Raw genomic sequence first — 144,179 nt, 5'->3', positions numbered from 1 at the left:
GAGAGGTCTAAGGTGCTAAAAAAACTTGCCGGTTCCATGGTTGAAAGAAGTTCTGTTATATTGGAAGTGGATGTCTATCGACTCATATGTTTTTGTTTAGGTCCCTTAGGTCAACGCACATGCATATGGAATTGTCAGGTTTCTTTACAAGGATAATGGGGGCAAGCCATTCAGAACTCTCTATGGGTTGTATAATGTTCTCATTGCATAGACGCGTGAGTTCGTCCTTGAGTGCCGCCTTGGTCCCAAACGGCACACCACGCACTCGATGGACCACGGGAACAGCACCTCTTTTCAAAATTATTCTGTGCTGGAAGCCCTTGAGCAATACGATTTTTTCGCAGAACACTTTGGGAAATTGTTCAGCCAAGTTAGCTTTGATGTCGGTATCGCTTTTGAGCACACTCAGTATGGGGATATCTTCCCAGGGATGGATTCTCACTTGGAGAGCCGCCTGCTCTTCCCATCCTACTACGGGGGACCCGTTCTTAGCTACAAACAACTTGCAGTATGTTTGTCTGTCATGAAATTTGAGCTTGACCCACGTGTATCCCATGATGTCAATGGGTGTTTTCCCATACCCAGTGGCTCTTACTGAAGAGCTCCCTAAGTCATGGATTTTGCCAGAAAGTACTTTTACAAAGGTTTCAAGGTCCACCATGGTATAGGGGGACCCGGTGTCTACCATCACTCTCAAGGGTATGTCATTGACGTACATGTTAACCCATGGACCATTCGTCTCTTGGGAGGAAGTGACTGTGAGGATCTGTACCTGTGGGTGTGTCTGATTGACGAATAGCATACTGTCTGACATTTGGTCATAGTCCACTGTTTTCATGGACACTTGTAGCACTCAACATTATTGGCCGGGCACATCCTCCCAGCATCGTGGTGTTTATACCATCCGCACTTCTGACAGTGCGTGGGGTTTTGATTATCGTAAGCTGATGTTCTCCCCCTTCTAGAACTTCTTCTGGTACTTTGAGGAGCATTTTTCACAGCTGCTACTAATGCCCCATCTTGGTCGTAGTCGGAACTGCCTTCCACAGACTTCACTTCCACAGCAGCGCCCTCTTTCAGAACCAGCCTCTCTTTCATACAACGGTCCCCAAATTCCATGCTCCTCACTATTTCAGTGGCTTGGTCCAGCGAGGGATTCTTTGTTTGCCATAGTTTTTGCTGTATGCAGGGATCTGCTACATTGAGGACAAGCTGGTCTCTCAAGTACTCGTCACTGACACCTGTGAATTCGCACGTGGACATCAGTACTCTGAGGGAGGCTAGGTATGCGTCGACAGACTCACCTTTTGTTTGCTTCCGAGAAAAGAATGTATATCTTTCTAGCACTACGTTTGTCTTGCTGCCGAAGTGCTTAGTGAGCTTGGTCAATGCAGTGTCGAACTTCCGGTTGCCATCTCCACTTGCACTGTCTGGCTCTGGGAGCGCCCTGAATAGCCTGAGGCCCTCGGTTCCTATGCAGTTCAGAAGGGTCGCTTCTTTAAGGTCGTCGGTAAATTTACTTCCGCCAATGGCCCTGAGGTGTATTTGGAAGCTGTCCAGCCATTGCTGCCAGGGGCAGGTTGGGGTTCCGGGGCAGGGAAGAAATTTGGTGGGGTGCGGTACGTTCTGCATGGTAGCTGGTGAGGATGATGAAGCCAGTGGAGAAAGCTTGGGGAGACAGCGATGTGATATGTGCTATGGTCGCTGATGGTTTAGGTCATGGCATCACTGAGCGGCTGCTATCTCCTTCTCCATGGTTGGCTGGTGTGCTTGTGCTCTAGGACCAAATTTCTGGGCAGGCCGACAGTGATGTGTGCACTGGCACCGTGGATGGTTGACACAACTTGTAATCTCAAATTGTTTGTTCAAGGAATGCGTGTTGGTACAACACCGTGCTATTTTTTTTTTTTGTTGAGCCAAGGGGAGCTTATGTCGTTGAGTATGAGATTCACTGCTTCTTGGAGCTTATGGGGGCGTTGTGGTGCGCGGCCTTGTTGTGGTCGCCAAGGACAGCTGATGTGCTTCACAGCTTTATTGTTCTCTGCCCAGAGTTCTCTGCCCTTAGCAACCTGTGGGGGCGCTGTGTGACGCGGCCTTATTGCGGTCTGAGAACAGCTGATGTGCTTCACAGCTTTTGTTTTTGTTGTTCTCTGCCCCCTGCGACCTGTGGGGGCGCTGTGGTGCGCTGCCTTGTGGCGGTCGCTGGGGACAGCTGATAGGATACAGCTGGTGAGCGAAGAACGAAGACTGGCCCAGACAAAATGGCCACACGCAGGGCACTTAACGAGGTCCTTCCCTCGAACGGCCATTGGATAGTGCTCGAAAAATGCACTGTGACGCTGGCAGCCCAAGTTGATTTACGGGATAATAAAGGTGAAATTGTACCTGTTTTGTGCTGTAACTGGTACCTGGTGCCTGCCGGGTGGCCTGTCAGGCGGCCCCTTCCCCACAAGATGGCAAGGCTGGGGGGCGGCGGAGGTGGCGGCAAGGGGGGGGAGCCGCTGGGGAGCCGCTGGGCCGTCAATGTCGCCGGAGGAAGGCTGGAGCACTGGCAGGGAAGCTCCGGGGGCCGGGGTGTCAAACGGGCAAGGATCCTCGTCGCCAATTGTAATAAACTCTGACACCGGAGTAAGCAACTGAGAGCTTTATTTTACGGCCCCCTGAGGCTGGGGCAGTCAAGGGGAGAATGGACGTTACATTACGTGGTGGAACGGGGGACAAACATTCTCCGTTCTAGGTGGAACGGAGTAACATTGGAACATTGGAACATATAACAATTCTATGACCAATCTTGAGAAACAGAGCTAAAATATCTTACAAGAGTATAATTTACATGAGACCCTTTACCCGTGTTCAAAAGTACTCTGTTGCCAGTCACATTAACCACTAACCCCACAGACAAACACTCAGAAGCCCTATCATTCCTCATCCCATTATCAAAAGAGATTGGCATGGTGCAGTGGTCACTGAATTCAGTCTGCACAATGTGGAGGAAGGTATATTTTTCAAAGTGTCTTTTCCCTACAAATATCTTGTCTAAAATAGATGAAGACTCACCATTAAACCATGTACAATTAGCCAGATTGTCTCCCAACATAGACTGAGACACCCCTACCATTTCCACCACATAAAGCCGTAAAGCTGTTTCCCCGCCTTCTTAGGGTGCAATTCCCACTGTGGATCAGAAAGAGGACAAGTTGCATTTAGAACCACTGAGGACATTACTTGACCGCCTGGGAAATTATTGTGCCACTCATTAACACTCGAGGTCAATTGGTCAATAAAACCATCCAAATCACCATGTTGGTGTGCCAATAGACATTCATATTAAAAGGTCTAGAAAATGCATTGAAGAAATCCTCACATGAGTTGCGACAACACCAAAAGAAGCATTTGTAGATTTAATAATCCACATCTTCCTGCAGGATTTATGCAGAGTCAAGAGGGCCCCAAAGAGACGGCCCAATATACCCCTCTTAGCCACCTGAAAACTGGTAACAAACCCATCTAAGGACAGAATCTTTAGGAGCCAGGCTTTTCTGGATTGAGATGATTACATGCGGTTTCAATAAGTGTCCCAAAGCCAGATTAGTTAGCAAACTCAAACCGAAAGGTTAGGCATCATTCATCAATCTATCATTCATAATCATGAATCCTTGGGTTCCATCTACCAGCACATTCCCCCTTTCGACACAACCTTCTAGGGGAACCTCAACGGCCCACTGATCCAATACTGAATTATGTGACACCACTTGCTTTTCTATTCTAGTCACAGGCAACTCATCGATGATGACACAATCACCCACCAGCACCACCTGATGGGTGACCGCACCATTCTTATCTACCACATTTGGAATATCCATGGCCTCCTTTTCCAAGATCACCTTTACTGATGGTTGATAAGTCCTGTTTATTCAAATGTTTAGAGGGCTTATTTTGGGATTTTTTTGCCAATGTACCTGTTTTTTCCTAGAGTTGCTTGTACCAACCCTATTCACACACTCTAGATGGTGAATATCCCTAATCTGTAATTTATTCACCCCCTTATCACAAGACATGAGTTTATCTGCTATGGACACATTCAGCATCGGCACTGGCGGAGTCTCCACCAGTAACATTGCAGTTTCAGACAAAAGCAAAGAAGAAGGAGATTCAATTAGAACTACCTCATGTGGAGGCTCAACATCCACAGAGGTCAATCCCAGCGAGGGACGATTCAATCTAAACTGGGTACTCATACCAGAAATAGGCGGGGAAATTAGCCCTGTTATTATTTCTAGACCTTTCTGTGGCTTTTGATTTGGTCAACCACCAAATCTTGTGCCAGCACCTCCTATCTGCTGCCCACTTCTCTGACTCAGCCGCTGCGTGGTTCAGTTCCTTTCTTAGTAACAGATCCATGAGGGTCTTTTCCCCATCAGCCGCTGCTGACCCTGCTCTGATTCACTGTGGCGTCCTACAAGGCTCTTGCCTGTCACCTACACTTTACAATGTGTTTACTAAACCATTCTTCGATTTTCTTGATTATCTGGGTATCTCCTACACTAATTATTCAGACGACACCCAGATACTCATACCCATCACAGGTGACCACATAGCTGACACTAAAGCACTGAAGGACGTATATCTGGTCATCCAGGCCTGGATGGCCCAACATGAACTCTGCCTCAATGATGACAAGATGGAGCTCCTCATCCTGGGATCTACTCAACATCTTAATAAACTAGATCGCTCCTATCAGTTTTTCATCAATGACGGCAATGTCATCAAGGTCTCTAAGGATACCAAAACACTAGGTATCTATCTTGACTCTACACTGTCTCTGATGAGAAAACTAAAATAGTCAGGTCATCGTAGGCATATATCTGTAAACTTATTTCAGCCTGCAGACCTTTTTTGTCCACAACCAATGGCATCACTTTAGCTAGAACTCTCATCATGTCTAAGATAGACTATTGTAGTGCCCTTTCTTTGGGTACTAGCCAGTCTAACTTCAACAAATTGCATATTACTCAGAATAATGCCATCAGAGCGGCATTAAACATTCCCAGAAACCAACATATTTCCGAATTCAGAACCAATCTACATTGGCTCCCTGTCAAACAGAGAATCTCATTGAAAACACTTGCCCTAACTCACAAGTGCCTGGCCAACAAGGCCCCCCTTTACTTATCCAACCGCCTTTCTCTCCACACATCTACCCGGCCTTAAAGAATTGCTCAGACACACAGCCTATCCCTGCCCAGATTTAAACTTCAAAAAGCTGGGGGTGTGAGCTTCCCTGTCTTGGCTTCCAAGTTCTGGAACTCTCTCCCCACTGCCATCAGATCTGAACCCTCATTCAACTCCTTCAGGCAGAAAACTAAATCATGGCTCTTCGCTCAAATCTGATTCATTCTCTTGATTTCTGCCATGGCCTTAGAGCTCTCTGTCTCCAGCTACAGTTCTCAGGCTCCACTACCTTATTGTAAATTATGCCTTGTTTAACTCATGCTGTCTTAATGATAACTTGCTTAATATTGTATGATTATGTAACACTTTGATCCAAGTTCACTTATTATTGTATGTACTTGTAATTGTTTACAGCTTGATCCAAGCTCACGTTCGACTGTATATTTATGTAACTTTTCCGTAAGTTTTTCGCACCCTGATGCCTCTGGGCCCGGCGCGCGCTATAAATAAATAAAATGCAAATACACATGGGCTGTTTGCCCCTCCCCTTAAGGGAGCTGAAACCACACTAGTACACTCCAGTTTATCAGAGTCAATTCCTTCTCCTGTTGGTGCAGGGTGCGGGCGCTGTTTAAGCAAGAAGCCCCTCACGTTGCCGTGCACCTTAATGTTCTCAAATTTAAACAAGGGGCTTCAGGTGATCAGAATGAATCTTCGTCTCTGCTTTAATTTTCTCTTATAAAGAGACCAGTATGCAAAAAACCTGGTTAATTTCTGTTTAAATGTCATCCTGGCCCACAGCCAGCCAAAGGTCCATGTGCCCTAGGACTGCAGAAAGTATCGTAGGAGGACACTTGAATTGGGGTGGACATGAACTAAGAGATAGAAGAATCAGACTCTTGCGTACCCATCATTAAAATATCCAGAGGAGTATCCACCATATCAAAATATTTAGCCTGATTAGCTGGTAGGACTAGATATGCCACTAACCCCCTTGCTCCTCAGGACTGCCTTTTCAGCTGGCAGAGAACGTTCACTTGAGGGGTCAGAGTGCTCACTACCCACCACAGAAAATTCTAACCACTCAGTAACGGTTACTGAAGCATTGGTAATTACTGAAGCCAGTGCCGACGTCATGGAAGTCAAAGAACAAGAGAGAAAGAAAGCCGTAATTTTACTGGCATGGGGATGTGGCATAGGCAGCCGTTATAAAGTTACAAATTCGTCCACCACCAAAACGGTTGGAGTAACAGGAGAATTCACACTCATTATAGCGCCCTTCCCCTCAGACACAGAGGTTCCTTCATAGGTGACAAAGGTGGGGGCAAGTTTATCATCCTTAGCATTTCTTGGATGGAGGAGTGGAAGTTTTACCTTTGTTGTGGCCTTCAGCACTCAAGAGCTTGATTCCACTTTCGCAAGTTGAGGGGGGGAGACACACCAGAATCCTGACTCCCCAGTCCACCTTGTTGCCAAATCCACGAAGCAGCGCCTGCAGGAAGTTATGGCACATGTCCGTCCCCAACCCCCCGCTGAACTGTCGAACTGCACACACTGAGTGCACCAGCAGTATAAGTCTACATGAGCAGCTCAAATAATGCTAAGTCCAGCAACCCAGCAATATACAGAAGTCCACAAGAGCGGCTCAAAGGGTACTAAGCCCAACAGTCACCCCTCAAGATTAGGTTGTGATATAACTCCCTGTTAGTTTATATACTGTAATTTGGCGAATGGCAAATGTATGTGACACGTCCTAGCCCATCCATGATACAGAAGGCTGAGAGGGCCAAACAATGTCCACAGTAGTAGGTATCTGCAGATAGCCACATGTTAGAGGCAAAAAAAATTCGCAGATAGCCACAGGTGAGAGGCAAATAAAGGTAAGTAATAGCACAGATAACAAATTACTCTCCCAGAAAAAGCGTTCCCAGCAGGGGCTACAGCAGGATCCGCAGCCGCTGACTGGAAAACCACTGGGTGCAAGATAAAGAATGCCACCATCAGTTCTCAGCTCAGGCCCCATGGGCCTCTCAGCACCAGTCTGGCCCCTGGCAATGCCACGTCTTGCCTCAATATCTCACCACAAAATTCACAGAGCCAAACAGGAATGGGAATGAAGAGGAAAGGACCTCTAAACGTGCAAGAGCATGTCAAGCCGCGCCTCAGACTCGCAATTCCGTCCATATGTGGGGCTGCTTCTAACACTCTTTCTGAATAATTCAATAATTTGCAATGGAAATAAATCTAAAACAAGATTTTTATGACCTTTAAAATGTTAACTTTTTCTTGGCACTGCAAAGCTCAACCTATCAGTGTGAGTATGTTCTTCCTATCAGAGAACCCGACCCTACAACCTTGCCTCTGTTAATCCCATGCTCTCACCTTTGAGGCACCGGCTTTCTGTACACGGCAATCAAAGGTTTAATTAATGAAGATACATCAGGAAAATAGCAAGGCCAATTGAGATAAACAAAAGTACTGGTCTCTCTCTCTCTCAGCCATTTCTAATGGAAATAACGACAGAAATATATTTTTATAACATTACTATTTTTTCCATGTTTTCTCACAAAGCACTGCTCAACCAATCAGTTTGTGTTATTTTCATGTAAAAAATGTGACATGAAAACTGAACTTTGCCTTTGGTAAACGCATTAGCTTACCTCTGTGGAACTGTGTGTCCCTTCAGAAAGCTTCGCTTTTTGCATTATGGCATGGTATTCAAAAGTACAATTGATGAGGGTGCTTCTGCAAAATCATCACCAGTAACTTTATTTTTGCTTTAAGGCCATAAAAGTACATTGTGACACAAACAACAGTAACAAATTAAACATTTCATCAATGTGACGAATAGATCATGCACAGTACGCCTGAGGCCTACTCAAGTCCCGTGTGGCACACACTTCCATAAGTGACTTCTGTGCTCAAATAGCACAGGCCAATCTTCCCGTCATTCACCACAGCGGTATGGGCCATAAAGAGATTCCCGGTGTCCTTTTCCCGATAGGGACTGTGTTTGTGCCTAACAACACAGACAAGCGGGGGTTGTTTTCGGAGTGGGCATCAGTATTTTCCCCAAAGGTATGCTCTGATTGCTATCACAGTGTTGACTGGGGAGGGGTGGGGGGGGGCTGACATCTCCTGGCAAAGCCCAATTTACTTTTGCCCACATTTGGCTCCCTAAAGTCGATTTTGACATAGTCATGGCTATGTGACCCCTGGTAAGGCAGCCTGGTGCACCTTAGGATCTTCTCTTGTGTTACAAATAGACAACCCTGCATCAACCCGAATCCAATGGATACACTTGATCGCAGGGGCTTCCCAGCGTTTATTGTAATTTGGGGGTAATTTTTAGACATTGTGTAAATATACAGACCCTCCCCTATTGGGCACTATCCCCTTGCTGGATTTGGCGATAAGGCTCAATGGCACATTGCCTTCCCCGCTGAGTAGTTTTCCCATAGCGGCATTGGGCCCAGGACCACCTTCACCCTTCCTGGTAATGGTCTGCGAGGGTTGGGGTGGAGTGGCCTTTTGAATTCTTGAGGAATAGTCTTGCCCCCATTGCATTATACGGGCCAGTGCTGCGTTATCAATTGGGGCACGTTTAGTTTTGCGCCTCTCACTACCACTACTAGACAGGGTCAGAGTTTGCATTATTGCAACAGATGATACGATTGACAAGTGGCACGGTGGACAAAACATTTGGGTCCCCCTTTGTGCCCTCCTGGATGGTAGAAACCTCCCCTTTAGCACCTTCTTTCCCATGATCTTCCAGCAACAATTCGAGGAGTTTTTTAATTGACAGCACCTCGAACGAAACAAGGTTGCCTTTGCATCCACTCCCTCCTGGTTGGCATTGGGCATTGGTACTAATCCCGAATGGAGAGGGAAAACTGGGAGGGAGGTGCAATGGGGGAAGTTGGTGCCGGGATGAAAGTCATAGTTGACACCGGCCAGTTCGTCCAGGGTTGGGACAATCCTAGGGCCCCTGTTGGTTGTATCCAAAATAACCCCCTCTATCTCGCCCTTCCCTGGGGTTTCGTATAGTTGCACTGTGAACTAGGTGTTTTCTTTTCCACCTACTCTCTGCCACAATTGTGCTTAATCGTTCCCCGCCCAAGGCTGGTTGCAGTGAACTCCAGGGTATCAGGGCTGCAAATACCGTCACAGATAACCAGTGGAGTCTGGCTCCTAGTCAGGCCTGTGGGTAGTGAGGTGGTTAGAGAACAGGTCATGGTGCTCATGTTGGCAGCTAAGGTGTCAGTAGCCTGAGGTTGTTGGCTTTCTGTGGCCATAGGTGAGCATGGTCTTTGCAGAACCAGTTGCATTCCACTATGCTGGTCCCCAGGCATTGACTAGCCACAGCGTTGGATAATTCCTCAATATCCCGATGGACCGGTCTGCAGCAGGCATCAAACCCCTTGTTGCTGTTACTGTTGCGGAAGTTTATGTCAAACTTATTGGCCTTGATAGCCTGCTCAATGTGTTTGCACCCAAGGATCCAGATTTACAGGGATGTTGGTGTTACCAAGAAACTGGTGAACTTCATTAATGAGGGTATGAGCCTAACCCAGACATCTTGGAAAGACGTTGGGCGTGTTCTCCGTTGCACCTGCTGAGTATGGGGGCGGGGGCAGTGAGGATGTTTCTCTTGACTGTTAGGATTTTACGTTTGGGCGAAATTGTATGCATAATGGGAGACTTGGTAGGCAGGGTGACTGTATGGAGAGTGGATTGTTGAATAATTCTCTTTATGCCATCACATGTAGTTGAGATCCTTTTTAAAGTCTTAGTAGATTGTTCCGCATGGTAGTTATTCGAGCACTGTGCGTATAATCATATAGCTGCCACAGGAGTGCAACAGTCTACCCCCCACCCCCGCAGTCTGCCTGCTCTCTTACTCTGACGTCTCCTTGTCCAGCTGACAGCTGGATCCATGATAGAGTCCTGCATCGCTGGTTAACACAATGGAGTCACGCGATGGAGTTGCTCATCAGCCTTCAGCTGCAAACAGTGGCCTCACCCCCTCCCCCACAGGGCCAAACACCCTGCAGGGTCAAACACCTTTACCCTTAATCCCCCGCGGGCTTCGCACTCGCGGGGGAGGGCAGGAGTTTTAAGGGAGAGCTGGAGGGCAGGGCTGATGTGCAGCAGCGGTGGCAGCGAATCCAAAATGGCACCAGAGGCACCCTGTGGAGTCAAACAATGTGCCCTTAACTCCTACGGGCTTCACCCTCAAGGGGGAGTGCAGGAGTTTAAATGGAGAGCTGCTGAGCGGGGCTGATGTGCAGCAGCAGAGGTGGCAGAAAATACAAAAAGGCAGCATAGGCACCCTGACAGGGTCTAATACCTGCGCCCTCAACCCCTCGAGGGTTTAGCACACGCAGGGGATTGAAGGAGTTTTAAAGGAGAGCTGGTGGATGGGGCCGATGTGCAGCAGCAGGAGTGGCGAGTCTAGAAAGGCACCAGAGGCACCCATCGGGGTCGAACACCTGCACCCTTAACATCCTGTAAAATAGCAACGCCTTTAAGGAGTAACAAAGATGCTGGTCTGTCTCTCTGAGCCATTTGCAATGGAAATAAAGATAACACAATATATGTTTTCACATCAAAAAGGAAGCATTTGACGTATTTTCTTTAAATGCACAGCTCAACCTTTCAGTTTGAGTATTTTCATGACAATGATGGGACATTGGCCCGGCAACCTTGCCACTGGTTTACCCAAACTTCAACCACTGTGCCACTCAGTATTTGTACGAAAAAGCATCGCTTTTTTTCATTATGACCGGGCTAACAATAGTATCTTTGATGAAGATGCATCTGGGAAATAGCAATGGCGTTAGGGATAGAAAAAGAGGCGTGGTCTCTCCTTCTGAGCCATTTGTTGTGGAAATAAAGATAAAACAACATGTATATAACAATAAAAAATAAATATGTTATCAATTTCCTCCCAATGCACATGTCAGGGAACAACCTTGTATATTCTCATGCAAATGAGGGGACTTGATTCTGTAACCTTGCCAGTGGTAAAGCATGTTCTGACCTCTGAGCGACCGGGCCTCCCTTCAGAAAGCAAAGCTTTTTGCAATATGACATGGCAGTCAAAGGTGTGTTTGATGAAGATGCAATTGGGAACTAGTGAAGTTCAGATTGTGGTAAGATCGATCACGGCACCAATGAAAAAGTGTCCCACAAAGACACATTACAGTTCACTACTGTCCAGCACAGACTATTTTAGTACTATACAAGCGGTGTTTTCGTGACAAAATGTTGGAAATGAAACATTTGAAAAGATATTTGCTTAGTAATATTGTTTAATCTAGTGTAGTAATTTATGAAATTGGCCCATACTGGCAAAGAAATGGGTCCATCCTAGAGTAATGGATTGGCATTTCAGGCATTGCTCTATGCGCCAGTATCAGCCTGCAAGCTCTAAACTCAGCGCCACTCTGTGACCCCTCAGAAAACATAGCTTTTTTCAGTAGGACATGGCAGTCAAATGTGTAATTGTTGAAGATGCAACTGGGAAATAACAATGCCGGAAGGGATAAACAAAAGTGCTGGTCTCTCTCTCTCTCTGAGCCATTTGTAACGGAAATATAGACAAAACAATACTTTTATCCTGCCAATGCATAGCTCTACCTTTATGCATGAGTATTTTCATGTGTTATATTATGTTATGTTATGTTATGTTATGGGTCATTTGTATAGCACCTTTTTTATGAGGGGTATTATCTCAAAGTGCTGTGGGTTGAATGCCCTCTGGGACCATAATCCAGGTCAGTGGAGAGAGTAGGGTAGTAGATAGTGCTTGGGTGCACTCAGTATGTGTGCAGCCATTGCGATTTGCTTGGTGTGTGGCTGCATTCTAATGCTAGGCATAGTGTTGTCGTTGTGTGAGATCAGTACAAAGTGTGCAGCATTGACAAATTGACCTCGGTATCTGCATTATGGTGGTGGTGGAGCTTGTGTGTGAGATTATGTGTGCCTCTAGGCTGGTTTTTCGTGGGGTATAGCTGTGTTCTAAAGACTGTTGAGCTGTTAATGGAGGTGTAAAGGTATGTGTGCAGCTAGGCTGAATTGATCGAAGGGTATAGCAGCATTCTACTGTTTGATGGTGTAGAGGGGAGAGTGAGCATATTGATATGTGTGAGTGTCTGTGTGAATTGGAGGGAGACCCCTGTTCCATATTACCTTCCAGTGCCTGCCCTATCTATTTTAGAGGTTCAGAACCATTAGTTCTTGGAGACATTTTCAGTCTAGTGTGGCGTTTGTTCTGATTACCAGGCTTGAGCGTGTCTATCCCTGGTTGGCAGTGTCAATCTGTGTTGACTTGTCCGATTTCATGAGCTTAACTGGGTTAAGCAATTGCAGGTCTACGGTCGTCGCTGTGCCTCAATCGGTCTGCAATTGTTTATTGGATGACATCTTCTCATTGTCCAGTTCTGTTCTCTTGGACTTAGCAGTATATTCTAAATTCGATGATTGGTGCTCAGTGAACCAGAAGTTCCAACATAGGTATCTATGATTATCACTGTGTCTTGGTGGGTCTGCAATTTCCTGATGGATGACTCATTCTCAGTGTGCAGTTGCTTCCAGTTCTGTTCTATTGGATTTACAAGTACATCTTAAACCTGATGACTGGTACTCAGTGAACCCAAAGGTCCAGCAACAGATTGGGCCATGTTATTGCGGTGTGTCTGACTGACATTGTAACATGTATCAGAGGTAGAGTGTTTTTTTGTCTGGTGAGTAGTTTGAGTATTGATAGCAGATGACAGCACATCGATGTCACTTGCAGGAGCTTGCTTTGCATGATTCCTTGCCTGATTTCGGAGCGTATTTCCAAGAAGGTCGAATACATTCAGTCCATTTATAATTCTGTAGGTGCTTATAGTTGTTCTTGTTCATTTTATCTGTAATTTAATATTTGTTTGTTTCACTTTAATTGAATAGTTCAATGTAAGGAGATCTTCGAAAACGTGTTTCTTGTCACACGTAACCACTGCGATACAAAGTATTTCCATCTGTTTGATAACTGAAAATGAAGAGAATGGAGACTTTCGAAAAACGTGCTAATCCGAAGTGACCCAACCACTCTGATACAAAGTATTCGGGTAATAAAGAGTTCACACACGCGCCCACCAGGTTTTTCATTCACCAGAAACTCACTGTTCGCTTTAAGAGTTTATGCCGCAGCGTGGATCACACAGCCTTCTGCTTTTCGTGTTGGGGCTCCAGTTCCTAACCCACAGACACTCCTGTGGTGGTGGTCCTCCACCACAGGAGAATGAGCACTTCGAGCAGAAAGGAAAGGTGCAGCCTTCCTGCATGGCTCCCTTCACCTTCAATCTGCTCCAGGGAGTCCCAACTCCCATGCCACTCTGTAGGGTTCTCTGCTGCATGCACCAGCCTCCTGGACCTTCGCATGTGATTCCCCTTTGCCATTGGACAGGGCTCTATTTATACACCTGCAGCTCCTTGACAGGCTGCAGGTGTGGATGATCAATCAACCTTACTTGAACACAATTAAAGGGACATGCCTGACTTTCACTGCTCTTAGCAGGCATCTTCCTCGTTCCAGTACTAGAGTGGTAAAAGAGCATAGTCTTCATTGCTCTTAGTTGCCTCTTCTTCGTCCCCGTACTGTCAAGTGTGGAGAAATGAGGGGAGCTGTCTTATAAAACCCCATAAAAATTGGGGAAGGGTTGGGTTGGCTGTTCATAGGGAAAAGGGGATACCATATCTCACCAAAGGACACTCCTCTCTTATTCACCATACTTCTGGATCTTTGAGGTGCTTTCTTTTCTCTTGATGTTACTCTGACCAAAGGAAATGGGGTAACAATATCCCATCAATGCTTCTGGGACTGGGCTTTCATTACGGAATCGAAAGGGGGGATACTGCGTCTCGCCTAAGGACATTTCACTGCTCCTCCCCACATTTCTCTGCTCCTCCCCATGAATCCTCCACCAAGGTGTTCCTCCCTCTCTTCTCTGCCCCCAGGGTCGGGATTCAATAGTGATGGCCTTTCCCTGGCCACCTGCGCAGAGGGGCCAAGGGAAGTAGATGTCAGAACCGCATCAAGTTTCTCACACCAGACAGATCAGGTCAGGGTAAGCATCACTTGATCAGAGGTCATATTGCACAACCGGTGGATGAAAAGATCCGGCCCAATCGTATTGTTTAAAAATAAGTACTACAAGGCCCTGGGTTTTAAGTTTTGCACATAAATTCCTGCATAGGTAAGATAAGTAGAGATAGACATCTCCTGGATTGAAAGTAGTTCAGAGCATTAATTCCCAGACAGATCAGGGTAAACATCACTTGACAACTCCCATGCCTCTGCCCTCAGGAAAGCACTCAACACCCTTGGGTTCTCACGAGCCATTACAGAGCCCACCCACTGTAAAGGCCGTATGCTAGACTGGGTCTCTCACCATAACTGCACCGTCCTCATTAAAGAGATCATGCTGGTTCCATGGTCCGATCACCTATGCATCCGATTTGACATCTCCACCTCTATTGGACCCCCTAAACCGACTGTCCCTCTACCTGCTGCATTAACCAGGAGCTCTCGCCAGCTCACAAAGGAGAACCTCACCCAACACCTCCAGGTTACCGCATTGTTGCCCCCCTTTTACAATGACCCTGAGGTACTTGCCAACACCTTCAATGCTACCATCACAAGGGCAATTGACGCTGTAGCTCCCCTCACCCTTAAAAAAGCTAAAAAAGTTGAACACGCCAACGCCTGGTATACCCAAGATCTATCTCTGCTAAGATCCAAAAAAAGCGTGGCATTAAATACCTGGAAAAACAACTCCAATGACACCACCAAAGCTGCCTTCAAGGCAATGTCCATTGAATATAAAAGCACCATCATGAAGGCTAAAGCCTCCTCATTTAACTCCAGAATAACAAATGCCAAATCCGGCACCAAAGAAATCTTCTCCATTTTCAAAGAACTAGAGACTCCTGCCTCTCCACCCCCCGCCCTCTTAAAAGACACAGCCTGGTGCAGCTCTATTCAATCTGCCATGCTGACGAAGCTGGACACACTACAGAGGAAGATCCTTGCTCACCAACAGGCCATATCTAACCTGATAGCAAAGAGCCATCTCTGCTTATCTCCTTCCACCAACACCATGCCTTCCCCCATCTTTGAATTCAAAGACATAACTATAGCAGAAGTCACCGTCCTTCTTAATTCCATTAAACCCTCCAATTGGAAAGGGGATGCCTGCCTAGCTCAGGTCATCAAGGACTGTGCCCCCTCCCTTGCCCCCCCCCTCAATACTGCCTTTATTAACACCTCTTTCCAATCTGGCCATGTCCCCACTGGACTCAAGGAAGCCTGGGTTTACCCGCTCCTAAAAAAAGCCCACCCTAGACCCTCTGATCGCAGGCAACTACAGGCCCATCACCACTGTCCCATTTCTTTTAAAAATAATTGACAAGGCAGCCTACGTTCAAGTACAAAAATTCTTGGAGGATAACCACCTTCTGGGTCTCCGGCAATCAGGGTTACTAAACCCTGATTGCCGGTACCGGTTCAGAGGTACCGAAACAGCCCTCCTTGATCTTAAAAACCAGATGGATGACATAAGAGATGCTGGCAAACCTGCACTACTTCTCCTTCTGGACCTCTCCGCTTCCTTTGATTTGGGGGACCATAAGACCCTAGCCCACCATCTCGCCACTGCAGCTAAATTCTCCCCTAGTGCTTGTAAATGGATCACCTCCTTCCTGCAAGGAAGAGCAATGAAGGTCTTCTCCGACCTTGCATCAGCCAACCCACGCATCATCCAATGTGGGGTCCAACAAGGGTCGTGCATCGCACCTACCCTCTACAACCTCTTCACGAGGCCTCAGTTCGAAATACTTGATGCATTGGCCATTTCATACACAAATTATGCTGATGACACCCAAGTGCTTATCCCCCTCTCGGACGGTTACATGTCCGACCTGAACACCCTCAACACCATTTACTCAATGATCCAATCATAGATGGCGGAAAATTGTGCAGCCTTCTCACACCCTTAACAATGTCAAATAGAGACTAATCATTAGGCACCCCTCTGCAATATTTTACATTGTACAGTAGCAGCATTATCCACTATTGTAAAACATCTCTTTCCATATTCTAACACAGAAATTGACATTTATTTTTAAAACAATGACAAAATGCGCTTGCAGATGAACCAAATACATCATGCAGTGTTTGATAAACTCTATCAGCCTCAGTTTCAATGGTGTGGAATGGTAAATGGAGGTAGAAAAGTGAGCTGTAATGCTTTTTTGCATCTATTTAATGTGCATCACCAATTTGAAGCTGTGGTGTTGCGGAGCACAGGGGGAGGTATGCCCACCTCGTTTGCCACCTCTACCGTGGTCCTGGCAATGGTTGCTTCCCTAGTCTGCTGCCTCGCCACCATCAGCTGCCTCTCAACTGTGGTCGGGTGCACACCATCTGCCTCAGCTGCCTACTTTCCTCCTGCCAGGTGTTCAACATTTGTTGCCTAATTTACCTGCTCTTGGTGGAATGGCTCTGCATTGACTGCCTCCGCACACTCCTCACCGGCTGCTACCTGGCAGAGTGTAAGCGGAATAGGTTCTCCCTCCTAATGGATGACTCCTGTCAGGTGGGCACAGCACCTACGCTGCCATGAAGTGCCAGTATTCCCTCCACTGCTGTTCCTATGTCTGGGCAGGCACAGTGACAACCTCATGTGGTGTACTTCAGACTTCAACCTCAGGCAGGGATGTAGGCACATCAGACTGTGCAGTGTTTGTGGGACTGGTGAACAGGAGGCTGTGGTGGTATGTGGCATGGAAGGCACTCTGGAGGATGACTAGGTCATGAAGTAGGAAGTGAAGGGTGGGTTAATTGCATGTGCCAGTGCACAGAGACCACCTGAGAGCAGTGTGGTTGCCAGCTGGCCCAATAAGCAGCTCATGATGCTTAGCCGGCTCATTGGAGTAGCTGACACAGAATCACAAAAAGGCATACCTGGGAACCTATCCAACTAATTGCATTTAACAAAATGGTTCTCTGACGGCTTGACCTGTAAGCATGCAATATGTACAGGCACATATTTCTGAGGAACAAGCACTTATGCTGTTTGACCCAGCACAAACATATGGCATGATCACACGTCAACTCTGGCTTCACATGCAGTGGGATGACACATCACATCCCCAGCCTGGAGAGGTCAATGCACCAGCATGACACTTACAGACATCCATGAACATGTGTCACTCTCAGCTGATGTGTGTGGATGGCCTCACTTGCATATGTGCAACACAGCAAGGTGCCCTACATGCATGTACCTCACATGGCCCCAACACCATAACCCGGCACCCATACTGTCTCAGCAATTGTTCTCATAAGCTGAAATTGCATGTGCATGAGTCCACCAAGTCACCAGGGACATGCCTATACCAATGCATGTCCAATCAACATATGTCTGCCATCACATACGTCCAGCATGGGCAGGAGGCTGCATGCCACTGCAGATCACTGCAAGACACATGCTGTATATAGAAAGGGGTATCTGCAATCATGCATGCCCTTGCTCGACACAAATACCTTGTAGAGCAGTGCACCACGTGGGTACTCACCAGCAGCTTCCAGATGTTGCCTCTCACAGATCTGGGAGTGGAGTGCTGGGTAGAACCTCTTGAAGACCTGCAGCTGGTTAGGTGTCATATGGTGGCAGCCTGCACCATGCACCTCCACAGTGGGCTCTGTCTAGGGGACTGCCACCTCCTTGCAATGGCTCTGGTTCTTGAGGTCCTCCCAGCGCTTCCTGACGGTCCTGAGTGAATAGACTTCCACCCCACTCCACGTTGATGGCAGCTGTGATAATTTCCCAGATCCGCTGCCGTCTGTCGGGTCACAGCTGCATTGCTGGGTCGAAGAGGGCATCATAATTAGCCAGGATCCAATGAGTCAGGATGCCAACTTCGGTGGTGGTGAAGTTGGCAGCCATCTGCCTCACTGGCATGGGGGTGCTGCTCTCTGTAGATGAGGAAGTTGGTGCGGACATGGCAACCCCAAGGCACGTGTGGCTTTGCTGAGTCCTGGATATGTGTTATGTAGTTGTGGTGGAGGTGGTAGGGGGAGGAAAAAGGTCCAAATTGCCAGATGAGGTGGTCACATGACCAACACATGAGAACAGGCAATGGCTAAACAGCTGGCCCTCCAAGGCAGTGCTGGTTGGCAGCAAACACTTACACTCTGTCAGGTAGCAGCAGATGTGGAGTATTGGAGGGAGTACAGGGCAGGAGGAGGTAAATCTAATGGCACAGAGGCAGGAGGAACTTCAGTGCATGTCTCAAATCTGAGGCAGCAGATAACAGAGTAAAGGCCCTTAGTGTGTAGGTTACGTGGTATGTGCTGCATGCAACATGCCTACAGGTCTTACACGGTACACAGCAATGACAGGGATATTCAGGTGGTGCAACATGCATCCCTGGTTGTGCGCAAGAAGGTACAGACACGGAGGATTGAGTGTCGCAGACACGCATTTGGGGATGTTATGCAATCCATTCACTTCACATATCGTGTACCATATTTTCTTTTTGGGGGTTGCCTCTGCACATAGATGCATGTTTTTTCAGTCGTTGTGAGGCTTTCTGTTAATCGTGTATGGCTTTTTGGGCTTTGGGGTTGACTGCTATCGTGTACCACTTTTTTCTGTTTTCAGAAGCTTTGTGTATGCATTTTTTGGCTTTTGGGGTACCTCTTGTTAGTCAGAATCCTGTGCAGTGCCCTTAGGGACCACTACACACAATTAAGACCACAGGTGGCAATACAAGTTTTACCTTTGGTACAAGCCCGTACTACTAAGTTATAGTGGTAGCAGTAGCAGAGCAGCCAGGCTTATCTCAAGAGTATATGAGCAGTAGCAGAGATTACACAATGGGACCACAATTACTGTGACTCAAGCAAACACTAACTCAAGGTTTCAGGTAAAAAATATAAGTACATTTATTTTTAAGCCATCAGTTATAAACACAACACCTCTATTAAACTTTAAACAAAACCACACGTTAAATATACTACAACTAACCAATTCATTGTGTACAGTAAGTCTCAAGGTAAGTACCCTGTGTTTGAATGAACCGGTGTTATGAACAAAACACGATACAGCGGATACGGTTGCAATCACTTTTTTGACAGTTAGGTCTACTAAATAAACGCGTATCCGTGTCATGAAATGCTATTGGGGAAAAAACACACTTAGCACCTAAGATACCCAGAGGGAGTTGGAGGCAAAAATCACAGGCAATATTTAGGTTAGGCAGACAGTATCGAGAAACACTCAGAAACAGGAGTTCAAAAGTCAAAGGGTCGGAGCAAGGTTTAGATGACACCGGAGGCCTGTGCCGAAGATCACACCGTTAGACAGTTCACGATTCTGTATAGCCCAAGAGTACTTGAATATCGTCAATGTTCGGAAGCAAAAGTTATAAGAAGGAGGGAAGACAAGGACGAGCCTTGGAGATGAAGAAAACCCAGTTTCCTCGAGTAGAACACAGTACCTTATTTCCATGATGCAGCTGGAGCCCTGGCAGTTGTTCCTGTTGGTTTCCTGCAGACCCACGATTCCTGGAGCTTCGTTGTGAAGGAGGACGTCTGAAGGGGGTCTGCACCACACAGGGATGAAGCCGGAAGCAGTGGCAACGAAAAGGTGTGCTCCTTAAAAACAGGAGGGGCTCAGCGGGTGGCTATCCGGACCACTACAGCAGTGTGCAGCGATTTCGACCACAGTGAAGATCTCTGGCTGAAGAAGATGAGCTGGTTATCCCCACCAGGCTCAAGGGAAGAAGACTCCGGACTGGATCTTCTCTTAGTCGTCGAAGGGTAGATAGCTCAGGACTGTAGCAGGGCTTCACCGGGACGAGGTAGTTGCAGCAGCCATCGTTCTCTCAGCTTCTCTTCGGTTTCTTGTAGTTCCAGAGGGGACTCTGACTTCTAGCCAAAAAGACGGTGAACAAAGAAGGCGAACCTAGTTTGCCGCGCAAAGTAAAACACAAGAAGGACTTTAACAATAAGAAATGGTGAATAAACCCAACCGGAGCCAAAAGAAAGACGATTTGGTCAAGCGGCTTTATGTTCGAGGCTAATATAATAGCCAAGAACAGTACCACGTTTATCTAATATAATCGCGGTAGAAAAGTTAGGGTAGATACGACTGCCACCAGCCAAGTCTAAATGTTAAAAGAGCAAAACAATGCTCAGGGAGGTATAGACAGAAAAGGGGTACCGAGTAGCCCTTTCCAGTACTACATGTAAGATGGGGTGTACTGGGTCTGTGGTAAAAATGACTATGTAAAGTAAATGGCAACTTTACCTTTCTCTGGGGGATAGTAGTCAGCCCCAGCGAAATGGAGTCAGAGGGAAGTTCAAAAGACAACCCTGGGTTACTACACTGAGGGTGCGGTGTAACCCATTCAAGAACAGGGGCACCTGGAGTGGTGTGCTCCAGTGCCCAAGATCACACAATGAGCAAAAACACATAGGCCAAAACACATGTAAGAGTGGAAAAAGATGTACACTCTTACCAGGTGGAAAAATATACTCCAGAAATCCAGCAAAGCTGCTGGGGGACTCACTAGGTGAGGGAAATTAGCCCTAGAAGGAGAATTCTCCCTAACACTCGCCCTCCCCCCCAGACTAAGGGACAGGAGGATTTAATCCACTCCTGGATGGATCTCATACCTCTAGTCGGTTATAAACATCCTAGAGAGACCATCAGCATTTTGGTGGTGACTTCCTGCTCTGTGCTCAATGGAAAAATCAAATCCTTGCAGGCAGATTCACCATCTGAGTAACTTTTGGTTTTCCCCTTTCATTTGCATCAGCCATCTCAAGGGTTATAGTCAGTCTGAATGATGAAGGTAGATCCATACAAGTATGGTCTAAACCTCTTCAGTGCCCACACAATAGCAAAGCATTCTCTTTCTATTATTGCCCACCTTGTCTCAGGATCCTTTAACTTCCTGCTGATGAAACAAATGGGGTGTTCCCTACCTTTCTCATCCAGTTGACTAAGGACTGCACCTATACCTACATTAGAAGCATCAGTTTGTACAATGAAGGGTTGGTGATAGTCAAGAGCTCTTAGGACTGGAGCTTGACAAAGGGCTTTCTTAAGACCTTCAAAGGTTTGATTGCACTCCTCATTCCAACTGACCTTTTTAGGAAATTTGGGAGAGGAGATGACATTCAAGGGAGAGGCTATAGTCCCATAGTTCTCTATGAAGTTCCTATAGTACTCAGTAAGACCTAGGAAGGCTCTTACTTGGGTCTGAGTAGTAGGGGTGGCCCAGTTCTGTTCAGCTTGTACTTTGCTAGACAATGGCCTTATTTCACCTCCTCCTACCTCATGCGCAAGGTAGACCACTGAGCTCTGACCAATTTGACATTTGCTTGCCTTTATGGTCAGACAGGCCTGTTCCAGAGCCTGCAATACATAACCCAGGTGTTCAACATGTTCTTTCCATGTAGGGCTGAACACTGCAATGTCATCCAAGTATGCCATGAAGAAGTCCTCCATCCCATTCAGAACTTGATTGATCATCCTCTGAAATGTAGCAGGTACATTCTTTAACCCAAAAGGCATCACCTTGAATTGGTAGAGGCCAGCTGGAGTGGAGAAAGCAGTTTTCTCCTTGGCATGGTCTGTCAGGGCTATTTGCCAATAGCCTGACGTTAGGTCAAATGTGCTGAGGTACTTGGCTGCACCAAGTTTGTCCACCAGCTCATCTGTCCTAGGCAAAGGATGGGCATCAGTTGTGGTGACTGCATTTAGAGCTCTATAGTCCACGCAGAATCTCAACTCCTTGGATCCTGCCTTTGGTACAAGCACAACTGGGCTAGACCATGGGCTAGTAGAGGGCTCTATAACCCCGAGTTCGACCATCTTGTTGACCTCATTCCTTATGTGGGATCTGATATTGTCAGACATTCTGTACCCCCTGCTTTTGACAGGCAAACAGTCATCAGTGTGTATGTCATGCTGGCCCCAAGGGGTCAAGCCTGGTGAAAGTGAGAACAGGGAGGCAAACTGATTTAACAGTAACTTGCACTCATCCTGCTGGTCAGATGTGAGACTGGAAGAGAGATTAACTCCTTCCACTTGCTCATCTAAAGGTAAGCCTCTGAGGAGGTCAGGCAGAGGTGCACTCTCCTCCTCCTCCTGAGCTGAAGCTAGAAGCAGAGCGCCTATGTCAGGTCTAGAGACATAAGCCTTTAAACGATTGGTGTGAAAGACTCTGGGAGCCTCCTTAGGGTTGCCTGAGTCCACCAGATAGTTTACCTTTCCACGTTTACCCACAACCTTGAAGGGTCCTATCCATTTGTCCTGCAAAGCCCTCTGCCTTGTGGGGACCATAACAAGAACAAGCTGGTCTTGAGTGAACTCAACCATGTTAGCCTTCTGGTCATGCCAATTCTTGACCAGAGCTTGACCAGCCCTCAAGTTATCACTTGCTTCTGCCATCATGTGTGACATTCTCCTCCGGAGACCTATCACATAGGCAGTCACTCTGACTGGCTTGGGGGAAGGAGCACTCTCCAACCCCTCCTTAATCAGGGCCAATGGACCTCTGACTGGATGGCCATAGAGAAGTTCGAAGGGACTAATTCCTACTCCCTCCTGAGGGACTTCTCGATAAGCAAAGAGATGGCATGGCAGTAGAAGCTCCCACTTTCTTCTAAGGGGTTCTTCTAAAGCACCTATCATGCTCTTCATAGTTCTGTTAAACCACTCTACCAACTCATTGGTTTGTGGGTGGTAGGCAGTTGAGAACTTGTAGGTAACTCCACAGGTTTTCCACATGGTTTGCATGTAGTGGGACATAAAATGTGATCCCCTGTCAGATATCACCTCCTTAGGAAAACCTACTCTGGTAAAAATACCAAGTAGGGCCTTAGCCACAGCCAGAGCCGTAACAGTCCTCATAGGTATGGCTTCGGGAAATCTAGTGGCATGGTCCACTACAACCAGGATAAACCTGTTGCCTGAAGATGTGGGAGGGTCAAGAGGACCAACAATGTCAATCCCCACCCTCTCAAAAGGAATTCCCACCACTGGGAGAGGCACTAAGGGTGCCACATTCTTGGACCCACTCTTGCCAGAGGTTTGGCAAGTGTGGAAGCTTCTGCAGAATTTGTCTACTTCTGTACCCATCTTGGGCCAGTAGAAGTGCAGAGATAGCCTTTCCTTGGTCTTCTTAAAACTTAAGTGACCAGCCAAAGGTACCTCATGGGCTAACTGCAGAAATTGGAGTTGGTTCACTAGAGGTAATACAAGTCTTTTATAGTCTCCAGGGGTTGACTCAGTTGGTTCACTGTAGACAAGGCCATCTTCCCAGTGCAACATATACTTCCCAGGCTCAGTCCCATTGAGCTGAGAAGTGGCCTGTTGGCGAAGACCTTCCAAGGTAGGACACTCTCGTTGTCCCTTGCTGAAATCTTCCCTGTTGGGTCCACCTTCTGCCAGTAAAGACTGCAGCTCAGGATGGTCAACAGGGTCAAGATCTCCTACCAAGGTAAGATCCTATTCTAGATCTGATTCCTCAGTATCTAGTTTGACCATACAGGGTTGAACCTCACAGTCAGCCTCAGCTGGTGTGGGAGTCACAGGTGTGAATTTGGACCGACTCAGAGATGTCCTTCTGGGCACAGGAGTGCTTGCTGGTTTCTTGCTGGCAGACTTAGGTTTCCCTTTTGTCTTTTCTTGCCCTGCAATGGCAGTAAGTAAGTTCTGTGGACTTGGGGTGATAGCTTCCTCTATCATGTCCCTAGGAGAGCCTCTTAAGGTTCTCTCTCTTGCAGACCTTGTGAGCTCCTGCTTCCTTCTGCTGCGGGGCCTGGGGGTACTAGACACAACTCCAAGAGTTTTAAGGTCATTACCCTCCCATGTACGTTATTTTGCACACTTACAGGTATTCTGACAGTCATGTCATTACACTGGATGAAAGCTGGTAACTGGGGAACCATTTGCACAGGGCCTCCAGCTAACTTGGTTAGGTGTTTGGGTGCCTTAGCAACATCCTCCACCTTGAAAAAACATTCATCAACCACAGTTATGCTGGCTCCAGTGTCTCTGATGGCAGGGGTCTCCTGACCATTCACAAGAACAGTATCTTTGTAATACTCTTCAGTATTATCTGGGACTGAGTTATAGACATCTAAGTTCTGTTGTTCCCAAAGACCCAAGGACACTAAAGAAACACTAGCTGAGACTCTCATGGGCTCATCAGCTAGTAGCTGAAAGTTTCCACTTGTCATAAGTACTTCATCCACCTGGGAGAAGGCTAAGGAGACAGTGTTGATCCCTGAAGGTTTACCCTTACACTTGGGATCTCCTTTCACATGGCCAGTAGAAGGTCCCACTTTATTCTAAGGGGTTCTTCTAAAGCACCTATCATGCTCTTCATAGTTCTGTTAAACCTCTCTACCAGCTCATTGGTTTGGGGGTGATAGGCAGTTGAGAACTTGTAGGTATCTCCACAGGTTTTCCACATGGTTTGCATGTAGTGGGACATAAAATGTGATCCCCTGTCAGATATCACCTCCTTAGGAAAACCTACTCTGGTAAAAATACCAAGTAGGGCCTTAGCCACAGCCAGAGCCGTAACAGTCCTCATAGGTATGGCTTCAGGACATCTAGTGGCATGGTCCACTACAACCAGGATAAACCTGTTGCCTGAAGATGTGGGAGGGTCAAGAGGACCAACAATGTCAATACCCACCCTCTCAAAAGGAATTCCCACCACTGGGAGAGGCACTAAGGGTGCCACATTCTTGGACCCACTCTTGCCAGAGGTTTGGCAAGTGTGGCAGCTTCTGCAGAATTTGTCTACTTCTGTACCCATCTTGGGCCAGTAGAAGTGCAGAGATAGCCTTTCTTTGGTCTTCTTAAAACTTAAGTGACCAGCCAAAGGTACCTCATGGACTAACTGCAGAAATTGGAGTCGGTTCACTAGAGGTACTACAAGTCTTTTATAGTCTCCAGGGGTTGACTCAGTTGGTTCACTGTAGAAGAGGCCATCTTCCCAGTGCAACCTATACTTCCCAGGCTCAGTCCCATTGAGCTGAGAAGTGGCCTGTTGGCGAAGACCTTCTAAGGTAGGACACTCTCGTTGTCCCTTGCTGAAATCTTCCCTGTTGGGTCCACCTTCTGCCAGTAAAGACTGCAGCTCAGGATGGTCAACAGGGTCAAGATCTCCTACCAAGGTAAGATCCTCTTCTAGATCTGATTCCTCAGTATCTAGTTTGACCATACAGGGTTGAACCTCACAGGCAGCCTCAGCTGGTGTGGGAGCCACAGGTGTGACTTTGGACAGACTCAGAGATGTCCTTCTGGGCACAGGAGTGCTTGCTGGTTTCTTGCTTGCAGACCTAGGTTTCCCTTTTGTCTTTTCTTGCCCTGCAATGGCAGTAAGTAAGTCCTGTGGACTTGGGGTGATAGCTTCCTCTATCATGTCCCCAGGAGAGCCTCTTAAGGTTCTCTCCCTTGCAGACCTTGTGAGCTCCTGCTTCCTTCTGCTGCGGGGCCTGGGGGCACTAGACACAACTCCAAGAGTTTTAAGGTCATTACCCTCCTGGGTACGTTATTTTGCACACTTACAAGTATTCTGACAGTCATGTCATTACACTGGATGAGAGCTGGTAACTGGGGGACCATTTGCACAGGGCCTCCAGCTATCTTGGTTAGGTGTTTGGATGCCTAAGCAACATCGTCCACCTTGAAAAAACATTCATCAACCACAGTTATGCTGGCTCCAGTGTCTCTGATGGCAGGGAGGGGTCTCCTGACCATTCACAAGACACTATCTTTGTAATACTCTTTAGTATTATCTGGGACTGAGTTATAGACATCTAAGTTCTGTTGTTCCCAAAGACCCAAGGACAATAAAGAAACACTAGCTGATACTCTCATGGGCTCATCAGCTAGTAGCTGAAAGTTTCCACTTGTCATAGGTACTTCATCCACCTGGGAGAAGGCTAAGGAGACAGTGTTGATCCCTGAAGGTTTATACTTACATTTGGGATCTCCTTTCACATGGCCAGGCAATCCACAAACAAAGCATTTCCCAAATGCTCTCTGGAATGGGGGCTTGCTCTGACCTCCATCTGGTGTGGAACCAGGTAGTACACTAGCCTTATTCGGTTTACCTTGTGGCTTACCGTGGTTATGTTTGTGGCCCTCTTTTGGATTGTCATTATTGGAATTCTCCTTGTTGTCTTTCTTGGACTGCTTTCCCTCTTCCTTCTTCTGAGTAGCCCCAGAATCCTTGTGAGTAGCCCTGTTGGCAACCCACAAGTCGGCAGTCTGAGCTAACTTCTTAGGATCTATCTCCTTTGAATCAGCCAAGTGCTGTCTAAGCTCAGGAGAGCAGGCATCAAAAATAGGCTCCAACATTACAAGATTCCTCAAACCTTCATAAGTGTTGACTTTGTAACCCTTAACCCAACCATCTAAGTTTTTCAAACAGTCACACACCCAGGAAGCCCAAGGGGTACCATCATGCTTTTTGAGGGTTCTAAACCTCTTAAGATACTGGGAAGGGGTCTTCCCAAACCTAGCTATTAATGCTAGTTTCACACACTCATAATCCTGCTTATCCTCCTCCCCCAACTTCATTACAGCATCACTTGCAACAGGGGGAAGCCTAGAGAAAAGCCAAGGAATCAACTGATTCCCTGAGATGCCTTGAATCCCATTATTGTACTCAAACAGTGCTAACTAATCCAAAACATAAAGTTTAGTCTCATACATACCAATCATTTCCTTTGGCATACAGGGTCTCTTAGGGCTGGAAGACCTAGAAGACTCTGGGAGAGAAGCATTTTCTAGAGACAGTTTCTTAATTTCTAGTTCATGATTCAGCTCCATTTCTCTGAGCCTTAACTCTTGATGTTTCATGGCAGTTTGTGCATCACTACGTTTCACTTCTAATTCAAATCTCATTTTCTCAAGTGCAATACATTCAGGAGTAAGTGTAGGACATGTGGGGGTCCCTGTGGACAACGGTTGTGCATTCTGAGCAGGCAAAGGAGTTGTAGGGGTTCCTAGCAAGGACTCATCTACTTCTTCTAAATTAACACTCTCAGAAGCAGAAACATCAAAATCCACATTGGCTGGAGTGGTAGGCCCTTCTGACCCACTCTCCAGACATTTTCCCATTAACTTTGCAACCAGTTCAGACTTTTTTCCTTTACCAGAGAGATTCTTATATCTATCTACACATGGTTCTAATAACCTCAGCAGTATAGAGTAAAAGACTCTCTTCAGTGTAGTTTTCCATATTTGACATGATTTCTCAGTTAAATAGATTTAGTGGTGTTAGCCTTGTGATTAGTTGAACCCAAGGAATAGCAGCACTCTAAGTGTAATCACTCTACTTCCAAATCCTCACCGCTGTACACCAGTGTTAGGCAGAATCCTGTGCAGTGCTCTTAGGGACCACTACACACAATTAAGACTACAGGTGGCAATACAAGTTTTACCTTTGATACAAGCCCGTACTACTAAGCAGTAGCAGAGCAGCCAGGCTTATCTCAAGAGTACATGAGCAGTAGCAGAGATTACACAAAGGGACCACAATTAAAGTGACTCAAGCAAACACCGACTCAAGGTTTCAGGTAAAAAATATAAGTACATTTATTTTTAAACCATCAGTTATAAACACAACACCTCTATTAAACCTTAAACAAAACCACACGTTAAATATACTTCAACTAACCAATTCACTTTGTACAGTAAGTCTCGAGGTAAGTACCCTGTGTTTGAATGAACCGGTGTTATGAATAAAACACGATACCGCGGATACGGTTGCGATCACTTTTTTGATAGTTCAATCTACTAAATAAACGCGAATCCGTGACATGAAATGCTACCGGGGCAAAAACACACTTAGCACCTGAGATACCCAGAGGGAGTTGGAGGCAAAAATCACAGGCAATATTTAGGTTAGGCAGACAGTATTGAGAAACACTCAGAAACGGGAGTTCAAAAGTCAAAGGGTCGGAAGCCAGGTTTAGATGACACCGGAGGCCTGTGCTGAAGATCACACCGTTAGACAGTTCACGATTCCGTATAGCCCAAGAGTACTTGAATATTGTCAATGTTCGGAAGCAAAAGTTATAAGAAGGAGGGAAGACAAGGACGAGCCTTGGAGATGAAGAAAAAGGGTTCACCCAGTTTCATCGAGAAGAACACAGTTCCTGTTGGGTTCCTGCAGACCCACGATTCCTGGAGCTTCGTTGTGAAGTAGGACGTCTGAAGGGGGTCTGCACCACACAGGGATGAAGCCGGCAGCAGTGACGACGAAAAGGTGTGCTCCTTAAAAACAGGAGAGGCTCAGCAGGTGGCTATCCAGACCACTAGAGCAGTGTGCAGCGATTTCGACCACGGCAGAGATCTCTGGCTGAAGAAGATGAGCTGGTTATCCCCACCAGGCTCAAGGGAAGAAGACTCCGGACTGGATCTTCTCTTAGTCGTCGAAGGGTAGATAGCTCAGGACTGCAGCAGGGCTTCGCCGGGACAGGGGTAGTTGCAGCAGCCATCATTCTCTCCGCTTCTTTTCGGTTCCTTGTAGTTCCCGAGGCGACTCTGACTTCTAGCCCAAGAGACCTGCCTTTTATGCACAAAACCCCCCATTCACACAGCCTGGCTGTCAATCACGCAGCAGGGGGGTTGTCCAGCCGGGACAACCACCTCAGCCAATCATGGCAAAGTGTGACCTGGGTTTCCTAGGATACCCTGGGCAAGGGGTGACTACACCCCTCCCTCACATTCAGCCCACCTAGACACCCAGGTGCCTTGAGGTGGGCTTCTCTGCAGAAGCGTGCCAAAAAGACGGTGAACAAAGAAGGCAAACCTAGTTTGCCGCGCAAAGTAAAACACAAGAAGGACTTTAACAAAAAGAAATGGTGAATAAACCCATCCGGAGCCAAAAGAAAACGATTTGGTCAAGCGGGTTTATGTTCGAGGCTAATATAATAGCCAAGAACAGTACCACGTTTATCTAATATAATTGAGGCAGAAAAGTTAGGGTAGATACCACTGCCACCAGCCAAGTCTAAATGTTAACAATGCTCAGGGAGGTACAGACAGAAAAGGGGTACTGAGTAGCCCTTTCCAGTACTCCATGTAAGAAGGGGTGTACTGGGTCTGTGGTAAAAATGACTATGTAAAGTAAATGGCAATTTTACCTTTCTCTGGGGGACATTAGTCAGCCCCAGCGAAATGGAGTCAGAGGGAAGTCCAAAAGACAATCCTGGATTACTACACTGAGGGTGCGGTGTAACCCGTACAAGAACAGGGGCACCTGGAGTGGTGTGCTCCAGTGCCCAAGATCACACAATGAGTAAAAACACATAGGCCAAAACACATGTAAGAGTGGAAAAAGATGTACAATCTTACCAGGTGGAAAAATAAACTCCAGAAATCCAGAAAAGCTGTTGGGGGACTCACTAGGTGAGGGAAATTAGCACTAGAAGGAGAATTCTTCCTAACACCTCTGCATATCATCCACAATTCTTTTCATTTTTCAGAAGCTTTCTGTGTATCACATATCCATTTGTTGGTTTTTGAGGTGCCTCTCCATATCGCATACTGAAATTTTGTGTTTTGGGTATCTTGGAGCCTTGCAGGACAACTCATCTACATAGTCCATCACGTAGATAGTTTCATATTTTTGTTTTGATACATGTTTGTGGGTGCTTCACATCTTCCCTGTACCATGAGTCGGAAGGCCCCAAAAGAGAAAGGGAGAAGATGGGGATGTGGTGAGGCCATAAATGCCCTGGCTCCAGGAGGACGTGGTGATCCTCAGCACACAGGTGACCCAGCACCTGGATGTGGACTTGCCTCGAGGCCTAAAGGTGGCCCAGCACCACCAAGGGCCAAAAGGGTACACCCTGCAGAGCAGGAAGAGTCTCCACCCCAAGATGCCACGTTCAGGCTCCAGCAAAAGATTAGGGTCCACTGAGGAAGAAGCGCTTCACAGATGAGGAGCTTGACATCCTCACAGCATATGTGACGGAACACCCTGTTGAGCTCTCCCCCTCGGTGGGCAGCACCCATACTCCCATACCCAACGTGGCAGCATGTCATGGACCTCATTAAGGTATGTGGTGTGGAGAGGCGCACTGCTGAAGGTGCCCAGATGGGATGAATGACCTTATTCGAAGGACCAAGCAGAAGCTGAGAGACAACCTTGCCTCAGCCAATGCCAGTGGAGGGGTTTCGCCAGCGGGGTAAGAGCTGACTCCATTCGAAGAGGCTGCAAGTGGACTCAACAGCATTGAGCAGGTGCAAGGCATGGACGCCTGTGTGGGCACATCTGGTGAGTGGGATGTGTGTATATTGCATGTCTAGGCATTAATGTCTGACCTGCCCACATATGTGTTGTAGTACAGTTGGTTGCAGTTGGCAGTCATCCATGGCCAATGCATGTTTGCTACTGTGTACACTTCTGTCACGTGACCTGTATTCTGTGAGGTTGTTGTGTGGTTTCCATGCATGGCACATGTTGGTGTCACAGTACACATCAATGTCTGCTGGCCTTCACAACTGTGCCAGCCCTTGTATCCAGGGCTGTTTCTGGCCAACTTGGTACCCAGTGCAAAACCGTATAATGTGACCCCTTCACTGGCACATATCACCCCAAGCCACACCTCTGTGTCACACTAAAAAACATCCTCAATATTAATTCCCAAACTAATGGAGCCAGTCTCTTTGCATTGTACATCAAGAACTTTACAAACATTATCTGATGTGGAAAGACAGCTGTTGCTGCTCGGGTGCATGTTTATTCTGTCACCTGCTCCTGCAGAACGCTTTGCCAGAATATATTCCAAAGCTGCACATACTGACACACTGGGGTGCCCACGGAGAACTGCCCTGTGTTCCAGGCGTTATGTTAAAACAACCTAACTTAAATATTGCATGGGATGACACTAGACCAACAATAGGGTGATTTGCTGATAGATGGTCACCATTCCAAGGTGAACAGTCTGCTAAACTCTGAATGTACTATTTGAAGATAATCCTATGAGAAAGGGTAAGGTGATGAATAGCACGAATTCGAGTTTGTGTCTGCTTTGGAATTGAAACACTGAGCAGAGAGATATTCCATTCACCAGTCCGTGACAAAATGGTTTTATGTGTGAATCAGTGAATACATGACAGATACAAGGCTTGGTGCTCAAATCACTGTTCACAACACTCACCCTAGCATTGAAATGTCTGTAACCTTGAAACATACATGCTTATCCAGACATCTAAATTAATTGGAGTATGCAATGAAATGGCAGCAAGAGATGGGGTATGAGGGCTCTGTTGCTCCTTGTTTCAGGTGAATTGCAGATGAGGATGGGCTGGGTCTGAGTCTGAGCATGGCCTTTCACAAATACAGAAACATCATTTGTGAATTATGCTCATAGACAGGAACATATATGCTACACAAGAAACACACAAAATATAGGTAAGGGTTGTTCAATTTACGAACATTAGCATGACCATGAATGAACTGATGAAGCATTTCGAAGGAAACCGGCTTCTGAAACGTCATATAGAGCTCACATTTCCCCAGCCTCTGCCTCCTCACCATTGCACAGGCCTCAGAGGTTATTCTTGCACCAAAGGGCAGGACCAGGCTTTGTCTGACAGAGCTGGCATTAGCACCTCTTATTAGTGCTGGTCTGCATCCAGTGAATATCACGGTGTGGCAGTGTAGTAAGGGTGTACAGCCCAGTAGAGGTTCAATTGGAGGGAACATCTCTGAATGATTCATGTGTTTAGGTGTGGGGATAGTATGGCACACTAATTCTAGCTGCATATGTCAACATTTCCAGTATGCTATTTTATGGACAAGTGAGTCAGAGATGCAACAAGGGACGATCAAGTGGTGTGGCCACACAGCACCACTGCAAATATAGGGTGCATCACCCTACATGACACTCACATGTAAAGCGTCAGTCAATGACTGTCAATCACTCACTTATAGAAAGTCATTGACTGCCATTTTACATGAAAATAAAAAGGGTTCCGCCAGCTCACACAATGCAAAGTCAGTTACATGTCATTTTAACTAATGAAATTACAGAAAATGCTGTAATAACGAACATTTATAACAGAAAATATTATTTTTTTTATTTGATTTTTTATTTTGGGCGGTCCTCCCCAAACTCACTGTTTCCCTATGCTTTTAAATCCGCCCCAACCCCTCCCCACCCGTTGTAACCCTTTACCCCAACCCATACATAATTCAAAGAAAAATTCATTTTTTTCGTTATAACTTTTTCATTATTAAAGCATTCTCAGTAATTTAATATGTTAAAAGCACTGCATACCTGCAAAGTCACGCAGCCTATTCATGAAATGCACCATGCAACAGCAGTGGGCTCACGGCCCCAACAAATCTCACTCAGGCTACTGGTAGACTTGGGACAGGCACTGATGTAACAGCAGCCTTATGTGCCATTACATATAGGAGCAGCACAAGGAGGCATTGACAAACAGGGTGATGACTTGGGCAGCGCACTACTCATCACTGCACTCACATCACAGCATTGATTGTACATGGACTACGGTCTGCACAGTGACACAATGGACCGTGCTGTCCTAATGAGGGTGCAAAGTCACATTGAGTTGCCATCTGGCAGTGGATGGCATATTGAGGGAATGGGCAGTAAATGGTTGGCGTGCGGATGCATATAGTCCATGTCCCAATGCAGCCACTTGAACACTTTGGTGAGGATATCACAGTTGACCTTCTCAGGCATGCCATATATACCTATGAAGTGATATTCGTGAACAGTTTTTGTGCATGAAATGGCAAGACATGGAAATGAAGTACATTGCTCAGAGCTTTTTCTTGTTGAATGCGTAGATTTGGCCAACTAACTGATGCATTTTGCTGGCCTTCAAAATGAAAATGCCCCATGTTCAGTATTTATCCATGGGTTTTAAAAGCAAAATCTCGTTACATGAGCCATCAGTCATGAATTGTGCCCGATTTAAAGACTCTGTCAACAATAAGATCATGAGCTGGACACTGTAGGAGGGGTGGAATGCAGGAGGCAGTGTGTTTCAAGGGCATCTCAGTGTTCTCAATATGCACTCCTTTATTTGATAAATAGAATGCATGATTTTTACTGGTTGTGTATTCAGAGCCAGCTATCTGGGTCTGAACCTTCCTGTGGCCATCCCTGTGCGCCTGAGCTCTGTGTCCCGGGTAGTCTTCACCTCCATGTGTACCATGAAATGGTGCAGCTCGCAAGTGTGGCAATGTTGTACACATTCACAGTGTCTTGCATGTGTATCATCCATTGGGTGTGACAATGATGACTCACTCAGTATCACAATATTGTGTGCATGTTTTTACAGTCACCCACTACCTTGCTCTGGCAGCAGGTGGACATGAATAAGCAACAATGTCTGTGCACCGACATATGAGGGTGTCTTCCCGGCGGGACATCATGTGGATGGCCAATAGTTGTCTCTGTATAATGCATTCACATATGAAGTGTCAGCTTCCAACTCCCCAGCTGTCATCATCCTTCTCAACCTCTCCTCTGCCTTTGACACGGCCAACCATTCCATCCTCATACAAAGGCTCCATGATACCTTTGGTATCTCGGAAACGGGCACTGACCTGGCTGACATCCTTCCTAACTGACTGCGCTTCCCAAGTCATTCTGGGCATCTTTTCCTCTCCTACTTGCTTCTCCACCTGTGGTGCCCCCAGGGTTCTATCCTCTTCCCTTGGCTCTTTAACATCTACCTTGCCCAGCTTGCATGCCTCATCTCATACTTTTCCTCCAACTTCCATCCAGTGTTATTCAGATGATACACAACTCATTTTCAAACTTCCTGCTGAGCCTCGTGCCCTTACCATCATCCCTGACTGCCTCTCTGCCATCCAGTACTGGTGCACTTCCAACTACCTCTGCCGAAACACCTGTTAAATTGAGATCCTTCCCATTGGGACCCCTGCTCCTTCGTTCTTCCCTTCACTCTGGCCTTCCTCCTTGGGCTCTCCCCCTGCTTCTTCTTCTAAAGCCAGAAACCTTGGAGTCATCTTCGACTTGTCTCTCCTTCCTCCCTCACACTCAGGACATTGCCAAGAAGTCTCAATTTCAGCTCCTCGTTCTCAAAGGAATTCTCCCTTTTCTCACCTCCCCCCAGAGGCTCCATGTTCCCCGAGCTCTGGTTCTCTCTGGGCTTGACTATTGAAATAGCCTCCTTCCTGAATCTACCTTCCTACACCCTGTGACCTCTCCAGCTAATCCAAAATAGGGCAGCAAGACTTATTCTTGGTCTTAAGCCCAGGGACCACATCTCTCCTGCCCAGAAAAGTATTCACTGGTTGCCGCACAGATTAAATTCAAATCCCTTTGCCACAAGGGTGTCTGGGGCTGGGGACCACACCATCTTCATATTTATCTTTCTAAAAACTCTTCCTCTAGACCACTATGTTCCTCTGGCACCAACTCTTAGTGTTTTGGTAAACAGAGGGTAGGTGGTAAATCACTTTCCTCAGGTGGATTCCTCCTATGTAACAGCCTCCCCCTGCCTCTATGCCTTGAGCAGGGTTTTCTTAAATTCCAGAAGCTCCTCAAGACTTTCCTCTTTACCTCCTTCTTCCCTTCTTCTCTCCTCTGCTAATCTCAGAGTTGCTGTGATTGGTGTCCTGGGCATTCTCTGCGCCCCTGACCTCCCACACTCAATCCCCCAAATCTCCTGTATACCCCCAGCACTTGCCTTGTCACACCCTCTGCCATGGAGGTTCATACTTACACCTAACGTGTCTTCCACGTTAGGTGTAAGTGTGTACGGTGTAGCACTCACCAGACCACGCACTTCCTCTCTGGGTCACCCATGAGCCCAGACACCCCAGCACTTACCCCCTCTACCCTCTTCCTGGTTGCACTTGCATGTTCTGAATACTCACAAGACATTGTAGGTTTGTCCTTTTTGTTTTCTTTTTTCCATCCACTACTTTTAGATATTGTGTGTTTTAATGTGTTTCACTCCCTTGTTCCCTCCCTTTGCCCCATGGGTGATTTGAAACAGTGTTTTATTTGCTGTATGACTGCCTAACAAGTGAACAATAAATAAATAAAAAATAAATAAATAGAGCAGAGGATGTGCACACGTGCCTTTGTCAGTTCCATGTCGCAGTCTCCTCACACATGTGTGCAAGGCCTCTGACTGTGGCCCGACATGTATATTGTGGGTGGCAATGTTGCAATGGTGGTTGGGGACATCATGGCAACACATATGCCTGCATGAAATTTGGGGTCATCAGATGCGCAGGTCACACTTCCACATGTTGCCACAAGAAAATGTCTGAGTTGGGTATGGGATCAATGATGATGCACAGACCTCCATCCTTCCACTGATGTGTATCACTGGCGCTCATGTCCGGGTGTATGTATGTATACTCGCACCCACAGGCCATGCCATGTTGCACTACCTGATATGCAAAGGCATGACTGTGTATGTCAACGAATGCCATTAATCTATGATGTATAGCTCACAGTGTGCCCAGTCACAATGTGTGATGTATTTGTGTCTGGGCATTTTGTGGCTGTATGCATTGTAATGCACATATGCATGTTAGGCAAGGTACTCATACCTTGAAATGTTGACTGTATATATGCAGGTGATGATGCAGTGGCTGTGGAGGAGGCAGTCGTAAAACAGACCCCCAGTGAAGGCTGGGTTGCCGTACGCCATGAACATCCAAGGGTGCTGTAGACAATAATTAGTCGGTTTCAGACTCTTCTGACTCTGCAAGTGAGGATCCTGAACCAGGTGTGTAGGACACAGTGAGGGACACAGAGGGTGCCCCAGTGGGCATTCTGGATGGGGCTGTTGACTCCGAGGAGGTAAGCAATGAGTCACAGGTCCGGTCAGTGGATAGCCCCACATCCGTGGTGGTTACGGTTGCAAGATCGCCTTCACCTTAGTTGGGTTCAGATTCAGGTACTGATGTCCAACAGAGGGTTGCAGACATGCAGTCAAGGACTAGTGTCCCACTGCATCAGGCCTGGACCCCGGCATCTCACCGCCGTCAGCCCCACACACATGGTGGGTGTGTGTATGTCCGAGAGTCAGAGTGGGAGCAGCTGATGCTATGTGCAACCATCCGACATGGCAACATATTGCATGAGATGGCTGGGGACATTCATCATATGGCTGAGAACATCTCAACACCAGCCGCCTGGGATGCACAGCATGTGTCGTCTTAGGAGCATCAACAGTGACTGTTGGCCAGTCTGGTGAATGAACTGCATGCTGAGATTCAGTCTCACAAACTGGGCATGGAGGCTAACATCAAGGGCTGACGGGCTGATCTGAATTCTCTGCAGGACTCCCTGCATGCAGATTCAGTTGCACACAGAGAAGCCCTGAAGCAGGAGATGTTGGCATCTATGGACTCCAATCACCATGAGATGGAGAGCTTGAGAGATTCACTGTATGAGGAAATTTTAGTTACAAAGTCACAGCTCCATGAGAAGATGGACGCCTTGAAGAAGATGCTATTCCAGTAACTTGATGTGTCATGAGTAAGTGCACATGCGGACTCTGTGGCCACTCTGGAGGAAGTCCATCGTGACCTTTCTGCCTTTGGGATGCTAGTGCATATCACAGGGTGACCAAGCCAATGAAGGCCAGTCTTTAGCACTGCGTGGACAGGATGCACCACCACACCAACCACCACCTGAGGATCCACCACACGATGGCAGTCGCAGTCCACTTACACCACCTCAACCACCTGTGCCCTGATGTCCATGAGCCCATGGAGGGGGTATTTTGTGTGTGTGATTTGGTGTTGACTTTTTTCTATGTACTCATGTGGACATGGACACACACCCTCCTCCCCTCCACCCCCCTTAAGGGTGGACATTTTTTATTCCCCCTGTGCAAGAAGGACATTTATTTTTAATTAAGCCTGTCCGGGATAGACATATTTAGATTTTTCTTTGCACCCCTGTCCGGGATGGATGCATTTTTTCCAAGCCTGTCCAGGAAGTACAGATTTAGATTTTTTTTTCATTTTAACCTTGAGAGATGTGTTGTTTCCCTCTCGAGGCCTTCATGAGTGAAGGACTGGACATGCATCCATGTGCAGTGGGGTCAAATGCCATAGTTAACTTGACTGCATACCGTGTCCGTGAGCATACCAAGTACCTTTTATATTTTTGATTGTCCCCTTGATCATCCATGCATGTACATTGTTTTTCTGGTTGCACTTCCGCAAAGGACAGCAGAGTCAGGAGACTGTACAGCACTCATCCCACTTGAGCCATTGACAGTCTTTGAAACATTCAATGACAGCATCCTCATCCTCAGACTCAAATCTTAGGGCATCATGGAGTCTGCATTGAGATTGTTCACCTCTTGCCGCGCTGACTATTCTAGTTCTTCTTTCTACCATCCTTCTCCTCTCCCCAACCATGTCTCCTGCGGGGTCCTGCAGGTGTACTCGCTTTCTACCCTAATCTTCAATCTGTGCCTGAGCCCATTCAACACCCTTGTCCGCTCACATGACCTGTCCTGCTACAAATACACGTCTTACACACACATCCATTCACAGATCCAAGACCTTGGCTGCTCACCATCTTGACCTTGCCTAGGGAAACCCAGATTTCAAAACATTGCCTGGCAGCTAGCCACCTCCTGATGTATACTGATGGGAGCAGGATCATGTTTGCAGTGACACTGCACTCTTCCACCAAGCTGCCCCCTGACTGTGCTTTCTAGTCCACACTCTCACAGCATCCAGCACAGTTAAGTAAATGTGATGCACCATGGATTATCTGATTATGACTGAACACTCTGTCACCATATGGACACTGCTCATAGATCCTGTAATCTACACGCCACATCCTTGAATGTGCCTTCCCTTGGCTATCATACCCTTAGAGTGTGACATCAATGTTGGCAATTATCCTCTCCCATATAGACTGCTCTTATTCCATGTATGTGTACAGCCCTGCATATCATCTCAGTAAGCTACTACAGATCCTGAACAATGCAGCCTGCCTCATCCTTGCACATACCCCCAATCACGCACTCCGTATCCTCCAATGGCTTCCCATTGTCCATTTGCATCAACAACTGGGCCCTTCACGAGATGTGACTGGACTATCTCCAACACTGGCTCACAGTCTGACGACAGTACAAATGAGTCACATCAGTCTCTTCCCTAGTCCTTGTTATCCCTCCCCTCAATTCAACTTGAATTTGACATGTCTCTTTCTCTGTAAAGGCCCCCACGCTCTGATTCTCACACTCAGCAGCAGCCCAGTGCTGGGCCACCATTCATTCTGTTTGGTACAAGGAACCAGGCTCTTTCGTTCCGCCAGGCAGGACAGGACATAAGCCATAGTCCATGTAATGTCTCAGCCAAGGTTGCCCTGCATGGGGCACCCTGCCGGCCTATTGGGGTGTCGCAATGCATGACATGGCTATGTTGATTTGCATGAGTCTGGTTTATTTATGCCAGCAGGGTGCTGGCCAAGCGGCGTACATCAGCTCTCTTGCACACATACGGCATTGTGCCCTGGCTGTATGTCTCCCTGCACTCCACAAGACTGATTTAGTGCACTTTGGCCATACTAGGTTTGTACTGGTTTGCACATGTGGACCCCTGACAGCCTTTACCTGGGTTCCTCAAACAAGTCACTTGTTGTTTAGTGTTGTTTTTCCTGAATGTTCTCTCCTCTTCAAAGTATTGCATTACTTTTGTTTCCATAACTTGTTCAAATCCAGTACTGTGAGTGACTGCACTGTATGTGTCTGTACATTGTGGGCACATGTATGTGGAACATTATCCCCTCACCACAGCTTCTGTTCATCTGTTGTCCCTGCAAGTGTTTGCACTACACCCTATGATCCCTGCCACCTTCCTGTGAACGGCTTATCCACGGTGTATGAACTGTTTGGGGGTGAGAGGGGTCAACAGCTTGGGAGTGATGACCTGTCCATGAACTGTGGTGTCCAACAGGGGGGGTTGGTGGGTGGCACAGAGTCTGGATTAGAGGTGGAACTGCCTTATTTGCATGGATATTGAGGACATCAGTCTCTTTCTGGGTTACATGAATGGTGTGTTGACCAGGTTGTTTTGGTGATGAGAAAATGAGGAGTCCCCTTTGGCCGGTGGCCTTTGTTTCCCAGTCTGCCTTTCACCCTCACCCCCTATTGACCTTCTTCACCCACAACCTATGCTACTTCTCCATCAGTGTGGCTCCCGATCTCCCTGCCCCTGCTGACTTATTTCTTGTCCTTCTGCCTCTGTCTTCCTCTCTTCGCCACCTTCGCTCAGCCCTCATGTACTCTAATCGCACCCATCTCTCTTTTCATCTCCACACAAGCCATACTCCTCCTTGCTCCCCAATCACTCTCTTCTCTCTTTATCTCTCTCTCTCTCTCTCTCTCTCTCTCTCTCTCTTTCTCTCTCTCTCTCTCTGTTTCTCTCTCCACCTCCCTCTATCTCTCTATGCTCTGCACTTGGTCTTCTCTCTTCCTCCTGCCCTCTTTCATCCTTCTCATTATCTTCCCTGCTTGCACGCCGCTCCCCAGACCTTCACCTCCTCACTTGTGTCCCTTTTCCTCCCCTGCATCCAAGGGTCATCCAAAGGTGCACGTGACACCTGACGTGGGTGTGCACCACCTGCATGCCTGCAATCAATGGCACAGCTTATGCCCACATCCCAGGGCAGACTAACCTTGGTGTCCAGAGTACATAACATTCTCTGATGGAAGATGTTTTCTTTCACTGCCAGTGATTACTCTGTCAATGAGTTCAGATGTTATTGGAAACATTGCTGCTCATGCTCTTTGATGAGAACTTACAGTTGTTGACACTTGGAGGTCCATGGCTGTCAGGTTACCTTGTCCCATACGGGACACATCAAGGCTGTCCTGTTTGTTTACTTTCATGCACTGCATGTCTTTGCAAGCTGAGCATGTTCTTCCTGGTGAAATGCGGTGGATGTTAGCCAGGTGTGTACCGTATGCAGGTACGTTCAAGATGCTCGGAGGGGCACAAGGTGGAGTGCCATTGGTAGAATGTATAATGTCACTGTGTGGGGTGTTTTTCATTGCATTGGCCTGAGGTGAGTATGTCCGGTGGCATAGGTGCACGGGGGACATTTAGATGTAGGTTGGCAAGTCATTGCTTTCAGTTGTTGCATGGCACTCAGGGGGGCACAGGGTGTGGTGTCATTGGTGGCAGGGATGCTGTCACTCTGTGGGGTGTTTTTGTTGCATTGTCATGAGTTGAGCAGGTCTGGCTGCATGGGTGCAGGGGAGACATGATGATGGAAGCTACTTAAATGCTTGTTGGCAGTGCATCTCAATGCTCCTGTCAGTTCCTTACTCTTTGGACCCTGTTCATTCCAATCCCTCTGAGGTCTGCCTTCCCTTCCTCTTGCCTGTTCCCTGCTCCGTTTTTCCTCCTTCCTTTCTCTTGCCTTCTTGCCTCTTTTCTGCCTGTTGCCTCTGGTCCCTGCCTTCCTCTCTGACTTCTGCCTGTTTGCCCAGCTGCCTTGTGCCGGATCCTGTGTTCACTGCAATTGCTGAGAAGTTTGCCTTACTTCATCTTGGAAATTACATCATCAGCTCCCCTGCCAGTTTTTCCTATACTGCTTTGATGCCAAGTTAGTCAGGGGAAGCCAAATTGTGGCATTGGGAGGACTTCCAAGGAGATCCTGGGTTTCCAAGCTCTCTGTGATCTTTATTCAGGAGTTCTCTCAGCATAATTCTGACAAAAGCCAGATCTGAAGGATCATGAAGACCCCTCATCAGAATAAAGGGTAAAAGGGGTAAGTGAGACCTGGCCGTTCACAGAATGGCACTCAGGGGGCAGGCAGTGGAGTTGTTGTGGGTGGGGATGCTGTCACCCTGGGGGTGTTTTTCATTGTGTTGGCCTGAGGTTATCAGGTATAGCTGTATGGGTGCAGGGACACAAAACAAAACAGTGTCCTGACAGGTTCACTAGACATACATATACATTCTATTTATAGTAGTCTCCTCAATGCCAAGAGTATGGCACAAACTATCTGAAATAGTTCCTATGTATGACTTTTATAATTTTATGTGTCCACCTAAGTCTTTATTGGGATGTCTTTCAAATCCACCATATCCTACTTCTGTTTAAGAATTTATACAAAAGTAACTTTTTTAATTATTTTTTGTTATTATTGCTCACAAGCGAGGTCTATAAGTTACCAAGCACAATTGGCTAAAAGTAAATTCCAGAGCAAGCCCAATCTGTACACAAATGGAACAGATGGGTATCCATATTAATGTACACAATTTTTCATATAGAACAAAATACAATTATTTATACACATTTGAAAAGAACATATGAAAAAAAGGAAACTTTTTCTCTAAACAATCAACACAATGTGAATGTTGGAAATGAAAGGTCCCCTCTCGATGTTTGAAGCCATATGTAGCTGAATCTTAAATTTTCAGTTCAGTTGGGGGCATTTCCAATTTGCTAGCTAAGATCAAGGTCTACTAGCTGAACTCGGGGTCTACGTGTGACACCAGGATGGATCTAAAGGGTGTCGTACTCGTATAAGTATGAGTCCAAAAGTACAAGTTATCTACGTTTCGGCGGAGCAGGCAATCCCGCCTTCCTCAGGACCAGTAGAAGTCATGACCCCTGAGGAACAGAAAAAATAATAACGGAAAAAAAGAGAGAAGAGACATAATCCCACTTAGAATCTCGGACTCACAATTTAAATGCCACAAAATAATGTGAATCCCGTGACTCCATGGGCAAGAAACTACAAGTCCCACAAGGCATTGGGCTCATAAATCTGTGAAAGTAGACAGATGAACAAGAAACCAATCCCTCTATATATGGAGCCTGTGGGGAATAGTTGCCTTTTGTGCAGAAACCAGGTAAAAATGAATAAAAGCAATGTAAAACCATTAGTGATGTGTCATAAACCTAACATATTTACATAGCATGCAGAGAGCAAAACCACTAAGCCACGAAGTGTGGTTAATCGAAGCCATGAGTTACAGCCAGACAGCAGTAGGGTGCAAGGCTGATTTCCATAATACAGCGCCCTATGTGTGTCTGTGCTGATGAGAAGTATCACACCAAGAAGTGTTAAGCGCCAGGTGTATGCACTCACATGCCTGGGGCTCAAGATTGAATTAGCCACTTATTGTACAGTCAGTAGAGTGTATAACACGACCATCCGTCACCTATATCCATAGGCGTTTCTAAGTCAAAAACAGAATCAAAAAGTGGAATCAATGTATATGGGTCGGCATTAGCATAGTAGTAAAAGAATAGATAAGATGCAACAATGCAGCACTAGGTCATTGGCTGTACCTTTAAATAGCAGAAAAGGCTTTGCAGCCGTCACCTAGCATCTTTAAGCGTGCAGAGCACTGGGGTGCCATTAAGTGCACGGGGACATTTAGATGTAGGTTGGCAAGTCATTGCTTTCAGTTGTTGCATGGCACTTAGGGGGGCACAGGGTGTGGTGTCATTGGTGGCAGGGATGCTGTCACTCTGTGGGGTGTTTTTGTTGCATTGTCATGAGTTGAGCAGGTCTGGCTGCATGGGTGCAGGGGAGACATGATGATGGGAGCTACTTAAATGCTTGTTGGCAGTGCATCTCAATGCTCCTGTCAGTTCCTAGCTCTTTGAGCCCCGTTCAGTCCAGTTCCTCTGAGCTCTGCCTTCCCGTCCTCTTGCCTGTTCCCTGCTCCGTTTTTCCTCCTTCCTTTCTCTTGCCTTCTTGCCTCTTTTCTGCCTGTTGCCTCTGGTCCCTGCCTTCCTCTCTGACTTCTGCCTGTTTGCCCAGCTGCCTTGTGCCGGATCCTGTGTTCACTGCAATTGCTGAGAAGTTTGCCTTACTTCATCTTGGAAATTACATCATCAGCTCCCCTGCCAGTTTTTCCTTTACTGTTCTGATGCCATGTTAGTCAGGGGAAGCCAAATTGTGGCATTGGGAGGACTTCCAAGGAGATCCTGGGTTTCCAAGCTCTCTGTGATCTTTATTCAGGAGTTCTCTCAGCATAATTCTGACAAAAGCCAGATCTGAAGGATCATGAAGACCCCTCACCAGAATAAAGGGTAAAAGGGGTAAGTGAGACCTGGCCGTTTACAGAATGGCACTCAGGGGGCAGGCAGTGGAGTTGTTGTGGGTGGGGATGCTGTCACCCTGGGGGTGTTTTTCATTGTGTTGGCCTCAGCTTATCAGGTCTAGCTGTATGGGTGCAGGGGACACATGCTGATGGGAGGCTGGCGAGTCATTGCTTGCAATTGTTGCATGGCACTCCGGGGGGGGCACAAGGTGTGGTGTCATTGGGTGCATGGATGTGTTGCCTGATCTGACTGTGTGTCATTTTTCTCTACTGAGGCATTCTGTTAGGGGACATGGTTGCTGCTATGCAAGGACACAGGGCTGTAGGATGCCTGCACGTGGCACTTTGGCAGTGTAGGCTGGTTTAGACACCCACAGAGGGGAGCATGGATATATGACTGGGTACAGCTGGAGCAGGCTCGCAAGGGGAAAGATGTGAGGTGAGATGGGCATCTTTCTTGAACTGAACTTGCAATCTTCTCAGTCTGCATGACTATTTAATTGTAGATGTGTATTGTGAGCTACATTTATGTCATGGAATGGAGTGGCCACTCCACCTGTAGATTGTGGTGAGACACACCAATGTCAGCCAGGGAGGTCCTCACAAGTGTTAGTTACTGATTATATTATATGCTGAGCCTTCCTAATTGTGTTCTTCTGTGTGGTGTTGGGGGTCTGCATGCACAATTGTTAGTGGTGAGCATGTGGAAGTGGTAGGGGATTGTGTTGATTGTGGTGTGTGCTTTTATGTGAGCTACATGTATCCTGTTGTTTCCACTTGCTATGACTGTGTCAGTGGTTGGTGCAATTGATTTTATGACTATGGACACACAGCCTCTCCCGGACACACATTCTCAGAATGCGGTTATGGGTAAGGTGGATTGGCCCTGATTCATCATTGAAGGGCACCACGGATGTGGCTTTACTATGTGTGCTCATCAGGGGCTGGTATTCATGTGAAGTAGATTTGCATAAGCTGATTGTGTGCATCCTGTCTCTGTGCCCTTTGGCCAGCCAAGGGCATGGGTAGTACATGCGGCTAAGGGTGATGTCCCTCCTGCATCTCTTCTGGTATGCCATGCTGTGTGGCAACTTTGTGCCAGAAACAAGCTGCCACACTGATTTTGCATACTACTGGTGGAGCCTATAGCAATACCCTGCCAGAGTGGTCAAGGGAGAGGAAACGTGACTTGAGCACCCTGAACATGTGCTCCACTAAGCCCGTAGTGGCTATGTGTGTTGTGTTGTACCTTACCTTGTCTGGTGTGGCAGGATTCCGGAATGATGAGAGGGGGCAGGCCCTGTCCCCTACAAATATGTAAATGGTTGTTGTTAGCATTGAATGTCATGGTCTTTTATTCAGTGTGTCACATGAATGCATACATGTGCGTGACAGTTGATACTCACCAATGAGCCAGGTGTTGCCAAAGGTCCCCGATGCCAGGGCCTGGTACAGTTGTGACTGACGTTAATGTAGCTGTCATGTGTGCTTCCATGGAAATTTCCTGACCTGCACATTGATTGAAAACCAATGCGTCTGGTCGCGGTAATTGTGGTCATTCACTTGGGGGGGTAGTAGAATGACATGAATGCACTCAGTGGCACAGAGTACCCGTGGGAAGTGTGCAATGGGATAGAACTCCTGGCACACTCTCTGCCTTGCCTGCAGTGTGCGTGGCATGTATATATGCCTACGCATATGTGATGCAATGCAGTGCAATACCCTGTGTAGACACCGGGATTTCGTGGACTTGCAATATGCCCCCAACAATGGCAGTATTGAGCTGGAAAGAGCCTGTATCTAGGAAATGTAGTGATGTCAGCAACTTCTCCAGGAGTTTGAGGGTATGGGTGCAGATTGTGGGTGATGCAAGGTCTTCCTCCCACTCCCTGACCAGGTCTGCGATGACATGGGGAGGGAATCTGTACCTTGCATAAACGTCATCATCTGGCATACTAAAGAGTGCAATACATGGGTGGAAAATCCAATTCCTCACCATCCTTCTCCTCCTCCTTCTATGGACATGTACGATTGCTGCCACTATAGCTGGATTCATACTTTATATTTGTATCCTTTGTGCATTTGTCCCTTTGCGTGTTGTAAATTGTGTCTCGTATCATGTGACGGTAAGATAATTTTTGTTTGTGACTTTTCCTGACGTGAAGGTACACGTTCTAATCGAGGAATTAGGTTAGGTTTGCGCTTCACTGCGCGTGTGATTTAATTGTGTGGCGCGTCCCTCAAAAGGCCCAGGTTATTTCTTGTTCATCCTCATTTTTCGGGGAAAATGGGGAATATGCATGTTCTGCCCCCTAATTGTTTCTTTGCGCAGGCCCATCCAACACACTATGGGGGTCATTACGACCCAGGCGCTATTTGCGCCAACTTTACCACCATGGTGTAAACTATGTTTACACCATGGTGGATGGCGTATTTACCGCCCCATTCCAAGGTGAGTGGGGCGGTAAATCCCCATTTCCCATTTTCCCTTCCCCATTCCCATTTTTGCCCAATAGGGCATAATGGGAGTGGGGAAGGCGCTAATTACGCCATCGTAAATTACGGTGGCGTAATTAGCATCATAGCAGGTTAGCGCCATGGATTTTAACGGCTGCTAAAAGCAGCCGTTAAAATCAGAATCAGGCGTTAAGGGTTAACGACGGCGTTAACCCTTAACGCCTGGGTCGTAATGAGGCCCTATGTGTGTTGTGTCGCGCAAAGCGCTCAACTCCATGTAAAGTCGTGACAGTCACGCAAAATCTGATCCATGAATCGGTAAAAGGAGTTTTGCGTGCCAAAAAGTGCACAGAATCTCTTATCAGCACGTAAAACATTCTATGAATCAGGCCCTAGGAGTGGTAGAAACATAATTGGGCAGCTTTCCGAATATGCTAACAGTAGTTACAGGATGCAGAAACCTGGGGAAAAATGTGTTTCATGCCATATTACTTTCCTCCTCATAATAAAGATTTAAATGCCGGTCAGCATGTTAGCTGTGACGAGGTTTATAATATGAGGTCTATGGGGATGGTAAAATCCAATGCTTACAGTCTCAAATGTGTTAATTATAGTTTAATCCAGGAAGAGGACTGTAACAAGGCGATGACTTCATCATAGGCGTGTTATTGAAAAACTTCTTTGTTGTCCTTGTGAAAGTGGAACATTGTATCAACCTGGGCTAAAATTATGACACCTTTTTAAACAGCTCAGTTGGAAATGATGTAGTATCACGTGTTTTGACAATCTTGCGAAATGCCAATGTGTGTCCATGGAAAAGCTGTGTTGTGTATTTCTCGGGGCACAGGTCACATAGCTGCGGCTTGCTTGTAGGATATCAACATTCCCTGTTTTCCGTGGGGTGTTGGGAAAAGGCTGGGGGAACACTGGCTTGTTTAAGACAAGTGGAGGAACGGCATCAATCTAGGGGACACATGGCAAGGAGACCAGAACTTGGAGGAGACTTTTGAGCATAACCCATTCTCGTGTCCCGTGCGTCAGCAGGTTGGCTGGAGAAGAGTGGGCTATGGATTGTCTGGCATCAGTGATGAAAAAAAATAAAACGTGAACACACTGGACATGTTCTGTCTCTGGCTGGCCTTGCAAACTTACTGTGCAGCACAGGAGAGTGGGAGGAATGGAGAGCTGTGGACAGGGAGAAAGAGTTCACTTGTGATAATAACCAGCAGCCTGACCTCAAGAGCATGAAAGAAGCAACTTCCAGTTGGAAGAGCATTGGGAGTCGAGTCCAAAATGTATTTCAGTGTTCATATGTCATTTCTTCTTTTTTTTAAGAATTCATCTGAACCGAAGCAGACACTGCCCATTTTTCCAGAGGCTTCTAGCTTCTCTGTTTTCGACATCCAGTCCCTTGTTATCAGCCAAGTCGCCAGAGGATTTCTATGGTTAACTTGCTCGTTTATTTGTGTCCAGAAAAATATTGAAATGTCTGCTATTCTTCTAACGAGGCATTATCTTCGATTGTAAAGATCCCACTGCCGCTTTGATAATTGAATTGCCTGATGTCAGGTTTAAAACCAACAATACAAATAGTGCAGAATTTGTACAAAGATATATATTAATAAATACATACATCACCCAATTTATAAGCATGGACCAGATGCAAGATACAACAAACTATTAATTGCATAGTTCTCCATATTTGCTATGAATATATGGAAGCTCAGCTGGGCAGCAATAAGGACATTCAGTTGGGCTGTCTTTTATTGCCGGTGGCATTTATAATAATGGTATAAATTACACGAAAACCCTATGCGCACTTTAAGGAAATGGTATCCAAAGCAGCAAAAAGTGCATCAGATTTTTTATGGACCTTTATTTGAGACTCATTTATACGTGTATAGGTGACTAGTCCATAAAAACATTCCATTGACCTTTTTGTCAGAAAGACAGATGAATTTCAACAACTGGAATGCCACTTTAATTCTCTTGCCTCATCTAATGGCAGTCAAAAATGTCATCAGGTAAATGTGCAGCTACCCTCAGGTTTGGGAACGTTCCTGGGCACTAATGGCCCACCAGCTCAACCTAGGGCAAGGTTTTAGAGACATTACTACCAGTGTCTGCCATCAAACTCAGGGATTAACACTATTGGCAGTAGGGCTAAGCAAAATTGTTCGATTGCATACCACCAGTCGTGGAAGTGAAATCTCTCCAATTTTGATCTGCTACACCCCAATCCGCCGTTCCGCCACCGCCACCACTGCATATCGAAAAGAGCAGCGCACAGTTCCTCGTGCCACTGTGCAGCAAACCCAGCATGAATCGAAAAGAGACACATAGGACCTCATTATAACAGTGGCGGTACAGTGATAACGGTGCCGTTTTCACTGTACCACCACATTACGAGTTCTGCTCTTGGGTGCCGCTCTGCATGCCTGGTCAAACCAGGCGTGCAGAGCGGCACCCGCGAGTAGAACTGGATGGTAGCAACGGCACAGTTATGAATGTTACCGCTGCTACCATCCTCCCCATTTCCATTGAGCCCTGTGGGGGCTCAAATGGGAATGGGGACGTACCGGCTCCGGGTCCCGCGAAAGGGGAATTACCGGATCCACCAAGGTTGGAATGGCCCAGTAATTCCCCTTTCGCGGGACCCGGAGCCGGACCCGAGTTTGGGGGTAGCCATGCTGGTATAAATGGCATGGCTACCTCCAACCTCGTAATGAGGCCCATAAAGTTTCTTGCGCCGTTACGCGAACCCAGCACAAATTGAAAAAGATCTGCACAAAGATTTTCGTGCCGCTGCATGAACCTAGCACAAATCTAAAAGAGTGGCGCAAAGTTTCTTGTGTCTCTGCACAAAACTAGCAAGAACCAAAAAGCGTGGTGCAAAGTTTCTCATGCCACTGCGCAAACCGGAAAAAAATGTAGCAAAGTTTCTCGTGCCACTGCATGAACCTAACGTAGATTGAAAAACATGTGCTGAGTTCCTTATGCTGCAGCGTGAAACTAGCATGGATGTGGGAACACCACATGAAGTTTCTTTGGTTGCTGTGCAAAACTGTGTGAACCTAGCATGAATCGAAAAACTGCACAGCCTTTCTCGTGGAGCTGCGCAAAACTAACACAGTTCAGAAAATGTTTTACAAAGATTCCTGTTTCGCTGTGTGAAACAAGCGTGGGTCGAAAAAAGATCTTTGCAAAGTTTCTCATCTTGCGACACAAAACCAAGTCTCAGGAGGATAGCTCAGCTGGGGAAGCAAGCAAGACAACATGGTGCAACACAGGTTCAATCACTAGGTCCACACTTAGAAACCTCTGGGTATTAAACATGTTATAAATAACCAATTACAACATGGAAAAATGGCAACACAAAACCGCACAAAATGGGGTGAAAATTTCAGCGGCGGAAGAACCACAATGCTGATTTTGCAGCACCAGTGGCAGTGGATTCCACTGCGAATTTTGAACTGTTTGATTTGTGGGCAGAAATGTTGCCGACCCCTTATTAGCACCCAAGGCAAGCATCCAGAGTGCTAATAGATTTTTGGTTTTTTGCAATATAAGATATCAGCTTCATGCAACTACAGAGTGCTGATTTACCATAAAAAGTAAACCAAGATGGAAGGTGAAGAAAATAGTAAAGGGAATAAGCCATCTCAAATTTTTCCATGCAGTCAGCTCGGGGTTAGGTGTCAGAAGTAGGCAAGAGAAAAAAACAGTGCTGGTAGATAATTGTGGCAGGGCAGAGACAGTGAGAGAGAATCCAGGGGCAGGTCCTGGTGATATGTTGACTGGTGGGCATTGTCATGAGGGCAAAGCCAAGCATAACAGACAACTGGCAGAGGTGCCAAGTGATCAAGAAAAAACGTGGGGGAGGGGGTTGGCACCTGATTGGCTGGTGCCTATCCCCCAGTTGTTATTACAAGTAAATTCTAATACCAATCAGGCAAATGAAGTGTCTTTTTTTCTGCAGAATAAAAAAATGAGCAATACGGCACATTGGTTGCAGCGCTGACTTAGTGTCATCGAAAGCAGCCGAAAATTGGTCAGTTGATAGACTGCTGCATGCCCACAGATAAAGTGGCAATAGCTGGTGCCACACAACTAGCAAGGTGTGTTTTATGAAACCTGTATACAGTGTTTTCTGCAAGAAGCACTTTCAATGCAAATCGCACACCCATAGGCAACTCAATCAGGCAACTCAATACCCATACTTCCCCGTCGACATAAACTCTTTTACTTTGGGTTTTGATATCAGCTCTCCATCCATAATCATATTTTCATTTATTTATTTATTTAATTGTATAGCGCACCAGGCCCAGGGGCAACGGGGCGCCTCACTTAGTTACAACATAGGAAAAACAGACAGAACCATAATTACGAAGTTTACAAGTATAATACAGAATTTACAGGTATAATAATAGCAATGAGAGGACAAACAGATTATATATACATGTACAAATTAAGCAGAGAAGCCAGAGCTAAATGTCCTGGGCGGCCAGCCAGGTTTTCGCAAGGTGTTTGAATCTCGGGAATGAGGGTTCTGCTCTAAGCTCATTAGGAAGCGTGTTCCAGAGTTTAGTTGCCAAGATAGGGAATCTAATTCCACCTGATCTTTGGAGATTGAAACGTGGAACCTCAAGGCAGTTTAAATGAGCCATTCTGCAGGGTCTAATGGAGTTGTGGAGAGCAAATCGATTGGCCAGGTAGCGGGGAGCTTGGTTATGAAGGCATTTGTGGGAAAGAGCCAGGGTTTTCAGGGAGATACGGTGTGGGACTGAGAACCAGCGAATATTGCGTCTGGTGTCGGATATGTGTTGGCGCCTGGGAATGTTGAGGGCAGATCTAATCGCATTGTTTTGGACAATTTGCAACTTGTTTAGGTTGCAGCAATTGGTGCCTAGGTACAGTGCATTGCAGTAATCAATCTTGGATAGTACAAGAGTTCTAGCCAGGGTGACACAATTGGTTGCGGAGAGGAAAGGGCGACAGGCTGTAATAAGCTTGCAGGTATATGCCGCTGCGGAAGAGACTGAGTTAGTTTGTCTGGTCAGGTATAGGGTCGAGTCAATGTAGATCCCTAGAGTTTTTGTGTCCTTGGCGGTTGGGATAATATTCCCATTGATGATGAAGGACTTGAACGCACGGTCGAGTTTGGTAAGTTTTTGTGGCGAACCAAGAATAAGGAGCTCAGTCTTTTCATCATTAAGACAGAGTCCGTGTTGAGCCATCCACGCCTGGATGACCTGGTAGATGACATTGATAGCGAGGGAGTCAGCCGTGTAGTCACCTGAGATAGGGATTAGTATCTGGGTGTCGTCCGCGTAGTTGATGTAAGTGACACCCAGATAGTCCAAGATATCGAAGAGAGGTTTGGTGAACATGTTATACAACGTGGGTGAAACACAAGACCCTTGTGGCACGCCACAGGAGACAGGTGCAGGTGGGGCGGCTGCTAGTGGAGAGAACACGCGCATAGATCTATTGTCTAAAAAGGAGCTAATCCAGGTTGTAGCTTTATCGGAGAAGTGTGCAGCTGATTTAACGTGGTGGCAGAGGATTTCATGATTGACGAGATCAAAGGCCGCCGAAAGGTCCAAGAGGAGTAAGAGAGCAAGTTTGCCTTTTGTCTTTTAGATCTTCAATCTGTGTTTTTAAATCTATGAGGGCAGTTTCAGTGCCGTGACATGGCCGGAACCCAGATTGCCTAACTCCCAAGAGTTTGTTGGATTCAAGGTAATCTTGAATTTGTAGATATGCTGCACGGTCGAGGATTTTTAGTAAAAACGGGACCGTGGTGATTGGCCTGTAGTTTGTAGGTATACTAGCTTCCATGGTAGGTTTTTTCAATAGGGGGATGACCCACGCGTCCTTTAGATTGTCAGGTACGATCCCAGAGCTAAAGGAAGAGTTGATGAGCGTAGTAATGAATGGCGCTAGGTCATGAGCTGCTTCCTTGATTATAGCTGCCGGGCAGAGATTTCGCAATCCCATGCAAATTTGTATAAAAGATCTCTTAAAAATCTCTGAAAGTACCACCAGCAAGAAACAGTAACCTCTTCCCCAACATTCTCTCATACCTTTTATAAAAAGTATAAGGTATTTAGCATACATCAAATATGAATTGAAATTCAGCTGATTTCCTGTGACTTCGACAGGGTTCTTGTATTGTTTATTAGTACCCGGCAAGGGACACTAAGATTGTTACAAACAATCTGATTGGCCCTTGCTGGGTCCGTAAGAGCATGACAAATACCTACCTGCTATGGGCGCTCAGAGCACTCTGTCCCTCCATGTTCCTTTCCATTTATTTGTCTGGCTGCCATGGAAAGGGAGAAGGGACTACGTGTGCAACGTGCCAGAGTACTAATAGCAATACAGGTAATACACCCCCTGCTTATGTTCTATTGCTTTAATAGAAGCCTGCTCATCACACAACATGAAAGTAACTTTTAGCTGCTATTCACCATGCATAAAACTTCTCAAAAAGGCGAAAGTGCCTTGCATTGATCTGTTAATTATAAATGGACACACTAGGGGCCTGATTCACAGAGCGTTTTCCAATGGGATTGGGTCATTATAAAACCTTCTGTGAATTAGGCCCCTAGGGCTTGCATTGAGTATGTGCATGCTGCCAGCAAATGATTAACTAGACAAGAGCAAATAAAAGTGTGGTATTAATAGGGACATTTGACCCCAAAACGCATGGTAGCATTGGGGATTTATTTCTAGTCTCTAAGTCATCCTGTTGAAGCTAAATGAACATTCTAATACTCATTCTTACATGGTGGTAGTGTCCTAGAACCCTGCTAATTGCAGGCTGGGTAAAACTAAAAAATAAAGCTGTGTTGTGATTAGTACCAAATTATAGCTGTATCTGTTTTTTTACAGAAATTGCCTTATTACTAGTTGGGCGGTGCAGTAAAAATTGGCGGTAATGCGGCAGCAATACCATTATGGTTGCATTACCGCACCACCCAACTACAGATTAGGTGGTAAGGCGGAGGAAAAAACTCTCCACTTACCGGCCAAAAATGGCCAAATCCGCGGTATTACTGCAGGTGGTAATGCCACCGAAATTCCTCATGGAGTCCTATGGACTCCAGTTAATGGGGACTAACACTGCCTACCACCACTTGTAATCCAGCAGGAATTCTGCAGGACCTAGTGGTGGAAACAGTAATAGTAATACCGTTTGGTGGTACCTCTGCGGATTTACTGCAGAGATACAACCAAGCTTGTAATGTGGCCCCTCATCGGAACTAATAGCAGATAGTTTTTGCCCCTCGCCCCCAAAACGTGTGATGCCCATATGACAGTTACACACCTTGATAGCTATTAAGGAAAATGACTTGTATATATTGGTATGTACCCATAACCAAAATTTTTCAGTTTGTCCAGCAGGGTAGGATCTGGAGAAGAGAAGATGTTTGCAGACAGAGCCCTTTGTTCACAGGAAGCAGTGCATGGGTGAAGCTAAGGAGGCATGGTAGATTTGACGCAGGAAACATAATTTCAACTATTCTGGATTCTCCCTGCCTGTGTAGCCGTGCCGCTGTGAGGGCTGTCAGTCTACACATTTCTTTCTGTCGAGTCTTTTGGTTTGTTTTGTATATAAGCAACAACAGACACAATTTCTAAGATGTCATTATTTGGCCTAGTACAATTGCTCAACCAAAGACAGGATGTAGAATGATAGCCAACCATAATAGGTATGCATTAAGAATAGCCAAGGCCACACCATCCAAACCAGAAGTCTGAGATTTAATTAAGAACATGACTGTTTTTACTAATCCATTAATGCCACAAGTATTATCCCAATAAACGGTTTCATTCCTCTGCATTGGGTCCATTACATATCCCTTTTCCCATTGCAACCTATGCACTCCCAAGAACCAATTTTGGGAGCACAGCATTGTAACAGGTTGTTACAAATGACACATCAAGGAATTACAGTAAGAATAGTTTATTTAGGTTGCCATGAGAGTTGGGTATACAAAGTGCCCCTGACACTGTACAAGAGTCTCTGTATTTCCTGTTTTTTTCCCCTTGGATTGTCCTCAGGTGACTTTTCTCACGTGTCTCCTTCATGCAATAGTCCCCGGGTAACCTTTCTCCTTCTTCATTTTGCCAGGACTTCTACCATATTTTTCTGTCCTCGCCTTGGTCAGGAACTCCGTTTTTACCTATGCTACCTTGTCCGTGCTTTCTCTGCCAGTTCCTGATTCAGAGTCACTTCTTTCTACATTCTGGACTTGGTTAGGGCATAGGCCTTTTCGATCAAGCCTTTTTCTATTGCTATGTGTTAAAATAGTCTTACGGCGGCCCTTCCATTGGCTACTGCTGCAGCCCTACCACTCTTCTCCCCTTCGTAGTTCAGAACATCTGTGTTTTCCCCTCTTCCCTATTTCCATTGCCATGGCTTCTGTCTGCTTTTTTGGAGCTTAATCTTAGCTTCTTACTCTTCCTTTTAACCTGTGCCTGTTCCTAAGCCACTATATCTTTATGCTACCTCTGTGGTAATGTGCCCTGCTCACCTTACTCTCCTCATGGGTGAGCTCCCCAGCTCACACATTCTCCTCCTCAAAGTAGTTTGGCTCTTGTCCTACTCCTTGTCTCTACATTCATCAGTTATTGTCTCTGCCTCTCCATTTCTCCTGCTCTTCTTCTTGGCAGACTCAAGAACATTAGTGATGGCAAGTAGAGTCTTTGAAAGCCGTGAGAAGAGTGGGAGTCTTTATGTCAGCAGTGTGTGGAGTCTCATGGATGCTTTCAGCTTCTGGAAGCGTGGGGAGCTCTATGGTTGGAGGATGGTATGAGCGAATGTAGGTTTAAGCAGTAAACTGATAGCTGAAGGGAATAGTAAGTGTACTATTGAACTCAGGAACTGTGTGTTCAATGGAGAGGGCAAGCAAAGAAGAGACGGTTTACATGGAGGAGCAGACTTGGCACAGGTTATGCCATATCGCGTCAGGTTTTAACTTACGTTTGGTTATAAATGAAGGCAGGATGGATGTGGGCAGAGGTGGAACAGAGATATTGAAGTGAATATGTGAGTAAACAAAGAGAGAGGAGTTGATATAAAGATCAGAGGATTGGAGGAAGGAGGATTGGAAAAAGAGATTGCACATTGACTAAGAATTATAGAGGCTACTCTTTATTTGGTATGTTCAAAGTTTGCAATGAATGCCTCATACCGTCACTCCTTTATTGATATAAAGCCTGTATTAATCTCACGGATGTGGGGTTAGACAGATTAGAAGCTAAAATATGGAGACATATTTTAGGACTTGCAAATTGCTTATCAGTTTATGTTATACGCTTAGAACGTGGGCTGACCTCGCTAAATACTTTGGTTATCATTAGCAGAAGTTGTCTTTACATAAAAATAAGAAAGCACAACAGTCCAATATTAAAATAAATGGGTGATGCTGCGTATGTTGGCAACGGTTGGTCTTTTTTATGGAATTTCAGCAATGTGTCGAAAACCTTGAACAAAAATAATTACTGGGTATTTGATTGTAGTTTGGAAAATGAGATGATGAAATCCTTGATAATAAAAACAAAAACAACCAGGGAATGGGATGAGCGCAATAACCTGACAATAAATTAGGGAATTCTGATATTTATTATGAGGATCACGGTATGATGTGAGTGGTACTGCACCTCTCCAAAAAGTGTTTGTAATGCAATGCAATGCTCCGATTCCAGGGTTTTCAAATCTACCCTATGTTTTCATTCTTGGAAAAACTTTTATGCTCTGAGTGTGTTGTGTATGTCGTTCAAGCATTTCTATCTCTGTTTGGGGGATACAAATAAAAAAAATAGCATCACGGGGTCATGAATGACTTGGATATGCATTGTGCATTCCACTGCTACCGACTGAGACATGATTTCTGCTAATTTCAAAGTACATCCAGTTTCTGATTTTGGGCTGATTGCGAAATGGGTATGTGTCTATTTCAAAGCAGGGGCCCCACAGTGATCTTTCTTTTCTGAGGAGCCAGCGCGAGGTGGGCTATATTTAGGCTGCTTTCCTGGCTCCGTTGGGCTACAGGTAGGTTTCCCTTTCAGGATTCTCTTAGAATACAAGCATTATTTTTTGGAGAGGTGCAGTACCACTGACAACATACAAAGGTCTTCATAAGAAATCTGAGAGGACCTCTGTATATTGTCAGTGGTGCAACACCGCTCAAAATATCATGCCTGTAATGTAATGTAATGCTCAGATCTCAGCCAGGGCTTTCATATCTGCCTTGCATTTTCCTTTTAGGAAACATGTTTTTGCTCTCAGTGTGTTGTGCACACCCCTCAAGCATTTCCATCTCTGTTGGGGGGATACAAATTTAAAATAACATCACAGTGTCATGAATGACCAGGATTGGAGTTGTGCATTTCCCAGTTCCCGATTGAAACAGAGATCTATGCACATTTCAAAGCACATCACGTTTCTGAATTTGATGCACTTTGAAATGGCTAGAAATGCCCTTTGTCCTACTGCTTTCTTTGTGCAATTTATTTAATTTGTGGGAATAAGGGTATCAGAGTTTGTTCCTCTATGAATATCTAGAAATGTCACTTTTCTTTGGAGGGCATCTGCACCGGGCCATAAATGAGCCCCGTTGAGAGCAAAACTACAGCAGAGGACAACTATGGCCAGGCTGAAATTATACATTCAATCAAAAATGAACTCCCCACTTGTGCTGTTGCTCCTTTCTCCCTTTGTGCTGTCCCTCCATACCCCTTCTGCTAAACTCTTCCCCTTTGCGCTGTCCCTCCTCCCATTTTGCACTGTCCCTCCTCCCCCTTCGTGTTGTCCCTCTCCCTTACTTGTGCTGTCTCTCTTCATCCCTTGCACTGTCAATCTGTTTATGTTGCTCTACCCCCCTTGCGCTTGTGCTTCTTCCCTGTGCGCTGTTGCTCCTTCCCCCTGTATTGTCGCTCCTTCCCTGTGTGCTGTTGCTCCTTCCCATTTCACTGTTGCTCCTTCCTCCATGCGCTATTGTTCCTTCCCCATTGTGCATTGCTCTTTCTCCCCTTGCTCTGTCACTCCTTCGCCTTGTGCTGTCGCTCCTTGCCCTTTTAGTGTTCACTCCTACCCCTTGCTCTGGCGCTCCTTCCCCAATGCTCCTTTGCTTCTTCTACCCCATTTGTGTTGTCACTCTTTCCCACCCATTTGCACTGCTACTCCTTCCTTCAAATGTTGTACAATCCTGTTGGGAACTGTTGCTGGCCTAGCTTTCATCAATTGGATTGTTTTATTCTCTCTCGTTTTGACATTATTTTCTCATTCCTCCCTCACAATGCTTCCCTCAACCCCACGGCATTGCCCATCAGTCCCTCCCAAGCTGCCATTTCTTCTTCCCTGTGCTGTCATTCCTCACTCCTTCCCTCCATGCTAAATGTAAATTACAATACACAACTACAAACGCCAAAACTATTGCCAATTTTTTGTTTAAGATGGGTGTGACAAATTGACTTCTGCACTGCAGGATTGGTGAGTAGAGGCTAACTAGCCTACTCAGCCCTCACACTTCTACAAATCAAGAGTGAAACCAATCATAAAGGTAAAACAGGCAGCATTAAGAGCTATACCTCCTTCAGCTTTTGTGGTAACATGGGCCAAGAGAAGTTTACACCTTCAAGAGGAGTGTGAATGTGAAACATTAGCAACCCAAACAACAAAGTACAACTGTCCAAAATTAACAAATGTCCAAACAATGGTATATACAACTGTATATGCTATCATTAAACACACCATTTACAATAAAAGATAAATAGAAAGCACTACAAAAACCCACCACTGTAGAAAAAATACAGAATATGCAAGATAGCAAGGTGAAGCACTCTGGGTTACGAGACGGGGGAAGAGAAGGCAATTAAAACACAATGGCCCTTATACAACTTTGCCAGTCCGGAAACAACAGTGCCGGTAAGCTTACCTTTCGCCCGCCTTTCGCCCGCCTGGTCCCACCCACACACTTTATGGAAGCACTGGCACCGTTATTAACGGTGCTGGTGCTTCAATGGTCCCCATTCCATCAATGGGAATGGGGACTAACAATTACTGCCGCCTGATTTACCGGACCGCCAGGGCTGTAATGCCCCAGTGTTTCCGGAAAGTAAGGTGGCTGTAAAGCATCACGAGTCCGGTGGCAGCATGCCGGTTCTACCGGCACGGCTACCGTCAGACTCGTAAGGAGACCCAATGTTACAAAAAGATGTTCTTGAGTTGAAAAATAGGGTTTATAGTGATAATATCGAAAACAAAAAATTCAAAAGTCATAATCTCGAGAAAATAAATGTCGAAAACAAAAAAGTCGTTTTTTTTATTATGTTTTTTATTTAAAATGGGGGGTTCCCCCCAAACCCCGTTTTTTTTACTCTTTTTTTAAATTCCCGGACCCCAAACAAAATATATAAATAAAAACATTTAAAAACTTTTTTTTTCGACATTATTGATTCGATATTTTGACTGCACACCGTAAAAGAGTTCAAGTGACCTAACCAGTCTCTAGGGCTTAAGATGGACCATGACAGCAGTTATCAGTAAATACCTTTCAAGTGTCTTAGCGGTTTGACAACTGTGAACCAGGCTTCTCAATGCTGTTCAGCAGTTTGGTTTGGATTGAAATGCAGCAGTTGCAGTAGTCCAGATGCAAGTAGATGTTGAGGTGGGGTTGAACTGAAAGATACTGCAGTCTAAGTGTTACTCAAGCAATGTGGATCATGGCGATAACCAGGTTTGGTTTGACAATCGAGGTGCGATGGCAGACGGGCTGATGTCAGGATGCACAAGGTGAGTCAATTCACTGCTGTGCTTGTTGGCCACAGTTCAGGAAGAACACCAGGATCAGTTTGACTATCGACTGGATCGGAAATGAAAAGGCTGATTCGTCAAACAGTGATTCAATTGTTGCTGGTGCAGTGGTGCGTCTTTGTTCCAGCTGAAGAAATGACACGCTTCAGCTGGCATGGTGTGGCAGCAAACTGGTTTGAACAATGTGGGACAGCAGTTCGAAGATCAGCAATTGTCAAATTGAGCTCCTGGAGGATCCTGTTGTTTCGAACGGGGTCGAACGAGCTTGAATCATGGTTTGCAGTGAGTTAACAATGAAACTGCAGGAATCCTGCCTGTCTTGGCTGTCAGTTGGTCTAAGTCTCACTACAGGGTGTCAGGGGCAAGAGTAGTCCTTTTCTGGGTCTCTCAAACACAGGTGAAGATGGCAATCACCTGCAGGATTCCTTCAGCACTGTAAGGTCCTAGGTACCAGTGTGCATGGCATAGAGGAAAATATTGCTCCAGCAGCAGGTCACCACCAATGTATCCTAGCAATGGTCAGGGGGCAGAGTTTGCCACTTCTGTCTTCACCTCATAACTGGAGCAATTTGGAAAGGAGTGAACTTCCTACAGCGTCCAATTGAAATTTTCTTTACAGTTGTAGTTCAGAGATGATTCAAAGAAGGAGTGGCGGACCCTTTTATTTAAAGGCAAACATCTACAGGTGTTTGGACAAAAGCAAGCCCCATTCAAGGGTACAATCTCTTTTCTTGGAATAAGTCTACCTTACCTTCTGACATCAGACCCAAAGGACTGTGTGTTAAAGGATGTGGAGGTGTGAGGAAGGTTGAGTGAAAACAAGTTGTGGTACCTATTGCCAGCTGTTCTGAGCTCCCTCTGTCTACACTAACCCTATACCCTTCCCATGTCAATAGCATCAAAAGTCAGATTGGTATTCAGGAGCCTGGTGTGAGGCTAATGCTTTTGTGAAGGAAGTGCCCTTTGATTCCTGTTCCCAGTAGAGTTTCCTGTGGATCAGCTGTCTCGCTGGAGTGGGAGTTTGATGCCCTCACAAAGGATAAAAGAGAGGAAACCCCCAGGGCTACAGTCTTGCTGGCAGCAGCAGAGACAGCCTGGTTGGGGGAATACACATAACCCTTCCACAGCTGAGCTCGGCTCGCAGTGCTGCCACATGTGTGATATCAATTTGAAGTAACTTAATAATTATGAGACACACTAGCCATCATACCTTGAACTCACAAATAGCTTATATTTACAGTTTAACATGCCTCTGGGATATGAACTCTAATAGTTATGTGGTTTTGGGAAAAGGGGTGCTTGTTTTAAATGCAGCACCTGCACTGGAGAGACTTGGCTGTCACTGCAGTTGTCAATAGAGCACCTTTGACCCCTGAACCTGCTCTCTGCTAGTGGACAACAGGCGCTGCAGATCAGAATACTGATCTGAACAAAAGAAGTCCCAAATCAAAAGTATTTAGTGACAAACATAATTAAATAAAGCAAGAGTTCCATAGTGATTATAAACAAAATGTATCGTTTATATGTTTAAAGTGGAGGTATGACAAACAACAATCCATTTAGTGAAAGGTTAGACCAAAGACAGAATATGAACAGCCTAATTCATGGAATTATTTGCCTGAAAAACGCAGATTTGCGCGCCTTTCTGCCCAAAAATCCCTGTTTGAAGTATGGGATTTTTCAAGCAGAAAGGCACGCAAATTTGCGTTTTTCACGCAAATAATTCCATGAATCAGGCTGAAAATGTACAAGCAACATAATATCATGTGATATAAAGGTGTGAAAGAAGAAGTATAACACATATGATACATTGAACAGAAGTATCAATAAACATTAAGAAGTCAAATGGCAAACAATAGCAATCTGTATTGTTAAAATAGAAATAAATATGACGGTATTACAGGTGACAAAGATAATGCTGGACAAAATCACAATCTGTCAAACCAAGGACTTGAGTTTCAGCTGTGTAGGCATAACATAAGGTAAACACCCTGGGAGTATACTTAGAATCCACATTTTCACTAACTAGACAGGTAAACGCTATCACATCAGCAGCAACATACCTCACAAAATTGATCTGATCAATGCCTGCAGACCATTCCTATCCACTGACAGTTGTATTACATTTGCTAGAGCCCTCATACTATCCAGGATTGACTACTGCAACTTCCTCCTTGCAGGCACCAATGCCTGCAACATAAAACAAAACGACAGGTCATCCAGAATAATGCTTTAAGAGCATTGTTAAACATCTCTAAACAATACCACATCTCCACAACCAGATAAAACATCCATTGGCTCCCAGTCCAAGAACACATCATGCTCAAAACGCTCTCATTGACCCACAAATGTATCTCAAACACTGCCCCTACCTTCTTGTCCAGGAAAATCTCCAGGGTCCAATCCTTCAGACCTACCCGGGTTGCCTACTGCCTCTTGCTCGACAGTCCCAGATACAGGCGCCAGAAGGCATTGGGGAACAGATTTACTGGCATCGCAAACAAACACTGGAATGCCCTCGCTCTAGCCCTAAGATCAGATGACTTCTTCTGGTCCTTCCTAACTGAACACACCTAACCTGACAAACTCGTGGCACCGCAACCTCCACCTGGATCAGATACTTAAATATAACCACCATGTATGTATCATTCATGCTTGTAACCAATGTAACTATTATTTGTAAACTACTGCACCACCCATGTCTGTAACCTTGTAACCAGGTGTGACCACTGCCCTCAGCGCCAATAAACTCCTGGGTTTGCTGCGCTGTATAAATGTCAAAATAAAATAATAAATAAACAAATTAAAGGTCAAAAAAAGCCTAGCCTTCACTGGGACAAGAGAAGGTAATAGAGAGGTGATCTTCTTGCTTATTGCCAATATTTCAAAATAATAATTCTGAAAAAAATATGTTACAAAAATAATGTTATTTGAGTGCCCTTAAATCGCATTTGTGATTTTTAAGGAAGACTGTATTCAATCTGTAAAGGGACACTCACTGTGGTCTTCCAAAAGATGGGGCTCAAGCTTATACTCACCAGACTGGTTAAAAAATATTTGAGGTGAAGGTGTGTCACATTACTGGATGATCTTAAAAACACAATATAGGGCTTATAAAATCATATTAAAAGGGCACAAGGGAAAAGGAAGTGAAGAGGACATAAAAACATAAGGATGCTAACCCAGCATAATGGTCTTTTGGTCCAGAAAAAATGGTTAAAGATGAATGAAAAAATAGGATTGTATCCACTAAATTCTTGTCTGTAAACGATTGAACATTACTCGAATGGTGAGAAGCTAAAATTAATTGGCATGCCCCCATTGTCCTGGTTGCTGGTTTGCACTCACTTTCTGCCTGATTCATGGAATTATTTGTGTGAAAAAAGCAGATTTGCGTGCCTTTCTGCCCGAAAATCCCCATACTTTAAACAGGGATTTTCGGGCAGAAAGGCGCGCAAATCTGCGTTTTTCACGCAAATAATTCCATGAATCAGGCAGCTAGTGTTCTGGACAAGAATGCACAGTAGGGTCTGCATCTATTACTGGTTCTGATCACTTCTTTTGTTTGTTTTCATCTACCACAACTATATATCTCGTCTGTTTGTTTACCCTTGGTGAGCTCACATTTTCCAAAATCAAGAAAATGGAATGCGGTTTGTCACTGATTGCGGCGAATAAACAAGTGCTTTGAAGAATGAATAACGGTAGCCATATTGGAATGGATGTGTATGCAAAAATTGGAGTTCTATTACATGTATTTTGAAGAGAGATTTTGTGACCGACAAATGCAGTGTGGACAGATTGGGTATGCCAAAAGACAATGTAAGAAGATCCCAGGTATGAGCTTGGTTAAGTCGAGCCAATGTGTTGGCATAACATATTGGCGTAACTACTGTACACATAACACAGTAGTACAGGGGGTACACAATAGCAGCTATAACATATGTTTGTTGCCATACATATAATAAAATAGGAAGAAGATGGAGTGTTAAAAAGGTGGGACTACTGAAAGATATTTAGTCAGACCAGCCTTATACAATATGGAGTCTGTAGATCCATTTTTGTTCAGGTTTTAGCAACAGTTAGTGGTGCTATAATTGTTGAGATCATAATTGTTGGGATCAGGTTGAATACAATCAATGATGAACCACTGCAGATCATCTTCGATGTGGTTTAAGTTATGATAGTGTTTAACAAGGGGTGCCCTTAACTTGGCCATTCTAATTCGGGACTGATGTTCAATAATTTGGATAGATGTGGTCTGTGTTGTCATGCCAACATAAAGAAAATTGCAAGGGCAGGAAACGATATAAATAATATGTTTGGTTTGGCGTGTTGTTAGATGTTTGCCTTGGCACTTGACATTGTTGTGGGTGAATGTGGTGGTCTTAATGATGAAGCAGCTGGCTGGTCAGTGGTAAAATTGAAAATGCTCTGTCAGACATGGTGTATCAAGAGGCAAAGTTTCTTCAATAGTCCTGAGCATAGGGAGCTTTGTGTGTGTGGCACGTATCAGTTTGTCTTTGATGGATGAGCCATGCTTCAAGGTAAACATTAGCTTAGATCCCTTAGTTGTGGTCAAAGATACACTGAACCAATAATGGTGTATAAACTGTCTGAGTCTTGGTATTCATCTGGAGTATGTGCTGACACATGCACTAGTAGGTATATTGGACTGGGCTTTGCTATTTGTAATTAGAACATGCGTGTTGGTGTGCCATACCCGTGTTGCTGTTTGTTTCAAAATGCGAAAAGGATGGTTTAATTCCAATAAAGCAGAAATCATTGTGTTACAGTGTTCTGCATAGTCACATTTGCTTCTGCGGTTTCAAAGTAGATGAATAAATTGATTTTTGGTGTGTTTACGGGAGTATTTAAGAATGGTATTCCTGAAAGTGGGCTTTTTGTATAATGAAATGTATAGTTTGATAAGATCAAAGAAAGGGACTTAATGTGTGTGGTACCGGATAGTGAACTTCAGGTGAGTGTTCAGTATGCTGAGCCAGCACTTACATTGTTAGAGTAATTCTGGGGTGCCTTGCCAGATCGACAGTACATCATCATTGTACATTTTCCAGCATGTTCATTTTTCAGCGTATTTATCGTCCTCAAATATATGTTGATCTTCAAAGCATGGTTTGTATAGGTTGGCAATACTGGGGGGAAATGCTGGACCCATCGTTGTACCTTTAATTTGGAGGTACCTGTTATTGTCAAAAGAAAAATGTTCTTGCCCAATGCTATCCTAAGGAGTTGAATGAGCAAATGTGTGGATACGTGATGGTGTGGAGTACTTTGGAGGAGCAGGTGTTCTGCCTCTTCCATGGCTTGGTCATAAGGAATGCTAGTCTTAAGTGCACTAATGTCAAGGATGATAAGTAACTGTTTGTGAGGGTCAAACTGATGGTGCTCGAGAAGTTGGATGATGTCATGTATCCTTTAAAAAGGCCTTGCAGGAAGTAGTCCATGGTCCTAAGAAGAGGACCAAGTATTTGCCTATTGGTTCCAGAATGGAAACACTGAGTAAAATAATTGGATGACTGTACATTATTCATTTGGCATGGAGTTTAGGAAAGGGTGACCTGATTAGCAAATTACCCTTCATGAGATGGAATTACCTGCATCCTTTTATTAAATAATGAAAATCAAAAAGGCCAGAGCCTTTGCATTGAACCAATTCTAAACCCTTTGTGGGATGGCAATTCCTCATGATCGATATATTTATGACAATTGTGTTTATGTTTATTTTGCCATTAAAAGCATTGAAGTGTAAACACACTGAATATGCGCAAGTCTTTTTTCTGTTTTGTTTCATACCATGATGGGAATTTGGCGCAGCTTCGATAGTAGGGTGTTTTGAGGGTTCCTGATACATTGTTACTTACTGTCCCAAGAGGTTCACTGCCAATCAGGGATCTGGTTGGTGTGCAAGGGGTGAGACCAAAGGAATGGACTCACTAGCTAGGCCCGATGTCTTAATTGGTGATTCTCCATTCAACCATCATCCTGACAGCATGTTTCTGATTCCTTACATATTCTATTTGTTTTAGATGCATCCTGTGTAGATGTTGTCAAAGTAGGCTTCCATACCAACAAACTCCACAAACCCATTCAGGATAAAACAGCATAGTGTAAGAAACTATCTCGGCCCTTGTGAGATCAGTGCGAGGCATGCTTGAGTCCAGCAAAGCACAATGTTTTCATCAGTGACGTAATGCATGGGCATGGTGTTTTGCAGCTGGCTGCTTACTGTGAATCAATACAAAGTCAATTTTGAAGGTGCATTTTCTTAGAGTTGAGACCAGTCCTCAAAGTAATTCATCAAACAATATACATATCCTGTAGGAGAACAGGAAGAACAGCTAATAAAAAGTCAGTTAATTGTTCTGTATGTGCAACTGAGAAAGGTAAGAGCTGTGATAGAAGTGTACCAAAAAAATAGTGGAACTGTGACTCCGACGGGGAACAGAATAGGAATGAAGGGAGCAACGTGCAACACATTTTTCAATGGTTGCAGTCATGCTGGTTGATAGCCAATTGAATTGAAACAGATTTCAGTTTAGCTGTAATTGATATCCGGTGGTAAAGTGGAGAGGTATGCTTCAACTTCACAAAGAACAGTTGAGGAATGGTGAGAACATTTGCAAAAAGTAGTGGAGCTGTTAACAGTAAAAAATAAAATTAGTGGGACACCGCTCTCGACCGTTCCTGCTTACTGCGACGACTTGGTAAGAGTCCAGCAATCAATCATGAGAGGCAGCTACTGCACACCATCAAGGGCTGTAGAAGTGACAGTATCAGTTCGTGGTTGTCAGTTATTTCCACTTTTAACAAAATCACTCTCTTAAGAATGTGGCTTCCCAAATGGTAGTTCGCTTTTTCTTCGCAGTTATGTTTTTATCTTGCCTACCACAAAAGTTAGCGCTCTTCATTGAAGCCACTGAATGTATCTTCTGCTCCCAAACAATTTTAAGATGTTTTCTTTGCAACAAGTATTTTCTTAAAGTGGCATATTCTGTGCAGCCACTTATTGTATCTCCTGCATCCAAAAACCTCTAAGATCTTTTCTTTGGCATTAGTATGTTGTCTATTCATCCACAATGAAGAAGTGCCTTGTGCATCCATACCATGTGACACTGTTCACTTGGATTCTCGACTCTCTATAACTAACAAAACAATGACCTTTGCATTTCAATTTATTTGCTACCTCTGTCTTAACGCAATCATATTTTCATGTTCTACTGCTCTCTTAACTAAATACTATTTTAAATGTCTTACTCTCCCTTAAATAAATACTCTTTCAATGTTATACCACATCATCAACTGCTCTCACAATCTCCTTCCTATGCCTCTCCACACAAAACTGATCTCAAACCAAAAACATGCATTTCCCATTTATAGCATTTTTGCCCAAACTCATCTGAATCTCTTTGCTCAAATCAAAGTGATTCTGAATTTGGATGAATACCTTTACCCAGGATTACTTGCCATAGATTAGGGTTGGTTATTACTTACATTTAGAAACCTGTTGATTTTGTAGAAAATTGTGGTAATTGCATATCACTACTGTCATAGGCCTTGAAGTCAGACTCATTTTTTCAAGTGATTAACAGCTTTTCCTAAACCTGTAAACATACAATCAAAGCCAGTTTGTGAAATAGCAGCAATTGAATTCCTGATGCTTAGAAGTGAAGTAAAGAAAACCAAATCATGGAAGAAGCAACATTGAACGTATTCCATTCATATAAACTAATAAGCCGGGTCCTGGAAATCTCTCTGCCAGACATTAGTCCTGGTTATGAGAGCATTACCCAGATTCTTTAGCTAACTATCTGTCAAAGAGGAGAAATATCCAAAACATATCAGTCTCTGTGCTGCCCTGGGGCAGTCCAGCACCGAAATGCTAGGCAGTTCTCCTCTGAACAAGAGTACCAATAGCAAACCCAGACGCATGTGCTGGTCTGGTTGGACCTCATCAGTAGGGTGGAGATGTGCCTCTATAACAATAGTGTGTAAGCTGTCCACGTCTGGATTCCGCTAGTAACTTAGGGTGAGACCCAAAGCTACTTAAATTATGCACATTAACAAGGGGGGTCCTGGGAGTCTCTTGGCCATACATTAGTCCTGGTTACAAGAGCTTTACCCAGATTCATTAGCTCACTATCTTTCACAGAGGAGAAATATCCAAAACATATCAGTCTTTGTCCTGCCCTTGGGCAGTCCAGCATGGAATTGCTAGGCGATTCTACTCTGAACAAGAGTACCAATAGCGAACCCAGACATGTGTTTCGGTCTGGTTGGACCTCATGAGTAGGGTGGTGCTGTGCCTCTCTAAGAATAGTGAGCAAGGGGTCTGGATGCCCCTAGTAATTTAGGGTGAGACCAACAGCTACTTAAATTATGCATTTCAGTGCTGGACTGCGCCAGGGCAGGACAAAGACTGATATGTTTTGGATATTTCTCCTCTGTGAAAGATAGTGAGCTAAAGACTCTGGGTAAGGCTCTCGTAACCAGGACTAATGTCTGGCAGAGGGACTTCCAGGACCCCTCTTGTTGTTTCCATACATATAAACAACATCAAAAGACCTGTCTCTTTCATCCAGCATAATTTGGTGATTCCATACAGTGCTTCATAACACGTTCTTTCAGTGTCTAACCTCTGGAATAATCAATGTCAACTTTATTACCCAATCTTGATACTCAGGTTATAGATTAGGCTGAGTCAGAGGCAACTGGGGAACCAAGCCCATATCATATGCAGGGGTGGACTGATAACCAAAAGAGGCACTGGAAATCATTTTCGAAGTGGCCCCATATTGTGCATTTTGAGCAAACCAAACCCCTCTCCCATAAGAACATTTTGAAATAAAATAGGTAACCACACAGAAGAGGCCCAGTGGGAAATCTCCAGAGTTGCCTGCAGGCCAGTCCAACCTTGGTCATATGATATAATCCTGTTGCCAAGACAAGTGTTTTCCACTTGAGCTATTTGTACTGCCTACAGTGTGAACAGAAGTGTCATTGACCACCCCAGGATCGATATCTGTCTCCTATCACAGTACCCACACATAAAACCTTTAGAAAAACAGCATCGACCTGCCACCCTATACATGAACTCAAGATAAACATGGTGAATCATACCATAGCATCTCAGAGTAATGCTAAAAGTTGCCACAACAATGGTATGTGCGTGCCAAACAAAGCATCATCATAAACAAATATACATATTGAGGTGATATGCCCCAAGGCGACGGGCCGACCCTGTTGGTAACGGGCCACGCCCAAATTACGGGCGGCATTACTGTTACCTACAGGGTCGGCCCGTTGCTGAGTGGCAAATCACCATTAGCATTCTTTTCATCATTATGAGGATGACACAGGTGCAAATGAGGCAAAAAATGCAGCGTACCTTCTAATGGTTGTTGTCATAGTGGAAGGAGTGTTGAGCTTCTCTGAATTAGTCTGTCTTTTCTGTTAATGAAACAGTACACTGCATTAACAGAAACAACAGACTTCTTCAGAGAAGCACAAAGCTCCTTCCACTGAGATGACAACCATTATAAGGCATGCAGCATGATGGGTTCTACGCTGGCGTTGAGGGTGAGCATCACAGTTGGAGAGCAGAGGAACATGCTCGGAATGCAGGCTTACCTTTGAAAATATAGCTGCATTCTGAGCAATTTAATTGGTTCACGGCAAAGCCCAGGATGCCAATGAGAAAAATTGCCGCAGACCTCCACAATCTTGAGAAGTTAGAGTAAGGATACTGTGGGAGTAGGTAATTTTAAATATATGAGTGCATATCTCAATAAAGAATAAGAGGCAGACATTTTTCTTGAAGGAAGACTCTCAAATGTGAACCAAAATGGTATTGCTCAATCCCTATGATGGCAAATTGGCCAAATCCCCTAGTTTTCTTTGTATAGCCTGCGTTAAAGACCTGCTTTGGCCTTTGCAAACTTTGTCCTTACCATGAACACTTATGAACATGCACTCACTAAAGGACAAAAAAGTGCTGTTTGCCAGAAAATGGTGCCAAGGATGCCAGCACCCATGTTATCGAGTTAGCTGGTTAAAAGAGGGATGGACAAGGGAATTGCTTATTACTGACTGGAAGTGTGCCTTGAGGGTGCACGGTCCCCACCCCTTGGAATTGAACAGCCAACCAAAAGAAGTCAATGAATTAATGGGCAGAAATGAACATTGAGAACTGACTATTCTATAATGAATGTGGCCACTGTTTTGGTGAGAGGTAGTATAAATGTCCTGGAAAGCCCAGCAGTATTATTTGCAAATGTGTTCAGATCTAATGACGGGCGCTCTATAAAGGCATGATGTCTGGAGGGTGGGTCAGTTAGGTGTGGACCCTTTAGATGCAGAATGCTGTTTTCCTTGACTTGCAACTATTTAATAAATGCCTCTATTTGCTTTTATTCTAAATTGATGTGTGAGCCTGGTTTCTCCAACAATACCTTGCAGATTCTTTGTTGACCATTGCTGTATATTTAATGTTTTCTTATAGAGTTTGGTATATCAGGGTTAAACCCTGATTTACATCTGTTTTTGAAAAACCCGCCAACTGTTTCTATCTTGCTTTGTGACATTTGGTCAAATTTGATTTCATGTGTTCTGATACTTCAGTTGTAGGTGAAAAAAAATAATATTTTCCATGTTAAATCAGTGAGATATTGTTTATGTCTTGTGTCAATTGCTTGGATGCATAGTCTTTAAAGTTTGTGTTTCTGCTTTGCAACTGTATTACTTGAAAATGTTCAGACTTTCAGATGACAGTGCTTGGAAGACTAACGAGGGGGCCATGACTCATGTGTGAGTCTTGGATGCACTTTCGGTTCAGCTTTCCAGGAGTTGTGCATTCTCAGGAATCCTCTAAATCCATTCCAACTGGAACAAAAAGATAGTTGCAGACTCTATTTTTGGGGCCTTTGCACATTTGTTCGAATATACAGTGGTTGTTTTGCTGGCAGCAATGGGGTCTTTCACCACTCCTGGAAATGCTATTTTAGGGAATATTCAATTTTAATAAAAATGCTTTTTAAAAGAAAGTAATGGCAATGCCAAGCTACTCCACTACAATATCGAGGTACTCTCATCATTGGCCAGGTATTGCTATCAAATGCCCAGGTACCCATTCCATTGACAGGACCTCTCATCAAATTCACAGGGACGAACTCTATTGCTGTGAAGAGTTATGAGTACTCACACTATTGCCAGGGATTTCTGACCAAACAAATGCTTAGGTTCTCACTACACAGCCAGGGATTAGCATCAAATGTTAAGATACTTACCTCAATGGCAGGCATTGTCATCACATGCCATGAAATCACTCCATTTCCAAGGAGTGTATTAAAATGTTCAGCTGATCTCCCCACTGCCAGAGATTGGCGTATAATACCCAGGAACCTTCACCAACGCCAGAGATTACCATGAATCGCCCATGTACTCACCCCAGTGTCAGTGATTTCCATCAAATGAAATAGTTGCATGATCAGTGTGTATTATGGGGGATGACCCTCTTACTCACAAAAAAATCAAGCTGTTTACAAAACATTCCTATTATCACTTCTAGACAGTGTGCCACACAACCTCTGCTTTTCCAGTTTGTGTTAGCTCTGGTGGTGCACCAAATTTGCCAAGCTTCTAGAGCACCAGCCTATGGCCATAGACAAAATTCTCCCAGCCTCACCCATCGAACCTTCATGGAAAGTTAGAGAGTACTCGTGGAGTCTTCTCATTGTCAGTTACACATGTATCATACCTCTTTACCTCTATGATGGTGACGTGTGTCTGTTGGATGAAGGGGTTCTCCAGGTGTTCTACGTGTCTGAAGGATGGAGAAGATGTATAGATGTATTGTGTGACTTGCGAGTGTGTAGTAGTTCTTGTGAGTGCACGGTAGGTGTGTGGGCTGCATATAATTATTTCTGGGTACAATGGGCCTTGGGCCCGCAGAGCATCCCGTATACATAGTGCGGTTTCTGTGGCTGGGGTAGGTCTAGTAGCTGAAGAGGATCTGTGTGTGCAGAATATGTCTGAGACATGCAGAGTGCTTTGAGGTGTTTGAGGCTGGGAGTGCAGTGTGCATCTGTGGGATGCAGAGATTTTCTGGGTGCAATGTGTCTGTGAGGTGCACAAGCTCTGTAGGTGCAATGTGGATCTTGTAAGTGTACTGTCTTTAGCGACAGCATAGGTTGTGTGGGTTTGGTTTCAGTCCAGTTGGTGTGGTATGCGTGGTTTATTTTTAATTATCGTTTTTTATTGATTTTCTTTTTCAATTCCTTTGCACAATGTTAATATAGAAAGCACGGATAAACCCCTCACTCCCTCTCCACTGCCCTATACGCCCCATCCCAGCCCCACCAATATTTTCTAAGCCCAATTTACCAAATACATGTTTTGACAACACTTTAAGCGGAAAAAATGAGAAATGAAATCTATGAAAATAAAAATAGATCAACAGACCTACTTCTGTGTGTGGCAGTTTAACTCAACAGGTTTCTGAGAATGGTGTAGATCAGATGTGTGCAGTTTGGGTTCTGTAATTAGAGATTGGGTCCTGTGGGTAGAGTGTGGGTCCAGTACGTTGCAGGACTTCCACTGAGTGCAGTTTGCATCCTGTTGGTATGGTGTGTGACAGTGGGAGTCAAAGGGTTTCTGGGTGTATTGTCGATCCAATGTGTGTACTTTAGCTCCTATGGGTTCAGTGTGGGCCAAGTGGGTTGCAGAGGGTCTTGACTGTAGTGCAGTGCCTGTGGAGGCAGTGCTTCACAATTTACACAAAGTTCACATTAGATTAGGCTCGGAAAGCCTCCATTCCAACACAGCCACTCTTGTATGGCCAAAGCACAACCCAGGCTGTGTATCTCTCCTTAAAGAGATTTGCCTTCCAGCTACACCCTGATTCCAATCGTTTTCCTCTTCTTTACTTCTTTATTTGGCACACGCACATCAAAGATCCATCATAAAGGAATTTCATAAAGCAGAAATACAGTAATGATAACATTGATAAAAATCGCATTACAAAATACACATATACTATACATATTCTCAGTCAATGAGGCATAACACAAAAGATAAACAGATCGTAAAACAGGGAGAGATATCTCGCAGCCCTTCACGTTCATAAAACCATTGATATGCTTGTACTAATTACGTCATAAATCAGGGAGAAATACCTTGCAGCCCTGCATCTAAATGGACAGAAAAACATACCTGCAACAAGGCAAGGACAAAATAACTTGGATTGTAGTTAATTTTCTGGCCTTTTTAAACAGACCCGATGAATGAATTTAGCTAGCGAAGTAATTGTGGCCGGTTTTTTAGTACAAGTTAAACATGTCATGGCTTCCGAGATGTTTGAAGCACCAACCACTCTCAAAATGGGTATCAAATACAAATGCATTGAAGCTATAGGCTAGTACAGAAAAACAGCAAATGGTATATGATCTCCACATATAAAAAGATCTAATAAAAATCATACCTCAAGTCACTGTTAAAGAAATCCACTTCAGATCATAAAGTACTCTCAAACTACTGCCCTATTTCAGGCCTTTTATGGCTGAAAAGATTCTCGGAGAAATTGTCAGAGTTTTTGGAAAAAGCATGATATTCTGGATGTGTATCAATCAGGATTCGGGCCAAGACACAGTACTGAGACAGCGCTTATCTCTGTCTGAGATGACATTTTGCGGGCTGCTGATAAGGATGAAATTAGCATGCTGGTCATGCTCGACTTGTCGCAATCTTCCATACCCTCAACTTTGAAATCCTTATTTCCAAACTCTCTAAGGTGGCCCAGGTGTCTGATGACTCCTTGAAATGGTTAACCTCCTTTCTAACTGATCGATCCCAGCAAGTTAAGCTGGATCTGCACTTGTCTGGCTCTCTACCAGGTTGTGGTGTGCCCCAGGATTCTTCTTTGTCTCCACTATTATTTAATGTTTATATATGTCCATTGCTGATTATTTTCTCTCTGTTTGGTTTGCAATACCATTCCTTTGCCGATGACACACACATCTAGGTCTGGCTAAAACAACCATTGGAAGCAATTGGCAGAGTTTTATCTTGTGCAGACAAAATAAAACATTGGATGCTGGAAAAAAAAATTCAATTAAATCCTTTGAAAACAGAAGACATTGGCCCTCATTACGACCCTGGCGGAGGACCATGGTGCAATTTGCACCATGGTCCATGGCGCAGAGCTGCCAACTCCGCCATGGGGGTTGGCGGACTTACCGCCCCATTCCGACTTTGGCGGGGCGGTAAGTCCCCAATCCCCATTTACCCTTCCCCATTCCCATTTTTGCCCCATAGGGTATAATGGGAGTGGGGAAGGCGTTAATTACGCCACCGTAAATTACGGTGGCGTAATTAACAACAGGTCCCGTAGCGCCATGGATTTTTCCGCCCGGAAAAACCAGGCGAAAAAACCACCATGGCGCTACGGGAACTCGTAGTAAGGCGGAAAGGTACGCCATGCATTACGCTGGCGTAAAACCCTTTCCGCCAGGGTCGTAATGAGGGCCATTGTATTTGGCTCAAAGACGAAACTTTCCAACATCCTAATATCTGTCCCATGTCCAGCACTTTTTGACGTTCCATCAAAGTTCTCATTCAATGTGGCTGCATTTGGCAGTCAAATTTGAACTGCAATCTTCAGGTCAATCAAACAGTTGAATCGGTCTACGCTCAACTCAAACTGTTGAAGCCTCTGCTGCCTCCCATTGCAGATAGTGACCGTTGAGCAGTATTTAGAGCACTAACTAACTCAAAGTTAGATTATTGTAATGTCCTGTATATGGGCATCCAAAAATGCCAAATACAGAGACTTTAATTTGCTCAGAATTTAGCTGTTAGGCTAATTTAATTTTTGCGCAGGAAATCGTCCCTTTCCCAGTTTCGTAGGAGCCTTCATTGGCTCCCGGTGCAGCAGATGTTCCAGTTTAAGACCCTCTGTCTGATTTTTAAATGCATTCATGTCCTGGCTCCTATCTATCTCTCTTTGAAGATTGCAGTCTATCATGCTAATCAGTCACCTCTGGGAAAATGTCTCTTGGTGGTTCCACTATCCAGGTCCGTTTCTTGGTGAGATAGATGTGTCTCCTATGCAGGGCCGCGAACCTGGAAAATGTTGCCAACTGACTTAGAAAAATTGATTTGCTCAGTCTTTTTAGAAAATGGCTTAAAACATACCTTTTTGAATAATGCCTGTGATGTGTCTTAACTCCCTGTTCAACTACTTTTATCATCTGCTCCTAGATGCAGATTCTGCATGTTTCTATCTGATATGCACTATTCAAGTTACACAATCTAATCAAATCACACTGATGCTACATAAAGGGCATAAATCCGTTGGTCCGTTGCTCAAGGATTTCGTGAATGGGGCCAACCTCATGGTGCCCATAGGAAAATCAAAAAATAGAGCTTGTGCCTATGAAGGTTCCACGTAATCCAAATACACTTCCAAGCCTGTCTCATGCTTTATTTCAAGATATTTCAGCCCAAGCTTCAAACATAGGCAATTCGATATCATGTTTGACCTATTATGGGAAGCTATGACTTTTTCTACTATGTTCACAGCACTTTTATTGATATTCATTGGGTGCAACCAGAGGTCCTGTTCATTCAATGAGATCAAAGTTTTCCTCACATGTATGATCCATGAAAGATTCTTCCCCCATCTAAATTGACAAGTTGCATGATGCCATCAAGATCTAGCTCCAACCTAGGCTGGCACCACAGTGCTAGCCAATGCAGAACAGATTTCCTTGTCAGCTCATAACTAATGGGACATACATCGACTTCCATGTGAGTAAAGGCATTTGGTGACGCATGAGATAGCATAAATAACTTTTCAAGAATTTATTTTCTGCTTTATCTAATTCAGGGACGCCAGCATAGACACAAATTTCCGCCCCATAGGAGGAGGAAGTCAGTGCCTGTTTCCTATACAATTCTAATGCAGAGGAGGTAGCTCTCCTACCATGTCTATTGTGAGAGCTCAACACCCTGTCACAGCATTTTTCCAGGCCAGCACATGCTTTATCAACCTGTGAGGTCCAGTTCCCATTCTGATGAAACCGAATTCCCAAATAGTCATAAAACATAACCTGCTTGGGTACACAACAATCAACCTTAGAAATTAGCCATTGTTGTCTAGAAAACCTCAGTTTAAATGCCATTGTCTTGGCTTTCCCTATTTGAAGGTTAAGTTAAGTTCCATGCACTTCCTCGCGAAGGACCCCAGAGTCGCCTCAATCCCCTGTGGGGAGGTGGATAGTATTAAGGCATTGTCTGCAAAGAAGAGTGCCGGCAGGCTTTCTGTACCCAATTTTGGAGGAACCATGCATTCCTCAAGTAGTATCCTAATCATGCCTTGATACATAGACAAAACAAAAGGGGAGTGAGGACACACCCTGCCTTCCCCCTTTAGTCACCTCAAATTGGGAAGTTACCTCTCCTGCCAGGCCATAGTGAACCACAGCTTTATTATTGTCCTGAAGGGAAGATACATTCGACAGTAAATTGCACTGCATATTTCTTCTTGGCAGGGTCAGCCAGAGAAGGTCCTGCGGGACTTCATCGAATGCCATTTTAAGGTCAACAAAGATGGCATATGAATTAATCTTTCTTAATAATGTGGACTTCTGCACCAGCACAAAATGGCAGAAGCTTTGGTCCACGGTACGTTTTCTTTTCTGGAACCCCACTTAAATTGGATGAATGATGTTATAGCTGTCAACCCATGCTTGAATGTGCTAGGTTTTGTCTCACTAAGTGCAGAGATGCAACATCTCTGAACCTAAAATAATTATATATAGCTTTGACCATATATTTTATAGGAAATACATTAGTCAAAAACATAATGAATGGACCACACCTCGCAAAACAGGAGCAGACCAAGGAATCCCTGACAACAGATTTTCTGTATGGGAACGAAATACCATCTTTTCCAAAGTGTCAGAGAGCATCTTTGGATATTAATATGTTATGCACAAAGGCAATGCTCTACTTTCTTGCGCTGATAAAAATATAATTTAGATGATGTCTGACACCGAAATGGATATCCTCCTATTTTTAATATTACTGTAAAACCTCAAAGTGAAATATACATATTTTCATTCTTAAATATACAAAATGGTTATATGTAGCAAAAAGGGCCAATGCAATGTCACAGCAAGGCCTTTTAACCATGTTTCCAAAAAATGAGGTAGTAGAAAAATATAGAAAAATATATAGAAAAATATACCAACGCACATGTCTGTCTTACCTCCCTGGTCCCAAGAGAAGAAGTGAGAGTCAGTGCGATAATGCATTTCAATCCTAGCATGTTAGATGTGTGTGGAAGGTGGAAGGGTGGCTCTCTGTAGAGACATAAACACATGCTCCACAGTCCTGCCTTAAAATGTCCTTTCGGATTTAACAGCACAAAAATGTAACACTATATTAAATCTCACAGAGTCCTCACCTTACATCATAGTTCTATTTGATTCATACTGCCTGGTTAATTTAGATATGGGCTTTTAAAAGACATCAGACGTATGCACATAAAGGTGGATTTCTATTTGAATTGTAATGATAGCAAGCATGCTTGAATCTGCATAGTGACAATTTGCACTCTAAAAGGAGGACCAATACATCATTTTCACATTTATATTCTGTTCCCATAGAAGGAAAATGTGCATATAAACTGTCAAAACTTAAGTGCATGTCTAAGTTTAGCCATCCAGCTCCCACAGGAAGTTATAGCAAACCTTTTCAAAGCCTTGTGATTAAAGATCTAAAAAGTATGAGAAAGTCCAATTTCAAGAACGTTCACAAACTGAGTTTGAAATCTAAGAAGGCCCTAAAGGAATTGCAAGATTTGCCCAATTGTATTATGAAAGCATCCGCCAAGAGTAGAAATGTTGTTCTAATGAATACCATTGATTACATCAAAGAAGCCAAGAGACCTTTTGGATGAAGATTCATACACGTTCCTATTCACCAAACACTTGGTTACGCCAACTGTATATTTTCTTCCGAAAATACATAAAAATGTGAAAAAACCTCCAGGGAGACCTATTGTCACATTAGTGGGTTCCTTGTATGAAAATATGTCCACATTGATTGAAGATGTGTTACTCCAGTTTGTCTCCGCTATTCCCTCCTTTTTGAGAGACACTAAAAGATTTTAGGAAGGGTAAAGACAATTTCATGGGAGAGTGGATATTTGTTTGCCAGCATGGATGTTGTCTCACTCTACACCTCAATTCAGCATGATATAGGCCTAAAAGCTTGCCAGTATTATTTAAATATGAGGTCACTAAATGTCTTGAAAGATACAGAGATGATTTTAGGCATGATTGAAAAGTGCCTTACCAGCAATGTTTTTCTATTCGATGACCAGTTTTATAGACAAGTACAGGGCACTGCCATGGGTTCTACTTTCGCGCCTCTCTATGCTAATTTGACAATGGGTTGGTTTGAGAAATGTATTGTGTTGTCAGAGGGTAATGTGCAATACACTGACAAAATAGTGCTATGTCTTAGATTCATAGAAGATCTATTTATAATATGGAATGTGACAGAAAAAGAATGGATGTGTTTTGTAAAGGTTTTGAACCAGAATACGCTCAATCTAAGATTCACTGAATCCTACAGTTATAAAGAAATTATTTTTTTGGACATACTGTGGAACAGAAATTGGGGAAAATTGAAACTAATCTATACAGGAAACCCACTGGTTCCAACATTCCTTTGCATGCTACCAGCAATCACCCGAAGAGTTTCATTTGTAGTATACCCTATGGTGAATTCCTAAGGTTGAGGAGGAATTGTTCTACCTTGTCAAATTTTGATGAACAAAGTATGTTCACTGAACAGGGCTTTAAAAATCAGGATTACCCCAAATGTTTAATTGAAAGTGCATTTGCTAAGGTCAGAGGGATGCCCAGAGATAGCTTGTTGGCTGATATAGAATCTCTATCTAAAACAGAAACGGATTTGGATGATTCCAGACCTATCCTCACCTATGATAGGGCATTGAGTACCATCAGTACCATCATAATCCGCTACTGGCATGTGTTACGCCTTGACAAGTATCTCGGTCCCACTTTGGCTATTAAACCCCAAACAATTTTAGACGCTCCACTTCAGTCAAAGATTTGTTAGTACAGAGCTACATGACAAGGGAGCCCAAGGAATTCAGGGGGAAATGGCTCATGGGCAATGCTAATGGCTTTCGCAAATGCACCAAATTCAGGGCATGCAAGTTTGTACACAATTGTATTTCTTTTGAAAACCCAATTTTAAAATAACCCATTCACATCAAATGAAGATTTAATGCACTACAGAGTTAATGTGTTCATGTGCCCTTGTCAAAAGTGGTATGTGGGGAGCACAGTATGCAAATTGAAACTGCACATATTGCAGCATACACGTGCCATAAAAAACAATTACCCATCTTACCCTATGGCAAAACATTTCAAGGACACACATGAAAATGATTTCACTGGCTTTAAGTTTTTTGGACTTTCAACGATACTGGCACCCCCCAGAGGGGGCAATCGAGAATTGACATTGTGCCATATATAAATGAAGACCATACTTGATTTTGAGACACAATGAGCCTCATTGTGAGGCTGCCGGTAGCCGTGCCTGCAATTCAGGCACGGCTGCCGCCGGTATTCATTTATTTCCGGTGCCCAGAAGTTGGCAATTACTGGGTCATTACGGCTTTGCCGGACCCGGTATTTGCCCATTCCTGGGCACCAGAAAAAAAATCTTCTCCATTCCCATTTGAGCCCCATAGGGCTCAATGGGAATGGGGAGGTCAGATGCACCGGCACCGTTTATAATGGTGCCGATGCATCCGACATGCTGTGCTCGCAGGTGCCTTTCATTCCACCAGATCAGACCTGGCAGAATGAAAGGCCCCGCGAGCACAACTCTGAGTTTGCCAGTCCGGATACAACGGTACCGGCAAGCTTACCAGTACTGTCATATCCAGACCGGCAAGCTCGTAATGAGGCCCAATATCCTTCTGGTCACAATACAGATGAAGAGTTGTATAATTGTTTAGAATACTATTTGAATATCCTTTTCACAACATCTTTGTTGATAGTTTTTTTGTAACTCTCCCCCTCTGATTGCCTCTCAATGTTCCTCAGTTAGATTGTTATGAACCTAAACGTTTTGCTCGATTTGTTTCCTTGTTATTCTTTCACAATTATGAGGATTTTATCAACTTTCCATAATGTTTGAATCAGGTTTGAGTTCAATTATGAGTGATGGATTTAAAGTGGTTGTGGTATATGTGTCTGTTTTCTTGCTATTTTTTACAATGTGGATTCAAAAGTATAGAATGAAGAGAGATGCAACCATACAACTATTATGTTATGACATGATGTGCCACAATAGAACGCAGTCACGCTGGCATTGAAGGTCTTCAGGCCATTTGAACCAATTGTGTCCATCCCTTAGGATTATTGATTTACATCATTTTATACATTCACGTGATGTTGCATAATTGGTTTTGATCTTGCCATTGTGGCATTTTATTCAGGTATTAAACTGTTTGAATTATGAATGTTTTTGCATTAATCATTGGCAGATTCATTTTGAGCATTTGCACTGTACATGGTCTGGTCTTCCGGATGTACTTGTCAATTTATGCACCATGCACCTTTTATATCTAACTCAAGAAATATACTTAGCACTATATGTGATGTTTCTCAGCATGCACAATGCACTTTAATTAGGTTGTGTGTACTTTTTATTCTCTAGTTAATCCAAATCATGGTTTCATTATTGAGTTTTATCTTGCAGATCAGTTTCTGTGCAACTCACGTTTCAGTTGAATCCCATGTTGGTTGCTAAATGATACATTTTTGAAATTATCCTATTGATATTGATTTTGTGTTGTGGTGCTACATGGATATCCTTAGATCTGCGCAACATCTGTTAAATGAAAATTATATTCATTTTTCTTCATTAAATTCTTTCATCCTTTATCCATAAGTGACACGTAAAGCACTAAGCACTTTATTTGTGTCTGCTATTGTGGCGGAATGATGATGAATTGTTATGGAGTTCAAGTGACACTTAAAGCACTAAGCACTTTATATGTGTATGCCATCATGGCGTAATGATGACGAATTGTTAAGCATTCGCAAACATTAAACAAATCGAAATGAAGATGAATTTTCATACATTTGTAAGCACTAAGTACTTTATTCTGGTTTATTAATTTGCCAACAGGATAACATATTTGTGAAAAATATTTTCGCAGATTGGAGCACTACAATTCATTTGGGCAATTTCTTGATTTTGATCCAGTGCATTATTCAACATCACTTGTAAGGATGAGACACACAACGATATGGCCGACAGCGTTTGAATGTGTTCTGTGCTATCTTTCATTGCAATGAATATAGAGAAAGGACTGTGCCTCTCTAGCCATTGCCACCATAGAGTTTATGTGAATGTTTAAGCTCTGCTCCACATTGTGCTGCGATTTGAATGTGAACAGGCAACAGGTTGTTGCAAAACAAGTCATTGTTGGCTTCATTGTCCCTGCTGAGGGATCCATAAATAAAGGAATCATTTTCGTGCCACGAAGACTGTCTGCTTGCAAATATGTGCCATGTGACGGTGGAGGAGTGCATTTGCATCGTACTTTGTATGTTTGTTTTTTTCATATATATATATATATATATATATATATATATATATATATATATACAAATATAGACTCAGAGAGGAGGCGCAGGACAGTCACCCGCCGCTTTGCGGATAGTGAGTTCAGCGCGTCGGAGGACAAGTGGAGCACATATCGGAGACGGCAGGTCTGTAAACGTGCAATTTCTTTCAGTTTTTCCATATATAAACTTTGTGTGGTTTAAAGACAGCCTGTTAAAGAAAATACAGCTTACTCACACTGTTGCTGGCTGTATATGCAGGAGAGCGAACATTTGTTCAAGTTTTTAAGGGGCAAAACACCTTACTGACAACACAGTGCGTACCAATTATGACAACACAACAGGAAAAGGAAAACCTTCGAAAAGCACAAGCTGCATCACTCTTTTGTGAGAAGCAACCCACACCTAATAAAGGCACACCTAAGGAGCAAGCATCAGAGGCACAGCCCAATAACGAAGTAAAACTTCTAAGAGAGTTGGAGAAGTAACAAAAAAGAGAGATTAGTAAATGGTGGGAGGAATTCTCTCTTCAAAATTACATCGATGTGGGACGTATCCCTAGAGGTCTACGTATCCTCACCACACCCTCGTTTGAAGACCAAGACCCTGCCATGTTACAAGAATGGGGGGAGTCCAGCAATACTTGATATGTCAATCTCCTTAACATTTTGATCAAATATGCAAGAATGGACAGACATAAAATACTGGATAAAATACAGGAAGTTGAGGAACAGCTGCAGAACCTAGAGGCAAGTGAAGAGGGTAAAAATCTACGTATCAACATGGATAAGGGATACAAAACGTTTGAGGAAGATATCAAACTACGCAAGCAGAGGAAATTCATTTGTGATAAAAATGATTATGAACAAGGGAGAGTATTGACCTTTGCAAAACGTTTCGATACATTAAGACAAAAACTCCCTATTCAACCTTCCACTTCCACGAATGATAGCTCCATAGAACTATCATCCTCTGACATCGACACAACTGAAAGCGAGAGTGAACAACCCTCCAGAAAACTTAATTTATTAGAAGAGATGAGGCTGCTGGGCATGGAAGGCAGACAAAACAATGGCAAAAAACCAAGAGGCAGAGGACGAGGCAAAGCATCGAGTCAAAGAGGAAGAAAAAAACAAGGAGGGGAAGGCTCTGCATCTACAACAAATGCGGAAAAACCGGAGCGCTTAACACACTCTGGAACAAAGAAATGAACTCACCCACTCCTGAATTACCAGACATGTCTATAATCAACCTCTCTACCCATGCGCTGACCCCGGCTGAAAAACAGGTCCTAAAACTGAGATTGAACTTCTGTCCCACATCTGTTTACAATTAGGCTGAAACCTGCATAGATTTTGACAAATTTATGCGCAAAATTAGATTAAAAAAATTATTTTCCATCTACCCGCCAAAACCAAAACCTAAAGTCTGCCACCCAGGATACACAGACATCTCGATTCAGGACACTCTCATCTTACATAATCTTAAATATTTGGAATGTGAAAATGCAATCCATACTAATAATACAGACCAAGAACTTGAACCAATGAATGCTGACACCAGCTGGCCAGGGAAAACAGCATTAAAAGTTAAATCCCGATTTAACCCTATGTTTAATCTGGGAGGCCATGTAGAGGCTTTCCAGGACCTGGTTATTAATGATCTTAAAAAGATCCAGAAAAAATGGGCCCCATCTAGAACTAACCTAACCCCGGTACAACAACACACAGTGAAACAACTAGGTGCAATGACGGAGTACATAATTAAACTGTCTGATAAGGGGACCAACATAGTCATTATGAATCGGAATGACTATATTAAGGAGGCCCACAGACAACTAATGGACAAGAATTGCTATGCTAAATTACAAGACGATCCTTCACAAGCCATGAGTGTTCTATTATCTAACCGTTTACAAACTTGGAAGGAGAGAGATTTGCTAGACGAAGACACCTGTACATTTTTACAACCCAAATTCCCTATCATTCCAACAATTTACTTTCTGCGAAAAGTCCACAAGAGCCTGACTAAACCCACAGGCTGACCGATAGTTACATTATGTGGGGCATTGTTGGAAAATCTATCACGGTTTGTGGATGAAACATTGGTTACTTTCGTTACTACTCTGCCCTCCTATTTGAGGGACACAAAAGACTTTTTGAGTAGAATTGAAGGTATACTATGGGAATCGTCTTACTTATTAACAACATTAGATGTGGTCTCTCTCTATACATCAATCAGACACTCTGATGGTCTTAAAGCATGCAAGCACTTTCTGTATACCAGGTCCATGAATTACATGCAACATGGCCTCATGATACTAGAGATGATCAAACTCTGTTTAACAAATAACTGTTTTCTCTTTAACAAAGAGTTCTTTATCCAGGTCCAAGGCACTGCTATGAGCATTACGTTTGCTCCCTCATATGCGAACTTGACAATGGGCTGGTGGGAGAAGTTTGTTGTTTGGCATCCCAGAAATATCAAACACACAGACAAAATAGTGCTGTGGCTACGCTACATTGACAATCTGTTTGTGATCTGGGATGGTACAGATCAGGAATTGTTAGACTTTGTCAGTGTATTGAATATTAATGAGCTGAACCTACAATTCACTGAGAGCCAAAATAAGACGGATATTGTATTCTTGGACATTGCAGTCTCTGTGGCCCACGGAGAACTTACTAGCAGCCTATATAGGAAGCCTACCAGCTCTAATATTCCACTGCATGCGAAGAGTAGCCATCCCACAGCCTTGAAGTGGAGTATCCCGTATGGGGAATTTATTTGCATTCATAGAAACTGCTCTAACATTAACACTTTTGACAGCGAATGTGCCTTGATGGCTCATAGGTTCAAAAACCGTGGCTATCCGATTAAAGTACTGGAGAGAGTGTTTTTAAAAAGCCAGGGACATGGATTGTTCCCTACTATTGGTTTCCAATGTTGTCCAAGCCAAGATCGCGGATAATGCAGACACACGTCTTATTCTGACCTACGGTAATGGTGCCCAGAATATTCGCCAAGTAATACAGAAACATTGGCACGTTCTAAAGCTAGATGAACATCTTGGCGAGTTACTGGCATCCAAAGCAAGCATTACATTTCATAGATCGTCCTCATTAAAAGACACCCTTGTACCCAGTTTCATGAGTCCTCTTTATGACCAATCAGGAGCCAGTTGGATGAACACTAAAAGACCGGGCTTCCAAAAATGTTCTAAATGCAAAGCATGTACTTATGCTGCTAACACTAATTGTTATTTACATCCCATTTTAGCAGAGAACATCAAGATTGTGTCTAGAATAACTTGTGAAACTGAATATGTGGTATACGTGTTAAACTGCCCATGTAACAAGTGGTATATCGGAAGCACCAAAGGAAAACTAAAATTGAGGGTGTTACAGCACATTAGGGCAATCAAGAATGCTGATCCAACTCATCCAATGGCCCTTCATTTTAAGAACCTACATGGAGGCAAACTTGAGGGTTTTACCTTCTTTGGTATACACACAGGAACCAAACCACTCAGAGGAGGTAATCGCGAACTAACATTAAGACAATTGGAAACCAAATGTATCTTAGACCTCGAGACATAAAAACCCAGGGGTCATAACCTCGATGAGGAATTATATACCTTCCTGGGTATCGGAGCGGTTTTTTGGTAGACTCCGTCTCTGGTTTGCTCGGATTAGATTTCACATGCATTACATTGCTGTCATTCTTTCCAAGTATAGACAAGGTTATATATACATTTTCTGCTATGCCTCGGGCTATGTTATGTTCAACTGCATTTATGCTCCCTATGTATGAATATCTCTTTCACTCCATTATTTTTTGAGTGAATAGGTGTTGCGATATATATACACATATAATCATGGTTCGGGTCTTTTCTCTTACAGATTGAGTGTTTTCAAATATTGTTTTTACCCTGTAGCTGTAGAGGTTTTGGTACTTATTCTAAGTGGCCCTTTCAACACAGAGATTCTTGGACTTGTTTTAATCTGTTCTACTGTATACATTTGTGATAATTCTCAATGGGTGCAACATCTAGGGATTTTAAATTGTATTTGTAACCCCCTTCTTTTTAACACAAAGATGCATGTATACGGGTTAATACTTTACTAATATGACCTAAAGGCATTTTTATGAATATGGATATTTTATGCACACAGCACTTTATAACAAAGCAATATTTGCACGCACTTTGCACTTTATAAGAGGAAACTTTTCCCCTCTTTAGTTCTAAAAAACAGCAGCCCATGCATGCACTGAAGACTCTGTGAGTAAAATAAATTAATAGAGATATTTTTTTATTTTAATATAATGAGAATACTACAATCTACATATTAGCATCCTACTACAGAACCTTACATTTACAAAGTGACATGCATGGACTTTATTTTCTGCTGCTATGTCAATACAAATCTTCGCTGCTAAAATACAATTTGCATATATTTCTATATATCTATTCTTGCGTATTTGCACAGCCCTATTATATAGGGAACATTACCAACATGCCTTCTCTTTAAGTATTAAATCCTGCTGCACGACACACACAGTTACAGCATCTAGACAATCTGGCAATATTTATGCAGTGCAGCACATCTCTGCTCTGGCAGGTCACAAGCATTTCAGCCGATTTACACTTTGCAAAGGCTGCTTTCTTTTGATTTTCATTAGGCAGCCACGAGCAGGATTCGAACTATTTCATTTCCACGTAATGTAATTTAGACACTGGACACACAAAAAGACAGCATTTAAGAAACAAATGTCTTTCATGATAGTTGTTTTATTTATAACGGCATCATTTTTGTCTTTATTGCAAAGGTTTTGAAATTGTGAATTTGTTCTAAAAACATTTTAGAACTGTTTTCCATGCTTTGTGTGTAAGTGGTAACTGCCTGCACTTGCTCATGGGAATTATATATTATTTAAGTGTTTAAAGATGTCTGCTTGACAAAACATGCAAAAAAGCGGCATTAAGCAGGTAGACACTCTCTATGCACAATCAGAGAGTTGTCAGGGGTTAAATCTCAGTCCATCATCTGTGTTGTTTGTAACCTACGTAATCAAGCGGTTTGCATACCGCGAAACGGGTCGTTCTTTTTATCATCATGGTTCCTTTTCCCGACGCATTTATATTAATAAAATAAACTGTGTTGCCAGGAAATACAGAGGTGTTTTTTGTTTCCTTTTAACCACCGCAGGGACATTTTTCCTGTTGCAGATGATCCCTGGAGTGCATTCCACTAGTTGCCTTTCCCTTGAAAAGCTTCATTTTTCTATATATATATATATATATATATATATATATATATATATATATATATATATATGTTGTAACACTGCAAAAAACCTTACATATTGCATGTATACAAAAAAGTCCCAAGCACACACGACCTGCTACTTTAAACCATAATCTTTAATTCATATAGGTGCAGTGCATCATAACAAAAAGTGAACATGCAGACATGTTCACCTAAATGGCGACCAAAGGGTAAAAACAAACTCACTCATAAGGGTGGAAAAGCCACACGTTCCGCCTGAATGCTCAGGCTTCTTCAACATAAGATTTCTACAACTGAATATCTTGTGTATTTGCTACCAAGCAAAATACAAGTTGACCCACTCTCTAACGAGATAGTGAAAGGGGGGCTACCCATGACTTGTTGATAAAAGACTCAATGTCCTCACCGATATTTAATAAGACATGTGTCTAAAATCATGGGAGGCGGCAGCTAAAGCTAAATAGAAAAAGAACAGATTCAGCCAAAAATCACGCTCTGCCTAAACATGTAGCTGGTGCTTCAGGGTATGAATTCAGCCAAATTCATTAAGTATATAAAAAACCCAAGCATACGCAACCTGCTACTTTAATCCATAATCTTTAATTCATATAGGTGCAGTGCATCATAACAAAAATTGACCATGCAGACATGTTTTTCTAAATGGCGACCAAATGGTAAAAACACGCTCACCCGTAAGGGTGGAAAAGCCGCGCGTTCCGCCTGAATGCTCGGGCTTTTTCAAGCTAGTAAAATCCAATCATGAAGATTGCACCAACAAGTATAAAAAGGCATGGCTAGAGCGGTTTACAAAGTAAGGTTCACGTAACAGTGCATTAAAAGCTGTTGTCTCAAGCAAAACACAAAGAGAAGGATGTAATTTTTTTCTTAACATTCAAAAATACATCTAGTGCAAAAAGTGCAGCGAGAAATAATCTCTGTATTAGCAGCACCTGCTGTAAATCAAAATGTATCGCCGTCATGTATACATTTAAACACAAAGATAGTAGCACGTAGCAATATATTGTTAGTCGAGCTAGATTTTAGTATGAGATAACTCTAAATTGTGCTTTCACAAAGCCACGATTGCTGCTTGCTGTAAACTGCCTGTGTTGAAATGTATAAATCCGTCTCATTTGTTTAACGCTGCCCATTTCACTACAAAACCCCATTCTATGGTCCGTGCTCTCAATTATAACTACCCCATTGTAATGTGCAAAATGCAGGATCACAGAGCTAGGATGCCCGGAAATAAGCATGGACCTCTTTATACATCAATGAATAAATTGCGTAGTGCAAGTAAATATCATTACTGTAAACATTTCTACTTGTGCAAAATAAGCAAAGCAGCAATTGGCTGGAATATATTAATTCCACCATGATAATTACAAATGAATAAAGTGCTTAGTGCATGTAAACTTCATTACTGTAAACTTTTCAACTTGTGGAATTTTGCAAAGCGACAGTTAAGTATGATGTATAATTGCAAACATAAATAACGTTCAACATGGAACAAATATCTAATGTAGGGGTCATATGTTAAAAACCACTAACATGCCCAAATATCTGATGCATATAAATACCCATATTTAAAATGTGATATGCAAGGTCCTGTAGAAGAAAAATGTTGGTATAGTGTACTGGGCAGAGGCATCTAAAGCTTATATATAATCCAACAAAGCAGCCCGCCTATCTTGATACAACATCCAAAAATTCGGAGAAAGAGAAATGCTGTTAAATGTCTACATTAGCGCTACTAAAGAGTGCTCCTAATGGAACATATTAGAGAAAATAATATACAAGAGAAAGATCTGTAATTCTAAAAAGCTGTAAAAAGTGTGCCACCAAAAATGACGGGGCACTACAGGGATTCTGATGTGTGGTTAAACCAATTAAACAAGCCTGAAGTATAAACCAAAAGGTGCCCCCTGTATATGATGAATGCAAAAACAAACCTTACCACAAGACATAGGTAACCAATGCAAACAGAAAACATTTGGGAGGTCTGTATGATATACATAACAGGACGTGCTCTCTCAAAACTCAATGTCAATATAGATAATGAGCGAGGCCATAGAGAAAAAGTGAGAGAGAGCAAAGCAGACCCAAAGATAGAATTCAATGGCCTCCAACAATTCATACTTAAAACTTAGAATATGACAAGCCACACTAGGCAGTATTGGGACCGGGTTTGTCAATAGTTGACAATAATGGTGATGAGGAACTCAAGTTCACACATTGGAAACAACACACATATGGGAATAGTTCCAATCTTTGCACATTATTAAGGTTCCCAAAAAAAGTGTACAATTCCTCATCTAAAATATGTCCCCTTGTTTTTTTTGTTTCCAGGTCCAGTATGCATTTAGTTTCCAATTGTCTAAGCAGCAATTCTCTATTGCCTCCCCTGGGGTGTTTGGGTATTGTGTGTATGTCAAAGTATACAAAGCCATCTAACTTCCCATCATGAACTTGTTTGAACTGTAAGGCCATAGGGTACGTGGGATCAACATGTCTAATGGCACAAATGTGGTGGAGCACACGCAGCTTCAATTTGCCTTTTGTGCTCCCAACATACCACTATTCAGAGGGACAGGTGAGTACATAAACCATGAACGCAGTGTCACAAGTAATGCTTGATCCTATTGAAATGTTTCTGGCCAAGAAGGAATGTGCATAAATCATGGTGTCCCTGGCATATTGACGGGCTTTGCATTTCCTACACTTGTGAAAGCCTGCAATTGATGTTTTAAGTCAAGTTTGGCCAGTAGCTATTGTCTTTGGATTCATAAAGCTGGAGACCAGATTATCTTTGAGTGAAACAGAGCGTCGAAATGTAATGTTCATCCTGTCACCCAAGGCACCTCCCAAATTTTTATCCAACTGTAAAACATGCCAGTGCTTGCGCATGATCTGTTGTATCTGCTGTGAAGCCTTGCCATAGGTGAGAATAAGACGTGTCTCACTATTGCATGTATCTGTTGGTGCCATTATTTTGGATATTAGGAGAGAGGAGCGATCTTGGTCCCTGGCCTTGTGATATGCTCTTTCAAGTATCTTCTTAGGATACCCACGTTGTTTAAACTTCAGGGCCATACGTGTGTATTCTGCATCAAATGTCTCCAGCTTGGAACAGTTCCTCCTTATGCGGATAAATTCCCCATATAGAATGCTCCATTTCAGGGTGGTGGGATGATTGCCCTTGGCGTGTAGCGGTATATTGGAACTCGTGGATTTTCTGTACAGTTCTTCTTGAGCCACTTTAACAAGAATATCTAGATAGACAATAGCAGTCTTGTTGTGGCTCTCAGTAAATTGAAGATTTAACTAATTGTTGTTTAATTTCTGGATGAAGTCCAGCCATTCAGAACTTGTTTCATCCAGAATGATGAATAAATCATCTATATGAGGAAGCCAGAGTATAATTCTAGCTGTATAACAGCTGTTCTCTGGTCGCCAAACTACAAATGTCTCCCACCAGCCCATGAAAAAGTTGGCATAGTGGGTGCAAATGTTGTGCCCATAGCTGTACCTTGGAGCTGCACATAAAATTCCTTGTTAGACAAAGATGGATCATATCCAATATCATTTCGCTGTGTAGTAAAACGTTCATGGGCCGAGTGTGGAGTAAATATTCACAAGCTCTCAGTCCATTAAGATGTCTTATGGAAGTATAAAGTGATACTACATCTATAGTTGTAAGCAAGTAGGTTGGTTCCCAAGTAATACCATCAATTTTGTTCAAAAAGTCTTTGGTTTCTCTTAAGTAAGATGGAAGTGAGGTATGTATATGTATAGTTGTGACCCTCCCAAGTGGGCCCCTTCCCATAGAACAGGTTATTTGGCCATATTCGTTCTCAGTAGAGGGGCTCCCAGACCTTTTTGTGCATTTTTAGGAACTTTGGGTTTGACCCTAAGTTATCAAGGGTAATCCAGATGTGGACCCCTTGCTCACTGTGTTTAGAGAGGCACAGCTTCACCTCACTGATGTGGTGTATATTTCTCCTCTGTGAAAGGTACAGTGAGCTAAACATGGCCGAGACCCTCCCAAGTGGGTCCCTTCCCATAGAACAGGTTATTTGGTTGCAGGCTATTTGGCTGTGCTCATTCTCGGTAGAGGGTCTCCCAGATCATTTTGTGCATATATACCAGAAGTATGCTCTTTAACTCTGATGATAGGCTGAGGGCACTCTGTTTAGACTGCAAATCATCACTGTTTGCTTGTAAGCATGCATGTTATTGCTCCAATGTCACTATGTGCACAAAAGCCACCTGCTTGTGGGTGAAGCTATTACTTCAATTTACCATTTCGATAGTGGTGCTGGCGATCTTGCTGCCACTTTTCAAGAAAGCCCTATGGCACTTGAGAATAGGGAGTAAAAAGTATGGGGATCGTTTCGCGATCCCTGAAGTTGGTGACTGTGTGCAGTTTGGAGTGTGTTTCTAGATGCTTATCTTCAAGCACTGTAACTTTCAAGTTATAGGAGATGGGCTGGATACTATGAACCAAATTGTGATTGCGGTCCTGAATATTCACCCATTTACAATCTCCAGGCCATTAATTAGTGCAAGGAGTCAAATTGGTCCCTGATGTTTTATGGAAAGTCCATCTGTTGAGGTTCCAATTGAATTGAAGAAGCCTGTTATAACTAATGTATGATACCAGCAAAAACTGACATGAATGGTAGATTGTTTGCCTTGGAGTGCACTTGAAGATTGTTGCATCGCTACACGCTTCTGGAATCTAAGACCTGAGTTCTCACTTCGCTTGGAGCCCATGGAGTTGGGGTGTTCAGTGTACTATTGTCCATCTCCATGTTACTTTTGACTTCTGGTACCCCTGAGGAAGGTCTCCCAATCATAGGATTATGGACTGAAACATGTATGGTTCGGTTGATGTGATCAGGACATTAAATGTGTATATATATGTTTTATGTGCTGAGGTCATTAAGTGTGGTCATTAGGGCCATTTATATTTGAGAACTGTTTTTAGGTACGATTAACTTATATCTTGCATAAATGTGTTGGGTCCTTGTGTAATGAGTCTCTCACTGTGATTGGTTCAATTCGTAATGTTGTTATATGCTTTTTTGAATTGATATTTGTCATTACATAAAATAGGATTATTTTTTGTACTCAGATTAGTGTACTGCATCTCCTGTCTTCCCCCCTCTGTTTAAGGGACCTGTGCTTACACCCACTTTTTTGTCTACCTTTCTTTTGTATGATGTTATTATTGGCCCCAGTCAGTGGTTTTACTGAGATTCCTCCCTCTCAGATTTCTGGAGTTGTGCTTGTGTGGAATATATGCAGAGTAAATACACCCATAGTCAGGATGATCATTTATTTCTTTATTTCATTTTGGTCGTATTAGCAATGCTAATACTGACAAACCCATAATTAATATGGAAGTCTTACCACATACCAAGAGTCACTTTTGATATACTTTTGTATCTTAGCATTCTATGCTAAGGTACAAAGGGCCTCATTTAGAGTTTGGAAATGTAGTCAAACAGGGTCATTATAGAAATTATTGCAAAACAGAAAGGGATGGCTAGAAGGTTTTGAATTTATCATAACCTCTGTCATTGGTTTGGGCAACAGTGCAGATCATTGATTTTTGCCTGCCATGTCATCACAGAAACAGAGAGACCATATGCAAATCATGCTTGGTCCCATCCCAAAAGGAGCAGTCCAGCCCAAACTGCTAAGTCACATACCTTCTGCACAAGACGACAAACAACCACACATATGTTTCAGGCTAATTGGACATTGTCAGTGAGGAGGAGCTTGGCTCTGTAGACACAGCAAGCTTGGGACGCCGGTCTGGCCATCCCCACCCACTCAGGATGACTTTAACAAAACAGAAAGTGATGCCTGAAAGGTTTGGAATGGATCATAACCTCTGGCATGGCTTTAGGCAACCCTACAGACCATCTGTTGTTTCCTGCCATGCCATTACAGTAGGGGAAAGACCATATGCAAATCAACCTTGGTTCCATCACAAACGTGGCAGTCCAACCCGAATTATTAAGTCACATCCCTCATGCACAAGACCACTAGCAACCCTAGAAATGTTTTCCTTTTTATTATGTATTTTCATCCTTACATATTTCCAACTATAAAAAAACTAGCCAAGACACCACATATCTTATTATTTTTCATTGTGCATGAAAACAAGTCTTAAAGAAAAACATTATAGTCTAAATGCAAGGCTAAAAATCTCCCTCGTGTTAAAATAGACCATAACACATATTTCATGTAAAACAAAATAAAATGGAATCATAAAATGGTCCAAAAGCATAATTACAAATACTTATCACCTGTTGCAATACAATAACAGAAAAACACATAATATATTATCACTCCTGTTTGACCAAATATGATCTACATAACCTCCTTCAACATAAAAATAATAGTCCATCAAATACAAATCTGGGAATCTGCTGTTAGGGTCAACATGAAGTCTTCAGACATCCAACCACTTCTCAATGGCCTCCAATGGATCCAGTTTAGATAGTTTGGCATCCTTCTACATACAGGCATACATCCCACAATCAATTGCAACAGTAACTTTCTCATTCTATCAGAGTTTATTGCCTTCTGAAAAAAGGAAACGTTTACAGGAATCTGGAAGTAAAAACATCACATAGTTGTCATTAGGTCAGATTAGCCAAAACAGCTGTAATGATTCAAATAAATTCCTCTTTCGAAATCTGTATGCCCATTCAAGTTTCCCTGTTTTCTCACGTCTCTCAGGACGTAATCTTGATTATACCGCAGTGACATTCTCCACTCAGTCTTGTGTTTTAAGTCCACAATATGTAACACCAGTTCGCGATGAGCTTTCGAAGACATTTTTTTATTCTGGACCAAAAACACAACACAATGTACTCTATTGGACTGATGACGCCAGTCCGGCACTCTTTCCAAAGATTCCCATTTCAGCTGTGGCTTATTCTCATGGCAGATGTTTTACCAATTCAATGGCAGACGTCCATCCAGGCATTTTATCCATATGGGTACTGCCACATCAGATGTCGTGCAGACTATTCCTCATCACATCCTTCTTTGGGACTCATCGGACTTTGTGCTAACGACCTCCTGTACTGGCAGTACTTAGTCAACCACTTACAAGCACAAATCCTGGTGTGTATTCAATAATCCTGTGTGGCATACCATCTTCAGAAAAAAATGCGCCTTCTCTGGAAAAATATGTTACCCTCGGTTCTATATTGGTGTTACTAAGAACAGGAAATAGACAAAGTTTAAAATGCTGTTGTTATTTTTTTCATATTTACAGAGGTCATTATTACAGGTTAGTATTTTATTTAACCTTGCAAATATACAAGGCACAGCAAAATAAATGGGCACAGTCTTCTTAGGAGTATACATTAGTGATTTCCTTAAAACTCCACTCAAAATGAATTTGGAAATAAGGGTGCTGGTAGCAACGTACCGGCACCCTTTGCAGACTGGCAGACTATAACTCTGCCTGGCGGAGCAGATGCACCCTTTAAGGCTCACGGAGGGCCCAGCCATGCCCCTCTGGACCCAGAAATAAAATACAGACTGCAGCACCCTTGCAGCCTGAAGCCCTAGTGTGGAGTCAAGGGCAGTGCTTTTTGTTTCCTCTGTGCTGTTGAGTCACTGTGGCTCTGGACTGATTCAGCGCGGACCTGTTGAAGCTGCCATTTTCAACACGTTATCTTCGGTGTTGAAGTTGGAATCCTGCAGCATTTGAGAGTGGAGAAATATAGCCTTTGCCTTTAAGGCTCATGGAGTGCCCAGCCACGCCTCCCTGGATCCGGAAATAAAATACAGACTGCAGAACCCTTGCGGCGTGAAGCCCTGGTGCAGAGTAAAGGGCAGTGCTTTTTGTTTCCTCTGCGCTGTTGAGCCCCTGTGGCTCTGGACTGATTCAGCGCGGACCTGGTGAAGCTGCCCTTTTCAACACGTTATCTTCGGTGTTGAAGTTGGAGCCCTGCAGCATTTGAGAGCGGAGAAATATAGCCTTTGCCTCTAAGGCTCACGGAGTGCCCAGCCACGCCCCCCTGGACCTGGAAATAATATACAGACTGCAGCACCCTTGCGGCGTGAAGCCCTAGTGCGGAATCAAGGGCAGTGCTTTTTGTTTCCTCTGCGCTGTTGAGCCGCTGTTTGGCGTATTAATCTATGTCCCTGGAATAAGAGCCCTGCAACTCGCTGCTTCTCGTGTCGTGGAGGCGTATATCAGAAGCCGTGGAGGGAACGTCGAAGGAGCCCTCTTTTCATCTGCACGCCATCCTAAGGAAGAGCATCCATTAAAGGTAATTTCATGAAATTACGTGAGAGAAAACCTTTAGAAAAGGTACTAGGGAAGCTGTGATGCTTTTGGGAATATTGCGGTACTTTGAAGCGCATCTTGGAGAAATTTTCCTGTGAGTGCCTCGATTTGGACTGCTTATTGATTATCTGTTTATTCCATTTTGGAGGTTTGAATGGGTAAAATTACTTCAGGGCCGCAGCAAAACATAGTGCTCAGCCAAAAGAGCCGCAGTTTTTCTCCCCATTTTTTGTGCTTTTCCCATTTTCTGTGACATTCTTACGTGGAAAACAGCATCTCAGGATGAGACTTCGTAGTACACCATCTTTGGAGAACTCCTTGGATCAGGAGGGCTTGTACCTGCAAAAAATACAGAGGGCCGGGGAGGATTTCAGCTTCTCTGTTTCAAATACAATAGCTCCAGAACAGAATGTTTCCATTACTACCCGTGCTCTAGTCTATACCGATTCCGAACATCCAGTTGGGGTAGATGAACCACTGACATCATTGAGAAAGGGGTGGAAGCGGGCTTTAGAATATACTATAACAACAACAAAAAATCCAAAGCAAAATAAAAGGTCTCTTTCTCAAGAAAACAAATAGAAGCTTAAATGATGCAGAAGATCTGGACGAAAGTGTGTGGCAAACTATAGAATGCACACAAGGGAATGAAGAAGGAGATTCTCCTTTGGTTTTGGAAAATATAGGAAACACTATTTTGGTTCCAAATGACCAAGGATATTTTCCACTGAATATAGCACAAGATCCCCAAGTCAGTGAAGATTCACAAGGTAACCTTCAGCAAGCAAGTGACAGCACCCTCTCGGTACTTAGCTTTGTATTAAATGTACTGGTTTCTTTATTTGAACTCTTAAAGATGGAAGTTCAAGCACAAGCTGGTGTTTTGCTAGAATTAATAAACGAAACAGCCAAAAATGAATCAGCAATTGTGGGCTTCGGCATTGCCATGAACAGTATCCTCATTCCTACTCTTAAAGAAACACAATTGGAAGGGGTGAAACAAGATTTAGATATCGCTCACACCTTTCTCTTACTTAAAACAGGGAAAAAGGATAGTGATATCACACAGGAACTGATCAAAGAACTGACAGGAAATGTCTTACATCCATCTAACCCTAGACAAATCCTAAATGAAGAGGTTTTGGTTGACAACCCTTCTCTTGACGACACTCCTCTATCGGAATCCATACTAGAGGAGTTTTGAAGGTTAGTAAATGTGGTTGTTGATGATGAGGTGGTGGTGGTCATTGAAACTTCAGCTTCAGCAGAGAATAAAAACATTCAAGGACCTATGCATGTTGGTTGATACTTAGATTCCAGTATCTTCACAAAATTAAAAAGGAAGAAGAAGGACAAAGCGGAAAAAATAAACAGAACCCGGTTAAGAACTCCTTCCCCACAAGCAAAAAGAATACAAAAAAAGACAAAAAACCAGAAAAATTATTATGGGAAAAATACAGGCACAACCCAGTTTTTGAAAAATCTATCATTACCAGTGGAGAGTGAGCCTGCTCAGGGGTGTGCATCAGCCTCTGTGCGATTGGAATCTAGCCTGATTTCGGATGATAATCAAACCAGACCGATTGTTACTTCCTGTGGAAAACCAAGGGCAAAAAGCGTTAAAGTGGGGAAAGGCAAAGGCCCATGGGGTCAGAAGATGCTTTGCTCAAGTATTGGCCTCCAAACTGATCCAGTGGATTTATCTCCAAAGTCAAAAAGTAAACAAAGCTGCAAAAAAGGTCAAACAAGCCTCGAGATAGCCCCAATATTTCTGAGGAAAAAAGAAACCAAGGCTCAAAAACTAATTTTAGATTCTGATTCAGTCGGGGAACTTGCAAAAATACCTGTGAAATTAGCACCGATATTTGTGAAGCGGTCAGAGAAATCGAAACTTACTTGTGGTACAAGCTCTAAAATTCAAAATCCACAAGAGGGAGTCAGGCCGGTAACAACAGCTTGTGTCGAAGACACATGGAATGGCTTGGGAAAATGTAGAAAATTGGAGATCAACGGTGCAAGTACCTCAATGGAGAAGTTAGAATCAGTTGTCCACCACGAACCGACAGAAACAAAGAGCAGTGAAGAGGCAGATTATACTATACCAAAAGTCTGGTTAAGGCAGGTAGCTAAAAATAAAAACAAATCCCTTAGAAGATCAGCTATTCTTTCTTTCTTAAATAAGATCTCAAATCTGTACCTCTTCACAAGTGATGACATCCAATATGGTAAATTTCCACTCAAAGATGATCATCATTATTTGGAAATTGGCTTGAACTCAAGAAGAGCAAAACATGCAATCCTAAACTACTAGACTGATTTGGGCCGGCTAGGTTTTACGGTCTCCGAGGTGGTGGAAGAAAATAAACTAAGAGCTACCTCAAATATGGAAAGTTTAGGCGAACAAGCAGGTGTCAAGGTGGGAAGCCAAGGAGGGGTCATGCAAAAGAAAAACACAAGGTTCAAACCAAAATGGAGATCTTATAGCAAAACTCCCTGAGATTATTTCCCAAATAATCTTAAAATTAGGAGCAGAGACAAATTGCCTTTAGGCATGGTGGCTGTTGGAACGCACGAGGGCCAGGTTTTTTTGAAAAAGAAAAAGCTTAAAGATGATCTTTGGGGACAAAATGAAATCTTACTACTTCAGGAAATGTGGTTAGTTAATTCAATTGAGATAGAGGCTTCTATCAAAACCTTCAAGCTTCCCAAAAAGTTAAAGGTAGACCATCACAGGGCCTGTTACTTGCCTTTAAAAACTGCTTCAAGCTGATTACCCCTTTATGTAATAATCCTTTGGGAATTCAAGCATGTAAAATAGAGACGCAGATCAACAGTATAACACTTGGAGTGGTAATTATTAACATCTATTGGAACCCCGCCACCTGCACCCTTCAACATTTTTTGGTGGAACTTGATGCTATGCTAACGAAGGTGAAGACAGAACAGGAGGGAATAAATATTCTCCTAGCAGGGAATTTCAATACAGACTGCTCCAGTAACCTTAGTAGTAAGTATTCATACAAAGGAAGCAAATTATCAAGAAAAGGTAAACTGTGGGCTATCTTCCTGGCTGCATGGAACTTAGAGAGAATTCAGGGGAAGCTTTGCGAAGATGGAACTGTTGAGACAACCTGGCGCTGAGGAAACTCAGTATCCACGTTGGACCATATTTTCGTTTCTTCTGAACTGTCCTGCTTTGATTCAAAGTTCACTAGATTGGAACTTGTTTTTCCTGATTTACAGAATCCTAGAAATATAAGGTGGGGGCAAGAGGTGGAGGGTCTAAAGGGGAAGCTGAGAGTGTCAAAGTATAAACAAGGAGGGCAAGTTCTTAATAAAAAACTGGGAGAAATCTCGAACTTGGTTGGGAAGGAAGAACTCCACCCAGAGTAATTCAGGACATTTATTTGGTCTATCCATCCACAAAGTAAGATTGGTGTATTCCCAAAACAAGATCATCTCCATACCTTCAATGAAGAGACCCAGAAGAAAAAAAGAGAACATAGAAGTACTATGCGTAACCTAAAAAAGAAGATCAGTGATAAAACCATCCTTTTGTACGAGCTAAAAAAAGCAAAACAATCCTATAGAAACTGGTCAAGAAATCAGAGGTTTCAAAGGATACAACAAGATGGTGAACAAATGCTGCACCTGTTAAGCGCAAATAACTCTAGGAATTTCTGGGCAGTGGTAGGTCAACTAGAATCAGGTATTAATAGCTCTCTGTGTAATATAGAAACAGAATAAAATTGGGTGGAATATTTTCCTGAAAACTTTAATTCTCGAGGGTCTCCGGAATTTTACTGTAATATGGCTACCCCTTGGTCACTCTCATTTGATAAAAACTATATTTTAGAACTAATAATTAAGTCCTCTAGTTCTAAAGCTGCAGGACCAAATGGGTTGACCTACCAGGTGCTGAGAAATAACACAAATGTTTGGGCAGAGATCTTAAATCTCTTATTTCAGGAAATACTTAAGACCCGTATTTTTCCACCCTCGTGGAAGAATGCACTTGTCATTCCATTTTTCAAGGGGGGGCTTGGCTTAGTCCAGAAAACTATCGTCCCATCACCCTACTTGATTATGACAGTAAACTCCTTATGCAGCTACTTTTGAGAGAACTTACTTGCTAGGTAGAGTCAAATCAAATCCTATCAATCCATCAAACAGGATTTTGGAAGGGTTTGTCCACTAGCTTAAATGGTTTAATTCTAAATCTGGTGAGCGAAAGGACAAGGGGGAAAACCAATTTACCACTCTATGGGGCATGGGTAGATTTATCCAAGGCATTTGATCGACAGATCTTTGCTTTGGAGAAAACTATACAGCTGGGGGATTCCACATTCTCTCCTAGCAATGTTAATTGAGTTGCACAGAAATACAACCTTAAGAGTGCGGCAGGATGATCAAGGCCATCTTTTCGATCTGATTCAGGTCTATAGAGGGGTGAGGCAAGGCTGTTTGGGTGCCTTGCTGTTTTTCAATCTATTTCTTTCAGACTTTGGAAACTTCCTGTTTTCTTCAGCATTGGCCAGTCCAGTGATAAATGGTAGGAGGTTGCACTGGCTGGCCTATGCTGATGATATTGTTTTATTGGATAGGTCAGCAGTGGGAATTCAACGTCTCCTTGATAAGCTTGGGGAGGTTGCTAGTGTCAATGGACTTAAAATAAATCCCCCGAAATCCAAAATCTTGATCTTCAAACACCCAAAGAAGATAGTCAGTTATGGAAACTGGTTTTTGGACACAAAGGCTATTCCCCGTGTGGAAGAACTGACCTACCAGGGCTACAAGATATTTGTGTGCCCTGCAAACAACAAAATAAAAACAGCACTCATGGAGAAAGTTGCCCAAATAATACCACAAATGAAAACATTTAATGTGAAATACTGTACATTTTTGATCTTACCTTTAATTAGGTTTTACATGGCTAAAGCAGTCCCAGTTCTACTATATGGCTTAGAAGCGAAGCCATTATTATGGCATATAAACTGGAAAATAATAGAGGGCCACATTGGAAAAAAATCTTGGCTCTCCCAATGTGTACCTCAATGCGCTTTGAACTGGGTCTATTCTCATTAGGGTGCCGTGCAGATTGGAAGCTAATATCATTATTCTGTGAAATTATCACAGGAAAGAAAGATTCACTTTTTTTGTGGTAAATGAGCACCTCAAAAATTCAAGATCCCAGGTTTTATTGGGCCTGTAGAAGAAAATAAAGGAAATATTGAACAGGCTTGAGTTCAGCTTGGAAACAGTTGTGTTAAACCCTGGTAAAGTGAAAAAATCATTAGAATCTTGGGATTGGATTGAAACAATTGCCAGTGTAAGATCTTCCAATCCTCCGAACCTGTTTATAAAGGCAGAAAAAAAGATGGGCACTCTTCCTCAATATTTACAGAGGTTCCCAGACAAAATAGTTATAAATAATTTTCTGAGACTCAGATTGAATGTGGCACGTACTGGAGAAATATTGGTGAGAAGAAACCAAGGGAGCAGGCAAGAAAACTCTGTGAACAATGTTTACCTCCTGGCAAACAAACAATAAGACATCTACTAATGGAGTGTGAAGGCACTTGGGAAGCCAGACTGTTGCTTTTTAGAAGATTTGTGGCCAAGGAGGAAAGTCTCATTTCACAGTTTTTTGGGACAGAATGATCACTGTTCAAGAGATTATGTTAAAAGCAACAATAGTACAAGTCCTGAAAACAAGTTCCATCAAAATCTAAAAGTAGACTTTAGTACTCTGAAATGATTGCTGCGATAGAGTTTTGCTCCCTGAGGGACATTTGGTTGTTTTCTTTTTTCATGTTCTTAATGTAGTGACCTTGGATAACTGTTTTACTTTTATAAAGGTTTTTTTCATAAACCAAAACAAATCAATAAAATTTTTTTTTTAAAAATTTAAAAAGATGCACCCGGCAGGGCTGACCTGCCGGGTGCAACAGCCCCGGTAGGCAGGGTTGCCATGGAATCACTGACACTGCTGACATCGGTGCCGGTACGTCCATGCACCCATTCCTGTGGAGTCCTATGGGATGCCAGGGGAATGGGGCACAACATTGTCCAAAGCCTGCTATGCCGGGCTGCTGGGTCCTTGTAATGTCCCGGTGACACCGGGATCTCAGGCAGCGGTAACAGTGTTGAGGTGTTGACGGCAAACCGCTGGTGGCACCTGTGGGTTACCGCCAACCTTTTACCAGTATCCTACATTGTTTGCAATTGTATCAATTTCTTCATCCCAAATCGTAGACCTACCACCCAATGCATTAGATTTTACTCCGAAACAGTCTCATCGGGGTAGGGTGGAGAAATTGCTGCCTTACCTCCAAACCTGTAGTTCACCAGTGTGGTAATGCAGCAGTAATGTAGTGGTAACCATGTTACCACTACATTACCACCATTTTTACCACACTGCTGAACTCGTAATGAGGCATCTTAATACTTTCAAAAACCACTTGCAAACGCATATTTGCTGGATGTGACTATTGTCCATACAATAGTCACTCTTTTCAACATTTAACTTTGAACAAGACACACCACAACATTCTTCCATAAATACAATGTTCACATGATCCTTATACATCCCACACTTATACTCAATACCACCTCCTCCTTGGACATGTAGCCCAGTAACTTCCTCATCATTTTGGAATTCCTTCTGCAACAATTCTGTGTAATACACCAACAGCAAAGGTGACATAGGACATCCCTGCCCGTCACCAATTTCAAATCCATCCCACCAGTCATTCATCCATCCACCAAAACATGACTGCCACTCTATGCAGATGCATTTTCTACTATACTCAAAAAACGTAGGCAAACTGAAGGCTTTTATTTTAAATATCCTACTTCCCGCAGCCTACTACGTGGTATCTACTTGATATCAGCACCAGAGTGCCTGCTGCATTGATTGAGCCTGACATTGGGTCCTGAAATGGTCCACCGGCCACAGCGGCTTGCCACGTGATATCCCCTGAACACTCTGTGGGCACAGGCTAACAGAGCTCGTCTCGCGGGTGAAGGCGGTCGCTCCAGAGCGGGATGCTATATGCTGCACATGTGTGAGGGGTCTGTGTTGTGGCTGCCCACCCGCCCCTGCAGGGGCAGCCTCAGCAATCGGCTGCCCTGCAGTATGGCCCAATTGACTCTGGTTCCCCTTGGGCCTCTGAGCAAGCCCCTGACCTTGCCACCATACTGGGGGGTGTGAGCGAAGCCTTGGGGTGCTGCAGCGCACAGCAGAGCTGGGACCGGGGTGTCCCGGTAATACACTGTGGAGCTGAGGCCTACCTGATTGATCCTCCTCTGTCCTGTATGTGTCTTGAGGACGCTGCGTGTTGGGAGCCACTCTGATTGAGGTACGAGGACCATGCTTATACTGCAGCTCTTCTCCTGTGTTGCCTTGCTGCTCCAGAAGTCACAGCATTGGGCCATTTTCGCTGCACACGCCACTGTGGATGTGCTATGGATCCTCCTGCAGTCATAAGGGGCGACTGACCCCCCATCAGACATCATCCACTGAGGTGTCCTTGGGGAAATCTTGGTGCTAGTTGCTGGAATGAAGCTGGGGGGACTGCCTCAAGTACCATGGCTGGAAAGCTGGTGGGGCCATGTTTGTGGCTCCTTCCTCATTAGGGTGAATTGCTTTGCACCAGTTGCAGGGGCACAGCAGTGAAGATACAGCGGTGCGGGCTGGTTGGGACTGAAATTGTCAAGGTTCACACTGTACCGTCTTCTATTGTGCATTCTGGGACAAGCTGTCAGTTATGTCTATAACTAGAGGACAGCAAGCATACAATTTAAGAACACACAATGGACGCTCAACTGAGATCGAAGTACTTGAAAAGAGGATTGTAGAAATGCCTTCCACATTCCACTCAGGTACTGTACTGGAAACACACAGGGACCCAGGGAAAATTTTACTTTAATATCTGTGCACCTCTCTTGCATTGCATCTGTGCCTTTTTTTAAAAAATAATTGATTTAAGGTTGTGAGCAGCTTTAACATCAGTGCGCCTCTCTTGCATTGCCTCTGGGCCTTTTTAAAAAACAGTTGGATTTGGGGCTGTGTGTAGCTTTAACATCTGTGTACCGCTCTTGCATTGCGTCTGTGCCTTTTTCAAAACAATTTGACTTAAGGCTGTGTGTAGCTTTGAAATCAGTGCACCTCTCTTTCATTGCATCTGTGACTTTCTAAAAAAAACTATAGAATTTAAGGCTGTGTGTTGCTTTAACATCTGTGCACATCTCTTGCATTGCATCTGTGCCTTTTAAAAAAAAAAAACAATTTGTTTTAAGGCTGTGTGTACCTTTAACAACTGTGCACCTCTCTTGCATTACATCTGTGCCTTTTTAAAAAAAACAATTTGACTTACGTCTGTGTGTACCCTTTACATCTGTGTACCTCTCTTGGATTGTGTCTGTGCCTTTTTCAAAACAATTTGACTTAAGGCTGTGTGTAGCTTTAAAATCAGTGCACCTCTCTTTCATTGCATCTGTGACTTTCTAAAACAAAACTATAGAATTTAAGGCTGTGTGTTGCTGTAGCATCTGTGCACCGCTCTTGCATTGCGTCTGTGCCTTTTTCAAAGCAATTTGACTTAAGGCTGTGTGTAGCTTTAAAATCAGTGCACCTCTCTTTCATTGCATCTGTGACTTTCTAAAAAAAACTATAGAATTTAAGGCTGTGTGTTGCTTTAACATCTGTGCACATCTCTTGCATTGTATCTGTGCCTTTTTAAAAAAAACAATTTGTTTTAAGGCTGTGTGTACCTTTAACATCTGTGCACCTCTCTTGCATTACATCTGTGCCTTTTTAAAAAAACAATTTGACTTAAGCTTGTGTGTACCCTTTACATCTGTGAACCTCTCTTGCATTGCATCTGTGCCTTTTTAAAAACAATTCAATGTAAGGCTTTGTGTAGATTTAACATCAGTGCCACTCTTTTGCATGGCATCTGTGCCTTTTTTTTAAGAAATGGATTGTAGGCTGTGTATTGCTTTAACATCTGTGTACCTCTCTTGCATTGCATCTGTGTACCTTTTTTTTAAATAATCGATGTAAGGTTGTGAGTAGCTTTAACATCAGTGCACCTCTCTTGCATTGCGTCTGGGCCTTTTAAAAAAACAGTTGGATTTTGGCTGTGTGTAGCTTTAACATCTGTGTACCACTCTTGCACTGCGTCTGTGCCTTTTCTGTGCCTTTAACAATTTGAGTTAAGGCTGTGTGTAGCTTTAAAATCAGTGCACCTCTCTTGCATTGCATCTGTGACTTTCTAAAAAAACAATAGAATTTAAGGCTGTGCGTTGTTTTAACATCTGTGCACTTCTCTTGCATTGCATCTGTGCCTTTTTTAAACTATTTGATTTAAGGCTGTGTACAGCTTTAACATCAGTGCACCTCTCTTGCATTGCATCTATGCCTTTAAAAAAACAATTGGATTTTAGGCTGTCTGTGGCTTTAACATCTGTGCACCTCTCTTGCACTGCATCTGTGACTTTTTAAAAACAATTCGATTTAAGGCTGTGCATAGCTTTAACATCAGTGCACCTCTTTTGCATTGCATCTGTGACTTTTTTAAAACAATTGGATTTTAGGCTGTGCATAGCTTTAACATCTGTGCACCTCTCTTGCACTGCATCTGTGACTTTTTAAAAACAATTCGATTTAAGGCTGTGTGTAGCTTTAACATATGTGTACCTCTCTTGCATTGCATTCTGTGCCTTTTTTAAAAACAATTAGATTCAAGGCTGTGTGTAGCTTTAACATCAGTGCCCCTCTTTTGCATTGCATCTGTGCCTTTTTTTTAAAACAATTGGATTGTAGGCTGTGTATAGCTTTAACATCAGTGCACCTCTCTTGCATTGCCTCTGTGCCTTTAAAAAAAAAAACTATTGTATTTTAGGCTCTGCGTGGCTTTAACACCAGTGCACCTCTCTTGCATTTCATATGTGCCGTTTTAAAAAAACAATTCAATTTAAGGTTGTGTGTAGCTTTAACATCTCTACACCTCTCGTGCAGATTGGAAGCTAATGTCATTATTCTGTGAAATTATCACAGGAAAGAAAGATTCACTTTTTTTGTGGTAAATGAGCACCTCAAAAATTCAAGATCCCAGGTTTTATTGGGTCTGGAGAAGAAAATAAAGGGAATATTGAACAGGCTTGAGTTGAGCTTGGAAACAGTTGTGTTAAACCCTGGTAAAGTGAAAAAATCATTAGAATCTTGGGATTGGATTGAAACAATTGCCAGTGTAAGATCTTCCAATTCTCCGAACCTGTTTATAAAGGCAGAAAAAAAAGATGGGCACTCTTCCTCAATATTTACAGAAGTTCCCAGACAAAATAGTTATAAATAATTTTCTGAGACTCAGATTGAATGTGGCACGTACTGGAGAAATATTGGTGAGAAGAAACCAAGGGGAGCAGGCAAGAAAACTCTGTAAACAATGTGTACCTCCTGGCAAACAAACAATAAGACATCTACTAATGGAGTTTGAAGGCACTTGGGAAGCCAAACTGTTGCTTTTTAGAAGATTTGTGGCCAAAGAGGAAAGTCTCATTTCACAGTTTTTTGGGACAGGATGATCACTGTTCAATAGATTATGTTAAAAGCAACAATAGTACAAGTCCTCAAAACAAGTTCCATCAAAATCTAAAAGTAGACTTTAGTACTCTGAAATGATTGCTGCAATAGAGTTTTGCTCCCTGAGGGACATTTGGTTGTTTTCTTTTTTTATGTTCTTAATGTAGTGACCTTGGATAACTGTTTTACTTTTGTAAAGGTTTTTTTTATAAACCAAAACAAATACATACATTTTTTTTAAAAGGTGCACCCGGCAGGGCTGACCTGCCGGGTGCAACAGCCCCGGTAGGCAGGGTTGCCATGGAATCACTGACACTGCTGACAATGGTGCTGGTACGTCCATGCACCCATTCCTGTGGAGTCGTATGGGATGCCAGGGGAATGGGGCACAACATTGTCCATAGCCTGATATGCCGGGCCGCTGGGTCTTTGTAATGTCCCGGTGACACTGGGATCTCAGACAGCGGTAACAGTGTTGCAGTGTTGACGGCAAAACGCTGGTGGCACCTGTGGGTTACCGCCAACCTTTTACCAGTATTCTACATTTTTTGCAATTGTATCAATTTCTTCATCCCAAATCGTAGACCCACCACCCAATGCATTAGATTTTACTACGAAACAGTCTCATCGGGGTAGGGTGGAGAAATTGCTGCCTTACCTCCAAACCTGTAGTTCACCAGTGTGGTAATGCAGCAGTAATGTAGTGGTAACTATGTTACCACTAAATTACCACTATTTTTACCACACTGCTGAACTCGTAATGAGACATCTTAATACTTTCACAAACCACTTGCAAACGCATATTTGCTGGATGTGACTATTGTCCATACAATAGTCACTCTTTTCAACATTTAACTTTGAACAAGACACACCACAACATTCTTCCATAAATACAATGTTCACATGATCCATATACATCCCACACTTATACTCAATACCACCTCCTCCTTGGAAATGTAGCCCAGTAACTTCCTCATCATTTTGGAATTCCTTCTGCAACAATTCTGTGTAATACACCAACAGCAAAGGTGACATAGGACACCCCTGCCCGTCACCAATTTCAAATTCCATCCCACCAGTCATTCATCCATCCACCAAAACATGACTGCCACTTTATGCAGATGCATTTTCTACTATATTCAAAAAAATGTAGGCAAACCGAAGGCTTTTATTTTACTTGATGGCCCTGCCTGAGAAGGTAGCCCGATAATCCTTGGTAAATATCCTACTTCCCGCAGCCTACTACGTGGTATCTACTTGATATCAGCACCAGAGTGCCTGCTGCATTGATTGAGCCTGACATTGGCTCCTGAAATGGTCCACCGGCCACAGCGGCTTGCCACGTGATATCCCCTGAACACTCTGTGGGCACAGGCTGACAGAGCTCGTCTCGCGGGTGAAGTCGGTCGCTCCAGAGCGGGATGCTATACGCTGCACATGTGTGAGGGGTCTGTGTTGTGGCTGCCCACCCGCCCCTGCAGGGGCTGCCTCAGCAATCGGCTGCCCTGCAGTATGGCCCAATTGACTCTGGTACCCCTTGGGCCTCTGAGCAAGCCCCTGACCTTGCCACCATACTGGGGGGTGTGAGCGAAGCCCTTGGGGTGCTGCAGCGCACAGCGCAGCTGGGACCGGGGTGTCCCCGTAATACACTGTGGAGCTGAGGCCTACCTGATTGATCTGCCTCTGTCCTGTATGTGTCTTGAGGACCCTGCATGTTGGGAGCCACTCTGATTGAGATACGAGGACCATGCTTATACTGCAGCTCTTCTCTTGTGTTGCCTTGCTGCTCCAGAAGTCACAGCATTGGGCCATTTTCGCTGCACACGACACTATGGATGTGCTATGGATCCTCCTGCAGTCATAAGGGGCGACTGACCCCCCATCAGACATCACCCACTGAGGTGTCCTTGGGGACATCTTGGTGCTAGTTGCTGGAATGAAGCTGGGGGGACTGCCTCAAGTACCATGGCTGGATAGCTGGTGGGGCCATGTTTGTGGCTCCTTCCTCATTAGAGTGAATTGCTTTGCACCAGTTGCAGGGGCACATCAGTGAAGATACAGCGGTGCAGGCTGGTTGGGACTGAAATTGTCAAGGTTCACACTGTACCGTCTTCTATTGTGCATTCTGGGACAAGCTGTCAGTTATGTCTATAACTAGAGGACAGCAAGCATACAATTTAAGAACACACAATGGATGCTCAACTGAGATCGAAGTACTTGAAAAGAGGACTGTGGAAATGCCTTCCAAATTCCACTCAGGTATTGTACTGGAAACACACAGGGACCCAGGGAAAATGATACTTTAATATCTGTGCGCCTCTCTTGCATTGCCTCTGGACCTTTTTAAAAAAACAGTTGGTTTTGGGGCTGTGTGTAGCTTTAACATCTGTGCACCGCTCTTGCATTGCATCTGTGACTTTCTAAAAAAAACTATAGAATTTAAGGCTGTGTGTTGCTTTAACATCTGTGCACATCTCTTGCATTGCATCTGTGCCTTTTTAAAAACGATTTGATTTAAGGCTGTGTCTACCCTTTAACATCTGTGCACCTCTCTTGCATTACATCTGTGCCTTTTTTAAAAAAAACAATTTGACTTAAGCCTGTGTGTACCCTTTACATCTGTGTACCTCTCTTGCATTCCATCTGTGCCTTTTTAAAAACAATTCAATTTGAGGATGTGTGTAGATTTAACATCAGTGCCACTCTTTTGCACGGCATCTGTGCCTTTTTTTTAAGAATTGGATTGTAGGCTGTGTATTGCTTTAACATCTGTGTACCTCTCTTGCATTGCATCTGTGTACCTGTTTTTTAAAAATAATCGATGTAAGGTTGTGAGTAGCTTTAACATCAGTGCACCTCTCTTGCATTGCGTCTGGGCCTTTTAAAAAAAAATTTGATTTTAGGCTGTCTGTTGCTTTAACATCTGTGCACCTCTCTTGCATTGCATCTGTGCCTTTTTTAAACTATTTGATTTAAGGCTGTGTACAGCTTTAACATCAGTGCACCTCTTTTGCATTGCATCTGTGCCTTTAAAAAAGAAATTTGATTTTAGGCTGTCTGTTGCTTTAACATCTGTGCACCTCTCTTGCATTGCATCTGTGCCTTTTTTTAAACAATTCAATTTAGGCTGTATATAGCTTTAACATCAGTGCACCTCTTTTGCATTGCATCTGTGCCTTTTTTAAAACAATTGGATTTTAGGCTGTGCATAGCTTTAACATCTGTGTACCTCTCTTGCATAGCAGTTGTGCCTTTAAAAAAACAATTTGATTTAAGGCTGTGTGTAGCATTAACATCTGTGCACCTCTCTTGCACTGCATCTGTGACTTTTTAAAAACAATTCGATTTAAGGCTGTGTGTACCTTTTACATCTGTGCACCTCTCTTGCATTGCATCTGTGACTTTTAAAAAAAAACACTTCTATTTAAGGCTGTGTGTAGCTTTAACATCTGTGCACCTCTCTTGCATTGCATCTGTGCCTTAAAAAAAAAACAATTTGACTTAAGTCTGTGTGTACCCTTTACATATGTGTACCTCTCTTGCATTGCATCTGTGCCTTTTTTAAAACAATTATATTCAAGGCTGTGTGTAGCTTTAACATCAGTGCCCCTCTTTTGCATTGCATCTGTGCCTTTTTTTAAAAACAATTGGATTGTAGGTTGTGTACAGCTTTAACATCTGTGTAGCTCTCTTGCATTGCAGTTGTGCCATTAAAAAACAATTTGATTTCAGGCTGTGTGTAGCATTAACATCTGTGCACCTCTCTTGCATTGCATCTGTGCCTTTTTTATATAATCGATGTAAGGTTGTGAGTAGCTTTAACATCAGTGCACCTCTCTAGCATTGCGTCTGAGCCTTTTTAAAAAAAGAGTTGGATTTTGAGCTGTGTGTATCTTTAACATCTGTGCAACTCTCTTGCATTGCCTCTGTGCCTTTTTAAAAAAAAAAAAACTATTGGATTTAAAGCTGTGTGCAGCTTTAACATCTGTGCAACGCTCTTGCATTGCGTCTGTGCCTTTTTCAACACAATTTGAGTTAAGGCTGTGTGTAGCTTTAACATCAGTGCACCTCTCTTGCATTGCATCTGTGACTTTCTAAAAAAAACAATTGAATTTAAGGCTGTGTGCAGCTCTAACATCAGTGCACCTCTTTTGCATTGAATCTGTGCCTTTTTTTTTTTTTTAAATGGATTTTAGGCTTCTCGTGGCTTTAACACCTGTGCACCTCTCTTGCATTTCATACGTGCCGTTTTAAAAAAAAACAATTCAATTTAAGGTTGTGTGTAGCTTTAACATCTCTACACCTCTCGTGCATTGCATCTGTGCCTTTTTAAAAACAATTTGATTTAAGGCTGTGTGTGCCTTTCACATCTGTGCACCTCTCTTCCATTGCATCTGTGCCTTTTTAAAAACAATTTGAATTAAGAATTGGTGTACCTTTAACATCTGTGCAACTCTCTTGCATTGCATCTGTGCCTTTTTTTAAAAAACAATTTGATTTAAGGCTGTGTGTATTGTTAACATCTGTGCACCTCTCCTGCATTGCATCTGTGCCTTTTTAAGAACAATTTGATTTAAGGCTGAGTGTAGCATTAACATCAGTGCACCGATCTTGCATTGCGTGTTTGCCTTTTTTTTAAAAACAATTCGATTTAAGGCTGTGTGTAGCTTTAGCATCTGTTCACCTCTTGTGATTTGCATGTGTGCCTTTTTTAAAACAATTTGATTTAAGGCTGTGTGTACCTTTTACATCTGTGTACCTCTCTTGCACTGCATCTGCACCTTTTTGCTAAAATAATTTGATTTAAGTCTCTGTGTAGCTTTAACATCAGTGCACCTCACTTGCATTGCATATATGCCTTTTTTTAAAAAACAATTTGATTTAAGGCTGTGTGTAGCTTTAACATCAGTGCACCTCTTTTGCATTGCATCTGTGCCTTTAAAAAAAAAATTGGATTTTAGGCTGTCTGTTGCTTTAACATCTGTGCACCTCTCTTGCATTGCATCTGTGCCTTTTTTAAACAATTCAATTTAGGCTGTATATAGCTTTAACATCAGTGCACCTCTTTTGCATTGCATCTGTGCCTTTTTTAAAACAATTGGATTTTAGGCTGTGCATAGCTTTAACATATGTGTACCTCTCTTGCATAGCAGTTGTGCCTTTAAAAAAAAACAATTTGATTTAAGGCTGTGTGTAGAATTAACATCTGTGCACCTCTCTTGCACTGCATCTGTGACTTTTTAAAAACAATTTGATTTAAGGCTGTGTGTACCTTTTACATCTGTGCACCTCTCTTGCATTGCATCTGTGACTTTTTAAAAAAACACTTCGATTTAAGGCTGTGTGTAGCCTTAACATCTGTGCACCTCTCTTGCATTGCATCTGTGCCTTAAAAAAAAAACAATTTGACTTAAGTCTGTGTGTACCCTTTACATATGTGTACCTCTCTTGCATTGCATCTGTGCCTTTTTTAAAACAATTATATTCAAGGCTGTGTGTAGCTTTAACATCAGTGCCCCTCTTTTGCATTGCATCTGTGCCTTTTTTAAAAAACAATTGGATTGTAGGTTGTGTATAGCTTTAACATCTGTGTAGCTCTCTTGCATTGCAGTTGTGCCATTAAAAAAACAATTTGATTTCAGGCTGTGTGTAGCATTAACATCTGTGCACCTCTCTCGCATTGCATCTGTGCCTTTTTTATATAATCGATGTAAGGTTGTGAGTAGCTTTAACATCAGTGCACCTCGCTAGCATTGCGTCTGAGCCTTTTTAAAAAAAGAGTTGGATTTTGAGCTGTGTGTATCTTTAACATCTGTGCAACTCTCTTGCATTGCCTGTGTGCCTTTTAAAAAAAAAAAACTATTGGATTTAAGGCTGTGTGTAGCTTTAACATCTGTGCAATGCTCTTGCATTGCGTCTGTGCCTTTTTCAACACAATTTGAGTTAAGGCTGTGTGTAGCTTTAACATCAGTGCACCTCTCTTGCATTGCATCTGTGACTTTCTAAAAAAAACAATTGAATTTAAGGCTGTGTGCAGCTTTAACATCAGTGCACCTCTTTTGCATTGAATCTATGCCTTTTTTTTAAAAAAAAATGGATTTTAGGATTTGCGTAGCTTTAACACCTGTGCACCTCTCTTGCATTTCATATGTGCCGTTTAAAAAAAAAACAATTCAATTTAAGGTTGTGTGTAGCTTTAACATCTCTACACCTCTCGTGCATTGCATCTGTGCCTTTTTAAAAACAATTTGATTTAAGGCTGTGTGTGCCTTTCACATCTGTGCACCTCTCTTCCATTGTATCTGTGCCTTTTTTTTTAAACAATTTGATTTAAGGCTGTGTGTATCGTTAACATCTGTGCACCTCTCCTGCATTGCATCTGTGCCTTTTTAAGAACAATTTGATTTAAGGCTGAGTGTAGCATTAACATCAGTGCAGCGATCTTGCATTGCGTGTTTGCCTTTTTTTTTTAAACAATTCGATTTAAGGCTATGTGTAGCTTTAGCATCTGTTCACCTCTTGTGATTTGCATCTGTGCCTTTTTTAAAACAATTTGATTTAAGGCTGTGTGTACCTTTTACATCTGTGTACCTCTCTTGCACTGCATCTGCGCCTTTTTGTTAAAATAATTTGATTTAAGGCTCTGTGTAGCTTTAACATCAGTGCACCTCTCTTGCATTGCATCTATGCCTTTTTTTTAAAAACAATTTGATTTAAGGCTGTGTGTGCCTTTCACATCAGTGCACCTCTCTTCCATTGCATCTGTGCCTTTTTAAAAACAATTTGAATTAAGGATTGGTGTACCTTTAACATCTGTGCAACTCTCTTGCATTGCATCTGTGCCTTTTTTTTAAAAACAATTTGATTTAAGGCTGTGTGTATCGTTAACATCTGTGCACCTCTCCTGCATTGCATCTGTGCCTTTTTAAGAACAATTTGATTTAAGGCTGAGTGTAGCATTAACATCAGTGCACCGATCTTGCATTGCGTGTTTGCCTTTTTTTAAAAAACAATTCGATTTAAGGCTGTGTGTAGCTTTAGCATCTATTCACCTCTTGTGATTTGCATCTGTGCCTTTTTAAAAAAAATTTGATTTAAGGCTGTGTGTACCTTTTACATCTGTGTACCTCTCTTGCACTGCATCTGCGCCTTTTTGTTAAAATAATTTGATTTAAGGCTCTGTGTAGCTTTAACATCAGTGCACCTCTCTTGCATTGCATCTATGCCTTTTTTTAAAAAACAATTTGATTTAAGGCTGTGTGTAGCTTTAACATCAGTGCACCTCTTTTGCATTGCATCTGTGACTTTTTAAAAAAACAATTTGACTGAAGCCTGTGTGTACCCTTTACATCTGTGTACCTCTCTTGCATTGTGTCTGTGCCTTTTTTTAAACAATTTGATTTAAGTTTGTTTGTAGCTCTAACATCAGTGCACCTCTTTTGCATTGCACCTGTGCCTTTTTTTTAAAAATAAACAATTGGATTTAAGGCTATGTGTACCTTTAACATCTGTGCACCACTCTTGCAGTGCATCTGTGCCTGTTTTTTAAACATTTTGATTTATGGCTGTGTATAGCTTTAATATCAGTGCAACTCGTTTGCATTGCATCTGTGCCTTTTTTTAAAACAATTGGATTTCAGGCTGTGTGTAGCTTTTTTATCTGTATACCTCTCTTGCATTGCAGTTGTGCCTTTTTTAAAACAATTAGATTTAAGGCTGTGTGTACCTTTTACATCTGTGCACCTCACGTGCATTGCATCTGTGCCTTTTCAAAAACAATTTGATTTAATGCTGAGTGTAGCATTAACATCAGTGCACCGATGTTGCATTGCAGGGGTGTCTTTTTTTAAAACAATTGGATGTTGGGTTGTGTGTAGCTTTAACATCTGTGCACCTCTCTTCCATTGCATCTGTGCCTTTTTAAAAACAATTTGATTTAAGGATGTATGTACCTTTAACATCTGTGCACCTCTCTTGCATTCCATCTGTTCACCTCTTGTGCATTGCATCTGTGCCTTTTTTTAAAAAAACAATTTGATTTAAGGCTGTGTGTAGCTTTAACATCTGTGCACCTCTCTTGCATTGCATCTGGTCCTTTAAAAAAAAACATTTGGATTTAAGGCTGTGTGTAGCTTTAACATCTGTGCACCTCTCTTGCATTGCATCCATCTGTGCCTTTTTTTAAAACAATTTAATTTTAGGCTGTGTATAGCTTACCTCTCTTGCATTGCATCTGTGCCTTTTTAAAAACAATTCAAATTTAGGCTGTGTTCACCTTTTATATCTGTGCACCTCTTATCTCTGGATACTCTATACCTTTCTGGATTGCATATATGCCTCTATGACTACTGCCATTAGGCCACCTGGTGAGTTTAGCCAGAACTGTGCGGTGCAGCCACTCTTCTTGCATTCCTCAACTATCCTCTGCTGCCCCTATTGCTCTCTCGGTCTCTCCTATTTTCTCTAACTGCTACACTAACACCTGTCCCTCCTCTCATGCGAAGTCTGGTAGAAAAAAGTACAAAAACTTGAGTGCAAACCCTGGCTTTCCCATAGCAGACACCAATGTCTGTGCTTCCTTCAGAGAGATTTTCACAGATATCCTTTTCTATGTCCCCTCTCCAGATCTTTGGACCCCCATCTCATCTTCACTCTCTCTCCTTCCACAATCTCTACCATTAATGGTGGCACAAAGTGGGAAGATCTCTTGGCTGGCGTCTCATCCTCATGTTGCTTCATTAATGTTTATCACACAGGCACTATCGTGGTTCAGGATCCACAACCCAACCTCCTCCTCTTTGACTGTATTCTGCCTTCTCTTATTAACTTTCTTCCTTCTCCCTCTGAATCTCCCCCTTCCACTCTCCCTCGGCCTCCTCTGACTGGTGTACCATGCCCCTGTACACCACCTCAGAAATCTTTCAAAGGCAGAGACCTCCTCCATCTGGTGATATTGACCCACGCTCAACCAAAAAACACTCCACTGACATCTTCCTCATTCTTGAAGACATTGACCTCGACATTCTCGCTCTTACCGAGACATGGTAAAATGCGAGCTTGGTCACTGCTTTTGACTCCCTCCTCCCTGACAGCTTCAAAATCATCTCAAAGCCTCTGACTCACCGCACTAGAGGGGGTGCCTTAATCTTCCCGGAGTGGGTTCCTGCTTCCATCTTACCCACCCAACACTACCCTTCATTTGAAAGCCTGGTTTGCAATTTGGTAATCTCTCCCATCTCCAATCTGACCGTTGCTACCATTTACCGGCCTCCCGGAGCCACCACCCTGTTCCTCTCTGAAAGGGCTGATTTCTGCTCCTCCATACTTTCATCCACCTTCAAGCTCCTCCTCCTGGGTGATTTCAACAACCAACTGGACTCCCCTGGCTCTGCGTCCACTCTCTTCACTGACCTCTTCACCTCTCTTTCCCTCTCCATTCTCCCTTCTGGGCCAACCCACTCAGCTGGACTCACTCTGGACACCATCATACACTCTGACCTCTCTCTCCCCTCCATTAGTCACCCCCCTCTCCTGGTCTGACCATTACCTCCTCTCCTCCCACCTGGGTCGCTCTGACCACCCTCCAAAAAGCCCCACCAACCTCCTCCACTAACATCCGGCCAATGAAACGAGTGTCAGATACTGCCTTAATTTCCACCTTCATTCCCGCTCACGCCCCTACTTCTGATTCTACCTTTGACTCTGCTCACAGCAACCTCCACCTTTCCATCACCAATACTCTTGACATTCTTGCCCCAGTTATGAGGATCAGCCTGAAACCTGTCTCTAAGTGTAACTCCTGGTATGGCTCCAAACTTGCGGCCCTGAAATGAAAGTGCAAGATGGTGGAACGGAAGTGGCAAACTTCAGTCCCACCCTCTGACAAACTGGCCTGCTGACTGCTCCAAAGGCAATACAGACTCTCCATCCACGCTTAGAAAAGTGCCCACATACAGGTACAGGTTTCCAGTGCACCCAACAATGCAGCTGAAGTTTTCGAGATCTGCAGGGAACTAGCCAACCCTTCCGCAGTCTCCTCCTCCCCTTCTCCTTCCCAGGCCCTCTGCAACGCACTGGCCACACACTTCACCACTAGAGCTCCATCCTGAACACCCTTGCTAGTCACCCTCCCAATCCATCTCTCACCCCCTTGCCTCCCTTGGCACCTCACCCTCCTCCTTCCTCCTTCTCCCTGTCACACCTGAAGAAGTTACCCGAGTTGTCTGCTCCATGAAGGTCTCTTCTAAAAAGGTTGACCCTCGGTCATTCAGAGCCATCAAGGATGACATTGGCTCCCTTGCACCCACACTCGCTGATTTCTACAATCACTCTTTTGACACTGGATCTTTCCTCTCCTCCCTTGTGAGCCCACTCCTGAAAAAACCTTGAGCAGACCCTACCTGCCCAGTCAACAACCACCCTATTTCCATCACCGCCTTCCTGGGGAAGCTGATGGAGAAGTTGCCATTGCCCCAACCCAACTCACACACTGAACTTGCTGATGGTCTCCACAACCATCAATCTGGATTCTGAGCATCCAGAGGCACTGAAACTGCTTTTCTGAACACCTGTGAAGAACTGCTTGCATCTCTGGACTCTAACTCCCCTGCTTTCCTCATCCTTCTTGATCTCTCCTCTTCCTTTGACACAGTCAACCATTTCATCCCTATACAAAGGCTCCACGATACCCTTGGTATCTCAGAATGGGCACTGGACTGGCTGAAATCCTTCCTTAATGACCGCTCTTCCCAAGTCACCCTGGGCACCTTCTGCTCTTCTGCTTTCTTCTCCACCTAAGGTGTCCCCCAGCGTGTTATCATCTCCCCTTGGCTCTTTAACATCTACCTTGTTCTACTTGCATGCCTCACCTCCTCCGTCTCCTCCAACTTCCAATGTTATGCAGAAATCGCACCACCTCTTTTTAAAAATTCCTGCTGAGCCTCTTGCACCCTGCATTATCCCTGACTGCCTATCTGCCACCCAGCCCTGTTGAACCTCCAACGTTCTCTGCCTCAATGCCTGTAAAACGGACATCCATCCCATCGGGACCCATGCTCCCTCCTTCTTCCCTTCACGTTGGCCTTCCTCCTTGGGCTCTACCCCTGCTCCATCTTCCAAAGCCAGAAACCTTGGAGTCATCCTTGACTCCTCTCTCTCCTTCCGCCCTCACACTCAGGACATTCCCAAGAAGTTCCACATTCATCTCTTCCTTCTCAAAGGTATTCTCCCTTTCCTCACTTTCCCCCAGAGGCTCAATGTTACACGAGCCCTGGTTCTCCCGAGGATTGACTATTGTAATTGCCTCCCCCTGAAGCTACCTTCTTCCACTCTGCGACCCCTCCAACTAATCCAAAATAGGGCATTGAGACTTATCTTTGGCCTTAAGCCAAGGCACTGCATCTCTCTTGCCCTAAAAAGTGTTAATTGGCTCCGGTTGCTGCATGGATTAACTTCAAATTCCTCTGCATCATCCACAAGGCTGTCTGGGCCCAGGGTCCACACTATCTTCAACTTTATCTTACTAAATACTCTCCCTCGAGACCACTTCATTCCTCTGGCACCAACGCTTTGTGTGTAAATCGGTTTGCTAATCAGAGGGTAGGTAATCGATCGCTTTCCTCAGTTGGCTCCCTTCTATGGAACAACCTCCCCTTGCCACTGCACCTTGAGCAGGACTTTTTTAAATTCCAGAAGCTCCTAAAGACCTTCAACATCACCTCCTAATTCCCTTCTTCTATTCTCTGCTAATCCCACAGTTGCTGTCATTGGTGTCCTGAGCACTTATGCATCCTCAGGGCCCCTGACCTCCCACACCCAATCGGCTCAGCTCCTGTCTTCCCACAGCACTTGCCTTGGCACACCCTCGCCCTTACCCCTAATGTGGCCCTTGGCCATGTAGCACTCAACAACCCAAGCACTTTTGTCTCTCGCTCACCCATGAGACCAGATTCTCCAGCTTTTCCTTGCTGCACTTGCATGTTCTGAATACTCACAAGGCATCGTAGGTGCAGCCATCCTCTGTTTACCTCTACTGCTCTTATTAATTATTCTGTTATGGAATGTATTTCACTCCCATGTCGTCGTCCCCCCTCACCCTGTGGGCACTTTGAAACAGTATTTTACTTGCTGTATAAGTGCCTAACAAGCAAACAATAAATAAATAAATAAAACCAAATACACATCAAAATTCTGTAATATGCTATCTCCAGGTCTAAATCAACTACACATACTTTCAATGTTCTTTCCAACATACACCCAAACACACACATTTCTTACTAAAATCAAACTATGAGAAATCTTTCTTCCTTCAATTGTACAGACTTTGGGCCCGAGTCATTGAATTATTTTCACATAAAATACTGTATTTGTGCAACAAAATGCATGCCAAATCCCGCTGGTTGATTCATGGATATAACTGCGCTGGATATGTTGGCGACTTGCGTGGATTACCAGCATGCTCTGCCTGTGTCTGTCAGTGGCAGAGTGCCTTGCGCGAGAGACCACACAGGGCGTGGGCGAGGCTTACACAGAGAGCAGATTTGTGGGCACAACACATAAAATGGGGAACAACGTGCCAAAAGGGCGCGTTACAAGGAACAGCACGCAGGCAGTCCTTGGCACGCCCACAAGGGAGCACGACAAAGCATATTCATGTACTGCACAACCTCTCACCTGCAAAATGTCCATGCAAAGCCCTCAATCTCTCTGCCATCCGAAAGCAGGCAAACAGACTTGAGCAGAGGATTCACAACTTTGGAGGTGAGTTGTCAGGTCGGATTTAGGGGTGCATGCATGCATACGGGCTCCCAATATACTTAGGTGTGCGCGTACGCTGCGTAGCAGGGTTCAGGATCAGTTTACGGGGTTCGCACACACATTTTCCCAAGTGATAACCGAGTTACAAAAAATCTTAAACATTTTGTGGGGTACCAGTGACAGTAGCAGGGGACCTTGCGCAGGGTCCCCGAGATGCATGCCTGCTTGCGGGGGACCCCATGCACTATTTACAGGGTGCATTTATGCGCATCTGGGAAGCACACAAATGTAGCTGTTTCTGGCTATTTTGGTTTTGCATGGGGGCATGTCGGGGGCGTTCTGGGCGCGTCTTGCAAAAACAGTTCATTTGCATGAGGGATTCCATGAATATGCAGAGCGGGCAGTGTAACTTCTGTGTACCGGCTCGCGCATGGTCGTTCTCTTAGCGCAGGCATTTCATACTTTTCCATCAATCGGGCCCTTTGTCTTCAGGTAATAAAGAACGGAAAACATTACTCATACAATTGACCAATATTTTCATGTACAGTTTGAAATCTACAATAAGGAAATGTATAGGTCTTGAATTTCTCAAATCTGTTTTGCCTCCTGTCTTAAACAATAACAAAATAATACCATGTCCAAAAGATGCTGGAACCTTAGCCAATATTCCCATCTCTGTAAAAAACAATAAGCAGATCAAAATGTAACAAATCCCACCATGTGTCATAAAAACGTTTACCTGGTGTTTTACAATTTTTTTTATTACTTGAATGCAAGGGACTCATCCGTGTGTTTTGCTGGTCCAGAGATAAGACATGAAACGCTCACAAATTATCTTCTCACATTTTTCCCATTCTTCTAAACATGATATCGTAAGTCATAAAACTGTTTTCAGATGTCACACATTTCCTGGGTTTGTATTCAAAGAATACCTTATTCATTTTTTAATCCTGTAACTACTTTCTGTGAATTTACAATTATTGAAAGAAATAGCACGTTTTTCATGTCGATCAATAAAATCGGCTCTTCATCAAAATATAATTTGGCTACTCATTTCCTGTGCCAGCAACAATTTTTCTTAGCATTGCCACAATTTTCCTTACATTAAACACATTGGTAGAATCTTTGCCCTTTCTTTTTTCAACATATTGCTTCTTCTGATACAAAAAACTTTCCGTTTTCACATTGATACAAAGGAATCCTTCATTCTATCTTTGACAAAAGACTACCTTTTAGATGTCCAATAACAAAAACCACTGCACTGATCTCTATCCCTCATATTCTCTCTTAGATGGACCTTGTACGTTTTCGTCATGTATTAGTTGCTTATTCACTTTTATAATGCTTTTTTCCATTCGGAATAATATTTGAAACCAATCTTTCAAATGAAAGCACACAATGATCTGAAAAAAACAAAGAAATAACTTAACTTTTACAACATTCTATTTTTTCAAAAACAAAAGAAAAATCAATTCTAGATTGATGATAGCGTTTGGGAGAACTCCGTGTAGGCCCTGGCACACTTGGATTTAACATTCTGAAGCAGTTTTTCATTTTCAAATCTTTCATCATCTATTTTAATTAGCCAGATGATTTATTCAATGAAGCTACTCCTACTCTGTCATGCTTCAACTTAAACACATACAAATTCCCTGTTAATATCACACCTCTAAGCATCGACACAAAGGGCCTGATTCATGGAATCATTTGCTCGTATAACACTGTATTTGCGCAACAAATGCGTACAGAATCCCGTCTGTCGATTCATGGAATCGACTGCGCAGGATATTCTGCAGATTTGCGAGAATTACCAGCATGCTTGCGCATCTCTGCGAGCTGCCGAGTGCCTTGTATGAGAGACCATGCAGGGCATTTGTAGGCGAAGGACAGAAAATGTGGAAAAACATGCCAAAAAGTGTGCATTACGAGGGACACAATGCAACGGTTCATGGCATGCCCAGAAGTGACTGCGCAACCTCCCACCTACGAAATGCCCATGCAAAGCCCATGATCACTCTGCCAACCGAAAGCAATCGTACAGACTGGCGTGGAGGATTTGCAACTTTGGAAGTGAGTTTGCATGTCGGATTTAGGGGTGTGTCCACGCAGACGGGGTACTGATCGTAGGCAGGGGTGCGTGTACGCATCATAGCTGGGTGCAGGAATGGTTTACGGGGGTTTGCACTCAGATTTTCCAAGTGATAACTGAGTTACGATAAATCTTACATATGTTGCCAGAGTGCTGGTGACAGTTGCAGGGAGACCCTGCGCAAGGTCCCCGAGGCACAGGCCTGCTTGTGGAGGACCCCATGCACATTTACAGGGTGCATGCATGAGCACATGGGGGAGCATGCAAATGTAGTTGTTTCTGGCTGTTTTAGAATTGCGTTGGGGCATGTCGGGGCATTCTGGCTGTGACTTGCGAATACGGTTCAGATGCTTGAGGGATCCCGCGAATATATGGAGTGCGCAGTGTAACTTATGCACGCCGGCTTGCGCAGGGTCATTTTCGTGGCGCAGGCAGTGCAGGATAAATGCATACTTTTCCATGAACCAGGCCCAAAAGCTTTAAATCCTGAGAAAAAGAGCATATATTTTATGTTTGAGCAGAAGGTACATTTACCTCATTACAACTTTGCCAGTCCGGAAACAACGGTGCTGGTAAGCTGACCGGCACCGTTGTTTCTGGACTGGCAAAGTACAAGTCTGCGTAATGGGAGTCCTCCCACCCGGCATGTCTGACTTGCCTGGTGGAACGGCACCCGCAGGCAGACTTTCACAGAAGCACCGGCACCAGTGCTCCGGTGGTCCACTATGGGAATGCGGATCAACATTTTACCGGCGCGTGACTTACCGAACCGGTGAGGTTGTAATGCCCTGGTGTTTCCGGCAAGTCAGGTGCCTGTAAATCATTACGGGTCTGGTGGCTACCTGCCGGTTTGGTTACCACCGGACCTGTAAGATTAAATATAAAATAGTTCCCAAAAAATTCAAATTGCCACTCTCCCTTCCTTTGAAACAAATTCTGATGCAGTGATATCCTTATTTTTCATTAGGTATAGCACCCTGAAGTTCAATGAATCCTGTACATTAGACTGACAAGAAAGAGTGCAAGTCCAATTTCCAAGGTGAGAAATTGGACAGGCACTTGCCGTCCCTGGCTGAGGCTCGGACTGGTTTATAGGACAATAGGGCAATGAAAATGCAAAATCCCAGTGTGGGGCCAGTTATTTTGGTCACCATGGGCCACTTTTTTGGCCAATGTGGGCCAGTTTTATGAGTTACTTCTCTATGCGTCTAGTAGTTTTGACCATTGTTGCTGAAAACATATTCTTTGCATCCATTTGATCAAAAACTCCCCCTTGGGTACTATTCAAACAGTCTGTCACAAAAGAAATTAATTGGTATTTTCATCTCTGGACCACTTTTTCATTGGTGCCCGAGACAATTTTATGCCATGGTCCAACCCTGCCCTGGCTAGGCGTCATGGCAGAACTATGCCTACTGCCTCAACAATGGGGGCTCACACCCTTCCAAACCAGGGGCTTGTGCCTCCCATGGATATATTCTTTTACTAAATGACCAATATGGCTGCAGTTGGAACGGATCATTTTTCACACTCAGTTGCAACATGTCCACCTTTTGCATATTTATGGGCAACTTTCTGCTGGCCGTTACAAAGAACAGAAGCTCGTCTCATGCCCAACATAAATGATATGGACAAATGCCTCAATCCACCTAGACCATTTTCATTCATTACCAACTTAACATACGCTGGCCAGATACAATCCACACACCATCTGCATCAGTCACTTTAACCACATTTACCACCCTGTCCACGTGATTCTTAACTGCACATCCAAAACATGCTCTGAAACAGGGTCATTTATTCTGTTGGTGAACATTTCAATAGTTGCTAAACTCACAGTCCAAGTATCGCCACTAGCGAGAGCATTTGAACAAATCAGTTACATCCAATATCATTGCTTTTTGCAACATCTCTCTACTATATTCTAATCTAGAACATCATCAATGTTTCTTATTCTGAAGTAAATCTAGAATTTAAGACAAGGGTACACACTAGTGCTACCTCACAATGAGACAATCACAGTAAGGAAAAAGAGCGCTTGTCACAAAGAAAAAAGAGGAGAGAAGCAACTCACAATCAAGTACTCACCCAAATCAAGTTCTGGCAAACCCCTACCAGCAACTACTGGACAAAAGAAGTTAACTTTAAGGCAATATACACAATGCACCACCCTATACTTCTTCTGGTGTAACCGTCCCCATTCCCGCCTGGCAACAGCAACCAATGAACCGACTACTATGTCTAGTAGGAATGGGGAAAAAGCATGAAAAAATGATTGACCCTACACCGAACTGAGACTCATAATCAGTGACAGAGATGATACCCTAGACCTCCCTCTGTACAACCAAAACGTGTGACACCCAAAACATGGTACTTTTTTAAAACAAATCTCACTTGCACCCTCACGCAAACTGATGCCACAAAGACAATCATGCAATTAGCTTTTCTTACTCAAGCCAACAACAGTGTGGGCACCCCTTCTGCCATGGAGTTTAGGCAGACAAGACCTACTGGGTTGAGTGGAATTCAGCTCTTCCTGTCACTGGAATGGACAAGGCACACAGCAGCAGCAGTCACTAAGCTTGATACCACCTAAAAGTTCGAAATGTGTCCTCCAAGCTACATCTCACATGATTCAGGCTTAGCTGTCATTGTCAGAGTGGTGTAGCTTGGATCTCTCTGCACAGCAAGCTCAAACCCACATCTGGCTTACCTGATTGACTTCAGCAAAATAGAAAGTGATGGATGACATTTTTTAATGATTCGTAATTTCTGGCACTGCTCTGCGTACCCCTCCAGACCATTTACCCTACAATGTCATTGCATAAGGTTAAAGACGATATGGAAGAGAGACTGAGTCACTCTCCAAAAGGGGTGGTCCATCCCAAACTTCTTAGTCACATCTCTTCTCCAGGCCTCACTTTGTGTTTTTCCCTTGAGTGGGACAGGGTATGCTGAGAAATTCCTAGGTCCTGAGCTTGCAGTACATAGAGACCCAAGTAACACCTAACTGGTGTTAGCCATTAGCACCCGGCACGCGCGGCGCAACGGCAATACTGCATGGTGATTGGCTCATTTGAGAGCCATACCACATGGTATTCCCTTTTACGCCGTGCGTGCTGGCTACTCTGTTCCTGGCGAGGGGCGTAGCAGCCCCTCAGCCAATGAGGAGGCTCGAAACGGGGCAATCCCCGCTCCGAGCCTCTCCATGGCTGGAGGCTTCCTTCGTCCTTCGTCCCCCGCCGGGGACTCAGGTAAGAATTATTTTTTTTTTCCTCCCTGCTCCCACCTTCCACCCCACCCGACTTACCTTCTATCCTGTGATCTCCGGCGGGGGACGATGGAAACCTCCAGCCGTGTGGAGACTCGGAGCCGGGCCATCCCCGCTCCAAGCCTCCACACGGCTGGAGGCTTCCATCGTCCCCCACCGGAGACCGCGGTACTTTTTTATTTATTTATTTATTTTTCCTTCCCCGTCCCCCTCCCTTCTACCCTTCCAACCCCACTTACCTACTTTTTTCTTCTGGTCTCGGGAGCGAACGCGCTGGGAACACTTGTGTTTCCAGAGCGTCCGCTCCCGATGGCCGCCATGGAAAGGGAAAACGGACTATGTTTTCCCTTTCCCGGCGCCCATTTTTTAAAAAAAAATGTTCTGTTTCAAAACAAATTAAACAGAAAAAATAATGCCATTAGCACGCCGGTCTAACGGGCCGGGGTGCTAATGGCAATAAGACCCTCAGCGGCGGGCCAATACCGCCCACGGTAATGCCCCCGGGGCTTCGTTAAGGCCCTTGCTACGCTCGGGCCTGTAACTACGGTCCCGGGGGCATTACCTGGGGCAGTATTGGCCCACCGTCTCAGGTCTTATTGCCACAATAAACTTGAAGCATGTTCAGGTGGTTCCATGTGATAATGTTGCCTGGAAAAAGTCTCCAGGTAGGTGACATTTTTTGTCCTGCCCCCTAAAATACTTTCCCCCAATATGATAAGTGGGGTATCATTTTATATTATAATGTAATCCTGTAATGTTTGGTGAAAGTGTTTGATTTTACTGAGGATGCATTTTTGGGAAATGTCCCCCCCGGGTGGCCATTTCCCAGGTGGCTTTATCATTGGACACCATTCACGTTTGCTTTACAAACTTACAGCCATCATCAACCTTCAGTTTTGCAGTAAAGGAAGTGTAACCGGTTTTACTACACGACCAAATTCTGAATTTCAAAAACCACCTGCCTTTGTGTGGAGGATAAAAACACATAGAGTGAAATGATGTTTGGCATGCCTTTAAAATCATATGCCCTGTACATAAATGTAAAAAAATAGGGCAAAAATGAGAACACCAATTCATAAATAAATAAATGAATTAAAATGAATACCAACAAGTAATAGGAGACTATTAGAAACTTTGACCCTAAGCATTGCCAGCAGAAGCCAGTGCAAGCAAGACTACGTTGTTGGGTATGAAGGAACTCATCCACGGAGCTTCGGGGCTACCGCCAATACCACAGAAAGGCGTGTTGCGCTTCTTAGAACACCAGTGGAGGGTGGCAGCTGGCATTAATCCCCACACCACCCTTTGGAAGTCCCACAGAGCTGTTCTAGAGGCATCCTGGAAATTCAAGGGAAATGGTGAGGGCTCCACCGCGTTCCTGCAATGCTCATGGAAATCAGGTTAGTTTTAAAGACAGCTGAACCAACAATATGATCTTGATTGGGTGCCAGGAGTCATCAGACATAGGTGATTTGGCAAATACCCCCATTGACATCAGGGCAGAGACACAGCAGCTAAGCTGAAACTGATGCCTGATAAGGTGCTTTGTTTGTCAATAGTGAACGACCGAATGACTTAGCAACCAGGTTGACTGCATGCCCGGCAGCATGCTCACCTCTACCTGGAAATTACTTAGCTATACCTCACAATCCTTCAGGGGGAAATCCCTCCCAAATCACTGATCAGCCTACTACCGCCATTCAAATGCTTTCACCACTCCTGGTTTAATTTGCCCCAAACAAGACATTTTCAGGTGGGCCCCAGAAATATATATGAACTAATCAATACAGATTCATTTTTTTGTGTCTGTCAGGAGCATTCCAAAATGATAGTACAAAGGTTACCTTTATATTGTCTTCCCATGGGCGGCCTGCAGCTAATACAGAGAAGGAAGTGCCCATTCTCATAAGGCACACCCACAAACATTGGATAATGAGCTGTCAGACAACGAGGCCAAGACCTTTTAGTTTATTTTGCAATATTTAATGGATTGGTGGTGGAAAACAAATGACTAGAGGAAAAACTCTTTTGTCGCCTTTTTACTGCGGCCTGTGAATCCATATAAAAGATGTGATGGGCCAGGTTGTAAACCCACAGTTATGTGCAGAAAGTATCAATCTGGTGATTTAGCGAGACCATTGACTCACAGTTTGGGGATAAAATTCCACTCATAGGGAATCAGGCTCACTGTGTGTCAGGCCAAGGGAACCACCAATGAGCTATAATAGTCCAGCCGAAAATCATTCAGCTTGGAGTCATTTGAGGACCGCTCTCAAAAGAAGAATGGGACGAACAAGACAACGACAGTTGTGCCAGTATTGAGAGAAAAACTGTCCGTCCAAGCCTTGACTACCAGAATGGTAGTCATAAAAGGTTATACACTCGAAATCTCCCATGGAAAGGAGACAGATCTGCAAGGTTTTGGTCGGTTTGATGAGCCTAAAAAAACACATACCTTATTTCATTATACAAGTAACCATTGCATTTCAGACCAAGAATAAAAATGAGCAGAACATATAACATTTGTGGGGCGATTAGGAACTGTATGGATATCATATGGGCCAAGCAAATCCAAATACAGACTCATCAAAAATTTACACCAGAAAACACTAGGGCCGTGGACAGACCAAGGCTTACCTCTGGCATCTTCACATCGTGCGCCGAGGAGATAGCCTTCTCTGTCAAGACGGTCATGGGGAAAAATCAAATTTGACTTGAATGATGCGCCCACACTCCGGCATATTTTGGGACTGCCTTAGTTGGAGACTCACAACCATGGGATTGATGGGAAGGAAAAGACCATGGACCTGATTCATGGAAGTGTTTTATAATGGTGCAATCCCACAGGAAAACGTTCCATGAATCAGGCCCCATTATGCTTCGAGTCATCTTTTTGCTGGAAGGTCTGCTATCAACACAAACCCAATAGAGATCCAAAACAACCGCGCCGACTCATGCCCATTCTACATTGTGACTGGTAGGGGAATTACCAAGAGAATTGGTGGATTGCGCTGATGTTTTGATGTTTTTCGCAAATATCATTCCAGTACCCCGCCACCCCATCGTCCAATTCAAATCCAAATAGATCTAGTTCTGGGAGACTTACATTTATGCATTGACAGCCTCATAAAATTAACATTTAATGAAATATCTCCACCAATATCTGGAGAATGGATTTGTCCAAACAAATGGAGCCTTGCCACTATTTTTCATCCTCTACAAGGAAGGAGACCTAAGGACGTGTATTCATTACCAGGAATTAAATCAGATTGCCATCATACACTGCAAATAATTTCCATTGATCTATGTGCTTTAGGATCAGGTAAAGGACACTGTGATCTATACAAATTTAGAACTAATAGTAGGTGCAAACCATCTTGTTCATGTCAAGCAGGGAGATGGGTGGAAGGCTACCTTCTGTGGACTATTTGATTATCAGGTTATGCCATTTAGGCTCTGTAACACCTGAGAAACATTTCAATACTTTATGAATTATGTTCTGCAGGAACTATTGGATGTGCGCACCGTTGTGTAAATCCATATTATTTTAATTTACTGAAAAGCCTTCAGTAAGCATGCAACTTATGTCTGAGAGTTATTGGAAACATTGATTATTTACGAAAACTGGAGAAATGGCCTTTCCATGTCCAAAATGTGGAATTCAGAGGCCACAATACTTAATCATAGATGCCAGGAAGGTAGAAGCTATCCTACAGTTGCCCTCTCCAACTGCAGTAAAAGGAGTACACCTTTTTTTGACTTTGTCAACGTCAACTGGCAATATATTGCAGGGTTTTCAGAAGTGGTCCACCCTTCTAACTCATTCCTATAAAAGGGAAAACTATTCAATTGGAGGCAAGAAACCGAGCAAGCCTTCTCCACCTAAAAGTCCCGCTTTACACAGCTCCAATTTTAGGGCACCCTAATCTAGATTTACCCTTTATAGTTGAGACAGATGCATTCCATGTCACCATGGAGGCTGTTTTACTCCAGAAACACCAAGGGCCAGTAATCTCCATGCAGTGGGCTTCTGGCCTAGGAATTTCACTCCACCAGAGCTGAATTATGCCTTCATCTACAAGACCTCATTGCAAGGTTGGCAGTGTGGAAAAAAGTGGTTGTAATTCCATTACCGCCACTGTTCCTCTACTGCCAAACCTGGCGGAATTCCCACTGGTGGAACTAGCAAGTGGTGCTTCTGACAATTTTTGGCTTTTCCTCCAAAAATCTGTGGAATTACCACATGGTCATTCTGGAGGTGTTAATTCTACCCAAAATCCCAAATAGAGTCCATTACACTCCATACAATGGGGATTTACTCTGCTTACCACCATATGGTATCCCATGGTGTACCCACAGGACCAGGTGGCGGTAACAATAATTCAGTTTGGTGGTATTCTGGTGGATTTACCACCGGAATACTACCAAACTCATAATGAGGTCCAAAGTACTCTTAGCTATCAAGTGGCTATCAAGGTCGCTTTAAAGAGTGCAGACATTATCTGCAAGGAGCCAAGCAAACCATCACTATTTTTCATCATTGCAACCTGCAATTTAAAAATTCTGCCCAACCTCTATTAGCCCATCAACTGAGGTGGACACTCTTCTTCTCGGGCTATGATTTTGTTATTACATGTCACCACAGAGTATGCAACCGGAAAGCAAATACTTCATCCAGAATGGGGGCGAATCGAGAGGAAAAGGAATAACTACTTGTTAGGTTTGTGAGCTACCTCTCATCATACCAGCTTGCAAAATCTTGTGTGGAATTAAGAACAAAGAACAGAAAACCATCCCCTCTCTCCAGTGTGAGATCCATCGCTACTTCACTGCCAAGATGCTAAAGATGTGGGTTGGTAAAGAGCATACCCACAGACTGAAAGACAGTCAACCCTCGATCTACAGACCTAGATAATCAGGCATTCTCATGACACACTCTTAGCCAGGCATCCTGGCATCACAAAAAACATTCAGAAGATTCAACAAGGCTATTCGTGGTCAACTTTGGTCAAGGATGTGACTCTATACGTTTCTTCTTGTAAAGCCTGTGTCCAGTACAGGTTTCAACATCAAAAGCCACAAGAAATCTTACTACCAACACTGATTCCTCCATCCCCATGCAATATAATATCAGTGCATTTCATTATGGACCTACCGTCATGACAGGACTACATCATAATGGTGGTGGTGGATCATCTTTTTAAAATGGCACGCTTTATTCCTTTAGGGCATACAAAATGCTAGCACCTTTTCATATTGTTTCATAAATCAAATAGTAAAGATCCAGAAGTTTCCATCTGTCATTATCTCAGACAGAAATAGTCAAGAGTCTACCTCCAACTCCCTCAGGGTCATTCGTTTTTCAAAAAAACGAGCTGGGGGTATATCTCTGTCTTCGGCTGGGGCCTCCCTCTGGAACAGCCTCCCTGTCACTCTAAAGCTTGAGGAGAACCATCTCTGGTTCCGGAAGCACCTCAAGACCTTCCTCTTTTCTTCTGCCTTCGCTCCCCCTCTCCCCTGCTGATCTGTTCTCTCTTGGCACGTGCACCTGGCCACCCTCTGTCCTTCGGGCCCAGGTACCTGCTCACCCTGCCACGCTCCTGCACCGCCTCCCGGCCACCCCTTGCAGTGGGGTCTGTATCTGTACCCATACAGCCCTCCCCTTTTTCTTTGTGCACTTATCAGACCTACCCTGTCTGCTGCCTTAAACCTAGCACTTGCAAATTGCTGGCTGCATTACCACTGTTTGTTGCATTTATTATTTATTTATTGTTATTTATCTGTTTCTCCTCTGCTTCACACTTTCCACTTCACCCCTTCAATGCACTTTTGCCCTCCCCCTCTCCCATGCACTTGCGCATTCTCAATGTCACTGGGCCTAGTAAGATCGCTGTTTTGTTCTCCTCTGTTCCCCTCCCTTGGCTTGTCACGCTCTGAAACACTTGTGTACGAGTGCAATAGAAATAAAATATCAATCAATCACTCAATCAATTCCCCTCTCAATTTTAGTCGATTTGATGCTCTGCTTGTTAGATCATTCTAGGCTATCCATGAGCTATCATCCACAAACTATTGGGCAAACCACACGAGTTAACCATGCTTGGGAGCAGTACTTACAATCTATGCTATAACAAACAGACCAGGACTGGATATATATGTTATGGGTAGCAGAACTCACATACAACAATACTCCTCACACATCCATACAAATCTTTCTATTGCAAGGGTGGCACCTTACTCTTGTTTAAGTCACAGCAGCATCTGTGCCAGCAGCGAAATCAATGCATGCCAACATACACCATACCCTGCCCAAAGATACATGTGCTGCAAGCTTAAGGCTCTTACAAAAGATGTCCAGAATGCTCTTGAAGTGCATCACCAAAGTATCAGATGAAACCATGTGTGATTTTCTACCAGGATTCTCCACCTTAAAGACCACGGTAAAATCCTTCCACAATATCTAGGCCCATACAATATCATGGCCTCTAAAGGCACTTCAGCAGTATGCCTAGATTTAACTTCAACGAGCTATTGTGTGTCATCTGTCCTTGATAAAAACCAGTGCACCCTGATGTATGCCCCAGAAATGCACCCTCAATACCTGAAGAAACTGAAGGGGGGACCAGCCTAAGAAGTACGTTCGAACCATTATTACAAAAAGAGTGAAAGGCCTGTTTTACTATTTGGTAGATTGGAAAGGATATGGGGCTGACAGACACACGCGGGAACTAGCTAGTGGGGTACACACTGCATGACTAGTTAAGCAGTTTCACCACAACCACCCATGGAAACTAAGAATGGGTGGACAGCCTTTAGAACAGAATTATGTAATGGTCTGAGAACCTGGGGACCCAAGGAACACTCAGACCACTCAAATCACAACCAGAATGAAGGCACCCACACAGGTCCCCTGGTCCACTTTGGTGGTAAATTGGAGGGGGCATATTCCAGTGATCCAGCACTGTCTAGAGAACAGCACCATGAGACACACATCAAGTGGAAACATTAACTGTGAGATCCTCTGAGACTGAGGAGTATTGCCTGATAAGGAAGTCTCAGAGGCCATCTTGGGGCAAGGCCTATATAAGCCCTGCCCGCTAGTATGCACATGCTTAGCATTGCATTAATGTAACTCTAGCATCAGCTCCTGTCATACCTCAGACATTGCCGGAAGACTCAGACACCTTATACCTGCTTCAGTGTGCTTTGTTCGATCTTGAGGAGACCACAACTTTTAACCAGAGTCTTCTATCTCCAGGTATTTCTCTCCACACCAACCAAAAGAATTATTTTGAGAAACTAAGGAACAGTGTATTCAAAAATGTATCCTCAAGAAATTGCAGGAACTAGTTCTAAGGGAATATTAGAAACTTTGACCCCGATCATCGCAAGAAGAAGCTACTAAAAGCAGGTATACGCAGATGGGCATTGAAGGAACTTGCCAAGGAGTTTCGAGGCTACCTCCAGTCCCACACAAAGGCGTTGTGCTCTTCATAGAACACATGCTAGCACAACAGGAGGTCAGCGGCTGGCACTAATCATCATTCCATCTGGTGGAAGTCTGGTGGAAATCCAGGCACTCCAACACTTACATTAGCGGTGGTGAGGTATCCAGGATGTTCATGGAAATCAGGTGAGCATTACAATCTACAACACAATCTCTTCTCCATACTACATTTGTGGCCAGCGCATGCAGGTGTCAAAGCTTTGATCACCATTGAATGACAAGGAACCACCTAGTCGTGAAGTAATAAATAGCATCTTAGTAGGTTGTGTATTTTATTTTTTGGTAAGTATTTGGGGCCACACTAGCACTGAAATGTACCCATGAGATGATCGATTTGATTAATTAAAAGAGTAGTATGTGTTAATACACTGTCAACTACAGAACTGTCTTTTTTATTGTTACTTGATAGCTCATAATTGCCCCTCAAAGAAGGAGAGAGCACCATCTGTTTTAAAGAGTATGCTTGAATTTTTTATTTAATCAGAAACATACAAAATACACTCAAATGTGAGAGAAAATCATTTTAACAGAAATCATTTTTATAGAATATATAAATACCATTGTATTGTACAATTAATACCACTCACAATAAATAAATATATTTTCATTCTCTAAGAAGGTTGTAAATGTCTCAGATATGTGTCCAAAGACTCATCAAATTGCAAAGTGTGACCGTTTGCAAGAACATTTCTTTTTCTTTGTTGATCAATGCATTCAACGCCCTAATAGGGTGGAACAAACAAAAGCAATCCGAGAAAATAGTGCAACATTGGGAAACAATGAATTAGAGGTACATGTTTAAACATTCACAGCCGAGAGCTGGCTCTCAGACAAGAACACCAAACTATGAGGTACCATCCCCTTCTTACCGTGTTTTTTACTTACATTTGTGGCCCTGTTTTTGTCATTTTGACCATGAAACTCACAGAAGCTGGTGTTGTGGAGATATGACTGTGTGGTACCAAGTATCTTAGTGACATGTGAGACCTGAAAATCCTAACATCGTACCTCATCATTTACTCCATTGTTAACCCAGTATAGCATCAAAACTATAATCCTCTCAGCCAATACATGCATGGCTTGTTACCTGAAAACCAAGCTTAGTGATAAGAACTCTTTGTATTTACCCTAATAGTGGTGGTCCCCTTCTCAAATTTCAGGCAACTTAAAGCCAAGTGGTTAGAGATTAAAGGGGTAGTTTGGTCAGAATTTGTATTGGCCCAATCAATCGGGCATGTGTTTTAGATCACACATCGATTATTCTTAAAAGAAATTCCAATACAACTTACCCAAGTTTTTCTCACTTTGACACTTTCGAAAATGTCAGGAGGGTACTGCCATCTTGTGCTAATGTTATCCGTTGATCTATCGCCCTATGTTCAAGTGCCCTCACAGCACTAATTCAGATCACCCTCTCCTAACGCTGACATCACTAGATGCTCATGATGAGCTCCACCTATTTTAATGATGTTAGTGGGCAGCGCAGCCAAACATACACTGTCATCACCAACGTGATAACGTTTTCTAACGCAGAACCAGGAACATTTCACAAAAATTATTAAAACAGTTTCTTTTGAAGAAAACAGCAATAGCCAGGAGCGTGATGAGTACTTTAAATTTTGAAATAACGCTGAAAAGAGGTAATTAAGTCCACGAAAACATGGCTAACTTTTTGCAATCAAGGTTATAGCTTGCGAGCATTGCATGGTTCTCATCTTTTGTTTAAGTGTGAACAGCGATCTTATAATGCTGATTCCATTCATTGATCAATTAATCCCAGTCTTTGCATTCTTCACAGAAAGGTACTATCTTCCATCGCTGATTTCTGATTGGCGCACATGGCGTTCCATTACAGAGAAGAAATTAGTAGTTTACATTTCAAATGCAACACTTTTACATCCTCACGTTTTCAGAACCTACAGGCTGCCATGTTGCTGCTTATAACTGCAACCGCAAAAGGACAGATTGGTGTCTGGCAAAAGTCCCAGATAATGGCTGTCACAGATGTTTTGTTGATGATTATTGTCCACTTGCGGTTGAAGAAGCCGTCGACCGGTAAACTGTACCCATGACAGGTACATATTTACGTTAACTATCAATTTAAGTTACAATTAACACGTACAATGTCTATTATGTGCGTCAAATTGAACATTCATCCGTCACAACGTTAATCATGTAGCATACAGCACACTTGCCATCCCTACTTGCATAAATATTATTTAAAACATTGGTTACATTGTGTCTTGTGTTTCCATTCTCCCTATGTGGCGGATGACCAAATGCTTCGAAAGACAGACCTCAGTAATAGAAACTTAACATTCATTACATAAGCTTTCAATATAGTGAATCTTAACACTTCTTTGTGGACATTCGACACATTTTTGCCTTCAAATTGTTAGCGTGGTGGATTCAAGGAATTATAACAATGCGACCCTTCGTCCAGCATTCACAGTGTGTCAGAGGGAGTTTCATTTTGGGTACACATGCCATAAAATTGGAGATATATTAATGGCAAGCTGTGCAGTGAAAAACAACGGAAATTTCAAGTATCCCACATATGAAAATATTACTTCCATTTAAATGGTATCAACTGGTCCAACAGCATGTATGTATTCTTTCAAAGATGACCTAGGCGAAGTGCAGACCGGCTCGGATATCCCTATACTTCAATCGAGCAATTCCCGAAAAAATAAACAAAAAGAATAGTGTGGGGCAGTTTTTTGGCCAAAGTGGGCCACCTCTTTTCTGAAATGAACAGAACATTAATACAAAAGTTGTGGGTTAATATATACAGATGACACAAATGGACCCGGAAGGCATAGGGGGAAAGGGGTGATTTCACACTAGACTGGGGGGACTGTTGCAGCCAGGGCAACATGTGCAATGAGCAACAATAAAGGAAAACATAATTTACATCACTAAAATTTCATCATGCCTCGAATGATATCTGCATTGATATATGCGCGCCTGGATGTCCTCCACATGTGGACCTCCACAGTAAGATGTAAATGTGCAAAGGCCACAGGCGCATCTTCATATTTGCACATTCAACAGACATATTCCTTTGGTCATTATTTCAATGTTGGCTAACACTGTGGCACATAAACCTTTGGTCTATTGCTATCTGCAGCCATTTATCATGATTCCTACATTCCAGCGAGGTTCGACTTAATTTATTTTATTTGTTTTTGTTTAATGGATATTTGTAAAGCACCTATACCAAAAATTATGTTTCAAGCTGCCACAAGACAAAAAGGTGGGGGGTAGGAAAGAAAAAAACAATAACAGTCCTCTACTAGGCCTTGTGTCATTCAGATCATGCAAGAGCAGTAACAAAAAGTGCAGGAGGGAGCGAGGGTGGGGGGAGGAGGTGTAGGTCAGGACAGAAAGGAAAATGCTAGGGTGAGAGGGAGGTGTGGGGCAAGAGGAGGTATACTAGTGCAGGGAGGAAGAGGAGGGTATGAAGAGAGTCAAAGGGGCTAGGCACGTACCAAGGGAAGGCCAGATGGACAAGTGCCAGGGTGGACCAGTCTCGGTAGGGATGCTCAACCCACCAGGCTTGTCAGGGGAAAGGATACCACAAGGGCAAGTAAGATTTGGGGGGGCAGAAAGGCAGGGTGCTGGAGTACACTGGGCAAGGAGTGCCTGGGGCCCTGTGGAGCTCAGAAGGGACTAGGCAACCAGTCAATGTGACAGAGGGGGTATTAGCCAGGGGGGAATGAAGAAAAGAAAAGTTGGGTCCTGAGAATCTTCTGGAACTCAAGGAGATCAGGCAGAAGCCTGAGAAGGGCAGGGAGGCCATTACAGAGGGATGCTTCTGTTGAGGTTAAAATATCTACCCCACACTCTCTGCTTGGAATAGCATCTGATCTGCAGAGAAATGCAGCTGGATGACCAAAGGTTTCTAAGAGGGATGTATTTAGGGAAAGAGTCGTATTTAATGGGGTCCCTGGTCCCAGAAAGCCTTGTGTATGGTACAGAGGGTCTTAAACTTTATCATCGCAGCCACCGGGAGCCAGTGGAGATATTTTTGAGCTTGAGAGGTGCAGTCCCAGGGCTTGAGGTTTAGGCTAAAACGTGTAGTCATATTCTTGATTAGTTGAACAGGGCAAAGGGAGAATTCAGGCTGATTGAGGAAGAGGCTGTTGCAGTAGTCCACCCTGGAGAGGACCAGAGCTCTGGAGACGTCTGTTGCAGTAGTCCACCCTGGAGAGGACCAGAGCTCTGGAGACGTTGAGTTTCTGTATCTCTGCTGCTCCAATTTTCTTCTTAGATTCTTCAACTATTGTCAGTTCATTACAAACAGGCCTCAACATTAGTATTGAATAAGCAGGAATTACAAGCACTGCCTGTGTCTCCAGAAGTAACTGGTCACGAGGAGATACCTCTATGGAACAAGGAGCTAGTTTATAGTTTTACATTATTTGGCGTGGGGAGCCAAATGTAGCTCCTATTGACTGTTGGTTTTAAGCTCACCAGTCTCTTCTACATTTCAATTGATTTGTGTTCCATACTTTAAATTATCAGACTGAGATGTATTGCTCTATTATAAATCAATAATATGTATGGTAATAAATACACAATCAAAGAAAAATAGAAATTGGAAGACCTGTTTAGTGACATTACTTCACAAACAGTAATTAGACATACATGACTTAAGAATTATCTCAAGTGACACACTATTCCATTTATTGTACGATGGAAACATGTTCCAAACACTGTGCAGAAGCTTGAAACTGGCTTTGTTAAACATTGTGAAGAGAGCCACACAGCATTTGAATCTTGAAGTTAACCTTTGAACAAGTTCAAATTTGGGAGGGCAAACCTCTTTTTTTATTTCTTTTTTTATATGTGTTTAGCTGTGTTTTACTAGCTTTTACAAAAGTCTGTCAAATAAAAGTTTCTCTCTTCTTTAGTATTGCATTCGAACAGTAAATAAATTGCTTTTGTTTTACTCTTTGTTTTTGAATCTTGTTTGATTCATATTTCTTTTCTTGAATATTGTTCTTATCCTTTCATCACTCTTTGGTCAAATATATTTTTTCCAATTTAAGACTCTCCAGGAAGTTTCCAACGGCGATCACTGGCTTTCTATTTGCCCCATTTATGAGATACGACCACCAGTAATCTTCGTCCAACTGGCAAAAGCTGGTATACATGTGGCTTTGGTGGGTCCTTCTGTTAGTTGATAGACCTGAGCAGGACAGGATCAGATGTTTTAGCATTTCCACTGTGAGTGGGTCCTTGCAGAACCTGCACACATTTTCTTTTGATTTATTTCTAATGCCCAGGATCTTGTTTGTTTTCAAAATGTTTAACCTTGCTCATAAAAAGGTTGTCCGGATCCTCTTGCTTGGGAATTTTATCAAATAGTTTTGCGGTTCGTTCAACTTCTGAGTGTATGCTTGCAGGTGTCATGAAAGTTTGTAGCTCCAGGCTTTCTCCAGTGTATTACACCAGTCTTTTTCTTTACTTTTTTTGTGGTTTTAGTCGGGTTATTAAGGAGCTCCTCTTCTGTACTTCTGATTGCCACTAGCAGCACCTCGCTTTTACCCGACCAGGTGTTTAGCATCTTATTTGATCTTTTGTCCATTTCTTCTGTAATAAGTATGTGGACTTAGTTTTCTGTGTATAAGTGCCAGTGGTGTCGAGGGCGGGACTCTGAGCACTTTCCTCCATAGTGACCCTTCCAGTTTGTTCCAGATAGTTTGTGAAATGGCGGGCATTGCGTTGGCACCGTATGCCAGGGCATGGACCACTTTAGATTTATAAAAGGTCAGAGCTGCTTTCAAAGAGAAACAACCATACTTTCTATCCATCAGGATTATCTGGTTTGTCAGGGTTTTTGTTTTCTGTTTCAGGGTTTCCTGCATTGTAACTTCTGAGGCGCTGTTACTGATGGTGACCCTCAGGTATCTGAAAGTTTTAAATGTTTCAATGCGTTCTTTCTGTAATACCCAGCTGTCTTTGTCTTTCCCTCTTGTTTTTTTATCAAGATTCATCACATTGGTTTTTGTCGTGTTTATTTCGAGGTCATTCAGTGTTAGGTACTCCTGTAGGTTGTCCAATTACCTTTGAAGGCCAATCATTGTTTGGTCGATGAGAATGATGTCATCCACGTACAGCAATCTGTTTATTTTCTCAGGACCCAAGGTTGGAGGAAATGTCTTAATGTTTCTTCCGCGTTTTCTTCCGTATATTGGAAGTCCCCTGTATAGGTGTTTTAGAGCGCCGGTGCCAACAGGCATCCTTGCTTTACCCCACGAAAGTTAAAGATGTTGTTAGAGAGAAGGCCACCTCCATTTAGACAAACCCTTATTGAGGTCCCGGAGTAAAGTTCTTTTATTGGGGCCATCAAGGCCGGCGGACAATTCCAGGTCGTCAGTTTGCTCTATAGCTTTTCTCTGTTCACTTTGTCAAAAATATTTGAGAGATCGATAAAAGCCAGGACTAAGCATGGGCCCCCTTCTAGACCTTTTGCCTTCAGGATGCTAATGATGAAAATGTTGCCGAGGTTCCAAGATTTTTAGTGAATCCTGTCTGAAAGTGGTCAAAGCCCTCCGATTTTGTTACCCATAATTTGAATTTGTCCAGGAGTACTGACCCAAAGATTTTTCCGATGCAATCCAAGAGTGCTATCGGTCAATAGTTATTTGGGTTCCCCTTGTCATCTGCTTTGTAGATTGGCACAATGTCTGGAGGACCCCATGCACATTTACAGGGTGCATGCATGAGCACATGGGGGAGCATGCAAATGTAGTTGTTTCTGGCTGTTTTAGAATTGCGTTGGGGCATGTCGGGGCATTCTGGCTGTGACTTGCGAATACGGTTCAGATGCTTGAGGGATCCCGCGAATATATGGAGTGCGCAGTGTAACTTATGCACGCCGGCTTGCGCAGGGTCATTTTCGTGGCGCAGGCAGTGCAGGATAAATGCATACTTTTCCATGAACCAGGCCCAAAAGCTTTAAATCCTGAGAAAAAGAGCATATATTTTATGTTTGAGCAGAAGGTACATTTACCTCATTACAACTTTGCCAGTCCGGAAACAACGGTGCTGGTAAACTGACCGGCACCGTTGTTTCTGGACTGGCAAAGTACAAGTCTGCGTAATGGGAGTCCTCCCACCCGGCATGTCTGACTTGCCTGGTGGAACGGCACCCGCAGGCAGACTTTCACAGAAGCACCGGCACCAGTGCTCCGGTGGTCCACTATGGGAATGTGGATCAACATTTTACCGGCGCGTGACTTACCGAACCGGTGAGGTTGTAATGCCCTGGTGTTTCCGGCAAGTCAGGTGCCTGTAAATCATTACGGGTCTGGTGGCTACCTGCCGGTTTGGTTACCACCGGACCTGTAAGATTAAATATAAAATAGTTCCCAAAAAATTCAAATTGCCACTCTCCCTTCCTTTGAAACAAATTCTGATGCAGTGATATCCTTATTTTTCATTAGGTATAGCACCCTGAAGTTCAATGAATCCTGTACATTAGACTGACAAGAAAGAGTGCAAGTCCAATTTCCAAGGTGAGAAATTGGACAGGCACTTGCCGTCCCTGGCTGAGGCTCGGACTGGTTTATAGGACAATAGGGCAATGAAAATGCAAAATCCCAGTGTGGGGCCAGTTATTTTGGTCACCATGGGCCACTTTTTTGGCCAATGTGGGCCAGTTTTATGAGTTACTTCTCTATGCGTCTAGTAGTTTTGACCATTGTTGCTGAAAACATATTCTTTGCATCCATTTGATCAAAAACTCCCCCTTGGGTACTATTCAAACAGTCTGTCACAAAAATAATTGGTATTTTCATCTCTAGACCACTTTTTCATTGGTGCCCGAGACAATTTTATGCCATGGTCCAACCCTGCCCTGGCTAGGCGTCATGGCAGAACTATGCCTACTGCCTCAACAATGGGGGCTCACACCCTTCCAAACCAGGGGCTTGTGCCTCCCATGGATATATTCTTTTACTAAATGACCAATATGGCTGCAGTTGGAACGGATCATTTTTCACACTCAGTTGCAACATGTCCACCTTTTGCATATTTATGGGCAACTTTCTGCTGGCCGTTACAAAGAACAGAAGCTCGGCTCATGCCCAACATAAATGATATGGACAAATGCCTCAATCCACCTAGACCATTTTCATTCATTACCAACTTAACATACGCTGGCCAGATACAATCCACACACCATCTGCATCAGTCACTTTAACCACATTTACCACCCTGTCCACGTGATTCTTAACTGCACATCCAAAACATGCTCTGAAACAGGGTCATTTATTCTGTTGGTGAACATTTCAATAGTTGCTAAACTCACAGTCCAAGTATCGCCACTAGCGAGAGCATTTGAACAAATCAGTTACATCCAATATCATTGCTTTTTGCAACATCTCTCTACTATATTCTAATCTAGAACATCATCAATGTTTCTTATTCTGAAGTAAATCTAGAATTTAAGACAAGGGTACACACTAGTGCTACCTCACAATGAGACAATCACAGTAAGGAAAAAGAGCGCTTGTCACAAAGAAAAAAGAGGAGAGAAGCAACTCACAATCAAGTACTCACCCAAATCAAGTTCTGGCAAACCCCTACCAGCAACTACTGGACAAAGGAAGTTAACTTTAAGGCAATATACACAATGCACCACCCTATACTTCTTCTGGTGTAACCGTCCCCATTCCCGCCTGGCAACAGCAACCAATGAACCGACTATTATGTCTAGTAGGAATGGGGAAAAAGCATGAAAAAATGATTGACCCTACACCGAACTGAGACTCATAATCAGTGACAGAGATGATACCCTAGACCTCCCTCTGTACAACCAAAACGTGTGACACCCAAAACATGGTACTTTTTTAAAACAAATCTCACTTGCACCCTCACGCAAACTGATGCCACAAAGACAATCATGCAATTAGCTTTTCTTACTCAAGCCAACAACAGTGTGGGCACCCCTTCTGCCATGGAGTTTAGGCAGACAAGACCTACTGGGTTGAGTGGAATTCAGCTCTTCCTGTCACTGGAATGGACAAGGCACACAGCAGCAGCAGTCACTAAGCTTGATACCACCTAAAAGTTCGAAATGTGTCCTCCAAGCTACATCTCACATGATTCAGGCTTAGCTGTCATTGTCAGAGTGGTGTAGCTTGGATCTCTCTGCACAGCAAGCTCAAACCCACATCTGGCTTACCTGATTGACTTCAGCAAAATAGAAAGTGATGGATGACATTTTTTAATGATTCGTAATTTGTGGCACTGCTCTGCGTACCCCTCCAGACCATTTACCCTACAATGTCATTGCATAAGGTTAAAGACGATATGGAAGAGAGACTGAGTCACTCTCCAAAAGGGGTGGTCCATCCCAAACTTCTTAGTCACATCTCTTCTCCAGGCCTCACTTTGTGTTTTTCCCTTGAGTGGGACAGGGTATGCTGAGAAATTCCTAGGTCCTGAGCTTGCAGTACATAGAGACCCAAGTAACACCTAACTGGTGTTAGCCATTAGCACCCGGCACGCGCGGCGCAACGGCAATACTGCATGGTGATTGGCTCATTTGAGAGCCATACCACATGGTATTCCCTTTTACGCCGTGCGTGCTGGCTACTCTGTTCCTGGCGAGGGGCGTAGCAGCCCCTCAGCCAATGAGGAGGCTCGAAACGGGGCAATCCCCGCTCCGAGCCTCTCCATGGCTGGAGGCTTCCTTCGTCCTTCGTCCCCCGCCGGGGACTCAGGTAAGAATTATTTTTTTTTTCCTCCCTGCTCCCACCTTCCACCCCACCCGACTTACCTTCTATCCTGTGATCTCCGGCGGGGGACGATGGAAACCTCCAGCCGTGTGGAGACTCGGAGCCGGGCCATCCCCGCTCCAAGCCTCCACACGGCTGGAGGCTTCCATCGTCCCCCACCGGAGACCGCGGTACTTTTTTATTTATTTATTTATTTTTACTTCCCCGTCCCCCTCCCTTCTACCCTCCCAACCCCACTTACCTACTTTTTTCTTCTGGTCTCGGGAGCGAACGCGCTGGGAACACTTGTGTTTCCAGCGCGTCCGCTCCCGATGGCCGCCATGGAAAGGGAAAACGGACTATGTTTTCCCTTTCCCGGCGCCCATTTTTTTAAAAAAAATGTTCTGTTTCAAAACAAATTAAACAGAAAAAATAATGCCATTAGCACGCCGGTCTAACGGGCCGGGGTGCTAATGGCAATAAGACCCTCGGCGGCGGGCCAATACCGCCCACGGTAATGCCCCTGGGGCTTCGTTAAGGCCCTTGCTACGCTCGGGCCTGTAACTACGGTCCCGGGGGCATTACCTGGGGCAGTATTGGCCCACCGTCTCAGGTCTTATTGCCACAATAAACTTGAAGCATGTTCAGGTGGTTCCATGTGATAATGTTGCCTGGAAAAAGTCTCCAGGTAGGTGACATTTTTTGTCCTGCCCCCTAAAATACTTTCCCCCAATATGGTAAGTGGGGTATCATTTTATATTATAATGTAATCCTGTAATGTTTGGTGAAAGTGTTTGATTTTACTGAGGATGCATTTTTGGGAAATGTCCCCCCCGGGAGGCCATTTCCCAGGTGGCTTTATCATTGGACACCATTCACGTTTGCTTTACAAACTTACAGCCATCATCAACCTTCAGTTTTGCAGTAAAGGAAGTGTAACCGGTTTTACTACACGACCAAATTCTGAATTTCAAAAACCACCTGCCTTTGTGTGGAGGATAAAAACACATAGAGTGAAATGATGTTTGGCATGCCTTTAAAATCATATGCCCTGTACATAAATGTAAAAAAATAGGGCAAAAATGAGAACACCAATTCATAAATAAATAAATGAATTAAAATGAATACCAACAAGTAATAGGAGACTATTAGAAACTTTGACCCTAAGCATTGCCAGCAGAAGCCAGTGCAAGCAAGACTACATTGTTGGGTATGAAGGAACTCATCCACGGAGCTTCGGGGCTACCGCCAATACCACAGAAAGGCGTGTTGCGCTTCTTAGAACACCAGTGGAGGGTGGCAGCTGGCATTAATCCCCACACCACCCTTTGGAAGTCCCACAGAGCTGTTCTAGAGGCATCCTGGAAATTCAAGGGAAATGGTGAGGGCTCCACCGCGTTCCTGCAATGCTCATGGAAATCAGGTTAGTTTTAAAGACAGCTGAACCAACAATATGATCTTGATTGGGTGCCAGGAGTCATCAGACATAGGTGATTTGGCAAATACCCCCATTGACATCAGGGCAGAGACACAGCAGCTAAGCTGAAACTGATGCCTGATAAGGTGCTTTGTTTGTCAATAGTGAACGACTGAATGACTTAGCAACCAGGTTGACTGCATGCCCGGCAGCATGCTCACCTCTACCTGGAAATTACTTAGCTATACCTCACAATCCTTCAGGGGGAAATCCCTCCCAAATCACTGATCAGCCTACTACCGCCATTCAAATGCTTTCACCACTCCTGGTTTAATTTGCCCCAAACAAGACATTTTCAGGTGGGCCCCAGAAATATATATGAACTAATCAATACAGATTCATTTTTTTGTGTCTGTCAGGAGCATTCCAAAATGATAGTACAAAGGTTGCCTTTATATTGTCTTCCCATGGGCGGCCTGCAGCTAATACAGAGAAGGAAGTGCCCATTCTCATAAGGCACACCCACAAACATTGGATAATGAGCTGTCAGACAACGATGCCAAGACCTTTTAGTTTATTTTGCAATATTTAATGGATTGGTGGTGGAAAACAAATGACTAGAGGAAAAACTCTTTTGTCGCCTTTTTACTGCGGCCTGTGAATCCATATAAAAGATGTGATGGGCCAGGTTGTAAACCCACAGTTATGTGCAGAAAGTATCAATCTGGTGATTTAGCGAGACCATTGACTCACAGTTTGGGGATAAAATTCCACTCATAGGGAATCAGGCTCACTGTGTGTCACGCCAAGGGAACCACCAATGAGCTATAATAGTCCAGCCGAAAATCATTCAGCTTGGAGTCATTTGAGGACCGCTCTCAAAAGAAGAATGGGACGAACAAGACAACGACAGTTGTGCCAGTATTGAGAGAAAAACTGTCCGTCCAAGCCTTGACTACCAGAATGGTAGTCATAAAAGGTTATACACTCGAAATCTCCCATGGAAAGGAGACAGATCTGCAAGGTTTTGGGTCGGTTTGATGAGCCTAAAAAAACACATACCTTATTTCATTATACAAGTAACCATTGCATTTCAGACCAAGAATAAAAATGAGCAGAACATATAACATTTGTGGGGCGATTAGGAACTGTATGGATATCATATGGGCCAAGCAAATCCAAATACAGACTCATCAAAAATTTACACCAGAAAACACTAGGGCCGTGGACAGACCAAGGCTTACCTCTGGCATCTTCACATCGTGCGCCGAGGAGATAGCCTTCTCTGTCAAGACGGTCATGGGGAAAAATCAAATTTGACTTGAATGATGCGCCCACACTCTGGCATATTTTGGGACTGCCTTAGTTGGAGACTCACAACCATGGGATTGATGGGAAGGAAAAGACCATGGACCTGATTCATGGAAGTGTTTTATAATGGTGCAATCCCACAGGAAAACGTTCCATGAATCAGGCCCCATTATGCTTCGAGTCATCTTTTTGCTGGAAGGTCTGCTATCAACACAAACCCAATAGAGATCCAAAACAACCGCGCCCACTCATGCCCATTCTACATTGTGACTGGTAGGGGAATTACCAAGAGAATTGGTGGATTGCGCTGATGTTTTGATGTTTTTCACAAATATCATTCCAGTACCCCGCCACCCCATCGTCCAATTCAAATCCAAATAGATCTAGTTCTGGGAGACTTACATTTATGCATTGACAGCCTCATAAAATTAACATTTAATGAAATATCTCCACCAATATCTGGAGAATGGATTTGTCCAAACATCTATGGGCCCGGGAGCCTTGCCACTATTTTTCATCCTCTACAAGGAAGGAGACCTAAGGACGTGTATTCATTACCAGGCCTTAAATCAGATTGCCATCATACACTGCAAATAATTTCCATTGATCTATGTGCTTTAGGATCAGGTAAAGGACACTGTGATCTATACAAATTTAGAACTAATAGGTGCAAACCATCTTGTTCATGTCAAGCAGGGAGATGGGTGGAAGGCTACCTTCTGTGGACTATTTGATTATCAGGTTATGCCATTTAGGCTCTGTAACACCTGAGAAACATTTCAATACTTTATGAATTATGTTCTGCAGGAACTATTGGATGTGCGCACCGTTGTGTAAATCCATATTATTTTAATTTACTGAAAAGCCTTCAGTAAGCATGCAACTTATGTCTGAGAGTTATTGGAAACATTGATTATTTACGAAAACTGGAGAAATGGCCTTTCCATGTCCAAAATGTGGAATTCAGATGCCACAATACTTAATCATAGATGCCAGGAAGGTAGAAGCTATCCTACAGTTGCCCTCTCCAACTGCAGTAAAAGGAGTACACCTTTTTTTGACTTTGTCAACGTCAACTGGCAATATATTGCAGGGTTTTCAGAAGTGGTCCACCCTTCTAACTCATTCCTATAAAAGGGAAAACTATTCAATTGGAGGCAAGAAACCGAGCAAGCCTTCTCCATCTAAAAGTCCCGCTTTACACAGCTCCAATTTTAGGGCACCCTAATCTAGATTTACCCTTTATAGTTGAGACAGATGCATTCCATGTCACCATGGAGGCTGTTTTACTCCAGAAACACCAAGGGCCAGTAATCTCCATGCAGTGGGCTTCTGGCCTAGGAATTTCACTCCACCAGAGCTGAATTATGCCTTCATCTACAAGACCTCATTGCAAGGTTGGCAGTGTGGAAAAAAGTGGTTGTAATTCCATTACCGCCACTGTTCCTCTACTGCCAAACTTGGCGGAATTCCCACTGGTGGAACTAGCAAGTGGTGCTTCTGACAATTTTTGGCTTTTCCTCCAAAAATCTGTGGAATTACCACATGGTCATTCTGGAGGTGTTAATTCTACCCAAAAT

The sequence above is a fragment of the Ambystoma mexicanum genome, chromosome 8 (assembly GCF_040938575.1).
Source record: "Ambystoma mexicanum isolate Mex_15411 chromosome 8, UKY_AmexF1_1, whole genome shotgun sequence".
Lineage (NCBI taxonomy): Eukaryota > Metazoa > Chordata > Amphibia > Caudata > Ambystomatidae > Ambystoma > Ambystoma mexicanum.
This window is presented reverse-complemented; position numbering follows the sequence as displayed.